Source organism: Oncorhynchus nerka, linkage group LG28, assembly GCF_034236695.1.
Source record: "Oncorhynchus nerka isolate Pitt River linkage group LG28, Oner_Uvic_2.0, whole genome shotgun sequence".
Lineage (NCBI taxonomy): Eukaryota > Metazoa > Chordata > Actinopteri > Salmoniformes > Salmonidae > Oncorhynchus > Oncorhynchus nerka.
Window position 1 is genome coordinate 50,531,178 of NC_088423.1, and position 121,402 is coordinate 50,652,579.

General features: G+C 42.3%; 4 protein-coding genes and 1 long non-coding RNA gene across 8 annotated transcripts; 2 read left to right on the plus strand and 3 right to left on the minus strand.

Moving 5' to 3' along the window:
- Positions 1 to 3,682: 3,682 nt before the first annotated feature.
- On the minus strand, positions 3,683 to 53,450 carry LOC115112720 (brorin). The gene is made up of 4 exons (XM_029639743.2): positions 53,087 to 53,450; positions 30,906 to 31,663; positions 28,285 to 28,414; positions 3,683 to 4,566 (listed from the first exon to the last, which is right to left on the minus strand). Exons 2-4 carry the CDS (start codon positions 31,581 to 31,583, stop codon positions 4,424 to 4,426), a joined length of 951 nt encoding a protein of 316 aa, XP_029495603.1. The 5' UTR covers positions 31,584 to 31,663; positions 53,087 to 53,450; the 3' UTR covers positions 3,683 to 4,423.
- A 3,129-nt stretch (positions 53,451 to 56,579) lies between these two features.
- On the minus strand, positions 56,580 to 83,760 carry LOC115113372 (poly(rC)-binding protein 3-like). 2 transcript variants are annotated; one of them, XM_029640932.2, is made up of 13 exons: positions 83,495 to 83,760; positions 68,152 to 68,217; positions 66,987 to 67,103; positions 66,790 to 66,846; positions 65,862 to 65,978; positions 65,584 to 65,715; positions 64,839 to 64,967; positions 64,361 to 64,456; positions 62,641 to 62,682; positions 62,098 to 62,173; positions 61,392 to 61,444; positions 60,863 to 61,032; positions 56,580 to 58,913 (listed from the first exon to the last, which is right to left on the minus strand). In XM_029640932.2, exons 3-13 carry the CDS (start codon positions 67,062 to 67,064, stop codon positions 58,877 to 58,879), a joined length of 987 nt encoding a protein of 328 aa, XP_029496792.1. In that variant the 5' UTR covers positions 67,065 to 67,103; positions 68,152 to 68,217; positions 83,495 to 83,760; the 3' UTR covers positions 56,580 to 58,876. The 2 variants fall into 2 exon arrangements, with proteins under 2 accessions (XP_029496792.1, XP_029496791.1); XM_029640931.2 differs by having other exon boundaries at positions 56,580 to 59,793; positions 83,495 to 83,759.
- Positions 83,761 to 84,496: 736 nt separating this feature from the next.
- Positions 84,497 to 101,519, plus strand: LOC115113373 (molybdenum cofactor sulfurase-like). 2 transcript variants are annotated; one of them, XM_029640935.2, is made up of 16 exons: positions 84,500 to 84,751; positions 86,617 to 86,706; positions 91,900 to 91,966; positions 92,095 to 92,360; positions 92,610 to 92,739; positions 92,891 to 92,967; positions 93,256 to 93,455; positions 93,644 to 93,760; positions 93,870 to 94,265; positions 94,512 to 94,674; positions 97,873 to 97,960; positions 98,212 to 98,336; positions 100,051 to 100,147; positions 100,413 to 100,554; positions 100,641 to 100,745; positions 101,104 to 101,519. In XM_029640935.2, exons 1-16 carry the CDS (start codon positions 84,607 to 84,609, stop codon positions 101,194 to 101,196), a joined length of 2,301 nt encoding a protein of 766 aa, XP_029496795.1. In that variant the 5' UTR covers positions 84,500 to 84,606; the 3' UTR covers positions 101,197 to 101,519. The 2 variants fall into 2 exon arrangements, with proteins under 2 accessions (XP_029496793.1, XP_029496795.1); XM_029640933.2 differs by having other exon boundaries at positions 84,497 to 84,751; positions 92,095 to 92,739.
- A 436-nt stretch (positions 101,520 to 101,955) lies between these two features.
- Positions 101,956 to 106,634, minus strand: LOC115113374 (serum amyloid P-component-like). 2 transcript variants are annotated; one of them, XM_029640936.2, is made up of 4 exons: positions 106,489 to 106,634; positions 103,633 to 103,690; positions 102,919 to 103,021; positions 101,956 to 102,674 (listed from the first exon to the last, which is right to left on the minus strand). In XM_029640936.2, the coding sequence occupies exons 2-4, from the start codon at positions 103,688 to 103,690 to the stop codon at positions 102,155 to 102,157; spliced, it is 681 nt and encodes a 226-aa protein (XP_029496796.1). In that variant the 5' UTR covers positions 106,489 to 106,634; the 3' UTR covers positions 101,956 to 102,154. The 2 variants fall into 2 exon arrangements, with proteins under 2 accessions (XP_029496796.1, XP_064868944.1); XM_065012872.1 differs by lacking the exons at positions 103,633 to 103,690; positions 106,489 to 106,634 and adding an exon at positions 103,143 to 103,522.
- Positions 106,635 to 116,105: 9,471 nt separating this feature from the next.
- Positions 116,106 to 118,488, plus strand: LOC115112721 (uncharacterized). Its single transcript, XR_003861011.2, has 5 exons — positions 116,106 to 116,605; positions 116,884 to 117,048; positions 117,592 to 117,667; positions 117,794 to 117,880; positions 118,333 to 118,488. It is a non-coding gene; the product is annotated as an uncharacterized LOC115112721 (long non-coding RNA).
- Positions 118,489 to 121,402: the final 2,914 nt, after the last annotated feature.

A 121,402-nucleotide genomic window follows, 5' to 3' on the forward strand; every position in this document is an offset into this window, starting at 1 on the left:
TGCCTCTGTTTGATATCATACATCATTTGAATCCGCCGCATTTATGAGGCTCACAGACCCTTTACATGTTCTGTTTGAGGTGTCCTTGTAATATCCCTGGAACCTTTGAGGAGCTCAAATGCAGTGATCTGTAGCTCTTTGAATGCTGACATATATATATATATATACATATATATATATATATATATATACATATATATATATATATATATATATATATATGTGTGTGTACAGTATGCATAGATTAGCTACATTGGCATCCACATGTAAATGGTATTTATCACAACTTGTTTATTCCACAGCCGTATGGATATTGTAAGTAATTTATGTAGATGTTACTAACACATTAATATAAGAGATAGCTCAGCAATGTAATCCTAACAAAATGTCATTAATGACAGATTCTAGTCTCAAATACTGGTATACTGTCGCAGATACTGGTTAACTGATGGTGCCTTCATTATTTGAACACTTGACTACACAAATGGTCCTTCAATCCTTGCAGGCACTTTTTTAATTTTACAGAGGTCCATGGCTGGGTGCCATTAATGAACAATGAATTTCGTCATTTAATAGGAGCAAAGGCATGCAGGCTCACTGATATGAGCATTGTCCAGAACGATAGGGATTCATTGTGAGGTGACTGTGTCGAGAGAACCAGGATAATCTCTCTGTTTTTCCCAGACATATGTCTCCAATTAATGTACACTCTTTGAAGGAAGACTCGGCAGTCTCGAAGCACGATACTTTGGGAATTTAATTTCAAAGTAGATAACTCATTTAGTCTCTCTTGGAGTATGTAGACATTCGAGATGGTTTTAATCATGCTTTTCAATCTTAAACTTCACGTCAGACAACTTTGAATAGATAACTGTTGAATAAATGGCTGAATCCCAAAACCAATATTTCATTCATATTGGATCCACAATCACCAGAGATATAAAATAAAGTCCATGCACACATTCATTACTTTTGGAGTGGATACACAGCTGGCCTCTCTTCTGTTTTGACAATTAGTCATTTGGAAGTGAATCTTACATTTTCTTTCATTGCTAACTTAGAGAGAGGAGAGAGAGTGACAAAGACAGATGAAGGGAGGGGAGAGAGAGAGACAGACGGAGACAGACGGAAGGGAGGGGAGAGAGAAGCTGCAGATAGTCTGTAAAGCATCTACAGATGGACTATCCAAACAAAGTAAAGAGATCGACATCTAAATGGAGACTGGAGTATGCACAGTGCACACCAGCAAGTGTAACCTATTGTATACAGGAAAAGAGGGAAAGAAGAGCATTCATTTCACACAAGTACATGCCCAATCCATATATCTTGAGAGTGAATTGAGATGTGATTGGAAAGGGAGCGGAAGCGAATGGGAACAGGGGTAGATGAGGAGAGACAGAAACGGATGTGTGGCACTGCTCCCCTGCTGCTTGAGCGGAGCTTGTCATGTAAATGCACACATTTGGGCTTATTTACCTCGATCCTGCAGGGCTGGCTCACAGGCACGTCTCACTGCTGGAGGCACACTACCGTTGTCTGGCAACCCTGGATCAAAGAGCGCTGCTGTGTGGCTTGCTCATTAGGGACCGGGGCACCGAGAGCCAAGCTGAAGAGCAGACCATCTCCAACAAAACATCACCACATCTGTCCATTTGCCTCCTTTTCATCATGCACTGTTCTGTGCTGTTACTTTGTAAAACCATAATGGGATTAGGCTAAATTCTTCCACTAGTATTAAGAAGGGTAATCATCTGCGTGAACGTGCCTTAGGCATGTTGCAAGGAGGCATGAGGACTGCAGATGTGGCCAGGGCAGTAAACTGCAATGACCGTACTGTGAGACGCCTAAGATTGTGCTACAGGGAGACAAAATGGACAGCTGATCGTCCTCGCAGTGGAAGACCATGTGTAACAACACCTGCACCGTATCGGTACAAGCGAACATCACACTTGCAGGACAGGTGCAGAATGGCAACAACAACTGCCTGAGTTACACCAGGAATGCACAATCCCTCCATCAGTGCTCAGACTTGTAGGCCTGTTGTAAGGTAGGTCCAGACATCACAGGCAACAACGTCACCTTTGGGCACAAACCCACCGTCGCTGGACCAGACAGGACTGGTAAAAAGTGCTCTTCTCTGACGAGTCATGGTTTGGTCTCACCAGGGGTGATGGGCGGATTGTCGTTTATTGTCGAAGGAATGAGCATTACACCGAGGCGGTGTGTCACAGCATCATCAGACTGAGCTTGTTGTCTATGCAAGCAATCTCGATGCTGTGCGTTACAGAGAAGACATCCTCCTCCCTCATGTGGTACCCTTCCTGCAGGCTCATCCTGACATGACACTCCAGCATGACAATGCCACCAGCCAAACTTCTCGGTCTGTGCATGATTTCCTGCAAGACAGAAATGTCAGTGTTCTGCCATGGCCAGCGAAGAGCCCGGATCTTAATCCCATTGAGCACGTCTGGGACCTGTTGGATCGTGGGTGAGGGCTAGGGCCATTCCCCCCAGAAATGTCTGGGAACTTGCAGGTGCCTTGGTGGAAGAGTGGCGTAACATCTCACAGCAAGAACTGGCAAATGTGGTGCAGTCCATGAGGAGATGCACTGCAGTACTTAATGCAGCTGGTGGCCACACCAGATACTAACTGCTACTTTTGACTTTGACCCCCTCTTTGTTCAGGGACACATTTTTCCATTTCTGTTAGTCACACGTCTGTGGAACTTGTTCAGTTTATGTCTCAGTTGTTGAATCTTGTTATGTTCATACAGCTATTTACACATGTTAAGTTGGCTGAAAATAAACGCAGATGACAGTGAGAGGACGTTTATTTTTTGCTGAGTTTAGATTTATTAACATCTGGTACTACTGCAACAGATCACACTGTGAGTGAAAATGGTTCCATACAAAAACACAGCTGAACACTAAATCCACCATTACAGATTGTGTCTCCAACCCTGGAGCTGGTTTTAGTACTCAATCATATAGTGCATTCGGAAAGTAATCAGACCCCTTTTCCACATTTTGTTACATTACAGCCGTATTTTTAAAAATCCCTCAATCCACACACAATACCCCATACTGATGAAGCAAAAACAGGTTTTTAGAATAAGGCTGTATGTTACAAAATGTGGGGAAAGGGAAGGGGTCTGAATACTTTCCAAATGCACTGTATCGTGACATTGTACTGTATTTTCATCCTTAGCCTAACTGTAATGATTAAAGACAACCTTTTCTCTTCCCTAAATATGAATTCCGACTTACACATTCCCAGTAAGCAAACCTTTTACAGCTGGGAAAGAGAGCAGGAAGTGGGGATCAACGTAATTAGAGCCCAGTCTCCTCCTTATTAATTCAGTTAAAAATAACACGATTCCAGCTTATGTCCTCAGGCAGATTTTATGGAAATTCAAGATTTTCAGTTACCATTGGACCTCTATTGTAATGCAGATAGCGGTTGCATATTAATTGGCACAATTGTTTAATAATTTCTTCTATGTTCTCTTGACAGTCTATGAAATATTAGCCATCAGCTCTTGCATCAAGCATATAAAAACGGTCTTGTGAGCTAACAGTTGCAAAAATGAAATATCTAAATCAACATGAATCAATAGGATGTGTGCTGCGACATCTAAAAACTGTATTTGGTTCAAGGAATTGATATTACCATACAAGCGCCTACAGTGCACAGGTTGCTGTTTATTTTAAACATGAATACATAATAGAGAACTGCTTACAAAATGCACATAAAATCAAAACACATCAAAATGGCAAGAAAAGAGAGCTAAATCTTTATACAGTCAAGTAACTTCTTACATTTCTTCAACAAGTCATTTTCAAAATTACATAAAGTTGTCATATTGAAACCTTACCAATTGGTTAACTTCAGGTAATGACGCTGCCTGTCTGTAGGCTATGGTTTCTACCTCTATAAAACACAGACAGCTGTACAGTAAGGATTCTATACATTCCATGATGTTTATTTGACCTCTAACCCAATACATAGCAGCTTAATAAAATACAGTGCCTATAAAAAATATATTTTGGCTAGTTTATAGTTTTTCTACTGTATATCTCCATAAATAATTCAGTACATAGATAAATAGATATTCTGTATGTGGATTACAAATCTTCATACAAAGCTTGATTTAATAATCCATGTGGTTATAAATGCAGAAATCATACGGTCTGGAGGGTGACCCTGACCTCAGGTTTAGACTGAGTGAAGGCTGCGTTGAGTTAGCCTGGTCAAACCAGAATGAACACTGCGCTCACCATTGTTTGTGCTCAACAGAGTTCACTTTGGTTTAGTCAGGCTAGCATTGAGTGGCGTACTTACTGGCAATTATCACGGTGGGAGCACCCATGGCCCCATAACCCCTGCCCCCATGCCCACTTCCAGTGCCAGTCTCTAGTTCTGCTAGCATTCATTCTTGCTGCAGGTGGCCTGACGCTCAATCTGCCACGTGCCCTCCTCATACGTGCAGTAACAGATTGAACACTCATCAATCTTCACCTCACGTCCAGCTGGGATCACTTGTGTGTCTGCATAACAGTTTGGCCCTGGCAAAAGAGGAATTGAATAAACTGTTAAATTGGTCTCAGTCAATCTCATGATTTTGTATACAGTCAATCCAAGACCTGAAAAAATGTTTAGTGGGATTGTGGTTGGAGTGGATGGAATGGCAAACACAGTAGGGCCATTCCACCCACGATCCCACAGAGCTGTTTTTCGTTTGGTTAAAGGGAAGATATGCCATAATTCGTTGCCCTTCATTGGATTGTCTCTCTGATGAAAGATAATGTTACTGATGCACAAATGACCATTAACCAAAAATATTTACTAATAGTTGAGGGATTATCCAAACAAAACCATTTCAACATCATGAGTATATCAACCAACATACCATACAACACACTGTACAACCTTGTAAAACACAGATATCCAATGGATACTACAGGAAAAGGAGAGCCGAACAGGCCCGAATTAACATTGAAGGAGCTGCAGTGGAGCAGGTTCATGGTCCAAACAGACAAAGACAGTCGTGAAGAGGGCGCGACAACACCTTTTCCCCCTCAGGAGACTGAAAAGATTTGGCATGATCCCCAAATACACAAAAAGTTCTACAGCTGCACCATCGAGAGCATCCTGACCGGTTGCATCACCGCCTGGAATGGCAACTGCTTGGCATCCGACCGTAAGGCGCTAAGGAGGGTAAAGCGTACAGCCTAGAATATCACTGGGGCCAAGCTTCCTTATCATCCAGGACCTACACTACCATTCAAAAGTTTGGAGTCACTTAGAAATGATTGTTTTTGAAAGAAAAGCACATTTTTGTCCATTAAAATAACATCAAATTGATCCAAAATATAGTGTAGACATTGTTAATGTTGTAAATGACTATCGTAGCTGGAAAAGGCGTAGAGGCCCATTATCAGCAACCATCACTCCTGTGTTCCAATGGCACGTTGTGTTTGCTAATACAAGTTGATCCATTTAAAAGGCTAATTGATCATTAGAAAACCCTTTTGCAATTATGTGAGCACAGCTGAAAACTGTTTTTCTGATTAAAGAAGCAATAAAACTGTCCGTCTTTAGACTAGTTGAGTATCTGGAGCATCAGCATTTGTGGGTTCTATTACAGGCTCAAAATAGCCAGAAACAAAGTACTTTCTTCTGAAACTCATCAGTCTATTCTTGTTCTGAGAAATGAAGGCTATTCTATGCGAGAAATTGCCAATAAGCTGAAGTTCTTGTACAACGCTGTGTACTACTCCCTTCACAGAACAGAACAAACTGTCTCTAACCAGAATAGAAAGAGGAGTACATTAGTGCCTAGTTTGAGAAACAGATGCCTCACAAGTGTCAACTGGCAGCTTCATCAAATAGTACCAATAAAAATAAAAGATTAAGATAGGCAAAAGAACATACACTGGACAGAGGAACTCTGCCGAGAAGGCCAGCATCCCGGAGTCGCCTCTTCACTGTGCAATGCCTTGGCTTAGTGAAAATTGTAAGTGAAAGTGTTTGAAGAGGAGAAGCCTTTGGAGCAGTGATGTTTCTATGGATCATTTATCTATCAAAAACAAGGACATTTCTAAGTGACCCCAAACTTTTGAACAGAAATGTATATACTAGGTGGTGTCAGAGGAAGGCCCAACATTTTTTCAAAGACTCCAGTCACCTAAGTCATAGACTGTTCTCTCTGCTACCACATGGCAAGAGGTAACGGAGAGCCAAGTCTAGGTCCAAAAAGCTCCTTAACAGCTTCTTCCCCCAAGCAAAAGAATGCTTAACAATTCAATCACATGGCACACAGGACTACAGTGCCTTGCAAAAGTATTCACCCCCCTTGGCGTTTTTCCTATATTGTTGCATTACAAACACAAGAGTCAAAATTAGTGAGGTGAAATGATAAAAATAACTTGTTTCAAAAATAATTACAATGTTAAAGGTTGGAAAAGTGGCGCGTGCATATCTAATCACCCCCTTTGCTATGAAGCCCTTAAATAAGATCTGGTGCAACCAATTACCTTCAGAAGTCACATAATTAGCTAAATAAAGTCCACCTGTGTGCACTCTAAGTGTCACATGATCTGTTACATGATCTCAGTACATATACACCTGTTCTGAAAGGCTCCAGAGTCTGCAACACCACTAAGCAAGGGGCACCACCAAGCAAGCGGCACAATGTAGACCAAGGAGCTCTCCAAACAGGTCAGGGACAAAGTTGTGGAGAAGTACAGATCAGGGTTGGGTTATAAAAACATATCCAAAACTTTGAACATCCCACGGAGCACCATTAAATCCATTATCAAAAAATGGAAAGAATATGGCACCACAACAAACCTGCCAAGAACAAACCTGTCCAACAAAACTCAAGGACCAGGCAAGGAGGGCATTAATCAGAGAGGCAACAAAGAAACCAAAGATAACCCTGAAGGAGCCGCAAAGCTCCACAACGAAGATTAGAGTATCTGTCCATAGGACCACTGTCACGTTCGTCGAAATGATGGGACCAAGGCGCAGCGTGAATAGAGTTCCACATATTTTTAATCAACTAAAACTCATCGAAAACAAACAACCAAACTAAACGTGAAGCTACTAGTGTGCACACAGGCACCTAACCGTAGACAAGATCCCACACCAGAATGTGGAAAACAGGGCTGCCTAAATATGATCCCCAATCAGAGACAACGATAGACAGCTGTCTCTGATTGGGAACCATATCAGGCCAACATAGAAATACAAAAAACCCTAGACCTACAACAACCCTAGACATACAAAACCCTTGACATACAAAACCCTAGACATACAACACTAGAGTACCCACCCTAGTCACACCCTGACCTAACCAAAATATATAGAAAACAGAGATATCTAAGGTCAGGGTGTGACAACCACTTTAAGCTGTACACTCCACAGAGCTGGGCTTTATGTAAGAGTGGCCAGAAAAAAATAAGCAAACATGTTTGGTGTTTGCCAAAAGGCATGTGGGAGACTCTGGTCAGATGAGACTAAAATTGAGCTTATTGGCCATCAACGAAAACGCTATGTCTAGCGCAAACCCAACACCTATCATCACCCTGAGAACAGCATCCATTTTTCATCGGCAGGGACTGGGAAACTGGTCAGAATTGAAGGAATGATGGATGGCGCTAAATACAGGGAAATTCTTGAGGGAAACATGTTTCAGTCTTCCAGAGATTTGAGACTGGGACAGAGGTTCACCTTCCAGCAGGACAATGACCTTAAGCAACACTTGAGTGGATTAAGGGGAAACATTAAAATGTCGTAGAATGGCCTAGTCAAAGCCCAGACCTCAATCCAATTGAGAATATGTGGAATGACTTAAAGATTGCTGTACACCAGCGGAGCCCATCCAACTTGAAGGAGCTGGAGCAGTTTTGCCTTGAAGATTGGGCAAAAATCCCAGTGGCTAGATGTGCCAAGCTCATAGAGACATACTCCAAGAGACTTGCAGCTGTAATTGCTGCAAAAGGTGGCTCTACAAAGTGTTGACTTTAGGGGGGTGAATAGTTATGCACACTCAAGTTCTGTTTTCTTGTCTTATTTCTTGTTTGTTTAACAATAAAAATATGTTGCATCTTCAAAGCGGTAGGCATGTTGGTTAAATCAAATGATACAAACCCGCCAAAAATCGATTTTAAAATCCAGTTGTAAGGCAACAAAATAGGAAAAATGCCAAGGGAGGTGAATACTTTCGCAAACCACTGTATTTACATTGACCCCCCCCCCCCGTGTATTATTTTATAATTATTTTATATATTGCTATTTTATTGTGTTACTTTTCCTTTTATTTTTGACTTTAGTTGATTTAGTAAATATTTTCTTAACTCTATTTCTTGAACTGCATTGTTGGTTAAGGGCTTGTAAGTAAGCATTTCATGGTATAAGGTTGTTTTCGGCCCATGTGACAAATAAAACATTGATTTGATAAATGATGCAGTTGCAATGAAAAGTACAATCTCTGTTCATCAATCTTCAGTTACACATAACCTACATTATAACCTACTTAGCTCTGGTTCCCAATGTGAAACATTAGCCATTGTCTCGAAAAACCCCATCTGTCTTCCCCAACTGGCAAAAAAGATATTCACATAAATCACCCCTTCAAGCAGCATGGACCCAAATACCCACTCCGGGAGCTGCAGCCACAACATGGCATACAGCTGCAGGGAATGGTTTCTCCTTCAACATGGGCTTGAGCAACACTATTCTAGTATTAAGATGCCGCTGCCACTGATAAATGGCAAGTCTTTCAGCTGAAGTAAAAGAATCTTCACTGGACAGAAATACTAAGGAAAAGCATGCTGGTGCATCAATCAATAATGAACAGTTTGTTGAGGCTGTAAAAATGTGAGCACTCACACATTTATAACTCTTCAAATGGAAACTGAAGAAACACTCCCTGAATAACAACTCACCACATGTCCCTGTCTGCTGTCGCAATTGATTCATTAATAATAATAAGCTAAATATTGCCTCAAGGATAGTCCGTCACAATTATTGAGAGACACTTCTGAATGAACAAACTGGCATATAATCATATGTTTGACACTATAAAGAGGTAGACTGCACCCCAATACAAATCAGACGAAATGTTATTATGCAGGCAAGACCTAAGCGACAGCCGGTCATCAATTTGTGCACAGAATGATTAGCATGACACTCATTCCTATTAATTTATGCGCCCATTCTGTGCTTCGCTGTGCTTACTCATTGCTGTCACCCTTTCTTTTTGCTTAGCACTTGAACACCCACCTTTTAGTCACAGTGGCTTCATTAACACATCTCTCTTCTCTGACACTAGGTCGTGATTTTATCCGAACACATTAAAAAGGGACTCAAAAGAACATTATCCACCATTAATAACCTCCAGCATCAGAATGTATCAGAAAACACAAATGGATTGGTGTAATATGTGCTTGTGTAATATGCAGGTACTGAAAACTTGTCCCAATATGTCACTAAGCAGGTGGACTGAGTGTGAAAGGAACAGCCATTACCAGATGAGAGAAATCAGGGACACCTTAATGCTCCACTTTTCTGGCTCTGCGAGCTGAGGTAAGGGAAATAGCAGAATAGACAAAAATCACTTCCCCGTAATGCAGTTCCTTAGTACATATGCATTATGAATGCAGCAAAATGTCTTGGCTTTGTGAAAATGGTAAGTGAAAGTGTTTGAAGGGGAGAAGCCTTTGGAGCAGTGATTTTTCTCTGGTATGAATCATTTACTTCCCAACATGTTGCAATAGAATGAGTGTGTAGTCTTGAATATGTGCTGTCACATGTTAAAAGTCCTTTTTTTATTCTAGTCAAGTAAAAGGCATAAGCTGACGCACACCCAAAAATGTTTGTTTTGTAGAGGTGCTGACTAACGGAGAGTAAACTATGAGAATAATTAGAGTGTGTGACTTTGTTTCTTTCTTTTTATCTTATTATTCCGGAACGATGCTGTAAGACAGCAGAAGGTTTTATCTTGTGAAGCGACAGGGTATATTAGGTTTTAGTGTTGATCTAGAAGTAGAGCGTTTTCCATTCTTGTTTATCTCATAAACTGTCACTAGCTAGGTTTCCATCCAATTGGCTACAGATTTTAATGTGAATATTCTAAAATCCGTATGGAAACAGTGGTGGAAAAAGTACTCAATTGTCATACATGAGTAAAAGTAAAGATATCTTAATAGAAAATGACTCAAGTAAGTCACACAGTAAAATTCTACTTGAGTAAAAATCAAAGTATTTGGTTTAAAATATACTTAAGTAATCAAAAGTAAATGTAATTGCTAAAATATACTTAAGTATCAAAAGTAAAATTATAAATCATTTCAAATTCCTTACATTAAGCAAACCAGACGGCACCACTTTTTCGTTTTTTAAAATTATTTACGGATAGCCACGGGGACACTCCAACATTCAAACATAATTTACAAAAAAAGAATGTGTGTTTAGTGAGTCCGTCAGATCGGATGCAGTAGGGATGACCAGGGATGTTCTGTTGATAAGTGAGTGAATTGGACAATTTTCTTGTCCTACTAAGCATTCAAAATGTAACAAGTGCTTTTGGGTGTCAAGGAAAACATATGGAGTAAAAAGTACAATATTTTCTTAAGGAATGTAGTGAAGTAAAAGCAAAATTAGTCAAAAACATAAATAGTAAAGTAAAGTAGATGCCCCCAAAAAACTTTTTAGTACTTTAAAGTGTTTTTACTGAGGTACATAAAAACAATATGCCTATTTTCCCACCCGAGATGTGTTTCCATCAAATTGACTGTGTGTAATGAAATAGTGCACATACCAAAAATAATTGATTAAATTCCTATGTACCAAAAAAAAAAAAGTTAAATGGGTTTTGAACTTTACTAGTGGTTTGGTCCTGAAACACAAAACCATCAATGCTGAGCGATTACTAGTGCTAAGCGATTAGTGTCGGTTTGGGTTCTAATCTATTATTAAAAAATGATCACGGTTTTCAGTTTCTAAATGAAATGCAATGTATTATGTGGGTTGAATGTTGTAACCAGACAGAATAAAGAAATTCATAAAAGTCTCATGATGGTAGACTGCCCATTACTGCTTTTCACTTAACCATAATTTGTTCACATTACTTTCCTTTAATAAAATATTTCAATTGTTGCATATGCTGTCTGACAAAAATCACTATTTTAGTAGTTCTTCAAAGTAAATAAGGCATACTTTTATGAATGCTGAATACCAACTATCAATCACTTAGATCATGCATTTTCAGGTAGAGATACCTCGTGAAGCAACTGTTCTCTATCCTTCTTGATAATGCATTCCTCTGTCATTTCACTCCTCTGTGTCTACCCGACTAACCAGCAGGCATAAAATAAACAACCACAGACCGAACAAGTAGGCACGGAATGATTATGTACATGTACTTTCCTCACATAAAAAGGTTGGATGGAAATCTGGTTACTAGCTAGGTTGCCATCCATGTGGTGACAGATGTACATGCGAAATATTCAAAAAATCTGCATTAAAAACACTATGCACATTTTCCCACAAGAGGGGTGTTTCCATCAAACTGACTTGTTGGGGATAAAAGGCTGTGCAAATAAAAATGACTCTACTGATGGTTTTGTCTGTAACAATGTGGCGTTATAAAGTGATTGTGCTCATTCTGATCATTGGCAAGCGCACTCTAGCTAAATCAAAAGTGCTTGAAATGAACATTAAAATATTTCCAGCGTAATAGGTCTTGGCAAGTGAACTGATTTGTGCACACTGTAGACTTGCCCTAATAAAGTCTGTTTCCACAGATAAAAAGTCTTCTTTTTTTTATAGATACTTTAGGATGATTTGGACAAAATTAAAAAAGAAGGACCTTATATTAAAACCTCATCATAGTGGGAATATTAACAGTGAGATGTGCAATGCCATTCTGTTTCAACATTTGATTTATTTAGTGCTGAGAGAGATGGCGCGGGAGGGGAAGGCTGCCGTTTTACGGGTTCCTAACATATAAAAAATAAAATAAGATTGCATTTGTCACATGCGCCGACTACAACAGGTGTTACAGCGAAATGCTTACTCACAAGCCCTTAACCAACAATGCCGTTTTAAGAAAAATATATTTAAAAAAGCATTAACAGTAACAAATAATTAAAGAGCAGAAGTAAAATAACAATAGCGAGGCTATATAGAGGGGGTACAGGTACAGAGTCAATGTGCGGAGGCACAGGTTAGTCAAGGAAATTGAGGTAATATGTACATGTAGGTAGAGTTATTAAAGTGACTATGCATAGACAATAACAGAGAATAGCAGCAGCGTAAAAGAAAGGGGCAATGCAAATAGTCTGGGTAGCCATTTGATTAGATGGTAAGGAGTCTTATGGCTTGGGGGGTAGAAGCTGTTCAGAAGCCTCTTGGACCCAGACTTGGCGCTCCGGTACCGCTTGCAGTGCGGTAGCAGAGAGAACAGTCTATGACTAGGGTGGCAGGAGTCTTTGACAATTCCTCTGGTACAGAGAACCTGGATGGCAGGAAGCTTGGCCCCAGTGGTGTACTGGGCCGTACGTACTTCCCTCTGTAGTGATTTGCAGTTGGAGGCCGAGCAGTTGTCATACCAAGCAGTGATGCAACCAGTCAGGTTGCATGTTCTCGATGGTGCAGCTGTAGAACCTCTTGAGGATCTGAGGACGCATGCCAAATCTTCTGAAGGGGAATAGGTTTCGTCGTGCCCTCTTCACGACATGTCTTGGTGTGCATGGACCATGTTAATTTGTTGGTGAAATAGACACCAAGGAACTTGAAGCTCTCAACCTGCTCTCAACCCCGTTTTTAATTTATTTTACCTTTATTTAACTTGGCAAGTCAGTTAAGAACAAATTCTTAATTTTAATGACGGCCTAGGAACAGTGGGTTAACTGCCTTGTTCAGGGGCAGAACAACAGATTTTTACCTTGTCAGCTCTGGGATTTGATCTTGCAACCTTTCGGTTACTAGTCAAACGCCTTAACCACTAGGCTACCTACCGAGTGGGGGCATGCTTGGTCTTCCTTTTCCTGTAGTCCACAATCAGCTCCTTTGTCCTGATCACAATGACGATGAGGTTGTTATCATGGCACCACATGGCCAGGTCTGACATCCTCCCTATAGGCTGTCTTGTCGTTGTCAGTGATCAGGCCTACCACTGTTGTGTCATCGGCAAACTTGATGGTGTTGGAGTCGTGCCTGGTCATGCAGTCATGAGTGAACAAGGAGAACAGGAGGGGACTGAGCACGCACCCCCGAGGGGCCCTCGTGTTGAGGATCAGCGTGGCGGATGTGTTGTTTCCTACCCTTACCACCTGGGGGCGGCCCGTCAGGAAGTCCAGGATCCAGTTGCAGAGGGAGGTGTTTCGTCCCAGAGTCCTTAGCTTTGTGATGAGCTTTGAGGGCACTATGGTGTTGAACGCTGAGCTGTAGTGAATTAATGACATTCTCACATAGGTGTTCCTTTTGTCCAGGTGTGAAAGGGCAGTGTGGAGTGCAATAGAGATAACATCATCTGTGGATCTGTTTGTGACAGTATGCAAATTGGAGTGGGTCTAGGGTCTCTGGGATAATGGTGTTGATGTGAGCCATGACCAGCCTTTCAAAGCACTTCATGGCTACAGACCTGAGTCCTACGGGTCAGTAGTCATTTAGGCATGTTACCTTAGTGTTCTTGGGCACAGGGACTATGGTGGTCTGCTTGAAATATGTTGGTATTACAGACTCAGACAGGGAGAGGTTGAAAATGTCAGTGAAGACCCTTGCCAGTTTGTCAGCGCACGCTCGGAGTACACATCCTGACAATTCGTCTGGCCAGGCGGCGTTGTGAATGTTGACCTGCTTAAAGGTTTTACATCGGCTGCGGAGAGTGTGATCACACAGTCGTCCGTAACAACTGGTGCTCTCATGCATGTTTCAGTGTTACTTGCCTTGAAGCGAGCATAGAAGTAATTTAGCTCGTCTGTAGGCTCGTGTCACTGGGCATCCCTCGGGTGTGCTTCCCTTTGTAGTCTGTAATAGTTTGCAAGCCCTGCCACATCCGAAGAGCGTGGGAGCCGGTGTAGTACGATTCAATCTTAGTCCTGTACTGATGCTTTGCCTGCATGATGGTTCGTCGGAGGGCATAGCGGGATTTCTTATAAGCTTCTGGGTTAGAGTCCGGCACCTTGAAAATGGCAGCTCTACCTTTTAGCTCAGTGCGGATGTTGCTTGTAATCCATGGCTTCTGGTTGGGGTATGTACGTTCAGTCACTGTCTGGACGACGTCATCAATGCACTTATTGATGAAGCCAGTAACTGATGTGGTGTACTCCTCAATGCCATAGGAAGAATCCCAGACAATATTCCAGTCTGTGCTAGCAAAACAGTCCTGTAGCTTAGCATCTGCTTCATATCACCACTTTTATATTGACCGAGTCACTGGTGCGTCCTGCTTTAATTTTTGCTTGTAAGCAGGAATCAGGAGGATAAAATTATTGTCAGATTTGCCAAATGGAGTGCGAGGGAGAGCTTAGTATGCGTCTATGTGTGTTGAGTAAAAGTGGTCTAGAGTTATTTTTCCCTCTGGTTGCTCATTTAACATGCTGTAAGATATTAGGTAAAAGAGATTTAAGTTTCCCTGCATTAAAGTCCCCGGCCACTAGGAGGCCGTATACAGCTCGTTGAGTGCAGTCTTAGTACCAGCATCTGTTTGTGGTTGTAAACAGACAGCTACGAAGAGTATAGATGAAAACTCTTGATATTCTATCTCAGGCAAGCAAAACCTTGATACATAGACAGCCACCCCTTGTCTTACCAGAGGCTGCTGTTCTATCCTGCCGATACAGTGTACAACCCGACAGCTGTATGTTATTCATGTCGTCGTTAAGCCACAACTCATAAGATATTACAGCTTTTAATGTCCCGTTGGTAGTTTAATCTTGATCGTAGGTCATTGATTTTATTTTCCAATGATTGCACGTTGGTCAATAGAATGGATGGCAGTGGGGGTTTACTCGCTCGCCTACGAATTCTCAGAAGGTCTTTTCTTCATGCAAATGACAGGGATTTGGGCATGTTCCCGGGAAAGCAGTATATCCTTCACGTCGGACTCGTTAAAATAAAAATCTTCTTCCAGTTTGAGGTGAGTAATCGCTGTTCTGATGTCCAGAAGTTATTTTTGGTCATAAGAGACGGTAGCAGTAACATTATGTACAAAATATATGTATATTTTTTAAAGTTACAAACAATGCAAAAAAACAAAGAAAATAGCACTTCTAATCTGCCCAGTGACGTGATCTTCCCAGTGACGCAAACCTACCAGATGGGCTACTAAATGCCTTTTATGCTCGCTTCGAGGCAAGCAACACTGAAGCATGCATGTGAGCACCAGTTGTTCCGGACGACTGTGCAATCACGCTCTCCGTAGCTGATGTGAGTAAGACTTTTAAACAGGTCAACATTCACAAGGCCGCGGGGACATATGATTACCAGGACGTGTCTTCACTGACACTTGCCCGTTTCAAGCAGACCACCATAGTCCTTGTGCCCAAGACAGAGAAGGTAACCTGCCTAAATGACGACCGCCCTGTAGCACTCACGTCTGTAGCCATGAAGTGCTTTGAAAGGCAGGTCATGGCTCACATCAGCACCAGATGACTAAATCTCAATTGCATAATTTGCAAATAAATTCATTAAAAATCCTACAATGTGATTTTCTGGATTTTTGTTTTTCATTTTGTCTGTCATAGTTGAAGTGCACCTATGATGAAAATTACAGGCCTCTCTCATCTTTTTAAGTGGGAGAACTTGCACAATTGGTGGCTGACTAAATACTTTTTTGCCCCACTGTATCTTCAAGGCCTGACATTTTATAAATGCTTTTGAATATATTTTTGCAGCATCTCTAAACCTATTCCATTAATATTTTTACCTCATTTTAAATGAGAGTTCCTGTTCCCCCTGACGACTAGGCTTCCCCTGACGACCAGGCTTCATCATGTTTCGCTGTTTGAAGTGGTTTTGGCTCTGGTTCAGTTTATTTCCGTAAAAAAAACTACTTTTTCAAGGCAACTTTAGTTAAGTAAACTATAATTTTCTTAAGGGTAGCTAAACTTCTTCCAATGGGAAGTAATTGGTAGCTTGGTAAACTATATTTTCTAAATGTAAATGTAGCTTCCCCAACACTGATTGAAAGTCAGTCAAGTCAACTACCGGATTGACTTTCTTCTTCATGCCTTCTTGGAGAGTGCAGGAAACTGAAAATGTACAGAAGTGAAGCTGAAGTTCCTCAGCATGCTTTTTATGTATTGTGTTGATAGGTATAATTGATTGTGTGTACAAAATATGGAAATGGAATCTTTAGAACTACCGAGACGTACATTTTTAGTTTTGTGATCTACATCTGTCAATATTAGTTACTATGCTGTTACTAAGCAGTAATGCATTACGGCAGTGTTATGTTACAACACTTAATAGACAGACACCTAATGGTCCTAAGTGGTATTGCACGAGATGTTTTAATGAACGACACACTTCTTGTCTCCTGCCTGGGGATATTCTCAACAACACAAATATTACAGTGGCGATGAGGTGATCAAACTTCATCAACGGACATTGCTTGAAGGGAAGAATGTCGCGTGAGTAATGAAACTCGAAAATATGATGGCAATGGCAATCGTCAGTTTTTTACCACCAGTAGAAGACTACTATAAAGCTAGCTAAGCATGACTAAATAGCACAGTGATCGGAAGCTGCTAATAGTGATCCTATTGGAGTCCAGAAAACCGACACTGGTGGGGAAAGTAAGAACTGGCATTGAACCCATTGAAAAAAAGGTGATCTCAGTGGAGAATATGTATTCTGATAAAGGGGGAAATATTTTCAACAAAAAAAATAGGCATACGAAGACAAAATAAACGTATGATTACATGATTACAAATGTGTGCAGAGAATGAAGAAATTGCAAAAACTTGAAGAATTAGATGAACATTCTGAAAATTAAGGAATACAAGTGTAATGTAGAAACAGAACAAATAATTATGAAAATGGCAACCATTGGTCAAGTACCAGAGTTTGAGGCTACAAAAGAGCATGACTATTTAGAGTGCTTTGAGCGTTGGCTGGCTGCAAATGAACTCAAAAGATGAAAAAAAGCAGACGTGTTTCTCAATGTTTTGGAGTGAGAATTAAACGCAGACAATTGCGTGAGTTTCTCCAGGTATCTCAGATACAAGATCAAAGCACAAGGATTGCACCAAACCGACAGCAACAGCAACCACAAATGTAACAGAGCGGAGATACTTGTTGGGGTTCCTGAACCACAGACGTAGGATCTTAATTTGATCACCCTGCAATGTAGGAAATGTAAAACTTCTATAGTGTATTTGAGATTTAAAAAGGCATCTGAAGTTTGTAATTTACACGTTGAAATTTCAGACTCAATTTTTTCGTTACGAAAAATGTATTATCCCCTACAAAAACCTATCCACACTGTTGCATTAACTTCACCAACTGCTGCAGGCCAACAAAGTGGAAATGGTTTTTGCAATTAGAAGAAGCATTCAAAACTTGCGAACAGCATCTTCGAAAGAGCAAGCGGCTTGACCACTACGACACAGAGACGAAGCGGAGGCTCGCGTGTGATGCATCTTCATAAGGAGTAGGAGCCGTCATCTCAGATATTTTATCATCAGGTGAAGAACACCCCCATCGCATTTGCATCACAGTGTCACATTCTGACCGTAGTTCTTTCTGTTATGTCTTTGTTTTAGTATGGTCAGGGTGTGAGTTGGGTGGGTTGTCTATGTTCCTTTTCTATGTTGTGTTTTGCGTTTGGCCTGGTATGGTTCTCAATCAGAGGCAGGTGTCGTTAGTTGTTTCGTTTCATTTCTCCTTTGTTATTTTGTTTAGTGTTCTCGGCTTAATAAATATATGATGAACACTTACCACGCTGCGCTTTGGTCCTCACCTCATTCCAACGACGACCGTGACACACAGACTGTCACCAAGTGAGAAAAATTCAGCTCAAATTCAGAAGGAAACCCTGAGCATAATATTTGGAGTGCAGAACTTTCACAAATACCTCTACGGAAGGAACTTCCAATTGCTGACAGATCACAAGCCTCTGTTGGCCATCTTTGGACCAAAATCAGCCATACCAACCATGGCTGTACTTCGAATGCAACTTTGGGCTCTGATACGGCTAGCCTACGACCACGAGATCAAGTACAGACGATCCAGTGATCACGCAAATGCAGATGCACTATCAAGACTACCATGCAAAAGTTACACCACCATTGAAGTAATGGAACAGTCTTCCAGATCTCTCTCATCGACAAACTGCATATATCTCCTTCAGACAGGGCAAAGGAAACCAAGAAAGACCCAGTGCTTTCAAAAGTCTTGGACTTAACATAGGTGGGCGGGCCAACATTTGTAAGCGACAATAGCCTTTGTCCATTCAACAATAACAAATATCAGTTATCTACAAATCAAGGCTGTGTACTGTGGGGATCAAGGGTGGTGTTACCTCCCAAGTTCTGGAGGAGACTGCTGTCTGACCTGTATGAGGGACTTCCAGGGGTCACTCAAATTAAAGCACTTGCCCGCAGTTATCTGGAACCACTTCTAAATGTTTTGCAAAACAACGGATTAAGGCACATCCTGCTACCACCTTACCATCCTGCATCAAGAGGAGCAGCGGAGAGCAGTGCAAACCTTTAAGAAGGACTAGACTCAAGGTTCAGTCTGTGCCCACCCACCAAAGGCTTGCCCACTTGCTGTTCATTTACCGGCACGCACCACACACACAGTAACGGAATGTACACCAGCTGAACTGTTTCTGAAACGCCAACCACATACCCACCTGACACTGTTGAAACCAGAGTTGTCCAACACTGTGGCTAAGCACCAGATACAGGTATCCTTTTCAACAGCAAAGAGCACCTCGAAAGCTTGACCTTTGAGTTGAAAAATGAACAGTGAATATCTCAAAATCATTGTCATGTGGCTAATCAAATTATATCCAAAGCTAAATGAAAATGATATACAAACCTAAAAAGTAACTTCTACTGCCATTGCCAACTATGTAAAAATCGCCTAAATAAAGCCAACGACTAAAAACATTGCAACCTGCAGGTAGAAAATAAAATGAAAAAAATAAATATCCTATAAATCGCATTGGCTACACATGGCCTGTCTGCAACAAACGTGATACATTGTATCAACTATTAACTTGGGTCTGGTCCAAAGCTTGCGCTAGCAAACGTCCAACATTGTATAAAATATTCTGGGCCCGCAGTTGCCCGCGCCAGTGAGCTCGGGGCAGACACAGCTTTAGGCTATTTGCGCAAGGGATTAGAAGCAGTGCTTGACTTGGGCAGGAGCTCACCGGAGCTGAGTAGTGGTACCTCAAATGTTCTACTGCTTGAGCTCCTGTTCCTCTTGTAGAATATTTGCTCAAAAATATTATGGAGCTCCTCCACCTAAATATAAAACAGTAACAGCACCCAAAATGAGTACCGGAACCTATTTCAGTCCAAGTCATGCACTGATAAGAAGCCTATTTTATGACGTTTCCACTAGATCAGAACATAACCTTTTTTTCCCTTTCACGCTGAGTGGATATCGAAAGGGAGAGAGCTGGAATGATTTTTCAAATACATTGAGAAACTATTGTGAATCTCAATGGATGTAAAAACAGACTTTGTTGTTTGCTGTTTGATGTGAAGGAAACATTCAATTGGAGAAGCTCCACAGGTCATTAGTGGTGGTGAGTTAAGGCCAATCAGAAATACTATCAGATCCCCAAATGGGCACATTTATATGCCTACATTTGCGCACAGGCCAGGTAGCCCATAGGCCTATTTTTATGCATGTGTGTCCTTACTCAACATTGACTGGAGTACTCCAAACAAAAGACAATGACTAAATTGACAGAACTGGCAATGTGGTACACAGCTCGATTTGGCCTCTGCATGCCTCGAGGCTCCGCAATGGATTAGTTCACTGAGATGGGCGCAAATATATATATTTGTTACTGCTCGACTAAAACAATCTCGGTCGACCAACAGCCCAACGACCAAATAATCGACTAATTGTATTTGAGCTGTTATATGAAACAAAATATAACATGATGATTGTATCGTCACGACAGATTACCCTGGTTAAATGAACAGGTAAAAACCTGGTGGAACCTGTTTTAATTTCACAAAGGTGCCATGCCACAGATGTTCTTTGATATTCATGAACAACTGCCTGGAGTGGATGTTAGCAATACCGCTCACTTTCATCTCTCTCCCTGGCTCTTCCTCAAGTGTCTCTTTGCATACTGTGTGAACAACACATCTGAGACATGGTGCTCTCTAGCTGCTGATTATAACGGATTTTGCATGCCTGAAAAAGCCCAAATGACTGTGTCAATCTTCCCAAACCTTAGGTTTTTTTACAATGGTAATACAATGCATACTATCAAATTAATGATAGTAATGTAATGTGTGTGAAAATTAGATAAAAAGAATGACAGCATGAATGATGACAACTATTCTATGACCAACTTCTATTTCTCAGACTCTCTTCTAAAAACAATTCCTGTTGTACATGTCAGTAAGGAAAGGGGTAAGAAAAAGGTATTTCCATGACGGCACAATCTTTTTTTGCGTGAGGCTCCCACCCTGTCTACAACATGATGGCCATTAGCAATGAGAGATGCTTTGATGTCATACTTCAGATGCACAGAGCTCTCAGGAGGTTGCAACAGCTGTTTCCGCCCTAAACAACATCTGCGTGTGAGCCTGACACCTACAATACAATCAAAACTTGAGACTACCTGAGTCAAACTTATTGGAGAATGGGTGAGTTGTTGAATATTGGTAGATGTATAATCAACACTTGAAGTGGATAAGGACATAAAGATCACATAGGGCTCTACTAAGGCGGTGCAAGTGCCATTTCAGCTTGTAAAAACTGGCGTTCTGGCATTTCCCAACCCTTGAGCCAGGTTCAGCAATTCACTTGTCTAATAACAGCTCGCTTGTGCCGAGGTGGGAGAGGTGGCAATATTTGAGGTGTGTGCTTAAAATTAAGCGCATATCGGAATTTTAAAGACCAATGAAAAGCAGGTCATAGCAGTAAGGCAGTTGGTAATGCCATGGATTTTGTGAGTGGAAGCGCAACCCATCCGGCCGCGATGCACAGTGCCTTTTATGCTCTTGGAACAAGAGAGGAGATCTGTTTTTTTGTGCCAGTAACCCTTGCATTAATAAAGATAAAAAAACTGATGTTTTTCTCGATTTAGTTTCATTAGATTTAAAACAAGCATAACCTCCCCTCAATGAAGCCACATTTTTTTGTTCTGCCTAATGCGTTCGCCAATTAGGCAAGCCTATCAATAAAGGGTTTGGCTCGTGTGACTGGTTTGAAATCAATCTTAACAACCAAAGCTTTATTAAAAGATCAAGCTTGGGAGCAGTAAAACAGTGAGCGGACATCCCCTTTTTATATATGCATTAGAGGCTGACATTTTAGTCAGCTCCCATTTTGAACATGCGTAAAACCCCCTTCATGTAAGCTATACAGTGCATTCGAAAAGTATTCAGATCCCTTGACTTTTTCCACATTTTATGACATTACAGCCTTATACAGCCTCATTACAACCTTATGGGGCGGCAGGTATTCTAGGGGTTAGAGCGTTGGACTAGTAACCGAAAGGGTGCAAGATCAAATCCCCGAGCTGACAAGGTAAAAATCTGTCGTTCTGCCCCTGAACAAAGCAGCACTGTTACTAGGCTGTCATTGAAAATAAGAATTTGTTCTTAACTGACTTGCCTAGTTAAAAACAGTATATCATGGATACATTAGTTTTTTCCCCTCATCAATCTAAACACATAATAATAACAATGCGATAAGGGATGGTGCGGGGATGCTTTGCTGGTGACATGGTCAGTGATTCATGGCTACTACAGCATTCTGCAGCGATACATAATCACATCTGGTTTGCGCTTAGTGGGACTATCATTGGTTTTTCAACAGGACACTGACCCAAGGAGAGTGATGGATTGTGTTTTGAAGGAGAGTGATGGATTGCTGCATCAGATGACCTGGCCTCCACAATCACCTGACCTCAACCCAATTGAGTTGGTTTGGGATGAGTTGGACTGCAGAGTGAAGGAAAAGCAGCCAACAAGTGCTCAGCATATGTGGGAACTCCTTCAAGACTGATGGAAAAGCATTGCTCATGAAGCTGGTTGAGAGAATGCCAAGAATGTGCAAAGCTGTTATCAAGGCAATGTATGGCTATACTATACTACTTTGAAGAATCTCAAATATTTTGATTTGTTAAACACTTTTTTGGTTACTACATGATTCCATTTGCGTTATTTCATAGTTGTGATGTCTTCACTATTACTCTACAATGTAGAAAATTGTTAAAAAAAATAAAGACCCTGGAATGAGTAGGTGTCCCCAAACTTTTGACTGGTACTGTAAATATTCAGACCCATTAATCAGTACTTTGTTGAAGCACCTTTGGTAGCGATTACAGCCTTGAGTCTTCTTGGGTAATATGCTACAAGCTTGGCACACCTGTATTTGGGAAGTTTCTCCCATTCTTCTCTGCAGACCCTCTCAAGCTCTGTCAGGTTGGATGGGGAGCATCGCTGCACAGCTATTTTCAGGTCTCCCAGAGATGTTCGATCGGGTTGAAGACTGGGCTCTGGCTGGACCACTCAAGGACATTTAGAGACTTGTCACGAAGCCACTCCTGCGATGTCTTGGCTGTGTGCTTAGGGTCATTGTCCTGTTGAAAAGTAAACCTTCGCCTCAGTCTGAGGTCCTGAGCGCTCTGGAGCAGGTTTTTAATCAAGGATCTTTGTACTTTACTCTGTTAATCTTTTCTTCCATCCTGACTAGTCTCCTAGTCCCTGCAGCTGAAAAACATCCCCAAAACATGATGCTGCCACCACCATGCTTCACCGTAGGGATGGCGCCAGGTTTGTTCCAGACTTGACGCTTAGCATTTAGGCCAAAGTGTTCAATCTTGGTTTCATCAGACCAGATAATATTTTTTCTCATGGTCTGAGAGTGCTTTAGGTGCCCTTTGGCAAACTCCAAGTGTGCTGTCATGTGCCCTTTACTAAGGAGTGGCTTACTTCTGGCCACTACCATAAAGGTCTGATTGGTGGAGTATTCCTATCCTAGGAATACCTAGGATAGGATAAAGTAATCCTTCTCACCCCCCCCCCCCCCCCTTAGATGCACTATTGTAAAGTGGCTGCTCCACTGGATGTCATAAGGTGAATGCACCAATTTGTAAGTCGCTCTGGATAAGAGCGTCTGCTAAATGACTTAAATGTAATGTAAATGTAATGGTTGTCCTTCTGGAAGGTTCTCCCATCTCCACAGAGGAACTCTGGAGCTCTGTCAGTGACCATTGGGTTGTTGGCCACCTCCCTGACCAAGGCCCTTCTCTCCCGATTGTTGTTTGGCCAGGCGGCCAGCTGTAGGAAGAGTCTTGGTGGATCCAAACTTCTTCCATTTAAGAATGATGGCCACTGTGTTCTTGGGGACCTTCAATGCTGAAGACATTTTTTTGTACCCTTCCCTAGATCTGTGCCTCGACACAATGGGGTAGTGTGTGTAGATTGATGAGGGAAAAATGAATTTAATCCATTTTAGAATAAGGCTGTAATGTAACAAAATGTGGAAAATGTCCTGTATTTGTCCATATGATCATCATGAAACGAGAGATGAGATGATGCCGGTGACCCTCGTACTTAGAAGTTATTTTTCTGTAACAATTGCATGTTTTCCATTTCATATGATTAAAAACCAAGCCCTCCATAGGCTACATTTACCCTTGGCCTAGGCTACTATAATGAAGGCTGGTTCAAAAGCAATGTGTCATGTCTTTATTATCTTGGCAATTTTATGATATCATGCTCCTGACCAATTTATTTAGAGATATTATGGCAAAAGAAATATATATTTTTTTAAATACACCATTTCATTAAAAACCAAACATATTATAATTATTCATCGTAATGGATTTAAGATAAGAATTAAGGAGCTGTCTGCTATTTCGGGAGAAGTGTGAATGAGATTCGTAAGATGGTTCCATTATGTTTACAGAGTTCAAAAAGTACTTGCACTCAAAACCATGAAGAGGAATGTGCAAAAATGATACAATTAATTTATTCCATGTTCAAAAGAATACACAAAGTAAAAGTGCTGTGGTGCTTTTATAAAAAACATATATTTCTTTTAAATAAACAGAGCATACGTTTCGACCATATGCCTTCATCAGTGCTGTACAAACAAATTAAGACGACACGTACTTAAAACACCTGCTGTGTGTAACAAGTGCAACAGGTGCAAGCAGATAGTTAATTAGAGACTGGCAAATAGGGAGTCAATGCTTATTAATATATAAAAGAATATATAAAAAGGAAAAAAAAAAAAAAAAAGGGCAATTCATTGTCAGATATAATTGGGAAGAGACAACAGTCTGGGCTACATAGCAATATCAGAAGCAATAGATATGGACGGACTACCAGTTTGAGTAGACAACACTAGAAGAAACATAAAAGGTCATTAAGCCCTTGAGTTTTTAAGGAGAAGATCCATAGGTTACCAGTGGCCAGACGTTTTCATGAGGCTAATCATGTTGTGGTTGATCTTAAATTCTGTGCCATTGACCGCATTCTCAAGCTGCAGATGCCGCAATACGGATGAGCGCCTTCTCCAGTGCGAAGCCCTATGGATCTTCTCCTTAAAAACTCTACACCCACAAGGGCTTAATGAGGAATTGGACCGTGCATGTTTCTTGTAGTGTTGTCTACACACACCAGCCGTCCTGCCCCCCCCAACTGTATTTAGACATTGCCCATTTAAAACAAGCTGTTTTGATTAGAATTTCATTAGAGTTATTCACTCTCTATTTAGGCCTTATAAATAATGCATTCTATCTTGCTTATTGACAACATTCTTGCATGTCCATAGCTCAGCCATAATGGATTTACGGTAGGGCCTAGCCCCTATATCAGTGTGAATGCTATGTTCAACAACTACGACATCGTACCTATAGCGCTACTGCCGGCGCCAAGATGTCCCATTGTGTTAGGTTTGTTAAAATAGAGCCCATACTGTAAGCAACAAAGTAGCCTACTGTAAGAAAATATGAAAAGGTGTGTTGTCTACACGTTCGCATACGAGGAAACCTAATGTAAGAAATGTGAACGAGGTGGCAAGGGAACCATCGAGGGAAGCAAATGAGCTCAACCAAACATGTGTTCATGTATTTCAATCTCTTTGATCAGAATGCCGATGCTGCCTTCTGGCCCAGTAAACACAACTTCCTGCATCAACACTGGCCACGTCACAATTATCTGTGCTTCCTAGCAAGGTGTGCACTTGTTCACTTAGCCTCACTAATTTGAATTATTTTAGATTTGCGTAACGTGGCGAATGGGTGCGACTGGGGGCGGCAAAATGTTCACGCATAGTCCTTTTAAAGCAGCTGGAGGTGTGACATTAACAGAGACAAATGAGAAAAAGGTTAACTTCTCAGCTTGACTCAGATACAAGTGGCCTTTACTATAGCTGACAGTGGTCCTCTTACGGACTCAGGATGAGGAAAATGTTTCATTGTTACCAGACAGACCTATGTGGCTACCATTGTAATAATCTACTGATCCAAGTACTTCTCAATGAAGCCATGACAACATTTGCGTTAAATGTAGAGTCAAGTACCACTTGACAATTTTAAAGTGGCACTCTGAAACGGGGAAAATGGTAATGTAGTAATCTTATGGTAATAGAGGGCCTGACACTGGCCTTGATTTGTCTTAAAAGCATGAAACCACAAAGCTCTTATTGCCTGAATGAGCACATGAATTTGTTACGATCTTTGAATATACATGGACACTACATTCAGTATGTCATAGTTCTGCTAGTCCTTGTGCCTCTTAAATAACTCCTGACTTTGGGGCAAACATTTAAATCCTGACTTTGGGGCAAACATTGATTACTGTCTAAATCTCTGCACCAGGGAACTTGCAGTAACTATAGTACCCCCATAACATCCATAGAGAGACAGTATTACTGCTGAAGAGAACAAATGCACATGTATGCAAAAATATCTATTGCAAAAATTGCAATTTAAAACAAAAACAATACAGTACTTAGAAATATATAAAAAATATTAAAATATTGTATTTCTCAAATGTAGTTGACAAAGGTCAGGTGAAGTTGATAAGGTTCATAGTGACCTCATATAAAATAAACAGAAATATAATATTTACATAAGTAGTCAGACCCTTTACTCAGTACTTTGTTGAAGCACCTTTGGCAATGATTACAGCCTCGATTCTTCTTGGGTATGATGCTACAAGCTTGGCACATCTGTATTTGGGGAGTTTCTCCCATTCTTCTCTGCTGATCCTCTCAAGCAGATCCTCTCAAGCTCTATCAGGTTGGATGTGGAGTGTTGCTGCACAGCTATTTTCAGATCTCTCCAGAAATGTTTGTTTGTGTTCAAGTCCAGGCTCTGGCTGGGCCACTCAAGGACATTCAGAGACTTTCCTTGCGACCTTTCTGTGTCTTGGCTGTGTGCTTAGGGTCATTGTCCTGTTGGAAGGTGAACCTTCACCCAAGTCTGAGGTCCTGACTGTTCTGGAGCAGATTTTCATCAAGGATCTCTGTATTTTGCTCCATTCATCTTTGCCTCGATCCTGACTAGTCTCCCAGTCCCTGCCGCTGAAAAACATCCCCACAGCATGATGCTGTCACCACCATGCTTCACCGTAGGGATGATGCCAGACATCCTCCAAATGTGACACTTGGCATTCAGACCAAAGAGTCTAATCTTGGTTTCATCAGACCAGAAAATCTTGTTTCTCATGGTCTGAGAGTGCTTTAGGTGCCTTCTGGCAAACTCCAAGCCAGCTGTCATGTGCTTTTACTGAGGAGTGGCTTCTGCCTGGCCACTCTACACTAAAAGCCTGATTGGTGGAGTGCTGCAGAGATGGTTGTCCTTCTGGAAGGTTCTCCCACCTCCACAGAGGAACACTGGAGCTCTGTCAGAGTGACCATTGGGTTGTTGGCCACCTCCCTGACCAAGGCCCTTCTCTCCCGATTGCTGTTTGGCTGTGCGGCCAGCTCTAGGAAGAGTCTTGGTGGATCCAAACATCTTCCATTTAAGAATGATGGAGGCCAATGTGTTCCTGGGGACCTTCAATGCTGCAGACATTTTTTGGTACCCTTCCGCAGATCTCTGCCTCGACACAATCCTGTTTCGGAGCTCTACGGACAATTCTTTCAACCTCATGGCTTGGTATTTTCTATGACATGCACTGTCAACTGTGGGACCTTATATAGACAGGTGTCTGCCGCTGCAAATCATGTCCAATCAATTGAATTGACCAAAGGTGGACACCAATCAAGTTGTAGAAACATCTCAATGATGATCTTTGGAAACCGGATGTACTTGAGCTCAATTTCAAGTCTCATAGCCATGGTACTGAAATATTTCATACATTTGTAAAAATGTCTGAAAACCAATTCTCTTTGTCATTATGGGGTATTGTGTGTAGACTGATGAGGATAAAAAAAAATATTTAATACATTTTAGAATATGGCTGTAACGTAACAATACAGGGAAGAGGTCAAGGGGTCGGAATACTTTCCAAATGCACTGTATTTAATGTAATGTTGATAGCATTTCCCTTGTTTGTGATAAACAGCATCACTTTAAGAGGCCACGCCTGAGATGAGTCTCGCCAGCCATCATTCTTTCTGCTGAAGGAAGCTACGTTGCTGACATTGCCATGTTGCATTAGAGTCACGCCAAGAAAAATAAGGGGACACAATCTAGGACATGCTGTCTAAAATCATCTGAAACAACTTCAGATAGTCCACAGTGAGCCAAAGAAGCGCTCTTATAAGACAGTGTAATTCTTTCAAATCAGAGAGCTCTCACACACTAACCCAGGATGCTCAAACCCTGATTTCGCCTTTTATTCACACCAGCATATTGTGGCACCGAACCTAGAATATCTGTTCGCGTTGGAAACAAACAGGGCTGGCTAATAAAGAGTCATTCATTATCACATGCACACAATCATATGAATAAATCTAGCACTGCAACCAACTATTGGCAATAATTTGTCAGGCCAATCATGTATGATTTCTCAAAGACATACAGTCAAATCAAAATGGTAAATTAAATGCCGTGTGTTCCGTATTAAGGTACCAAAAATGTTGAGACAAGCAGGATCTCTCACCGGTCTTACAGATGGGGCAGCACTGATCAGGCTCATACACTGGGTCCACACACTCTGTCTGGGGGCAAGCTGACACAGTGCACAACACCTCTCCACTCCCCTCACAGCGACACTTCTCACACGGAGACACCTGGGGGCAGAGGGAAAAAGACTGTTTAAAAATATCTCTCTCTCTCTCTCATGCAACTACTCACTCACTCGCCTGTCTGGTCCACTAGCCAATATAGGGACATTGAACATCAAACATTCAGCCACAGAGCTTAGAACACAGGGAGGTCCCATCTTACGGCACTTTATTGGAAATACATACTTCATTTGAAGGAGACATGAGTTGAGAAATGAACTTCAGTGCACAATCAACCGAGAATAGGGAAATCAATGTGCTGATTGTGTGCTCAGTTGGAAACAGGAGATATAAGCTGCAAATGTCTTGCTTTGTGAACTAGAGAGAACAGTTTGATTAATGGAGCTTTCCAAGTCTGAAAGTATTGGGGAAAACAGGGCCCATGACCGTATGATGCAACTTGTGTCGACAATATGCCTTCAACCAAGTCACCCCCCTTGACTGGAGATGCTAGGCTTTAGTCTGAAGCCACTCGTGGCCATGTGAGCATTTCCTTTTAAATCAGAGAACATAGGTTAATCCTAACAGCATGGATCAAGACGATTGCAGAGCGGCTCGAGCTTCTGACCAGCACTCCAATGTGAGAAACGGCAAGAGAGAGACCCCACTAAACAGTACCGCCGCAGAACACAGCAATCGACCACAAGGCTCTGCCTGTTGCTTTGTTTCTAAACCTCTAGGCAGGCATCCACAGAGGATAGGAGACATTTACTTTAGTGGAAGTGGGTCTCTCTCTCTCTCTTTCCTTTCTCTCTTTCTGATCTCTCTCTCTCTCTCTCTGCACAGACTTCTCCCAGGAGAGCTACAAGCTGTGCCTCTCAATACAGAGCTGCTTGTATCACTCTGCATTAACGGAAATAAGTCCCATATTAGATCTAACCTCCTGGTGTGACCCTCCAGTGCTAGCACAAAGGGATGCCTTAAACAGTCACATATAATACCTTTCTTTCATCAAAAATAGAACAGAAGGCTGATGGAATCGTTGTGGATGGAACTTCTAAAATAAATAAAAGAATAAGCCCTTTTGAGGTCTCCTGGGCTTGGCTTAAAATAGATAACTCCACCAAGACTAGAATATATCATATATCAAGATAAGAATATTAACACAATTACTCTTAAGCTTAAACATACCATTGAATTTAGCAGCCCCAAGGAATGTTCAAACTTTGTGTGAATAAAATAAATGCTGACTTTTGCCATCATAAAATGTGCTTCGCTGCTTGTTTGCTTGCTACACTGAAAGGTATTTTGGCATAGTATTCACGATACACTGGCAATCTATCAACAGTTTCCCCACATGGAATGTCTACGGAGCCCGAAACGTTGGTAACAAGTTCCACTAAAACTGTGGAACATCTAGATTGCCAGCCGACTAAATTCAACTCCATGATTTACAATGGAGTTGAGCAGCGACTAGTGGGGACTGGAGCTCCGACGTCATTTTAGCATCCAAAGAATAGCTCGCAACTACCCAGAACAATGTTGTGTGCAGAGGTGTAAAGTACTTGTGTAAAAATACTTTATAGTCGTTTTTGGGTTATCTGTACTCTACTTTCCTATTTATATTTTTGACAGCTTTAACTTTTACTTCACTACATTCCTGATGAAAATAATGTATTTTTTACTTCATACATTTTCCCTGACACCCAAAATGAATTATTACATTTTGAATGCTTAGCAGGAAAGAAATATGGTCCAATTCGTACACTAAGCAAGGGAACATCCCTCGTCAAGGGAACATGCCTCTGATCTGGCGGACTCACTGAACACACGTGCTTCATTTGTAAATGTTGTCTGAGTGTTGGAGTGTCCCCCCCCCCTGGCTATCCGTAAATAAAAAAATAACAAGAAAATAGTGCCGTCTGGTTTGCTTAATATAAGGAATTTTAAATGATTTATACTTTTACTTGATACTTAAGTATATTTGAGCAATTACATTTACTTTTGATACTTTTGATACTAGTATATTTAAAACCAAATACTGTTAAGACAGTTTACTGGATGACTTTCACTTTTACTTGAGTCATTTTCTATTAAAGTATCTTTACTTTTACTCAAGTATGATATTTAGGTCGTTTTTCAACCACTGGTAGTGGGTAATTCATTTTATGTGACGTCAGAGCTCCAGTCTTCCCACACAAGTCGCCGCTCAACTCCATCGTAAATCGTGGAGTTGCGTTTAATCAGCTACTAGATCACTAGTGTGCTGGAGTTTCTTTTCAATTCAGAGGTTGATCTCTTGAAACCCAGACTGTCATAAGAAAACTGTCACAAGAAAACATTTCAATTAAATAGCACTATGAAAGAGGTTGCCTAAGGATGTCATCATCACCTGGGTTGTATTCATGTAGAAAACGTTTTGAAACGGATAACAAACACTAGCGTTTCTTGTTGTACACGTTCAGGTAATCCATTCCTGTTTTGGCTCATTTTCTTATGTTTGCTTCCTAGAGAATAACACCCTGTCAACCTTTAAAGATATAATTTCCAGACTCACCTTAAACTCTTGTAGCGTTGTGTAGACCTTTCCCCTGAACTCACAGTAGTTCTTCTTCTCCTTGCACTCTGGACAGCACTGGCTGGTGTCCACCCGGATGCAGCGAGGGTGAACTTTTGGACATTCAGGTTTGGCACACAGGGGTCCCTCGTCCGTGCAGAGGCAAGGGCATGTGGAGGGCCCCGGGGTAAACTTCTCCCCAATGGCAAACACAAAGCCACTTTCGTCCATGCAGCCCTTCCCCCTGTAATCTGGATATGCGTACTCATCGATAGCGTCAAGAGAAAGATTTGTTTCACTCGTGGGACCCTCGTCTACTCGGCTCAGGCCCTCCTCTTGCTCTTCCCACAACTCTTGTGATGCCTTCCCACCCTTGGATCCAGCAAGTTTCTGGATGCTGGAGTTTGGCCTGGATCTGTTGACAGAGGTTCTGTTGCTGGCCCCTCTGTGGGTCTCCAGGCCCATGAAGCTGATCTCCTCCAGCTGCTGCTGGGTGCTATAGCTGAGCGCCCCCACTGAGGCCTGCTGCTTGTCCTGTTTGTCCTCTCTGGCCTGGGTCAGGACACGCTCCAAGCGTTCCCTGCTCACTGACAAGTCTGCCAGGGGATTACACTGAGTACTGGTCAGAAACAACATAACAAAGAGGACTTCCACTGTCATGGCAACAGAGTGCACCATCTCTCCCCACCACCTGGAAGGTGGGATGACACCTTGGCTTCACATAACACACTTCATATCTCAGGTGTGAGCCAGTCCATCTGGAAAAAGAGAATGAAACTGGAATTAAGTATTTGACCGTATGTAGTCTAGACATTGATATTGTCTCTTAGCCTGGTCCAAATTCTGTGCTTTATAGCAAACTTCTCTTGTCGTTATCATGACCAAACAATGACCAAGACAATGACCATAGGAGTTGGCTATACAGCATAAAAATATCTGACTAATTGTCTTCATGTTAGCCCCAATAAGGGTTCTGCTTTTTCATTGCAATACCGGATCCTATCAAAGAAACACCTCACATGACCTAAAGAAAACCTCAGCGACTTGGGCTGTCAGAACGAAGTGCATTCATATTGCCGGTGTCAGGAAATCAATAGGCTTTCTTACACTAACTTCCTTGCATCAAATGCTCCCAGCAGGGACAGACTGTGGAGATAAATTGCCAAAAACGAACCTGAATCTCACTCCCCACCCGGAACAAAGGAAATATAATCAATGGATTCCGGTTCAAATAAAATCAGACTACTATACAGGGAGAAATTGATTAGAAAAGAGATCATGATTCTTTTCAGGAAGAATGAATTTACTGTAGCTAGAGGACATTTCTAGACCAACTTAGATCACTGAACAGCATAAAAAGTGTATATTTCTTCATTTATTTCTTTACATTTTTGGGGGACTTGTTGTGCATTGTTTGGTGTTTGTTCGGCATTACTGCATTGTGGGAACTAGAAACATAAGCATTTCGCTGCACCTGCGATAACCTCTGCTAAATATGTGTATGCAACCCCAAAAAATGATTTGAAAAAAATAACAATAAAATTAAGTGTTCCATTACTGTATATGTTCTAAATCTATGGCTCTGGTTTTGTACATGTGCAGTGGTCTCACACACCAGGCCTGGGGCCACCAAACTGCAGCTTACGGATCTGATGTGGCATGCAGGCCAGGAGTTTAAGACCACTAATGTTAAGGGAATCAATATTTGTTTCACTATTTATATTGGTCAAATAATGCCCCCCTTTTTTTGTTACAATGAAATCTATTGAATTCAGTAATCAAACAATGGTTGTTTTATGACAAACATGCTGTCATAAACAGACAAACTGTCATGACTATATATGACATTGGCTATGATATTATCATGGCACCAACATCCTAGTTAAGTCGTAGCCTTGCAACAAGGCTTGGCTTCTGCGAGCCAGAATGGCTCATGCTGTAGGAGCAAGAGCCTATCTCCAGTTTCTGTAGCGTGAGACAGGGTTTAACCTATGGGTCCACATCTGGTCCCATTTTTACAGTCTTTGGTATGTATAGATAATTAATCTCACTGTGCGTGCGTGCGTGCGTGTGCGTGCGTGTGTGTGTGTGTGTAAATAAAGTTTCCCTGTGTGTACCTTTTGTGAGGCCTTATTCCCCTCTGACCGGGGGCAGAGTCACAGACCAGCAAAAGCAGAGAGTCGCTCTCTGATAGTATGACTCGGCCGGGGATCGAACTCCCAACCTTCCAATCTCAGGGTGGACACTAACCGCAATGGCACTAAGTTGGTCTTAGGTATAAGCAGGACATACGACAATGAATGCATTAGGTTGATGAGTTTCTTTTTTCGTTTCATTACTAATCAAATGATTTGATTACCCAACTAACTTGACATGTTAATGGTTTGAGTTTGAATGCCTTACTGTGTTTTGTTTCGACTTTCAATCATGTTCTTAAGAGTAGTATGTTGAGTCCATTTTTTTTCTCTCTCTACTAAAACACTTGCAGTGGGATCAATATTTGTATCTTTGTGTAAAAAGGTGAGATTTTAGCTGTATTGACTTTGACCTGACAATTAGCTGTAGATGAGTGTCTGGACTCATTTAAGAATAAACCATTCAGTATTTATTAATATGTCAACTCCGCTGGCAATGAATTCGTTTTCAATAGAGTAGAGTACAACTGCTGTTTCCGAATTAGGATTCTCAAGAAAGAACAGAAAGGTAAATAAATACTTTAAGCTTTCCCTGAGCAAGTCAGCCTTGTTACAAAATGCAGTAGGTTAATATAAAGGGAATGAAAAACGTATGTTATCAGTAAGAATAAAAACATAGTATTTCTTAGGGAATACTACATTTTAATAAATGGATGCGCCTGACACGTAAAATCATGTCCTGGCACCTCAGGGAAGTGTATATTGAGATCAATCAATCAAATGTATTAATAAAGCCCTTCTTACATCAGCTGATGTCACAAAGTGCTGTACAGAAACCCAGCCTAAAACCCCAAACAGCAAGCAATGCAGGTGTAGAAGCACGGTGGCTAAGAAAAACTCCCTAGGAAGGCCAGAACCTAGGAAGAAACCTAGAGAGTATCAGAGTATCTCTACCTGCTGTCTCTAGAAAGTTGAAAACAGCAGGAGATAAGAGATAGAGATAAGGGCTGTGGTCAAGCTCAATTCTAGACAACTCTAAACATAGGTTGAAAGTCTCTTCATGTGTAGTCTCGAACACCACAGCCTCAGACTTCCAGCCTGGGGATGCAGTTACGTCACAATGCAGTGCCTTCAGCAAGTATTCAGACCCCTTGACTTTTTCCACATTTTGTTACGTTAGAGCCTTATTCTAAAATTGATCAAACTGTTTTTTCCCCCCTTAATCTATACCAATAACCCATATAAAAAAAACTGAAGTATCACATTTACGTAATTATTCAGACTCTTTACCCTGTACTTTGTTGAAACACCTTTGGCAGCGATTACAGCATCTATTCTTCATTGGTATGACGCTACCAGCTTTGCACACCTGTATTTGGGGAGTTTCTCCCATTCTTCTCTGCAGATCCTCTCAAGCTATTTTCAGGTCTCTCCAGAGATGTTCGATCTTGTTCAAGTCCGGACTCTGGCTGGGCCACTCAAGGACATTCAGAGACTTGTCCCGAAGCCACTCCGGCATCGTCGTTGCTGTGTGCTTAGGGTCGTCGTCCTGTTGGAATGTGAAGCTTCGTCCCAGTCTGAGGTTTTCATCAAGGATCTCTGTACTTTGCTCCATTTATCTTTGCCTCGATCCTCACTAGTCTCCCAGTCCCTGTCCCTGAAAAATTATACTGCCGCCACCATGCTTCACCGTAGGGATGGTGCCAGGTTTGCAGAAATGTTTTGGTACCCTTCCCCAGATCTGTGCTGCGACACAACCCTGTCTCCGAGATATACAGACAATTCCTTCATCCTCATTGCCTGGTTTTTGCTCTGACATGCGCTGTCAGCTGTGGGACCTTATATAGACTAGAGGACGACCGATTAATCAGAATGGCCAATTAATTAGGGCCGATTTCAAGTTTTCATAACAATCGGAAATCAGCATTTTTGGGGGCCGATTTCCGATTATAAAAAATATATATATATTTTTTAATACCTTTATTTAACTAGGCAAGTCAGTTAAGAACACATTCTTATCTACAATGACGGCCTAGGAACTGTGGGTTAACTGCCTTGTTCAGGGGCAGAACGACAGATTGTCACCTTGTCAGCTCAGGGGTTCAAATCTTGCAAAGGCACAGTTAACTTGTCCAAAGCTCTAACCATTGCACTCCACGAGTAGCCTGCCTGTTACGCGAATGCAGTAGAAGCCAAGGTAAATTGCTAGATAGCATTAAACTTATCTTATAAAAAACAATCAATCATAACCACTAGTTATAACTACTAATCCAGTTTAGCAGGCAATATTAACCAGGTGAAATTGTAATTTCTCTTGCGTTCATTGCACGCAGAGTCAGAGTATATGCAACAGTTTGGGCTGCCTGGCTCATTGCGAACTAATTTGCCAGAATTTTACGTAATTATGACATACAATGCTTCCCACACATCTGGAGAAGATGGCATCAAACGTCTCGTCTCAGTCACCTGAGATTTCTTTATCTGCTCATGCAAAGTCGCCAAGCAGTATGCAGACGTCGGGGCGGTCCCTGACGATGACGTTAATGAAGTCCACCAGGAGGTGAAAGGTTAGGCTGTCAGAGGGGTTTAGGGACCACAGGCCATCAGCTGCTCTGATACATCAGGAATGTCCATTTCCTGTTTGACGGGATTTGAGTAGAACAGATTGAAGGTTGTGCAATGTAACAAGAATGTAACAAGAATATTTAGACTTAGGGATGCCACCAGTTAGATAAAATACCGAACGGTTCCGTATTTCACTGAAATAATAAACGTTTTGTTTGCGAAATGATAGTTTCCGGATTCAATCATATTAATGACCAAAGGCTCGTATTTCTGTGTGTTATTATGTTATAATTAAGTCTGATTTGATAGAGCAGTCTGACTGAGCAGCAGCAGGCCCATAATCATTCATTCAAACAGCAGATAGTGCCGCAGCAGACGGAGCCAATAGTTCATTCGTAAAAGTACTTAATTTGGCTCCGTTCTCCATAACCTCACTACCTTTAACAGCTGCTAGTGCCTGGCTCTCACAGTCCCACACTGCTACTGCTGCTAGCTGTCCTCTTCCCCTCCTACTTGCCTCTGGATGGCCCTCAGGCTAACCATAATCTCCTTGGTTCTAGTGGCCCTAGTCAGTTGCATGTTCATCTTTGTTTTGCTCATATTCTTTTTTTCTTATTGCCTTTTATCTGTTAGTGCATGTGAAAGGAAATTGCGTATGTGGAAAAAAAATCCCAATGGTTATCAAACAGTGGTTATTAGCTATTTCTGTATAGCACAGAACAAGCGTGGTGGTTTTTATCAGCACCGAATGAATGGTTCCTCTCTGGCGGACAGAAGACTATCAATGTTTCCGGTGACTTTTAAAGGTGTATGGCCGTTATTGCTCTACTGCGGTCAGAATGAATAAACGTGTTTTGTCTTCATTGTTAAAGAGAGAAGGCTAAGTCATTCCTGTTGACATAGTTTTAATTCATTCTGTTTAAGGTCAAGGCTGTCTTTACATCTCAAATTATTATTTATTTAACCAGGTAGGCTAGTTGAGATCATGTTCTCATTTACAACTGCGACCTGGCCAAGATGAAGCAAAGCGACACAAGCAACAACACAGAGTTACACATGGAATAAACAGACATGCAGTCAATAACACAATAGGGGGAAAAGTATGTATACAGTGTGTGCAAATGAGGTAGGACAAGGGAGGTAAGGCAATAAATAGGCCATAGTGGCTAAATAATTACAATATAACAATTAAACAATGGAGTGATAGATGTGCAGAAGATGAAGGTGCAAGTAGAGATACTGGAGTGCAAAGGATTCTAAAAATGATACAGTGCATATCTGACTGAACAGAGCAATATTTCAGCCGCATTTAATTGAGCTAAGGTATTGAAGAGTGTGAGACTGCCAGGTTCAATAGCACTCATTGAGACATTGAAATTGTGACATATGTTATATTATAGTCTTATTCTTTAAAACTGTATTAGGGAGTTGGTGGCATCTAAACTCTATGAGGGAGTCCCTCTTCTGTTCTACTCAAATCCCATCAAACAGGAAATGGTGTATCAGAGCAGCTGATGTTGGTCCCTAAACCCCTCTGACAGCCTAACTTTTCACCTCCTGGTGGACTTCATTAACGTCATCGTCAGGGACCGCCCCGGCGTCTGCATACTGCTTGGCGACTTTGCATGAGCAGATAAAGAAATCTCAGGTGACTGAGACGCTTGATGCCATCTTCTCCAGATGTATGGGAAGCAATTGTAGAGGACACACAAGGAGTTGGATGTCGGTTGGCATTTGTTCCCTCCCAGAGATATGTCCTCCATCGCTTAATTTACCCACAACCCCCTTTCACCCTGCCGGACCTCAGCAAGCATGATGCTGAGCGCGTGACACTAGTGCCTGACCCCTGCTCATTGAGGGCGTGACCTTTGGCCTGACCTCTACGAACATCATGTTTGACGTGGGAGCAGAGGAGATCAGATGTGCTGCCGGTTCAGAAAGATTCTCACGCATCTTGAAACACATGCTGACCCAGAGAAGCTTACTACCCCTTGTACCTGCTGGTGAAATGAGAAATTCCAGAGCTAGGGCCAGATACCCCTCAGTCCTGATGTGCACTACTTCATCAAGGATGTGATTGGCTGTGTGTGTGTGTCAATCCTGGACCATGGGCCAGGTGGGAGGGACTTATGGCAAGCTGCTCATCAAGAGGAGCTCCACATCGATAGATGGGAAGAGTCAGTCCCCGTGTGGCCAGCTAAGTGGTCAAGATCTAACCTGATTGAAGACTGACTGAAGATTGATCTCTCCCTACTTCTCATCATATTACACAATGATCTATTCTACAAGGGCTTGTCTGTTTATTTTTTGTACAGCAGTACTTTGATATAATGTAATTGGCTGCTTACCGTAATTTCATTGGGTAATTTTCTCTGTCCTATATTAACCCATTCGTAGACGCAAACTGTTTCCGCGCCTATGGACGATATTATCTTCTGGCCAGGAGTTTTGTTAAGATCCCCGACACTCGTTCTGATCGTTAAAACGTATCGTTTGCAGTACGGTTTTGGAAACATATGGAACTTATCTTTCATATCAGCGAGAAATAATTTTCCAAAAACAAAAGGCTAAAATACTACACACCTTTATAGGGTGAGTGTTCCCACACGGCCATATCGCCATGTTATATTGCTTGTTTACAGAAGACAGACGGAAGACATAGGCGGCCACCTGTACTAATGTAACGGTTTTCTAATGGTGAAGGAGAGTCGGACCAAACTGCAGCGTGTAGATTACGATCCATGTTTTAATAAACAAACGTAACACGAATCTAAATACAATATCTACAAAAAACAATAAACGTAATGAGAAAACCGAAACAGCCTAAACTGGTGCAAACTAACAGCGAGGACACTAAGGACAATCACCCACAATACAACCAAAGAATATGGCTGCCTAAATATGGTTCCCAATCAGAGACAACGATAACCACCTGCCTCTGATTGAGAACCACTCCAGACAGCCATAGACTTTCCTAGAACACCCTACTAAGCTACAATCCCACTAACATACACACCAAAACCCCCAGACAAAACACACCACAATACAAAAACTCCATGCCACACCCTGGCCTGACCCAATACATGAAGAAAAACACAAAATACTTAGACCAGGGCGTGACAGAACCCCCCCCCCTAAGGTGCGGACTCCTGAACGCACCTCAAAACAAATAGGGAGGGTCCGGGTGGGCGTCTGTCCATGGTGGCGGTTCCGGCGCGGGACGTGGACCCCACTCAATAAATGTCTTAGTCCCCTCTCCTCGCGTCCCTGGATAGTCCACCCTCGCCGCCGACCATGGCCTAGTAGTCCTCACCCAGAACCCCACTGGACTGAGGAGCAGATCGGGACTGAAGGACAGTTCGGGACTGAGGCAGCTCGGGAGTGAGAGAAAGCTCGGGAGTGAGAGAAAGCTCGGGAGTAGAAAGCTCGGGAGTGAGAGAAAGCTCGGGAGTGAGAGAAAGCTCGGGAGTGAGAGAAAGCTCGGGAGTGAGATGAGAGAAAGCTCGGGAGTGAGAGAAAGCTCGGGAGTGAGAGGAAGCTCGGGAGTGAGAGGAAGCTCAGGAGTGAGAGGAAGCTCAGGCAGGTAGATAGATCTACCAGATCCTGGCTGGCTGGTGGTCTCAGCAGATCCTGGCTGACTGGCAGATCTGGAAGAGTCTGGCTGACTGGCAGATCTGGAAGAGTCTGGCTGACTGGCAGATCTGGAAGAGTCTGGCTGACTGGCAGATCTGGAAGAGTCTGGCTGACTGGCAGATCTGGAAGAGTCTGGCTGACTGGCAGATCTGGAAGAGTCTGGTTGACTGGCAGATCTGGAAGAGTCTGGCAGACTGGCGGCGCTGGGCAGACTGGCGGCGCTGGGCAGACTGGCGGCGCTGGGCAGACTGGCGGCGCTGGGCAGACTGGGAGCACTGGCGACGCTGGGCAGACTGACGGCGCTGGGCAGACTGGCGGCGCTGGGCGCGCTGGGCAGACTGGGAGCACTGGCGGCGCTGGGCAGACTGCGCTGGGCACTGGCGGCGCTGGGCAGACTGGCGGCGCTGGGCAGACTGGGAGCACTGGCGGCGCTGGGCAGACTGGAGACTCCGCAGCGCTGGAGAAGAGAAAGGCTCCGACAGCTAAACAGGCGGGAGACTCCGGCGCGCAGGAGAGGCAGACTGGAGACGGGAGGCTCCGGCAGCGCAGGAGAGGAGACAGGCTCTGACAGCGCTAAACAGGCGGGAGACTCCGGCAGCGCAGGAGAGGAGACAGGCTCTGGCTGCGCTGAACAGGCGGGAGGCTCCGGCAGCGCAGGAGAGGAGACAGGCTCTGGCTGCGCTAAACAGGCGGGAGGCTCCGGCAGCGCAGGAGAGGAGACAGGCTCTGGCTGCACTAAACAGTCGAGGCGCACTGAAGGCCTGGTGCGTGGTGCTGGAACTGGTGGTACTGGATCGAGGACACGCACAGGAAGCCTGGTGCGGGGAGCTGCTACCGGAGGACTAGAGTGTGGAGGTGGCACAAGATGGGCTAGACCGTGAAGGCGTACTGGAGATCTTGAGAGCAGTGTTGGCACAGGACGTGTAAGGCTAGGGATGTGCACAGGAGGCCTGGTGCGTGAGGCTGGCACCAACTTCACCAGCCGACTAACACGCACCTCAGGACGAGTATGGAGCGCTAACCCAGGTGCCATCAAATCCCCGACACGTTCCGTCGGTCGAATTCCATGCAAAAGCACCAACACAGCAACTCCCTCATTTCTCTCTCCTCCAATTTCCCCATTAACTCCTTCACAGTCTCTGTTTCGCTCACCTCCAACACCGGCTCTGGTTTTGGTCTCCTCCTTGGCTCCTCACGATAAACAGGGAGAGTTGGCTCAGGTCTGACTCCTGACTCACTCTCCCTGAGCCCCCCCCAAGAAATTTTTGGGGCCGATTCTCAGGCTTACGTCCGCGTCACCGTGCTGCCTCCTCATATCTGCGCCTCTCAGCTTTCGCCAACTCCATTCTCCGATAACCTTCCGCGCACTGTTCCATCGAATCCCAGGCGGGCTCCGGCACATTCCCTGGGTCGACCGCCCACCGGTCTATCTCCTCTCAAGAAGTATATTCCATACTGTGCTCCTTTTTGGGCTGCTCCTGTTGCCTCTTCTCCTGCTGCACCTTTGGGCGGCTACACTCCCCTGGTTTAGCCCAGGGTCCTCTCCCGTCGAGGATTTCCTCCCATGTCCAGAAATCCTTATTCCGTATCTCCTCTTTGGGCTGCTCCTGCCTGTTGACACGCTGCTTGGTCCGTTGGTGGTGGGTGATTCTGTAACGGTTTTCTAATGGTGAAGGAGAGTCGGACCAAACTGCAGCGTGTAGATTACGATCCATGTTTTAATAAACAAACGTAACACGAATCTAAATACAATATCTACAAAAAACAATAAACGTAATGAGAAAACCGAAACAGCCTAAACTGGTGCAAACTAACAACGAGGACACTAAGGACAATCACCCACAATACAACCAAAGAATATGGCTGCCTAAATATGGTTCCCAATCAGAGACAACGATAACCACCTGCCTCTGATTGAGAACCACTCCAGACAGCCATAGACTTTCCTAGAACACCCTACTAAGCTACAATCCCACTAACATACACACCAAAACCCCCAGACAAAACACACCACAATACAAAAACTCCATGCCACACCCTGGCCTGACCCAATACATGAAGAAAAACACAAAATACTTAGACCAGGGCGTGACAACTAATTAGCTATCTAGCGTGCTAGGAACACCTGTGTGTAAGCGTAACTGGGGAGGCAGTGTAGTTCGTCAACTGGAGGCACACACAGCAAAGTAGCACTTTAGGGGACTTGATCTTCCTCCTTCCTTCCTTCCCACCGGTCAAAAACTGGTTGCATCAATGTTGTTTCCACGTCATTTCAACAACAAAAAACGCAACGGATTGGGATTTGCAAAAAGTCATCAACGTAATGGAATTTCGTCTTTTTTTTCTCCACCAAACTTTTAACCTAAATCCAATGACATGGTGACCTTCTTTGTGTGTTCATTTCACGTTGAATTCACGTTAGTTTACATCTCAAACAAATGTAAATCATAACTAGACGTTGAAGTGACGTCTGTGCCCAGTGGGTTAGTTGTGAGCCTAGGGTTGTTCCATGGCTGATTGTTCTAATGCTCTTGTTGGTCCAACACACATCTACAGTATGAAGGGGCAATCTCTTATTCTTGAGTGGAGTTCTCACTTCATGCCAAAATCTTCTGGGGGCAATGAGCAAATAATTACCATAATTGTTTATTAATGATTATCATCTCTACACTATGTTGTTCAGCCTCCTGTGTCAGGGAGTGTCTACCCAAAAATGTACTCTTACGCAAATAGGAATGAGTGTGGAGTGTGCTCTTACCTCCGAGGTAGGATATTAATCAGCAGTGTATTATAACAGACTACGGCTGGGAAGAGGATAACTGGCGAAATCATTTCCTCTTTTGTGGCCGTGTACAACACTCATGTTGTACAACTGATGTACAAAGAATTTTTCAGAATGGTTGTGATACAGCTGATATTTTTTGTGAGTCAAACAGAGAGCTTGACTGCACGAATAATGTTTACACAACGACTGCTTGTGTATTTCTTTTGTGCAGAAAAACTCTCTGTTGTATCACTACCATTTGTATCAGTTGTACAACGTGAGTGTGTACAGAGGCATTGCCTCCTGAATCAGGTAGCATCTGTGTGTTGGAGGTCACCTATCACATCGGCAATGAAGCCCCACAAATCTCCAGAGTAGTTCAACTCCATCATGTTGAGGTCCCATAGGGCGGAGCACAATTGGCCGGGTTAAGGTTTGGCCGGGGTAGGCCGTCATTGTAAATAAAAAAACGTGTTCTTAACTGACTTGTCTAGTCAAATCAAATATTTAAAAAGATACATCAATAAATGGAGTCTACAACCAAAATCCCCCAATTAAAGCTAAGCTGCAATTAAAGGGAAAGGCAGTGCTCTCCTTAGGCTTATAGTAAGCACTATTACAACTATAACATAGACACACAATTTTCTAAACGGATTGTGTGAGAGATGCTTACTAAGCACACTGAGGGCTCATATTTCTGTTCTGCCTTCAGAAAGTATTCCCCTTGACTTATTCCACATTTTGTTGTGTTACTGCCTGAATTCCAAAGTGGATTAGATAGATATTTTTTCTCACCCATCTACACACAATACCTCACAATGACAAAGTGAAAACATGTTTTTAGACTTTTTAGCAAATGTATTGAAAATGAAATACTGAGTCAATACATATTAGAATCACCTTTGGCAGCGATTACAGCTATGGGTGAATTCTGGGTAAGTCTCAGTAAGAGCTTTGCACACCTGGATTGTACCATATTTGCACATCATACTTAAAAAAAATGTCAAGCTCTGTAAAGTTGGTTGTTGATCATTGCTAAACAACCGTTTTCAAGTCTTCCCATAGATTTTCAAACAGATTAAGTCAAAACTGTAACTCGGCCACTCAGGAACATTCAATGTCATCTTGGTAAGCAACTCCAGTGTATATTTGGCCTTGTGCTTTAGGCTATTGTCCTGCTGAAAGGTGAATTTAAACTCCCAGTGTCTGTTGGAAAGCAGACTGAAACAGGCTTTATGCTTTATTTTAAGACTGAAACAGGCTTTCATTTAGGATTTTGCCTGTGATTTAGCCCTATTCTGTTTTTTTACCCCCCAAAAAACTCCCTAGTTCCTTGCCAATGACAATCATATTCATGACATGATACAGCCACCACCATGCTTGAAAATATGAAGAGTGGTACTCAGTAATGTGTTGTGGTGGATTTACTCCAAACATAAGGCTTTGTATTCAGGACATACAGCATATTTGGAAAGTATTCAGACGGCTTGACTTTTTCCACATTTTGTTACATTACAGCTTTATTTTAATATGGATGATATAGTTTTTTCCTCTCATCAATATACACACATTACTCCATAATGACAAAGAAAATCATGTTTTTTAGAAAATGTTTCGAATTTATCACATTTACATACAGTACCGGTCAAAAGTTTGGACACACCTACTCATTCAAGGGTTTTTCTTTATTTGGACTACTGTATACATTGTAGAATAATAGTGAAGACATCAACACTATGAAATAACACATACGGAATCATGTAGTAACCAAAACATTGTTAAACAGCTCAACAAATATTTTATATTTCAGATTTTTCAAAGTAGCCACCATTTGCCTTGATGACAGCTTTGCACACTCTTTGCACATTCTCTCAACCAGCTTCACCTAGAATTATTTTCCAACAGTCTAAAAGGAGTTCCCACATATGCTGAGCACTTGTTGGCTGCTTTTCCTTCACTCTGCGGTCCAACTCATCCCAAACCATCTCAATTGGGTTGAGGTTGGGTGATTGTAGATTCCAGGTCATCTGATGCAGCACTCAATCACTTTCCATCTTGGTCAAATAGCCCTTACAGAGCCTGGATGTGTGTTAAGTCATTGTCCTGTTGAAAAACAAGTGATAATCCCATTAAGTGCAAAGCAGATGGGATGCCGTATTGCTGCAGAATGCTGTTAAGTGTGCCCTGAATTCTAAATGAATCACCGACAGTGTCACAAGCAAAGCACCTCCACACCATCACACTTCCTCCTCCATGCTTCACGGTGGGAACCACACATGCAGAGATCATCCGTTCACCTACTCTACGTCTCACAAAGACACAACGGCTAGAACCAAAAATCTCAAATTTGGACTCATCAGACCAAAGGACAGATTTCCACCAGTCTAATGTCCATTGCTCGTGTTTCTTGGCCCAAGAAAGGTTCTTATTATTATTGGTGTTCTTTAGTAGTGGTTTCTTTGCAGCAATTCGACCATGAAAGCCGGTGTCAGAGGAAGGCCCTAAAAATTGTTAAAAACTCCAGCCAACCTAGTCATTGACTGTTCTTTCTGCTAACGCACGGCAAGCGGTACCGGACCGCCAAGTCTAGGTCCAAGAGGCTTCTAAACAGCTTCTATCCCCAAGTCATAAGTCAAATAAATTTTTAGGGCTTTCCTCTGACACTGCCTGGTATAGAGGTCCTGGATGACAGGCAGCTTAGCCCCAGTGATGTACTGGGCTGAACGCACTACCCTCTTTGGTGCCTTGCGGTCGGAGGCAGAGCAATTACCATTCTCGATGTTGCAGCTGTAGAACCTTTTGAGGATCTGAGGACCCATGCCAAATATTTTTAGTTTCCTGAGGGAGAATAGGTTTTGTCGTGCCCTCTTCACGACTGTCTTGGTGTGTTTGGACCATTCTAGTTTGTTGGTGATGTGGACACCAAGGAACTTGAAGCTCTCAACCTGCTCCACTACAGCCATGTCGATGATGAGAATGGGGGCGTGCTCTGTCCTCCTTTTCCTGTAGTCCACAATCATCTCCTTAGTCTTGGTTACGTTGAGGGATAGGTTGTTATTCTGGCACCACCCGGCCAGGTCTCTGACCTCCTCCCTATAGGCTGTGTTGTCGTTGTCGGTGATCAGGCCTACCACTGTTGTGTCGTCTGCAAACTTAATGATGGTGTTGTAGTCGTGCTTGGCCATACAGTCGTGGCTTGAACAGGGAGTACAGGATGGGACTGAGCACGCACCCTTGAGGGGCTCCAGTGTTGAGGATCAGAGTGGCAGATGTGTTGCTACCTACCCTCACCACCTGGGGCAGCCCGTCGGGAAGTCCAGGATCCAGTTGCAAAGGGAGGTGTTTAGTCCCAGGATCCTTAGCTTACTGAACATCTCATCAAATGGCTCCCCAAACTACATGCATTGCACTATTCACTTTAACTTCTTTGGGAACACCGGCAGTATTGAGTAGCTTGGATGAATAAGGTGCCCTATGTAAACTGCCTGTTACTCAGGCCCAGAAGCTAGGATATGCATATGCATGGTAGTATTGGATAGGAAATACTCTAAAGTTTCCGTAACTGTTAAAATAATGTATGTGAGTATAACAGAACTCGTAGGGCAGGCGAAAACCTGAGAAAGATCGAACCAGGAAGGAATTCTCAAGTTTGTAGTTTTCAAGGGATTGTTTATCCAATATCCTGTGTCTGTGGGGTCAGATTGCACTTCCTAAGGCTTCCAGTAGATGTCAACAGTCTTTAGAAGGTGTTTCAGGCTTCACTTGTGAAAGGGGGGAGAATAAGAGCAGTCACTGTAAGTGGCTCAGCTCAAAGGCATGAGTTGTTTATCGCGCGTTCCCGTGAAGCGCACCTTTTGTTTTCTTTCCATTGTAATGAAAACGGTATGGTCCGGTTGAAATATTATTGAATATTTATGACAGAAACACTCTAAGGATTGATTAGAAACATCATTTGACATGTTTCTACGAACTTTAATGGAACTTTTTGAACTTTTCGTCTGGATGATGGGACCTCGCTTTGTGCATATGGAATACTGAACTAAAGGCGCAAACAATAAGGAGGTTATTGGACATAAAGAGGAACTTTATCGAACCAAACTAACATTTATTGTGTAACTTTATTGTGCAACTGGGAGTGAGTCCTGGAAGTGCCATCCGATGAATATCAAAGGTAAGTGATTAATTTGAACGCTATTTCTGACTTTTGTTGACTCCACAACTTGGCGGGTAACTGTATGTCTTGTTTTGCTAGCTGAGCGCTGTACTCAGATCATCGCATGATATGCTTTCGCCGTAAAGCTTTTTTGAAATCTGACACAGTGGCTGCATTAAGAAGAAGTTTTTATTTAAGCCTATGTATAACACTTGTATCTTTCATCAATGTTTATGATGAGTATTTCTGTAATTTGATTTGGCTCTCTGCAATTTCACCAGATGTTTTTGAGACAATGCATTACTGAACATAACGCGCCAATTTAAACTGGTATAAAGATTAACTTTATCGAACAAAACAATTCTGACACCTTGGTTGGATTAACAGCAAGTTAAGCTTTATTTTGATGTATTGCACTTGTGATTTCATTAAGTTGAATATTTATAGTAATTTAATTTCAATTTGGTGCTTTACCATTACACCGGATGTTGGCCAGGTGGGACGCTAACATCCCACCTATCACAGAGAGGTTAATAACTCTACCCACATATTACATCAATTACCTCGACTAACCGGTACACCCGCACATTGACTCTGTACCGGTACCTCCTGTATATAGCGTCGCTATTGTTATTTTACTGCTGCTCTTTAATTATTTGTTCATTTTACTTCTTAGTTTTCTTGGCATTTTTCTTAAAACTGAATTGTTGTTTAAGGGCTTGTAAGTAAGCATTTCACTGTAAGGTCTACACCTGTTGTATTCGGCACATGTGACAAATAACATTTTATTTGAAATTTGGTGTGATTCACGCAGTCTCCTCTGAACTGTTGATGTTCAGATGTGTGTGTTACCTGAACTCTGTGAAGCATTTATTTGGGCTGCAATTTCTGAGGCTGGTAACTTTAATGAACTTATCCTCCGCAGCAGAGGTAACTCTGGGTCTTCCTTTCCTGTGGCGGTCCTCATGAGAGCCAGTTTCATCATAGCACTTAATGGTTTTTGCGACTGCACTTTTCCAGATTGACTGACCATCATGTCTTAAAGTAATGATGGACTGTCGTATCTTTTTGCTTATTTGAGCTGTTCTTCCCATAGTATGGATTTGGTATTTTACCAAATAGGGCGATCTTCTGTATACCACCCCTACCTTGTCACAACACAACTGATTGGCTCAAATGCATTAATTAAGAAGGAAAGAAATTCCACAAATTAACTTTTAACAAGGCACACCTGTTAATTTAAATGCATTCCGGGTGACTACCTCATGAAGCTGGTTGAGATAATTCCAAGTGTGCAAATGCTACTTTGAAGAATGTCAAATATAAAATATATTTTGATTTTTTGAACACTTTTTTGGTTACAACATGATTCCAAATGTGTTAACTCATATTTTTTTGTCTTCACTATTATTTTACAAGGTTGAAAATACTACAAATAAAGAAAACACCTTGAATGAGTAGGTGTGTCCAAACCTTTGACTGGTACTGTAAGTATTGACCCTTTACTCAGTAAATCAAATCAAATTTATTTATATAGCCCTTTGTACATCAGCTGATATCTCAAAGTGCTGTACAGAAACCCAGCCTAAAACCCCAAACAGCAAGCAATGCAGGTGTAGAAGCATCAGTACTTTGTTGAAGCACCTTTGGCAGCAATTATAGCCTCAAATCTTCTTGGGTATGACACTACACGCTTGGCACACCTGTATTTGGGGAGTTCATCCCATTCTTTTTTGCAGAGCCTCTGAAAATCTGTCAGGTTGGAAGGGGTGCGTCGCTGCACAGCTATTTTCAGGTCTCTCCAGAGATGTTCGATCGGGTTCAAGTCCGGGCTCTGGCTGAGCCACTCAAGGACATTCAGACTTGTCCCTAAGCCACTCCTGTATTGTCTTGGCTGTGTGCTAATTTTCCTGTTGGAAGGTGAACCTTAGGTGAACCACCCCACTCTGAGGTCCTGAGCGCTCTGGAGCAGATTTTCATCAAGGATCTCTCTGTACTTTGCTCCGTTCATCATTCCCTCGATCCGGACTAGTCTCCCAGTCCATGCCACTGAAAAATATCCCCACTGCATTATGCTACCACCACCCTACTTCCCTGTAGGGATGGTGCCATGTTTCCTCCAGACGTGATGCATGGCATTCAGGCCAAAGAATTCAATATTGATTTCATCAGACCAGAGAATCTTGTTTCTCATGGTCTGAGAGTCCTTTAGGTGCCTTTTGTCAAACCCCAAGTGGGCTGTCATGTGCCTTTTATCATTGGTGTAAAGTACTTAAGTAGTACTTTAAAGTATTTTTTACTTACGTTTTTTGGGGGGGTATCTGTCCTTTACTTTACTATTAACATTTTTTACAACTTTTATTTTTCCTTCACTACATTCCTAAAGAATACTTTTTTACTACATACAATTTCTCTGACACCCAAAAGTACATATTGAATGCTTGTCTAATCCTCTTATCTGGCAGACTCACTAAATGCAAATGCTTTGTTTGTAAATTATGTCTGAGTGTTGGATTGTGACCCTGGCGATCCATAAATAAAAAATAAAAAACAATTGTGCCTTCTGGTTTGGGTAATTTAAGGAATTGTAAATTATTCATACTTTTACTTTTACTTTTGATACATTTTAGCAACTACATGTACTTTTGATACTTAAGTAAATTTAAAACCAAATACTTTTAGACTTTTACTGGGTGAATTTCACTTTGACCATGATTCATTTTCTATTAATGCAACCGCTGTGTCACATTTAAAAAAAAAAAAACGTTTTTAACGTTTAACGAAAAAGCCTAACATTGCAATAATCTGAGACGGCGCTCAGACATAACAATATTTCTCCGCCATGTTGGAGTCAACAGAAATACAAAATTACAACATAAATATTCCCTTACCTTTGATGATCTTTCATCAGAATGTAGTGCAAGGAGTCCTAGTTCAACAATAAATTGTTTTGTTTCATAATGTTCAATTCTAGTGTCCAAGTAGCAGCATTTGCTACCACTTTCAGCTCACATGCCCAAAAAATTACTTCTGGTCCAGGATAACTTTGCATGAAAACTTCCAAAACTTCCAAAAGACATATTACACGTCGAAGAAACTGGTCAAACTAAGTGCAGAATCAATCTTCAGGATGTTATAATCATATATATCCAATAGCATTCCAACCGGATCATTCGTTTTCATCTGGGGCTGATTAGAACAGCCAAAGCACTCAAAGACAAACGCGCCACAACAAAATGGAATTATTTTGCGACACCAACTACTTTCCTTCCCATTAGGTCAAAGTTCACAGCAAATGCTCCATTACAGTTTCTACTGAATGAGGACATCTAGTGGAAGACGTAGGAATTGTTTCCAGATCCATAACTTGTTGGGAAGGGAGGGGCGATGACGTCAAAGTTGCCCCAACTTTCAGGATTTCAAAACTTGTTAGGAAGATTGCCTGCCCTGTGAGTTCTGTTATACTCACAGACATAATTCAAACGGTTTTAGAAACTTCAGAGTGTTTTCTATCCAATATTAATAATAATATGCATATATTAGCAATTTAGGACAGATTTTGATGCAGTTCACTATGGGCACGCAATTCATCCAAAGTGAAAATACTGCCCCCTATCTGTAAGTGGTTTTAAGGTATCTTTACTTTAAGTTTGAAAATGTAGTACTTTTCCCACCACTGCCTTTTACTGAGGAGTGGCTTCATTCTGGCCACTCTACCATAAAGGCCTAATTAGTGGAGTGCTACAGAGATGGTTGTCCTTCTGGAAGGTTCTCCCATCTCCACAGAGGAACTCCAATCATGTTAAGATGGCATCAGCGAGGATGGCTGACATTTTACATGCCCGTAACCAATTGTGCTATTTTGGTCATTTTTTTTGCATTGTTTGTCACTTATTTGTGTACTTATTTTGTACATAATGTTGCTGCTACCGTCTCTTATGACCGAAAATAACTTCTGGACATCAGAATGGGGATTACTCACCACGAACTGGAAGACGCTTTTTCCTTTAACGAGTCCGATGAGAAAGATATACTGCTCTCCCGTGAACAGGCCCAGATCCCTGTCATTTGCGTGAAGAAAAGACGGAGGAAAAGAGGACGCAGATCGGGCTGCCTTTTGATAATCCGTAGGCGAGTGAGTAAACTTCCCTTGCCATCAATCCTACTTGCTAACATACAATCATTGGAAAATTCAATTGATGACCTACGATTATGATTATCCTACCAACGGGACATTAAGAACTGAAATATCTTATGTTTCACCGAGTAGTGGCTGAACGACAACACGGATAATATAGAGCTGGAGAGATTTTCAATGCACCGGCAGAACAATGACGAGGTGTGGGGGGGTGTGTCTTTTTGTCAATAACAGCTGGTGTGCAATGTCTAATATTAAAGAAGTCTTGAGGTATTGCTCGCCTAAGGTAGAGTACCTTATGAGAAGCTGTAGACCACACTATCTACCAATGGAGTTCTCATCTATTTTTTTTACAGCCATTTTCAAATATGGGGTCTGGATACTTTCCGAATGCACAGTAAAGTTCAAAGTTCAGTTTTAATTTAGTGCCTTATTGCAAACAGGATGCATGTTTTGGAGTAGTTTTAGTCTGTACAGGCTTCCTTCTTTCCACTCCGTCATTTAGTTTAGTATTGTGGAGTAACTACAATGTTGTTGATCCATTCTCAGTTTTCCCCTATCACAGCCATTAAACTCTGTAACTGTTTTTAAGTCACCATTGGCCTGATGGTGAAATCCCAATGTCTGCTTTTTTATTTTTACCCATCTAAAAATAGGTGCCCTTCTAAGCGAGGCATTTGTCTTTGTGGGTGAATCTGTGTTTGAAATTAACTGCTCGAATATAGGGAATTTATAGATAATTGTATGTGTAGGGTACAGAGATTAAGCAGTCATTCAAAATAAATGTTAAACACTATTATTGCACACAGAGTGAGTCCATGAAACTTATTATGTGACTTGTTAAGCACATTTTTACTCATGAATTTTATGCTTGCCATAACAAAACACTTCAGCTTTTAATTTTCAATGAATTTCTACAATTTCTAAAAACATAATTCAAATTCATCTGGCCAATGGTTATTGTGTGTGGGCCAGCTGAATAAAATCTCGATTTAATCCATTGTAAATTCAGGCTGTAACACAACAAAATGTGGGGTGTGAATATTTCCTGAAGGCACTGTACGCATAGATGACATTGCATATTCTGCAAAGAAGGCATATGCAGCTCAAGCATTTCCTTTGAGATCGGTTTAATTTTGTGACAATGTAGATCAAGTGAGATGAAATGGAAAGTGTTCCAACAGTGGTGGCAAGTGGGCTGAGAGTTGACAGTGTTGGGACGGCATTGAATACATTTTCCTTCACTTGAAACGCTTCCATATGTTGATGTGAATAAATGGTGTGAAATTAGAAAAATTGAATTAAAGCAATGAGAGTGGCTGAGACAGAATCCAATACTTTTCTAATGCTGCCTGCCAGTGTTTCATTGAATTGCATGCATTGACTGTTATATTTATTACTGATCCAAATCCCAACTCCCCAAAAAAGAAGCCTAAACATGCAATAACAATCCTTAATCAAAAATAATTAAATTATCCAAAAATGTAATTTATCAATGTAATTGTGTATGCCCAAATACTTTAAGCCTGTTGAAGGTTTTAACTGGAAATAACAACATTGGATCCTCAATATTGATCCTCAAGCTAATAGCCAGTTAATAAGGCTGATATGCTAAATGTCCCCGGTTCATGTCTGCTGGGGTTAATGTGTTAACCATGTGGGCTATCTGAGATGTGTGGGATTATTCAGAAATTGTGTGAGGTTGCAAAATCTTTGATCCAGTAATCCAGATCAAATGTATCCCCTCACCACCACCACCCTGGTATCTCTTTGCTTTTGGGTGGAACTTGAAATCAAATTTGAATGTATCTGATGATATCTGATGATACTGCATCTTGTGCAACAGCAAAGAACCTGTTTTATTAATGATCCCATGCTATGTAATTGAAATATTGCATTTCAACCAAATATTGCCTTTGGCTGAAATATTGCCACTCCTATGGGTGAACAGAATCTTAAAGCATGATCATTTTGATATTGATTAATATTATAAAAAATTGGCCCCTGAAGTCCATGCATGTCTGGAATCGTGCAGATGGATAATGTATGGGTCCCCATGAAAAATGGTGTTTGCTGGTCATTCAACACAATGTATGCATACATACCTTTCAATATGATTTAACTTGATGACAAATGATTCGTGTGATAGGAGAATGCAATGTTCCATATTGCAATTGCTCATTCCAAGGCGTGCGTGCATTTGCTGTATAATGCATTGTATGATCAAATAGATGATGCTTAGTCTTGACATCCCCACCTGTTACAGCCCTAGCCTAGTCTACTGCATGCACTTCAGACATTGCAAAACGTCGCAAAACAGGAGGCACGATCAAACAATAAATCCAACAACAACAAAAATGGGGGGGGGGCAGCCAATCCACATCGTACTGTAGTCCACTTCAAAATGACAATAAAACCGTTAATTATTCTGAATATAGCGGCATACACAATTTGAGTTCATTCAATTGGTTGGCACAATAGAGCACCACAGTCTTAGCAGGTGGACTGTCTTCGAATGGTGCTCTTATTACTACCTCACTGGATTCCATGCTTTTCAGATGCATAAATAATTGCTTGTGCATTTGCATTTACTACCTTTAAATCCTTTGCAGATTGGCTACTATGGACGTCAGGGGCGTAACGTTATGCATCTATATGTATGGATACTATCTCCTATTGCAACAAAGTAAGTTGGTATGAATGTACATGACTTCATATTGGATTCATTGGTTGAGTATTCACCTGTTAAGTTGCGAAACAATTGAAAGAGTGGCAGATGATATAAATGCATACCTGTAAGCTTCTGCATGTGTCCTTATCCGTTGGGTGACCGTTGGGTTGAGGTAGAAGTCGAAGCTTTTTTTTTTATTGCAGGCTATAAGCTGCTCACGGTAACAACATATCACTATAGAGACATAACAACTGTCGCATATAGCCTACAACAAAACAAAACTACAAACACTATTGCAAACACGGGTCTAGTGGTTCCCAATAAGGATGCTTGATTGTCCGTAGATGCGTCTTGCGCAACTTGCGGTCCTCTTTCATATAGGGAGGTCCTCCTTGCTATAGAGAGGTCCTCCTTCCCTTTTCAGTCGCTCGTTCGAAACACTGCAAGGCGAGTGGCGCCAATGCTTTCTTCCTCGTCTACGTTGGCACTTTTTTTGGTATGAGTGACAAAAAAAATATTAGGGTCCTTACGTCACGTATTCATTTTTTCAGTGAAATGGGAGCGCCGATTTGACCACTAGGAGGGGTATAGCTTCTCTGTAGAGAATTAATGAGTGAACTCTGAGAAGACGCTCAGATTAATCAATTAAGATTGATTTTAGTATCCTGTTTAATCTTTAATGGTCTCTGTGTAATGTTTTACGACTGTAATTTAATTGAGCTGATATGAGAAATACATGGTGAACTGAGAGTTTGCCCAGATGGATCAATCCTATAATCCCACACGCACGCACGCCCCCCCCCCCCCCCCCCACACACACATACACACCAACCATAAACAATTAATGATGATACACCTGTGGAATGGTCGTTAAGACACTAACAGTTTACAGACAGTAGTCAATTAAGGTCACAGTTATGAAACCTTAGGACACTAAAGAGGCCTTTCTACTGACTCTGAAAAACACCAAAAGAAAGATGCCCAGGATCCCTGCTCATCTGTGTGAATGTGCCTTAGGCATGCTGCAAGGAGGCATGAGGATTGCAGATGCGGCCAGGGCAATAAATTGTAATGTCTGTACTGTAAGACGCCTAAGACAGCGCTACCGGGAGACAGGATGGACAGCTGATCGTCCTCGCAGTGGCAGACCACGTGTAACAACACCTGCACAGGATCGGTACATCCGAACATCACACCTGCGGGACAGGTACAGGATGGCAACAACAACTGCCTGAGTTACACCAGAAACGCACAATCCCTCCATCAGTGCTCAGACTGTCCGCAATAGGCTGAGAGAGGCTGGACTGAGGGCTTGTAGGCCTGTTCTAAGGCAGGTCCTCACCAGACATCACCCGCAACAACGTTGCCTATGGGCACAAACCCACCGTCGCTGACCAGACAGGGCTGGCAAAAAGCTCTTCACTGACAAATCGCGTTTTTTTCTCACCAGGGGTGGTGGTCGGATTTGCGTATATTGCCGAAGGAATGAGCGTTACACCTAGGCCTGTACTCTGGAGCGGGATCGATTTGGAGGTGGAGGGTCTGTCATGGTCTGGGGCGGTGTGTCACAGCATGTCATGGTCTGGGGCGGTGTGTCACAGAGACTGCAGGCAATCTCAACACTGTGCATTACAGGGAAGACATCCTCCTCCCTCATGTGGTACCCTTCCTGCAGGCTCATCCTGACATGACCCTCCAGCATGACAATGCCACCAGCCATACTGCTCCTTCTGTGCGTGATTTCCTGCAAGACAGAAATGTCAGTGTTCTGCCATGGCCAGCGAAGAGCCCGGATCTCAATCCCATTGAGCACGTCTGGGACCTGTTGGATCAGAGGGTGAGGGCAAGGGCCATTCCCCCCAGAAATGTCCAGGAACTTGCAGGTGCCTTGGTGGAAGAGTGTGGTAATTTCTCACAGCAAGAACTGGCAAATTTGGTGAAGTCCATGAGGAGGAGATGCACTGCAGTACTTAATGCAGCTGGTGGCCACACCAGATACTGACTGTTACTTTTGATTTTGACCCCCCCTTTGTTCAGGGACACGTTATTCCATTTCTGTTAGTCACATTTCTGTGGAACTTGTTCAGTTTATGTCTCAGTTGTTGAATCTAGTTATGCTCATACAAATATTTACACATGTTGAGTTTGCTGAAAATAAACGCAGTTGACAGTGAGAGGACGTTTATTTATTTTTTGTTTACATACACATACACATACAAACATCCCTCATAAACTTCAGGACTCCTTACCCTTTTCCATGAGAAAATAATATAATTTATAAAGCTTTCCAGTACCATAATTAAGCCCTTTGGTCTATGTCTTACTCCATGGTCATTGTCTGAAAATCTAGGCAACTAACTGAGTGAGTATGGCGATATGCAGCACTGCAGAGTGATTTTGCCCTTACAATGCTTTTCATTCTCGATACTGTGTGTACTGCATTAATATAATTGATTATTTAGAGTAATTCAGTGTCTCTTCCCTTTTCCCTGTGACAGGGTGATAGGGGAAATCATTAATATAGCATTAAGCAAGAATCTGTGAACTCCTAACTGCCCAGGGACACAGCACAGCACACTGTTGGCAGTTGGCTGCTGCATTTACACTTCACCCAAAGGTTGAAATGGCTTCACTCACTGTCATTACATTTCCATCCCCTATTAACTATTGATTATCACCAACAGCATTTTAGACCAGAATGGAAATAATACACTATTTGGACATGAGAAACATTGTTGAATATTGAGTTGATGTTTTGGGTTAAGCCAAGTTCATCTAAATGTTTTATTATTTAAAACAGTTTTCCCACTTTTTGTAGCTTAAAGGTACAGTGTATCATTTGACAGAAAGCAATATTATTTCATAGGAAACTAGGGTTTTAGACTAGGGTATTGACAGACGGAAGATTTGTGATGTGATTTATGACCAACCACAAAAACAAGATTGAACAACTGATGCAATAAATAGCACACAACAGTCATACAAACATATCGATCAACAGAGATTTCACCAGCGAGACTACAGAGTACTCTATCAAGGTTTGCATATCTAAACATGCTCCAGACTTAACTATAACTGCATTAGACTTTGTATGGTATGATCAGGATAACTATTATGACAAACTCTATCCGGGTTATAACAGTCTTGTAAACTCCATATCCTGAATGCTGTCATGCAACTCTGTACAATTTCCCCCATAGGAATACTAGATATAAATAGTGTTAGTTCCTAGAAAAAGGTTATTTTGACAAAAAATAACATAGACTTTAGTGTACAATAAATGATTGAAAAAGAATCTAGCAAAGTGGAAAGGTATTTGTGGACTCAATTACCATACCATATCTGAATTATGTCTCACTCTTCATGTGAATGAGAAAGATATACTGTACAGAGGGTATCATAGATATTCCCCTCCCTTGGATTTCTTCACATTTTATTGTGTTACAAAGTGGGACTAAAATAGGTTTAATTAGACGTTTTTTGTCAATGATCTCAGTAATGTCAAAGTGGGGAAAAAAAATCTACAATTTTTGAAGTATTAATTAATTAATGAAGTATTCACCCCCCCCCCCCCCCCCACACCCCCACCCCCCACCCTGTAATTTCAGCTGTGAGTCTTCTTGGGTTAATCTTTGCCAATGTCAAGCACACCCATATCAATCCATTTCCGATCAAATGTATTTATAAAGCCTGTTTTACATCAGCAGATGTCACAGAGTTCTTATTAAGAAACCCAGCCTAAAACCAGAAACCCAGCCTAAAACCAGAAACCCAGCCTAAAAACAGAAACCCAGCCTAAAACCAGAAACCCAGCCTAAAAACAGAAACCCAGCCTAAAACCAGAAACCCAGCCTAAAAACAGAAACCCAGCCTAAAAACAGAAACCCAGCCTAAAACCAGAAACCCAGCCTAAAACCAGAAACCCAGCCTAAAAACAGAAACCCAGCCTAAAAACAGAAACCCAGCCTAAAACCAGAAACCCAGCCTAAAACCAGAAACCCAGCCTAAAACCAGAAACCCAACCTAAAAACAGAAACCCAGCCTAAAACCAGAAACCCAGCCTAAAACCAGAAACCCAGCCTAAAAACAGAAACCCAGCCTAAAAACAGCAAGCAATGCAGATGTAGAGGCACGGGGGCTAGGAAAAACTCCCTAGAAAGGCAGGAACCCAGAAAGAAAAGAGGAACCAGGCTATGAGGGGTTGCCAGTCCTTTTCTGGCTGTGCCGGGTGGAGATTGTAAGAGTACATGGCCATTAAGGCCCATAACATGATGCAGCCACCACCTTGCTTGAAAATAAGGAGGCAGTTAGTCAGTGATGTGTTGTGTTGGATTTGCCCCAAACATGAGGCTTTGCTTTTAGGCCAAAAAGGGTGTGTTTCCTTGCAGTATAACTTTAGTATATTTCTATTCTTCTTTTCACTCATTCAGGTCATTATTGTAGCATAACTACAATTTGTAAGTCGCTCTGGATAAGAGCGTCTGCTAAATGACTTAAATGTAAATGTAAATGTTGTTGATCCATCCTCAGTTTTCTCCCATCACAGCCATTGAACTCTGTAGCTGTTTTAAAATCACCATTGGCCTCATTGTGTCATCCCTCAGCAGTTTCCTCCCTGTCCTGCATCTCAGTTCAGAAGGATAACTGTATCTGTGTTGTGTCTGGGTGGTTTAATACATCATCCACAGCATAATTATTAATAGGACCTTTCTTAAAGAGATAGTCAATGTCTGATTTGTTATTGTTACCCATCTACCAATCACTTCCCTTCTTTTTTTTGTTGTTGTTGACTTTTAACCCTTTAATAGGCTTTCGAAAAGCTCCCTGGTCTTTGTAGTTGAATCTGTGCTTGAAATTCAAAATTTGACTGAGGGATCTTACAGATGTTGTATGTATTGGGGACAGAGGAAGGGTTAGTCATTCAAGTCAACAGCTATCATTTCACACAGTTTCACACAGAGTCTATGTGTAACTTACTATGTGATTTGTTAAGTCACATGTTTACTCCTAAACTAATTTAGGCTTGCCTAAACAAAAGGGTGAATACTTATGCAACTAAACTATTGTAGTTATTACATTTTTATTAACTTGTAAACGTTTGTATAATTGTCTTTTCACCTTTATGGAGTATTCTGTTGTTTAGATCAATTACAAAAAAGTCACAATAAAATCCATTTCAATCCCACTTTGTAACACAACAAAATGTGAAAGAAATCCAAAGGGGGTGAATACTTATGATACCCACTGTATCAAAACAAGAATTATTCAAATTCAGGGTAACCTAACCTCAAGTGTGTGAATTATTTAAATTCAGGGTGGGTAACCTAACCTCAAGTGTGTGAATTATTTAAATCCAGGGTAACCTAACCTCAAGTGTGTGAATTATTTAAATCCAGGGTAATCTAACCTCAAGTGTGTGAATTATTTAAATCCAGGGTAACCTAACCTCAAGTGTGTGAATTATTCAAATTCAGGGTAACCTAACCTCAAGTGTGTGAATTGTTTAATTTTGCTGCACAATAAAAAAAAAAAAAAAAATACCCATTTGTATTCACAAAAGGCTCAATTTATTTAAAATACATTATGTACGCTGTCATAAATATAATAAATTGGAATAGCTCATCAACAAAACTAAGGGTAGACCCTAATTAAAAACACAAGCATAAACATAACGTTGTTACAATATTGTGCTGCATCAATCACATACACTGAGAGCAGAGTAGAATATGAATTGGACTGTAGAGTTCTGTTCACTTGGACTTCAGTTCTGAGAAAACCAAGTCACAAAAACAGCACTATAGGAGTTAGTTAGGACAGTCCCACTCTACAGGATTCTTGTGTATTGTCAAAGCCACAAGAATCCAATATGGCTTCCTGGTAATCCTTTCAGCACTGCATATGCAACAACAACACTACAGAACACCCAAGCCTGTTACCACTGATGAGAGCCTATTGGAGGAGATGAGGAAATATGACAGCGGAATAAGAGTGGAACAACCCTTGTTACAGTAAACATCACAGTTATAACTACTTCATAAAACAAGTAACCCTACCAACGGTATGCAGCTGCTACAGCGTCAATTCCTGTTTGAAACTGGACTTTTCCTAAGAACATCATTGGTCAACTACTTACATTGATACTAAACAAAGTACAGTACATTCTATCTGAGAAAATTGTTATATTGGAAGTATCAGCTGTTTCTGTGCATCACATACTGTAAGCCTGATAAATGGCTGTGTATTCTTATGTATGTTCAGATACACTAGGAGGTATTTAGCTTCACTTACAGTTGCAAACAATTATACTGATACACTAAAGTAGCTGAATGTCAGGTTTCATTATCAGTAGAGATATCCTTAATCATAGTCAATATAACTTAATCAAGCTTTGCAACAGGGAACAAGTGTAATGCAGTACTGACCCCAAACACATTTTTGGATGGGGGATTCAATTCTTATCCTATTAAGTCAATATGGGGCAAATTTCTGGCGGTCAGATTTTTTCATGCCAGCAGTAGGTACTTTAGTGCTGTAAGGGGATAGACCTTGTGGAAGGCCTGAGGCAGCTGCTGGGTGCATAGCCAGCATAGGGAGCGTTTTCATGCCAAGTAGACTGGAAACGGGGACAGCGTAGTGCTGGGTGGGGATAGACTGTAAGGTGGAGGGGGAGTGCATGTTCATGGTGCCAGGGACTTGGGTAGTGGCAGCCATGACAGCCATAGAGGTTGGTGTGGAGGCAGTGGGAACAGACTGAGAGAAGCTCATGTTGTTGAGGTCAACAGGTGATGCAGAGGAAGCAACATGCATGGTGTATTTAGCCATCTCTAAGCTGTAAACAGATACAGGGAAGGTAGTCATTTTTTGGAGAGGATCGGGTGGGGAGAAAATGGGTAGGATTCAGCAAAGGTGTTGAAGAGAGGCATATCCAAAGAAAGGAGGAAAGAGAATGGGCAAAGCATTGGAGGAGAGTGAAAAATAGGGAAAAAAATAATTAAATGAAGAATGTTATGTGTTAAAAGCAGAATTAATAAGACAAAAGGGTTTTCATGCTTTTGTGAGTATGGATCAGTTGATTGTACGTAGACCCCAAGGCACTAAGATTAGATGTAATGCTTTTCCAAAAAACAAAACAATGTCATCCTTTCATCATGTCAACATTGTTTGTTTGACTATCTTGTCTGTTGTTTGACTATCTTGTCTGTTGTTAGACTATCTTGTTTCTTAGACTATATTGTCTGTTGTTTGATTATATATTGTCTGTTGTTTGATTATATCTTCTGTTGTTTGACTATCTCGTCTGTTGTTTGACTATCTTGTCTGTCGTTTGACTATCTTGTCGTTGTTTGACTATCTTGTCTGTTGTTTGACTATCTCGTCTGTCGTTTGACTATCTTGTCGTTGTTTGACTATCTTGTCTGTTGTTTGACTATCTTGTCTGTCGTTTGACTATCTTGTCGTTGTTTGACTATCTTGTCTGTTGTTTGACTATCTTGTCTGTTGTTAGACTATCTTGTTTCTTAGACTATATTGTCTGTTGTTTGATTATATATTGTCTGTTGTTTGACTATCTCGTCTGTTGTTTGACTATCTTGTCTGTTGTTAGACTATCTTGTTTCTTAGACTATATTGTCTGTTGTTTGATTATATATTGTCTGTTGTTTGACTATCTCGTCTGTTGTTTGACTATCTTGTCTGTTGTTAGACTATCTTGTTTCTTAGACTATATTGTCTGTTGTTTGATTATATATTGTCTGTCGTTTGACTATCTTGTCGTTGTTTGACTATCTTGTCTGTTTTTCTCCTCTATTGTCAGCTGTATCTTGTCAGTTGTCTGTCATGTAGTGCATTATTGGTCACAACTCCCAACTGACCTGTTAGAGGTAATGAAGCAGTTTTACCTGGCATTGATGAGGTAGTGTGCCACATTGATGCTGGTCGGAGAGCCTATGATCGTGACTTGGCGCATGGGCGATCCGTCCGTGGCACTGGCTATCTTAATGTGAGCTCCTGACACCTGGCGAATCTCATTGACCTTGCTGCCGTGTCTGCCAATTATGGAGCCAATAAGCTGAGGGAAAGATTGGAAAGTGAAAATGAAAAGATGTGTCATGCATGTTGCTCGTGCATTATCAGTCCAATTAAAATATCTGCATCCTCCATAATGTTATCTCCCCAATTGGAATATCTGACATTTTCCTTGCCAATTTGGACATCTGACTATTTTATTTCTCTCAGTTTGGAAACATGTCTACCTAAAAGATAAGAATAGAACATAATGTAGAGAGATAGCATTCAGTTGGCTCACATTTCGGGAAAACAACCATTTCAGCTGTTATTCTCATTTTAGAGCAGCGAAACTGGTGCCTAAAAGAATGTGATCTATATGACATACATTGTATGATGCTGATGAGACTGAGCAAAACTTACTTCATTGGGTATTGCCAGCTCCTGAGAACTGGTGGGGACAGAGGCACCCATTCCTGCAGAGTAGGACATAGCATGGTAACGACAGTGCTACATCGTTTCCATATGCACTGAATATAATGGCATTGTATGCTATGTCTGAGACATCACATTCATGAACTATTTGGCAACTGTAAACAATTCAGGTCATATTGCATGGATATCTAACATGAAACTATAACATGATACCACAAAAAAATAGCAACGTTCCTTAATACATTATTAATAGACCTTAGCATTACAATCGGGGAATTTTTCATTTTGAAGTGCATCATTTTTGTTGTTGTTGCAATACCCTGTCAGGCAATAATTCTCCCTGTTTGAATGTTGTGTTATTTCAATTAGCTTGCTTGTTTGTTGTGGGGTAGAATACGCAGGGTGGTATAGGTCAGGATTGGTATGGAGGGTGTAAGAAACAGAGGAGAATCATTGCCAAGGTCAAGGAGAGGGGTCTGTAAGTTGTAGGCTACCACTTCATATAGAAAGGGCTCCATCTTTCAGACATACAGTAGAACATAACCATGTCAAATAATGGAAAGAAGATGTCCTCCTTCCAGAAGCAGAAGAGGGTTTTTGATTGGTGTGATGAGCACAGCAGGACAGAGAGTGGAAGAAAGAGGACAAAGAGAGAGGGATAGATGGACTTCCCCAGGGAGCCTTGGGTACGTACCAGGGAAGGTAGGGTTGCTCTGCCCAAGGGAAGGGAGGGGGATATGCTGCATAGCCAACTGGTGAAGCTTGGTCAACTGCAGGGTAGGAAGGAAGTTAGAACTAACCAATCAAACTGGATTATTTCAGAGGAGATGACAGCTATAGCTACGATACAGAACCAATCTGAAGTTCAAACACAGAGTTCAAAGTGTGTGTTAATTTGGTGAAGAATTTGACGAGGGTCATCAGAATCCTGCTGGCTTGTCATGGAAGTGATTTGATTTGTCATTATTACATGTGGTATTTCTATGAGTAAGAAGGGCCAAGCCATCATTAGTTTTGCTTTATGGTCCCTGTCTTTGCTGACACTCTATTGAAACAAAGCACGCTGCTATGTTAGTGTTAGTAAAGACTACAGTACAGGAAAGTGCTAGTGTTTCATCCTTGCTTGTGGGTGCACTGAGGGCATAGTGTTGGCTTGGAAGGCGGTGGTGGTGGTGGTGGTGGTGGGCAGGAGTGGGTCATTGGGGTGGGTGTTACTGGATCAGACAAATACACTTACATCTTGATGTGGAAAAGCATACTGTCCTTGAATTGTGAAGGCCTGAAAAAAATGGGATACAATATTGATTGGGTTACTATAACTGTTTGAACATTTTTACTCTTGTCCCTTTTTGATTCTTTTCAAAAGAGTTGCAACACGTGAGAATTGAATGTAGCTTCTATGCTGCTTTATTCACATCCCCGAAATCTGTAAGACCTTTAAAAAATGTCCCATGCTTTTATCTACTACCTCCATGGTTCGATCCACCTAATTTAATCTAAAAGAAAATCCATTCGTTTTTTTTTTTTTTTTAAATGTGAAAGGTCACAATGGATTTTGCTACATGTAAGACGAGAGCGCATAATGCACAAGGTTTAAGCGTCATATTTGTCTAGCATTGATGCACATCAGTACGTTGCCATTATTTGTAAAGGGAAGATGGGCTTACTAACAGCTGTGTACTTCCATGACAGATCTGACCAGGGGCAATAGATGTTTCAGTCAACTGGCTGTAGCAGCAATTTCTCCTCATCTGGCCACTCACAATCTACAAATAGTGGTGAGATGTCTTTATATGCAGATTCTTCCCTCTAGTGGTGAAAGATACCCTGGTTGATGTTTGGCTTGTGCATTGTGTTTCACTTCAGAATTACATGTCATAACTTGATTACTCTGAATTGAAAAAGGCCAGGAAAATGCAGAATCTGCATTTTAATTGGAAAAACAGGAAATGCAATGAATTTCCATGTAATTCCAAGAATGAATGACACATTGGTGCTTCTGGGTTAAGTGGGCATTGTGCCAAGAAGCAGTGTTTGGGTTGTGTTTCGGAGGATGCATGGCTCTCGACCTTCGCCTCTCCAGAGTCTGTACGGGAGTTGCAGCGATGAGACAAGACTGTAACTACCAATTGGATACCATGAAAAAGGGAGTAAAAAAAATGTGCAATTTTTTTTTGTCATTCATAGAATGATTGTTGGCAAGTTTGCATTTTTACCAGAGCTCATTTTTATTCACATTAATTACAAGCAGGTATGTTAATTAATGTACAATAACAACATTATGTAGCTGTCCTTCCAGCCTTCCACAGAGTTAGATGACCAAATGTGAATTCAGTTATCGTCATATAACAGGTTAATTTTCAAGGAATTCATTAGCATGGACACATACATTAATATTTCTAATGGAAGTGACCTATCCTCATAGCTATGCAGAATGCCTTGAACATGGTGGCTTTTTTAGCAAGGTGATCGACAATGTCCTGAACATAACGTCATCACCCTTAGAAAGATATTTGATCATATACATTTACATTTGACATTTTCGTCATTTAGCAGACACTCTTAGTCAGAGCGACTTACAAGTTAGTGCAATCATCTTACGATAGCTAGGTGAGACAACCACATATATCAGTCATAGTAAGTACATTTTTCCTCAACAAAGCAGCTATCAGCAAAGTCAAGTGTTAGTTCACGAAAGGCAAAAAAAATAGGAGGGGTGCGATGGGGGGTGCTGTGGTATTATTTAAGATACTCTTTGAAGAGGTAGGGTTTCAGATGTTTTTGGAAGATGGGCAGGTCCTAGCTTTAGGGGGAAGCTAGTTCCACCATCGGGGTGCAAGGACAGAGAAGGACACTTGCCAATCATTAGTGCCAAAGGACTGATGTGTTTTTTTTTTTTTTTACCTTACTGTTTTGTATTAAAGTGTCACTTTTGTATATGCAAAAATGGTACTCACTTGTGAGGCATGTTGTTGTTGTTGTTGAAATACTGGATGGCCAGCTCCAGGCATGGTCTTGGGGCGATATGGGATTGTTGCTCCTTTGGGGGGTGACTGAAGACACGAACAAACAACAAACAGCAATGGCTGATTGGACAAACACATCACTATCAACAACAGGTTTCATTCTTTAATTAGGCAAGTCAGTTAAGAACAAATTCTTATTTACAATGACGGCCTACCCGGGCCAAACCCTCCCCTAACCCGGACGACGCTGAGCCAACTGTGCGCCACCCTATGGGGCAGGTAGTGAGATTGCATTGTTTCTTAGATGACTTTGATATCAATTGGTCTGATATGTCTGTAGCCTCCATTATTATGGTGTGAACCTGAGTTAAATACCATAATTATGGAGCCTATAGCCATTTCAGGTCTGACCAAACAGGTAATTGGGTGCTATAATAATACTGTATGTTAATTGTATTGGCATGATTACCTCCAGCATGACAGAGCAGATGTGTCTGACACACTGCGTGATGGCCTGAGGAGTGCCTGAGATAGTGACAGCTCTCTCAGTGGATTCCGGCAGCATGTCCCCTGCCACCTGCACCTGAGCACCTGTGGTCTGGACATAACATACAATAGGAGTCAATTACAGAGATAGGGAATTACTTGTCAAAAGACTACATAGGCCATTAGATCATATATTATTAACATATTACATATATATTGTATAATTGTACAATGTCTGATATTTTTATTTGACATGCACAACGTTCATGTTGTACAAATTAGTCTCTTGTGACAGACTGCTGGACAGCGCACACAAGATTTGGTTCTGTGTTCCAAGATTATGTCAACATAAATATTTGACATCTAATTATTCGGAGAGTACAATCCTGCTCATTGTTCATTTACTGTGTTTACAATGAAGATTCAGCACCCCATTCCGTCGATGAATACATTATTTTGAGTGAGCACATTGTTTGGTACTCCACACTTATCAGTCTCCCTGAATAGTGTTATGTGGTGCTGTTGCGTCATTGTAATTAATACACCTGAGGCTGTTTCATTGGGTGATTGAAAGGTTAGGATGGGATCACCAGATATGTGCTGTGTAAACAACTCCTAAAGTCATGAGTTGGCTATACAGCTCAAACAGATCTGGGAGCAGTCTAAATCAAATGAGCCCCCGGTGGACAAATGTAAATGAGAGATGCTTGAGGCCTAGCTTCTTTTACCTCTCGGATCTCCTTGATCTTGGAGCCTCCTTTGCCTATCAAGGAGCCACATTGACTGCCTGGGAACACAAGGCGGAGTGTCACTGGAGGATGGCTTGTTACAGTGCTGTTTGTCATTGCAGCTGTAATGTCCTGAAATAGAGGTTTAGACAACCGTTTTTAAGGTTATCAAAAAATAGGAGTCTGATCTCAGAAATGATATCATGAGCTTTTGTACTGTATCATTCATTGAAGTCAATGGAAGATTTGAGTAACATGGTACCAGAGTATTTTGTTACCTCCTCAAACTTCTCAGCGATCATAGAGAAAGCTCTGAAGATGCCCTCTGTTGGTCCTGTGATGGTAACAATCCTCTCTGGAGAAGATCCCTCTGAAATGTTGATGCGAGCGCCACTCTGGAAACACTCACAGAGTTTTAGGTGAGTCGTGTAAAACATACACTTTATTCCAGAAAGCAAGGCATACACTGTATTCCAGAAAGCAAGGCATACACTGTATTCCAGAAAGCAAGGCATACACTTTATTCCAGAAAGCAAGGCATACACGGTATTCCAGAAAGCAAGGCATACACTGTATTCCAGAAAGCAAGGCATACACTGTATTCCAGAAAGCAAGGCATACACTGTATTCCAGAAAGCAAGGCATACACTGTATTCCAGAAAGCAAGGCATACACTTTATTCCAGAAAGCAAGGCATACACTGTATTCAGAAAGCAAGGCATACACTGTATTCCAGAAAGCAAGGCATACACTGTATTCCAGAAAGCAAGGCATACACTGTATTCCAGAAAGCAAGGCATACACTGTATTCAGAAAGCAAGGCATACACTTTATTCCAGAAAGCAAGGCATACACTGTATTCCAGAAAGCAAGGCATACACTGTATTCCAGAAAGCAAGGCATACACTGTATTCCAGAAAGCAAGGCATACACTGTATTCCAGAAAGCAAGGCATACACTGTATTCCAGAAAGCAAGGCATACACTTTATTCCAGAAAGCAAGGCATACACTGTATTCCAGAAAGCAAGGCATACACTGTATTCCAGAAAGCAAGGCATACACTGTATTCCAGAAAGCAAGGCATACACTGTATTCCAGAAAGCAAGGCATACACTGTATTCCAATTCTATTGACATTTTATTTCCTTTCTATTGAAAAAAACCCCCATGTTTTTTTTAAATAACAGTTGTAAGGATAATACTTACCTCCTCTCTCATCTTTTTGACGGTTTCCCCTTTCTTTCCAATTATGCTGCCCACTTCCTGTTAATGAGACACCCAAAAATGTAGCATCAACATTTCTAAGCCTTAAATCAATAACAATCATAAAAAATAATGTGATCTGACAATCAGAATAATGTAAAAGAAGAGGGATATGTTGTAATGATGAGACGTGCGTTTACCTTCCCATGCATGAGAAGCCGAAACGTGAGGGTAACATTCAGCCCCCCCCCTGAGGCCCCATCTTCCTTGTCAGACATATTCACACTTATCAACGGACTAGACACTCATACAACACTCTGTAGACAAAAATAGGGACCCAATTCACATGAAACTGGCATAGTCAATAGATTTTGTTCAGTCGGTCATAACATGAGATAAGAATTCAAAAGCCCTGCACGACCCTTGAAATGTATCCAATATAACAGGAAGTCAATAAAACTCTAATGGAAAGGCTTTCCCAGAATTAATCAGACAATTCATTTGTCATTTTACAATGAAAGCGTTTTCCCTATAATGCCGTTATCTTTGATTTTGACGTCAAGTTTTTCACCACATATGAACTCAAAAGTGAAATCCAAGCCTCCAGAGTGAAATGTGCCCACATACCGGTAAGCCTGCATGGTAACATATTTCTTTATCGTTAGCCCGATGATGCAAGGCTGATCATTATCCTGTTTTAGCGGTTGATAGTTGCCACTGGGTAAAATTAGCTTTGCCCCTGGTGTGATGCTCACATGGGACTCCCTCATTAGTTCCAGCTAAACAGAACATATGTGACTCTTCTTTGATTATACAAAAAGGAACTGCTTGAGTCCTACAGGGCAGAAGATCAAGTGATGTCTGTGTGACTGTCTCTAACATGACCCTGCCAGTATCACACTGTGGGAGAACAATGTCCCACTGTTTGCATGTAACATTCATCCTATACCCAAAACCACAGAGGAATGTCTCTGAATATAACACAGACAGAAGTAGGACACTCAACATGGACATACATGCTACTTGGTGAAGGTGAATGCAGCGGTCTAAGGCACTGCATCTCAGTACTAGAGGCGTCACGACAGACACCCTGGTTCGAATCCAGGCTGTATTACAACCGGCCCATGATTGGGATTCCCATAGGGAATTGGCCCAGCATCGTACCGGTTTAGCCGGTGTAGGCAGTCAATGTAAATAAGAATTTGTTCTTAACTGAACAGAATAATTTTTTCCACCAATCAAAATTATTTCAAATATTTCCCAAGGCTACAACAATGCTCTAAATATAACTGTATTTGTCACTTATGTATCTTACAAAGTGTGGCATGACTCATGCATGATGTTTGACCCCACTCAGATACTTACATAGTTTAATAGGATCTCTACGCATACACCAATTGATTAAGACACAGCTTTGCCGCCATGCCACACCTAAAAGCAACAAGGATTACACACAAGGATGATCATGAGTAAAATAATGTTTTGAGTTTGACAATAACATCCCACTGGGCACAGAGGTCAGTTTAACATCTAGTTTGAATTTACATTTGGTTGAGTTGTCAACTAATGTGAATTCAACGTGGAATCAACAAAAAAATGTAATTGTCATTGGAATTAGGTTAAAGGTTGGGTGAAAAAATATGAAATTCCCTTACGTTGATGACTTTTTGCAAATCAATCAGTTTCCACATTGATTCAACGACATCACATACATTTTTGGAGTTGAAATTACGTGGAAACCACGTTGATTCAACCAATTTTGCCCAGTGGGATATCATCACATTCACACAGCATATATTTGTTTCATTACAATTGCTTCAATCAATATTCATAATAATTATCCAATAAAATGTGGGTTTTCTTAAGGGTCCTCAACTTCCTGCTTGTGAACAAGGACAATTGGAGAGCTAGGTCAAGCCTGGGTCAATTCCCAGCAAGCAATGCAAAAATCTACACACATTCCATTGTTGCAAATACCAGACAAGGGCCATTTCAAAAATAATATACTATCGTTGCAAATAACAATATTAGGAATCTAAAAAGTTGTTGAGCAGCCAGCAGGGTACGGTGCCTTCGGAAAGTATTCAGACCCCTTGACTTGTTCCACATTTTGTTAGGTTGCAGCCTTATTCTAACATGTATTCACTTGTACCTTTCCCTCATCAATCTGCACACAATACCCAATAATAACAAAGCAAAAACTGGTTTATAGTTTAAAAAAAACTGAAATATCACATTTACGTATGTATTCAGACCCTTTACTCAGTACTTTGTTGAAGCAACTATGGCAGCAGTTAAAGCCTTGAGTCTTCTTGGGTATGACGCTACAAGCTTGGCACACCTGTATTTGGGTGTTTCTCCCATTCTTCTCTTGTGATCCTCTCAAGCTCTGTCAGATTGGATGGGGAATGTTGCTGCACAGCTATTTTTGGGTCTCTCCAGAGATGTTTGATCGGGTTCAAGTCCGGGCTCTGGCTGGGCCACTCAAGGACATTCAGAGACTTGTCCCGAAGCCACTCCTGCGTTGTCTTGACTGTGTGCTTAGGGTCGTTGTCCTATTGGAAGGTGAACCGTCACCACAGTCTGAGGTCCTGAGCACTCTGGAGTAGGTTTTCATCAAGGATCTTCCTGTACTTTGCTCCGTTCATCTTTGCCTCGATCCTGACTAGTCTCCCAGTCCCTGCCGCTGAAAAAAAAGAAAAACATCCCCACAGCAGGATGCTGCCACCATCATCCTTCACCGTAGGGAGGGTGCCAGGTTTCCGCCAAATATTTCAATCTTGGTTTCATCAGACCAGAGAATCTTGCTTCTCATGGTCTGAGAGTCTTTAGGTGACTTTTGGCAAACTCCAAGCGGGCTGTCATGTGCCTTTTACTGAAGAGTGGCTTTCGATCACCACCTCAAGCTGAACCTCGGCAAGACGGAGCTGCTCTTCCTCCCGGGGAAGGACTGCCCATTCCATGATCTCGCCATCACGGTTGACAACTCCATTGTGTCCTCCTCCCAGAGCGCTAAGAACCTTGGCGTGATCCTGGACAACACCCTGTCGTTCTCAACTAACATCAAGGCGGTGGCCCGTTCTTGTAGGTTCATGCTCTACAACATCCGCAGAGTACGACCATGCCTCACACAGGAAGCAGCGCAGGTCCTAATCCAGGCACTTGTCATCTCCCGTCTGGATTACTGCAACTCGCTGTTGGCTGGGCTCCCTGCCTGTGCCATTTAACCCCTACAACTCATCCAGAACGCCGCAGCCCGTCTGGTGTTCAACCTTCCCAAGTTCTCTCACGTCACCCCGCTCCTCCGCTCTCTCCACTGGCTTCCAGTTGAAGCTCGCATCCGCTACAAGACCATGGTGCTTGCCTACGGAGCTGTGAGGGGAACGGCAACTCAGTACCTCCAGGCTCTGATCAGGCCCTACACCCAAACAAGGGCACTGCGTTCATCCACCTCTGGCCTGCTCGCCTCCCTACCACTGAGGAAGTACAGTTCCCGCGCAGCCCAGTCAAAACTGTTCGTTGCTCTGGCCCCCCAATGGTGGAACAAACTCCCTCACGACGCCAGGACAGCGGAGTCAATCACCACCTTCCGGAGACACCTGAAACCCCACCTCTTTCAGGAATACCTAGGATAGGATAAAGTAATCCTTCTCACCCCCCCCCCCCCTCTTAAAAGATTTAGATGCACTATTGTAAAGTGGCTGTTCCACTGGATGTCTTAAGGTGAACGCACCAATTTGTAAGTCGCTCTGGATAAGAGCGTCTGCTAAATGACTTAAATGTAAATGTAAATGTTAAATGTCTGGCCACTCTACCATAAAGGCCTAATTGGTGGAGTGCTGCAGAAATCGCTGTCCTTCTGGAAGGTTCTCCCATCTCCATAGAGGAACTCTAGAGCTCTGTCAGAGTGACCATCAGGTTCTTGATCACCTCCCTGACCAAGGCCCTTCTCCCCCGATTGCTTAGTTTGGCTGGGAAGCCAGCTCCAGGAAGAGTCTTGGTGGTTCCAAACTTCTTTCATTAAAGAATGATGGAGGCCACTGTGTTCTTGGGGACCTTCAATACTGCAGAAATATTTTAGTACCCTTCCCGAGATCTGTGCCTCGACACAATCATGTCTCGGAGCTCTACAGACAATTCCTTCGACCTCATGGCTTGCTCTGACATGTGCTGTCAACTGTGGGACCTTATATAGACAGGTGTGTGCCTCCAAATCATGTCCAATCAATTTACCACAGGTGGACTCCGATCAAGTTGTAGAAGCATCTCAAGTATGATCAATGGAAACAGGATGGACCTGAGTTCAATTTCGAGTCTCTTAGCAAAGGGTCTGAATACTTATGTAAATAAGGTATTTCTGTTTTTTATTTTTTATACATTTGCAAAAATGTCTTAAAAACCTGTTTTCGCTTTGTCATTATGCGGTATTGTGTGTAGATTGCTGAGGAAATTGTTTTATTTAATCCCTTTAGAATAAGGCTGTAACGTGTCAAATGTGGAAAAAGTCAAGGGGTCTGAATACCTTCCGAATGCACTGTATATATGGCCTAACAAGAGTGATTCCCTTCTCTGTGTCATTTTAAGGTACTGTAAATGCATCCAACAAACAGCAACATCCCAGCCTAATCCTATCGGCCAGGATTTGTTTGGTTAATGCTTAAGACCCTTCTGACCCATTTCTTTCACCTCTAGCATGTCAGCACCCACTCACTACTTTAGAACAAAACACTGATACAAAACAGCAGCCATAAACATGATTTACAGATGATCTCATATGTCAATCATTCATGCCTTTCCCAAACAACAACAAACAAACATGGGCAGTGACAACGGGTTTTCATAACAGTTTCATCTTTGTGAGCAAAATTCAATTACGCTTCAGTGTTCACACGTACTCTTGACTAACTCTTATCTTGAGAACAAAATCGATATTGAATTTGATCTTTGATACTCATGAAATAGTCATTTCTGGAAGATATTTATCATAAGAAAAATGACTTTGTTCAGAGACTGTGTTGTGGCCCGCGCCCTAATTGTGCGTTATAGGGCCTAAATACTGTTCTGTAACATCGGAGTATATTAAAACCTTCCTCTCACATCATGCAACGAGATTAGGCCAATCTAAGCTTGGGGATAAAATAAATTGCCCGAGATGGCATAGCAGTTCAGACGTCTTTTGTCCTCGTCTTGTCGTGTCGTGTATATATATATATTTACAACTTTTTTTTCACATACATTTTATTTTTATTTTCCATCAACTCATCTTCAATACACTCTCCTGCAACCTGCCTCACCAATTGATATGTATAAATACGTATTATTTACCTCAAATCTGCAATCAAATCTGCAATCCTCCAAGAAGCTAGCCAGAAGCTAGCCAGAAACTCCAAGAAGCTAGCCAGAAGCTAGCCAGGAGCTAGCCAGAAGCTAATCAGAAGCTAGTTAGCTTCTTTACTGGCAACTCGTTCGTATTCAGCTAACCACGGTTTGTGGTCATCAGCTATCCTTTAACTCGAAAATCTATCGCCAGTTTTGTACGGCGCAGCGCGGCTCGGAACGGAACATACCGGACCGATTTTTTTCTCTCCATGTCCCTGGATTTCAACTGCTCTCTGGACATTCACTCCCGGATCTCACAGCTAGCTGGCTGCTATCCGTGTGTCTATCTGCTTTCGTCGATTCCGGAGCAAACATCAATTACTCCGGAGCTAGCCAGCTCCGTCAACCACTCCTGAGCTCCGTCAATCACTCCTGGGCTGCAGTCACCTATCCGGACCCGTTTTACTGCCTACACGGAGCCCCTCCGGGCCTTCACAACTGGACTGCCGACGTTATCTACCCGAAGGAGATCCGGCTGGCTCCTCCGTCGCGACGTTACCTGAATGCCCATCTGCGGCCTGCTAACCGTTAGCTGTCTTACCGGATGCTCTCAGAATAGACAATCGGACAATTTATTTATTTTTATTATTACTATGTTTCTTCTTGGGCCTCTATAACTATATCTATTGTTTTTATTTTTTTGTTGTTGTGTGATTTGGACTAATCCCCTCTACAACACGGAACTCCACTAATCTACTGACGGAACGCAAGAGGTGGCTAACAACAGACCTCCATCCTATGCTAGCTTGCTACCGATGTCCTGGCTAGCTGTCTAAATCGCCGTGACCCCAAACCAACCTCTCCACTCCCTGGACCCTTTTGATCACTCGACTAAGGATGCCTCTCCTTAATGTCAATATGTCTTGTCCATTGCTGTTCTGGTTAGTGTTTATTGGCTTATTTCACTGTAGAGCCTCTAGTCCTGCTCACTATACCTTATCCAACTTATTAGTTCCACCACCCACACATGCAATGACATCTCCTGGTTTCAATGATGTTTCTAGAGACAATATCTCTCTCTTCATCACTCAATACCTAGGTTTACCTCCACTGTACTCACATCCTACCATACCTTTGTCTGTACATTATACCTTGATGCTATTTTATCGCCCCCAGAAACCTCCTTTTACTCTCTGTTCCAGACGTTCTAGACGACCAATTCTTATTGCTTTTAGCCGTACCCTTATTCTTCTCCTCCTATGTTCCTCTGGCGATGTAGAGGTGAATCCAGGCCCTGCAGTGCCTAGCTCCACTCCTATTCCCCAGGCGCTCTCTTTTGATGACTTCTGTAACCGTAATAGCCTTGGTTTCATGCATGTTAACATTAGAAGCCTCCTCCCTAAGTTTGTTCTTTTCACTGCTTTAGCACACTCTGCCAACCCGGATGTTCTAGCTGTGTCTGAATCCTGGCTTAGGAAGACCACCAAAAATTCAGAAATTTTAATTCCAAACTACAACATTTTCAGACAAGATAGAACTGCCAAAGGGGCGGTGTTGCAATCTACTGCAAAGATAGCCTGCAGAGTTCTGTCCTACTATCCAGGTCTGTACCCAAACAATTTGAACTTCTACTTTTAAAAATCCACCTCTCTAAAAACAAGTCTCTCACCGTTGCCGCCTGCTATAGACCACCCTCTGCTCCCAGCTGTGCTCTGGACACCATATGTGAACTGATTGCCCCCCATCTATCTTCAGAGCTCGTGCTGCTAGGCGACCTAAACTGGAACATGCTTAACACCCCAGCCATCCTACAATCTAAACTTGATGCCCTCAATCTCACACAAATGATCAATGAACCTACCAGGTACCCCCCCAAAGCCTTAAACACGGGCACCCTCATAGATATCATCCTAACCAACTTCCCCTCTAAATACACCTCTGCTGTCTTCAACCAAGATCTCAGCGATCACTGCCTCATTGCCTGCATCCGTAATGGGTCAGCGGTCAAACGACCTCCACTCATCACTGTAAAACTCTCCAAGAAACACTTCAGCGAGCAGGCCTTTCTAATCGACCTGGCCGGGGTGTCCTGGAAGGATATTGATCTCATCCCGTCAGTAGAGGATGCCTGGATATTTTTTTTAAAATGCCTTCCTAACAATCTTAAATAAACATGCCCCATTCAAGAAAATTAGAACCAGGAACAGATATAGCCCTTGGTTCTCCCCAGACCTGACTGCCCTTAACCAACACAAAAACATCCTATGGCGTTCTGCATTAGCATCGAACAGCCCCCGTGATATGCAGCTGTTCAGGGAAGCTAGAAACCGTTATACACAGGCAGTTAGAAAAGCCAAGGCTAGCTTTTTCAAGCAGAAATTTGCTTCCTGCAACACTAACTCTAAAAAGTTCTGGGACACTGTAAAGTCCATGGAGAATAAGAACACCTCCTCCCAGCTGCCCACTGCACTGAAGATAGGAAACACTGTCACCACTGATAAATCCACCATAATTGAGAATTTCAATAAGCATTTTTCTACGGCTGGCCATGCTTTCCACCTGGCAACTCCTACCCCGGTCAACAGCACTGCACCCCCAACAGCAACTCGCCCAAGCCTTCCCCATTTCTCCTTCTCCCAAATCCATTCAGCTGAAGTTCTGAAAGAGCTGAAAAATCTGGACCCCTACAAATCAGCCGGGCTAGACAATCTGGACCCTTTCTTTCTAAAATTATCTGCCGAAATTGTTGCCACCCCTATTACTAGCCTGTTCAACCTCTCTTTCGTGTCATCTGAGATTCCCAAAGATTGGAAAGCAGCTGCGGTCATCCCCCTCTTCAAAGGGGGGGGACACTCTTGACCCAAACTGCTACAGACCTATATCTATCCTACCATGCCTTTCTAAGGTCTTCGAAAGCCAAGTCAACAAACAGATTACCGACCATTTCGAATCTCACCATACCTTCTCTGCTATGCAATCTGGTTTCAGAGCTGGTCATGGGTGCACCTCAGCCACGCTCAAGGTCCTAAACGATATCTTAACCGCCATCGATAAGAAACATTACTGTGCAGCCGTATTCATTGATCTGGCCAAGGCTTTCGACTCTGTCAACCACCGCATCCTCATCAGCAGACTCGACAGCCTTGGTTTCTCAAATGATTGCCTCGCCTGGTTCACCAACTACTTCTCTGATAGAGTTCAGTGTGTCAAATCGGAGGGTCTGCTGTCCGGACCTCTGGCAGTCTCTATGGGGGTGCCACAGGGTTCAATTCTTGGACCGACTCTCTTCTCTGTATACATCAATGAGGTCGCTCTTGCTGCTGGTGAGTCTCTGATCCACCTCTACGCAGACGACACCATTCTGTATACTTCCGGCCCTTCTTTGGACACTGTGTTAACAACCCTCCAGGCAAGCTTCAATGCCATACAACTCTCCTTCCGTGGCCTCCAATTGCTCTTAAATACAAGTAAAACTAAATGCATGCTCTTCAACCGATCGCTACCTGCACCTACCCGCCTGTCCAACATCACTACTCTGGACGGCTCTGACTTAGAATACGTGGACAACTACAAATACTTAGGTGTCTGGTTAGACTGTAAACTCTCCTTCCAGACCCATATCAAACATCTCCAATCCAAAGTTAAATCTAGAATTGGCTTCCTATTTCGCAACAAAGCATCCTTCACTCATGCTGCCAAACATACCCTTGTAAAATTGACCATCCTACCAATCCTCGACTTTGGCGATGTCATTTACAAAATAGCCTCCAATACCCTACTCAACAAATTGGATGCAGTCTATCACAGTGCTATCCGTTTTGTCACCAAAGCCCCATATACTACCCACCATTGCGACCTGTACGCTCTCGTTGGCTGGCCCTCGCTTCATACTCGTCGCCAAACCCACTGGCTCCATGTCATCTACAAGACCCTGCTAGGTAAAGTCCCCCTTATCTCAGCTCGCTGGTCACCATAGCATCTCCCACCTGTAGCACACGCTCCAGCAGGTATATCTCTCTAGTCACCCCCAAAACCAATTCTTTCTTTGGCCGCCTCTCCTTCCAGTTCTCTGCTGCCAATGACTGGAACGAACTACAAAAATCTCTTAAATTGGAAACACTTATCTCCCTCACTAGCTTTAAGCACCAACTGTCAGAGCATCTTACAGATTACTGCACCTGTACATAGCCCACCTATAATTTAGCCCAAACAACTACCTCTTTCCCAACTGTATTTAATTTATTTATTTATTTTGCTCCTTTGCACCCCATTATTTTTATTTCTACTTTGCACATTCTTCCATTGCAAAACTACCATTCCAGTGTTTTACTTGCTATATTGTATTTACTTTGCCACCATGGCCTTTTTTGCCTTTACCTCCCTTCTCACCTAATTTGCTCACATTGTATATAGACTTGTTTTTTTTTGTTGTTTTTTTTACTGTATTATTGACTGTATGTTTGTTTTACTCCATGTGTAACTCTGTGTCGTTGTATGTGTCGAACTGCTTTGCTTTATCTTGGCCAGGTCACAATTGTAAATGAGAACTTGTTCTCAACTTGCTTACCTGGTTAAATAAAGGTGAAATAAAAATAAAAAATAAAAAAATGTTTTCCTGGTATGCAAGGGCATAGAACATTGGCAAACATATTTATACTTAAAACCACAATTTTTTACCTAAAGCCTCACCTTTATATCAGTTTCGTCAATAAAATGCAGTTCTGTACATAAAATGGAATACTGCATGGAATAAAATGGAACAAAACCGTCTCTGACGCTTGTCGGACATGGCAGGGCTTGAAAACCATTACGGACTACAAAGGGAAACCCAGACACAAGCTGCCCAGTAACGCGAGCCTAGCAGATGAGCTAAATGCCTTTTAGATTCGCTTCGAGGCAAGCAACACTGAAGCATGCATGAGAGCACAGGCGTTCTGGATGACTGTGTGATAAGTCGATGTGAACAAAATGTTATTTTTTGTGTGTGTATTTTCACCCCAATTTCGTGGTATCCAATTAGTAGTTACAGTCTTGTCTCATCGCTGCAACTCCCGTACGGATTTGGGAGAGGCGAAGGTCGAGAGCTGTGCATCCTCCGAAACATACCCCAACCAAACCGCACTGCTTCTTGACACAATGCCCGCTTAACCTGGAAGCCAGCCGCACCAATGTATCGGAGGAAACACCATACACCTGACGACCATGTCAGCGTGCACTGCGCCTGGCCCACCACAGGAGTCGCTAGTGAGCGATAGGACAAGGATATCCCTGCCGGCCAAACCCTCCCCTAACCCGGACGATGTTGGGCCAAGTGTGCGCCATCCCATGGGTGTCCCGGTCGCGGCCGGCTGCGACAGAGACAGGACTCGAACCCATAATCTCTAGCAGCACAGCGAGCACTGTGATGCAGTGCCTTAGACCACTGTGCCACTCGGGAGGCCCCCTGAACAAAACCTTTAAACAGGTCAACATTCACAAAGCCGCTGGGCCAGACGGATTACCAGGACGTGTACTCAAAGCATGCATGGACCAACTGTCAAGTGGCTTCACTGACATTTTCAACCTCTCCCTGACCGAGTCTGTAATACCAACATGTTTCAAGCAGACCACCAATAGTCCTTGTGCCCAAGAACACAAAGGCAACCTGCCTAAATGTCTACAGACCCGTAGCACTCACGTCCGTAGCCATGAAGTGCTTTGAAAGGTTGGTAATGGTTCACATCAACACCATTATCCCAGTAACCCTAGACCCACTCCAATCTGCATATCGCCCAAACAGATCCACAGATGACGCAATCTCTATTGCACTCCACACTGCCCTTTCCCACCTGGACAAAAGGAACACTTATGTAAGAATGCTATTCATAGCGTTCAACACCATAGTACCCTCAAAGCTCATCACTAAGCTAAGGATCCTGGGACTAAACCCCTCCCTCTGTAACTGGATCCTGGATTTCCTGATGGGCCGCCCCCAGGTGGTGAGGGTAGGTAGCAACACACCAGAAACCTCCTTTTACTCTCTGTTCCAGACGTTCTAGACGACCAATTCTTATTGCTTTTAGCCGTACCCTTATTCTTCTCCTCCTATGTTCCTCTGGCGATGTAGAGGTGAATCCAGGCCCTGCAGTGCCTAGCTCCACTCCTATTCCCCAGGCGCTCTCTTTTGATGACTTCTGTAACCGTAATAGCCTTGGTTTCATGCATGTTAACATTAGAAGCCTCCTCCCTAAGTTTGTTCTTTTCACTGCTTTAGCACACTCTGCCAACCCGGATGTTCTAGCTGTGTCTGAATCCTGGCTTAGGAAGACCACCAAAAATTCAGAAATTTTAATTCCAAACTACAACATTTTCAGACAAGATAGAACTGCCAAAGGGGCGGTGTTGCAATCTACTGCATAGATAGCCTGCAGAGTTCTGTCCTACTATCCAGGTCTGTACCCAAACAATTTGAACTTCTACTTTTAAAAATCCACCTCTCTAAAAACAAGTCTCTCACCGTTGCCGCCTGCTATAGACCACCCTCTGCCCCCAGCTGTGCTCTGGACACCATATGTGAACTGATTGCCCCCATCTATCTTCAGAGCTCGTGCTGCTAGGCGACCTAAACTGGAACATGCTTAACACCCCAGCCATCCTACAATCTAAACTTGATGCCCTCAATCTCACACAAATTATCAATGAACCTACCAGGTACCCCCAAAGCCTTAAACACAGGCACCCTCATAGATATCATCCTAACCAACTTCCCCTCTAAATACACCTCTGCTGTCTTCAACCAAGATCTCAGCGATCACTGCCTCATTGCCTGCATCCGTAATGGGTCAGCGGTCAAACGACCTCCACTCATCACTGTAAAAACGCTCCCTGAAACACTTCAGCGAGCAGGCCTTTCTAATCGACCTGGCCGGGGTGTCCTGGAAGGATATTGATCTCATCCCGTCAGTAGAGGATGCCTGGATATATTTTTAAATGCCTTCCTAACAATCTTAAATAAACATGCCCCATTCAAGAAAATTAGAACCAGGAACAGATATAGCCCTTGGTTCTCCCCAGACCTGACTGCCCTTAACCAACACAAAAACATCCTATGGCGTTCTGCATTAGCATCGAACAGCCCCGTGATATGCAGCTGTTCAGGAAGCTAGAAACCGTTATACACAGGCAGTTAGAAAAGCCAAGGCTAGCTTTTTCAAGCAGAAATTTGCTTCCTGCAACACTAACTCTAAAAAGTTCTGGGACACTGTAAAGTCCATGGAGAATAAGAACACCTCCTCCCAGCTGCCCACTGCACTGAAGATAGGAAACACTGTCACCACTGATAAATCCACCATAATTGAGAATTTCAATAAGCATTTTTCTACGGCTGGCCATGCTTTCCACCTGGCAACTCCTACCCCGGTCAACAGCACTGCACCCCCAACAGCAACTCGCCCAAGCCTTCCCCATTTCTCCTTCTCCCAAATCCATTCAGCTGAAGTTCTGAAAGAGCTGAAAAATCTGGACCCCTACAAATCAGCCGGGCTAGACAATCTGGACCCTTTCTTTCTAAAATTATCTGCCGAAATTGTTGCCACCCCTATTACTAGCCTGTTCAACCTCTCTTTCGTGTCATCTGAGATTCCCAAAGATTGGAAAGCAGCTGCGGTCATCCCCTCTTCAAAGGGGGGACACTCTTGACCCAAACTGCTACAGACCTATATCTATCCTACCATGCCTTTCTAAGGTCTTCAAAAGCCAAGTCAACAAACAGATTACCGACCATTTCGAATCTCACCATACCTTCTCTGCTATGCAATCTGGTTTCAGAGCTGGTCATGGGTGCACCTCAGCCACGCTCAAGGTCCTAAACGATATCTTAACCGCCATCGATAAGAAACATTACTGTGCAGCCGTATTCATTGATCTGGCCAAGGCTTTCGACTCTGTCAACCACCACATCCTCATCGGCAGACTCGACAGCCTTGGTTTCTCAAATGATTGCCTCGCCTGGTTCACCAACTACTTCTCTGATAGAGTTCAGTGTGTCAAATCGGAGGGTCTGCTGTCCGGACCTCTGGCAGTCTCTATGGGGTGCCACAGGGTTCAATTCTTGGACCGACTTCTCTCTTCTCTGTATACATCAATGAGGTCGCTCTTGCTGCTGGTGAGTCTCTGATCCACCTCTACGCAGACGACACCATTCTGTATACTTCCGGCCCTTCTTTGGACACTGTGTTAACAACCCTCCAGGCAAGCTTCAATGCCATACAACTCTCCTTCCGTGGCCTCCAATTGCTCTTAAATACAAGTAAAACTAAATGCATGCTCTTCAAACGATCGCTACCTGCACCTACCCGCCTGTCCAACATCACTACTCTGGACGGCTCTGACTTAGAATACGTGGACAACTACAAATACTTAGGTGTCTGGTTAGACTGTAAACTCTCCTTCCAGACCCATATCAAACATCTCCAATCCAAAGTTAAATCTAGAATTGGCTTCCTATTTCGCAACAAAGCATCCTTCACTCATGCTGCCAAACATACCCTTGTAAAATTGACCATCCTACCAATCCTCGACTTTGGCGATGTCATTTACAAAATAGCCTCCAATACCCTACTCAACAAATTGGATGCAGTCTATCACAGTGCAATCCGTTTTGTCGCCAAAGCCCCATATACTACCCACCATTGCGACCTGTACGCTCTCGTTGGCTGGCCCTCGCTTCATACTCGTCGCCAAACCCACTGGCTCCATGTCATCTACAAGACCCTGCTAGGTAAAGTCCCCCTTATCTCAGCTCGCTGGTCACCATAGCATCTCCCACCTGTAGCACACGCTCCAGCAGGTATATCTCTCTAGTCACCCCAAAACCAATTATTTCTTTGGCCGCCTCTCCTTCCAGTTCTCTGCTGCCAATGACTGGAACGAACTACAAAAATCTCTTAAATTGGAAACACTTATCTCCCTCACTAGCTTTAAGCACCAACTGTCAGAGCATCTTACAGATTACTGCACCTGTACATAGCCCACCTATAATTTAGCCCAAACAACTACCTCTTTCCCAACTGTATTTAATTTATTTATTTATTTTGCTCCTTTGCACCCCATTATTTTTATTTCTACTTTGCACATTCTTCCATTGCAAAACTACCATTCCAGTGTTTTACTTGCTATATTGTATTTTACTTTGCCACCATGGCCTTTTTTGCCTTTACCTCCCTTCTCACCTAATTTGCTCACATTGTATATAGACTTGTTTTTTTTTACTGTATTATTGACTGTATGTTTGTTTTACTCCATGTGTAACTCTGTGTCGTTGTATGTGTCGAACTGCTTTGCTTTATCTTGGCCAGGTCGCAATTGTAAATGAGAACTTGTTCTCAACTTGCCTACCTGGTTAAATAAAGGTGAAATAAATAAAAAATAAATCTGCCACTCTGATCCTCAACACTGGAGCTCCCCAGGGGTACGTGCTCAGTCCCCTCCTGTACTGCCTGTTCACCGACGGCTGTATGGCCAGGCACAACTCCAACACCATCATTAAGTTTGCAGACGACACAACAGTGGGAGGCCTGACCACCAACAACGACGAGACAGCCTATAGGGAGGAAGTCAGAGACCTGGCCGGGTGGTGCCAGAATAACAACCTTTCCCTCAACGTAACCAAGACTAAGGAGATGATTGTGGACTACAGGAAATGGAGAACCGAGCACGCCCCAATTCTCATCGACGGGGCTGTAGTGGAGCAGGTTGAGAGCTTCAAGTTCATTGGTGTCCACATCAACAACAAACTAGCATGGTCCAAACACACCAAGACAGTCGTGAAGAGGTTATGTCGAAGCCTATTCCCCCTCGAAACTAAAAAGATTCGGCATGGGTCCTGAGATCTTCAAAAGGTTCTACAGCTGCAACATCGAGAGCATCCTGAGTGGTTGCATCACTGTCTGGTACGGCAATTGCTCGGCCTCTGACTGCAAGGCACTACAGAGGGTAGTGCGTATGGCCCAGTACATCACTGGGGCTAAGCTGCCTGCCATCCAGGACCTCTACACCAGGCGGTGTCAGAGGCCTAAAAATTGTCAAAGACCCCAGCCACAGACTGTTCTCTCTTCTACCGCATGGCAAGCGGTACCGGAGTGACAAGTCTAGGACAAAAATACTTTATACCAGTTTATACCCCCAAGCCATAAGACTCCTGAACAGGTAATCAAATGGCTACCCGGATTATTTGCATTGTGTGCCCCTCCCATCCCCTCTTTTACGCTGCTGCTACTCTCTGTTTATCATATATGCATAGTCACTTTAACCATATCTACATGTACATACTACCTCAATCAGCCTGAATTAACCGGTGTCTATATGTAGCCTCGCTACTTTTAAAGCCTTGCTACTGTATATAGCCTGTCTTTTTACTGTTGTTTTATTTCTTTACCTACCTACTGTTCACCTAATACCTTTTTTGCACTATTGGTTAGAGCCTGTAAGTAAGCCTTTCACTGTAAGGTTGTATTCAGCGTACGTGACAAATAAACTTTGATTTGATTTGAACTGCTCGGCATCTGACCGTAAGGCGCTACAGAGGGTAGTGCGAACGGCCCAGTACATCACTGGGGCCAAGCTTCCTGCCATCCAGGACCTATATAATAGGCGGTGTCAGAGGAAAGCCCATAAAATTGGCAGAGACTCCAGTCACCCAAGTTATAGACTGTTTTCTAGGACCAAAAGGCTCCTCAACAGCTTCTACCCCCAAGAAATTAGACAGCTGAACAATCCATCAAAATTGCCCCCTCTTGTACACTGCTGCTAATCACCGTTTGTTTGTTACCTATGCATAGTCACTTCGCCCTCACCTACATGTACAGATTACCACAAATAGCCTGTACCCCTGCACACTGACTCGGTACCGGTGCCACCTGTATATAGCCTCGTTATTGTTATTCTTATTGTGTTACTTTTTATTATTACTTTTTTATTGTAGCCTACTCGGTAAATATTTTCTTCTTCTTGAACTGCACTGTTGGTTTAACGGTGTGTAAGTAAGCATTTCGCGGTAAAGTCTACACTTGTTGTATTCGGCGCATGTGGCAAATAAAGTTTGATTTTGATTTGAATTTAACAATAAGGGTATAGAAACTCAATGAAACGGGTAGCTAAGTATGTGTCAACTCAGGGATACCGGCTATTGTAAGTCTACTTCACAGAATTCAAGATAAGAGGGCAATTTATTTGTAAATCGTTAAAAGAACAGGGGATTAAAGTCTACGGTTGAGTAAGACTACTGTAGTTTTCTTCTTTGCAATATTATTACCAAGGGAAACATAACGTATCTGAAAGCCTAAATCCTCTGTTAGCCCCATTGGTTGAGGGGCCTGTAATGTGACAAGAACTATTAGTATTAAACACTAACCTGCTGTTTTAGTATAAATATTAGTTCCTCTTCCTCGTCTCTCCAGAATGAGTAGTCCTCTAGTTTTACAGTCGTCGTTAAATGTTTGACCCCCTTTGTTGTCAGTTATTGCACAGAGAATCGACAGATGGCTATCTGTGCCCCTAGACTGACTGGAGTGAGGTTGGCTTTGCTATTTGTCCGTCCCCTAGTTTAGCCCTAGATAATCCCCTACAGAGGGCAAAATAACCTGCATCTCTCCATTTCAGTGGCACATGAGAGGTGTTGCTCTGTGGAAAGATCCACCAGCTGCTGAGGCCTGAGGGCAGGACAAATAGGCTCCTCTGCAGGACACTGTCCAGAGAGAGCTATGGTTATAGTGTCTGCATGGGTTATGTTTAGAGAGACATCCATAATGTCTTCATGGGATGCTTTACCCTTACTCTGCCCCTCCCCCACGTCAAGCCCTTTACAACCCATAATGAGGCCATAATGGATACAATGCAGCCCTTCTGCCCATAGAGCTGCATTCAGCTGAGCCACCAAATTGTGAAGGGAAATGAATCAGCGAAGCATAAGTGGCATATTTAATTACTGCTCACTGCCTGGAAAGGAGACAATAATGGCCTCTGCGAATTCCTCATGTCACTTGCTTCCAGACCACGTGCTTTGGCCTCCATATATCAGAAATGATTATTATTGCATTTCTGCATGTGTGTGTACATTACATTGATGTGTGTGTGTGTGTTTATGCACATTCTTGAATTACATTTCAATTCACTCCTTGAATTGACTGAATAGGAATTTGAATTGTTATGGTTATCACGAAATAAATCCGTAATAGCAACAGTATTTCATTTTCATTAGCCAGTATTATGTTTTGCCCACTTATTGTCCCGATTGACAGATTCGGGTCCACTTTCAAATGTAAATATGATGTTTTATTCCATTTCCTGCATTCTCAGTAACAGATCTATAATGAACTCAGTCGTATTGTCTTGGGAATGCGAGGTAAATCGTTTCGATACAAATGACTACTACTAAAACAGACTGTCACTGTCTGTCAGAGATGCAGTGTGGACTTAGAACTTTGTCAACTCGATACTGCCATTCGACATGTGCAAGACGCGAAAATGCCACTGCATGAGGCCATGGAGAAGGAATCGTTGAATTTTAATCAACTGTGTACGTTTGAGAGCTTCGAGGAAGTGTGGAATCATTACGGTTATAAGAGTGTCTTCCAAGACGTGATAGAACGGGAGTTCTCAAGGATTAAAGGTACATTGGGCTACTTTTTGCGTGGGGTTTATGTTAAATTAAACTGGTTTAATGCAAACCGGTGATGTAACATAGGTCTGCCTACTGTATATGTTATGCAGGGACAAATCTGCCATAGATAATGTAAATACATAAATAAATGCACACAAACATATTTTAAAAAATGTATTCATGATTTAAATAATTAACCACACTTTCTTTCATTTCATTCATTTATATTATTTCTTAATTTATTTATGTATTTCTTCCTTTGTGGGTGGTATATAACACACCATTGGTTGATCAATGCCACGGCGTAAATAACAAGGTTGCCAACAAACAACGCATACGGAGTTGTATAGCGGCCGAATAAAATACCGGGTAGGGTGGGCTGTTTCATTAAGGTTTCACTCACCACGTTTATTCCGAAAAATGTCTCTGGTAGCCTATGGACAAACATTAAGAATAAGCTATGTGGTGAATTGCTGCCTATTCGGCAGATAGTTAGCTAGGTGAATTGATCATGCTACTTTGTATGCCTTGTTTGTTGTCAACCTTGTACTTTACAAAGTTTTTGGAACAGATTCCTGTTGGAACGTTCCACAAATTATACCCACCCACGTGCTGTGACATTGATCAAGCAATGGTGTGTTAGATACCACCCACAGAAGTTTGATGGAAACCTCCTCATGATATTGGAGGAAGAAATACAAAAAATATATTAATTAATCAAATTAATTAAAGTTTGAACAATTAGATAAATAATTGAATACGTACAGATATGTAGAGAATATTAATTTTAGTCAGTGTTTTTGTATTTGCTTGCTCATTTTAAAAATTATGTGTGGATTAATTCATTAATCTATGTGTGCATGTATTTATTACTTTATTTAATTATAATTTCAGCAGGTTTGGTCCTCCGTAATATGTTGTTGTGTTCTTATGACAATGTTGTTATTAGATGCACATAAGTGATTACCCTGCTGAAAAAACAAGAAGGATGTGCTTGGGGCCTGCAATTCAGGGCATTCCTGCATGTGGGTGTTCTTTTGGTCAATGTTTAAGCTACGACTCCGATACACAGGCCGGAAGCGGGGGCGACACTGGTAGTTATCTATCCAGGACACCACGAGAAAGTGTTCTTTGCCCCCCACCCGCCGAGCACTGCTTTCCTGCAGTTCTGTTAACGTTACACCGAGGGCAGGTTCTCGGAAAAGCTGGGGTCGAAAGACACTGTGTACTAGCTAGCTAGGACCCCAGTACACAGGCGGGAGGCGGGTCGACACCCACCGGTAATTAGTTAGCTAGGACACCTGTAGACAGTGTCCTTCACCCTCACCTGACAAACACTCCTTTCCCACAGTTCTGTGATGTATCTTTGTGTAATATAATATTAATTAATCACTCAATGTACATGCACAAACACAACAAACAAAAAATATATTGAAACAAACAATTATAAAAATGAAACCACAGTAGAGACTGCTGGGGAATATGATAAGATGGGTGTGATCAGACCAGATTGACCAGCTAGACCATCACAGACCAGCTTGTTTACAAGCATCACCAGTATAAGCTGGTATGTGTCCAAAATACAGCAAAGGCTGTTCACCAGCAAAACCAGCAAGACCATGTTGGTATACCAGCATCACCAGCATAAACTGGTATGTGTCCAAAACACAGTGAAGGCTGGTCGCCAGTGTCCAAAACACAGCAAAGATTGGTCACCAGCTAAACCAGAGCGACCATGCTGGTCAGACCAGCTTGACTAGCATCATACCAGCACTGACCAGCTTGTTTTTTAGAACAGTTTTTTTCAGCAGGGTATATCCAGATAAAAACTATTTGCCGAGATTTCTCTAATTTCAAAACCAACTTTTTGACAGGCATTACATACCTGGATCATGCTGGAACAACACTATATCCTGAGTCATTGGTGAGAGAATTCTATCAGGATATCTGCACGAATGTATATGGTGAGTATTTCCTCACATACCAAATATAATTAGCTGCAACTGATATAATGTACTGAATTGTTACAAGTGTAAAAAGTCATTTAATTAAAGGGGAAATCTGGGATTGCTAAATACATTTTTGGACTATTTATGTAAATTATGCTCTTGTTTTTATTAACAAGTAATGTATTGGCCATTGCATGTCAATTGTACAATACTATTGCCATTCAAGCGTATTATTATCACTGTTTATTAAGAATTGACCTTTTTAAAGATGGTGAATGGTGTATGCCAAGTCAGGGCAAGTCATTTTAGGATCCCCATTCTCCTTATTCATGGAGAGCTACTTGTTGAGGTAACAAATGATTTTCCACTAGTTTAGTTCCGAACAGAACCATACTTATTTTTCATTCCATTCCACTGCTCCGACCAGTTCTACGTCATACCTTTCAGACCGTCAGTATGGTTGACAGTATAGTATGGGTTATATCCCTCACGTTCCACACAGGTCGAGTTATAACAACAAAGTCACACCAGTGACCTGACAGCATGGGAGGACATGCCCCAGTGTTCATATAAAACGGCAGACCATGCTCTACCATGCACTGTCTCTTATTTATTCTCGCAAATTCAGCGGTGCTGTATAGCACAAGTTGACTGCTCCGCTGCTCCCGTTGTTCAGATTGCATCTTCCCAGGTCCCGGTAGGTAAACTCTGTGTGAGTTGTGTGTATTGTCAGCCTGTCACCAACAGCCTGTGACCTGTGTGTCAGAGCGCAAAATTTGCCCTCCGATGCTGTGTGACAGCTCTCCCCTACCTATCCCTTTTATCAAAGGATATCGGGCTTTCTTGTGTTGTGCTGACTTAGCCCACCAGCTAGTTTATATGTGTGTGTTGTCCACCGTACTCCGGTGCTAACCTTGTCAAGATATCCTCCATTGCTATGCTCGTTATCGAGGCCACCGGGCACTAGTCGTCCTTCGACTATTTAAAACTCGAATGGGTCACTTCCCTAGATAACCGCATCTAGGAAGGTTGTTAGCCTAGCCAGCTATAAGACGTGAGATTCGCATTGCCTTCCCTAGGCATCCCTCTCCCCAGGTATTACTGACATGCTAGTCTACCAACTCCACTGTGTGTTGTCAGCTTGGCTTACCAAACGACAGCCATTCATGTGTGTTTCACATAAATAAGCTTACCTTTAAACATATCTCTCCAGCTCCAGCACAGTGGCCATAGCTAGGCTCACCTAAAATGATTTTGCAGGGGCCGTACAACTCCCGCCAGATTATTGTAGCTCTCTACCTTTTACTGTATATTGCGCTAGCTGTTGTAATACAGTCCCCGGTTACTATTATATTAGTTAATGATTTAAGTAATATAATAGGTGAAAAAGGTAAAAAAAATAAGAGCCTCACTTGGAAGGTCGATTCCTTATCCTCTGAGATAGAGCAGAAAAAAACGATTTTGAATTCCCTCAAGCACCCTGAGTCGGGGCCCTCTAGCACCCTCCAGGATGGGGGACGCAACAGAGGACTCAGATAGCCGTGATGATGACCTTCTCTCCACTCAGGCATCCAACCGGCACTTTAGTGACCTGGATGTTTACATTTACATTTACATTTAAGTCATTTAGCAGACGCTCTTATCCAGAGCGACTTACAAATTGGTGCGTTCACCTTAAGACATCCAGTGGAACAGCCACTTTACAATAGTGCATCTAAATATTTTAAGGGGGGGTGAGAAGGATTACTTTATCCTATCCTAGGTATTCCTGAAAGAGGTGGGGTTTCAGGTGTCTCCGGAAGGTGGTGATTGACTCCGCTGTCCTGGCGTCGTGAGGGAGTTTGTTCCACCATTGGGGGGCCAGAGCAGCGAACAGTTTTGACTGGGCTGCGCAGGAACTGTACTTCCTCAGTGGTAGGGAGGCGAGCAGGCCAGAGGTGGATGAACGCAGTGCCCTTGTTTGGGTGTAGGGCCTGATCAGAGCCTGGAGGTACTGAGGTGCCGTTCCCCTCACAGCTCCGTAGGCAAGCACCATGGTCTTGTAGCGGATGCGAGCTTCAACTGGAAGCCAGTGGAGAGAGCGGAGGAGCGGGGTGACGTGAGAGAACTTGGGAAGGTTGAACACCAGACGGGCTGCGGCGTTCTGGATGAGTTGTAGGGGTTTAATGGCACAGGCAGGGAGCCCAGCCAACAGCGAGTTGCAGTAATCCAGACGGGAGATGACAAGTGCCTGGATTAGGACCTGCGCTGCTTCCTGTGTGAGGCAGGGTCGTACTCTGCGGATGTTGTAGAGCATGAACCTACAAGAACGGGCCACCGCCTTGATGTTAGTTGAGAACGACAGGGTGTTGTCCAGGATCACGCCAAGGTTCTTAGCGCTCTGGGAGGAGGACACAATGGAGTTGTCAACCGTGATGGCGAGATCATGGAATGGGCAGTCCTTCCCCGGGAGGAAGAGCAGCTCCGTCTTGCCGAGGTTCAGCTTGAGGTGGTGATCCGTCATCCACACTGATATGTCTGCCAGACATGCAGAGATGCGATTCGCCACCTGGTCATCAGAAGGGGGAAATGCCCAACATTGCGAAGGAAAGGGGCCAACCAGTGTTGTAGACATATTCAGTCTCAATGCTAAAGATGGGTTAGAGGAGTCATTCCAAGGCTCTGATCAAACTCTTGCCCACTACGGCAAGGATCGTAGGATGCTACCTACCATGGGCGACACAAAACAATATGGGCTGGACCATATGCCTAAGGTGGATGAATTCATAGCAGACCTGGATCTCTGCAGCCTGAATGATGTATCTCCTCAGGCATTTGCAATCATGACTAGCGAGCTAGGCAGACTGATGTCCACCGTGGTTGTGACTCGTCGCCAGGTCTGGTTCGCCCAAGCCCCAATGTCCAATGACTCCAGGAGGATGCTGAGAAAGCTCCCAGTGGTCCCCGTAATGCTCTTCAGCCCCACGGCTGAGTGCGCCATCAAATGTACAAAACAGCTGAGTCAGGCAACACCGCTGTGGAACGCACAGCCCAGAAACCAGGCATCACAGAGTCGGGGCAGAGGGAGGCTTGACGCACGTCAACCTTGCCGCTCTAACTCAGCCCAGCCCTACACATGCCATTGGCCCTACCACTAGCCTAAAACAGGTGCTCGCCAGCCCAAGACGGCGATGCAGCCCCAAGAGGCCGTGGCCATGGTCAGCCCCCCCCCCCTCAAACCCCACAAACAGATGTGGGGGCATAAACTGAATGGCGGGGGTCGGCCGTTGGACAATTTACCCAGCAGCACCGGACTTACTTCCCACCAAAGCACAGACACAGCTGGTCTGACTTCCTGTAGTGCGCCATGGCATGCATATTGCATTTGAGGGAACGGACTGGACACAGGAGATTTGCTCGCTCCTCCTCCGCATTCTGGAAAGGAGGGGGGCAGTAGGCCTCCAGCTCGAGGGCTTGATTGATGTGAACGGGTGATAAAACCTTAGGCAAAAAGGCTGGATTGGGCAATAATGTCACACCTAGGTCATCTGCCTTCCTTTTTAAACCTCTGAAAACTATATATTTTTTACATTTAGCTCTACATTAAATTACTTCAACTATCAGTGTTGATAGAGCAGCTTGCCATGGAGCAGGTAAGGGATTTAATCTGTACAGGAAGTCGTTAACAGCTCATTTTATTTTGTCTTAACAGCATGGTTTAATCATAATGAAATACAAACACATACACTATGATGCCAGTCACAGTGTAGGGCGTGAGATGCAACATAAAGAGAGGATGGGGGAAGCTTGCCTTGAAGTGCTGGGCATCTTGTTATGACATACATTATCTGAATAAGGCCCACAGAATTATGCCTACAGCGGGGCGACTTCTATGGAGAACCTTGAACGTTTTTGAACTTCCGAGTTGGTTTAACGTTGGACCAGAGCAAACATTAACTAGCTAACTAACAAGCTTGTTGTGTGTGCAGAGCAGAACTATAATTAAAAACACGTCTTAGCTTTTTGTAGTTAATAAATACAATGTGAAATGTGATAACTATAGGTTCCTTAACTACCATTGAAAAAATTAATCCATTCTTTTAAACATCTCTCCCTAATTTCTGAATAATGCGTGTAACCTTGCAAAACCTTGAAAAAATGGCTGGAATGTAAAATAATGTTATTAACTGGTTCCCATTCTTTTAAAATAACTGTTCTGGGGTATAGATCACTTGTGTTTCCGGTTCGGGTTCTGTTCCTCAAATCATTTCCTTTTCTGGTTTTATTCCCTGTTACTAAGCTTTAGCTCTGCCGAACTCAGATTTGTTTATAGGCGTTTTGCCCTGTGTTTGTTTGACTTAGTCCTCTGTACAAGTATTTTTGTCAACAATTCTTTCCTAATACAGACTGTTCACTTTGTAAATACTCAACTTTGTATCCAGTCTTCTTCATCACTGCCTGACCCTTTTGTATCCAGTCTTCTTCATCACTGCCTGACCCTTTTGTATCCAGTCTTCTTCATCACTGCCTGACCCTTTTGTATCCAGTCTTCTTCATCACTGCCTGACCCTTTTGTATCCAGTCTTCTTCATCACTGCCTGCCCTGCACTGTAAATAAATACCTCCTATTTTTGAGCCTGGTTCCTCTCTAGGTTTCTTCCTACGTTCCTAGCCACCATGCTTCTACATCTGCATTGCTTGCTGTTTGGGGTTTTCGGCTGCATTTCTGTATAGCACTTTGTGACATCTGCTGATGTCTTTATAATTACATTTGACTGATTGATTTGCACCTGAACTTCCGACTCAGAGACTGTTGCTGCTCCACACCAACTAAATAGGCTGCTGGGTCCTCTATCTTCAAGGCCCAGTTTAGTTAAAATTAAGTTTTCCTGTGTTTTGTATCATATTGTACAACAGCTGATGAAACTAACACTGTACAAGTGTGAAAACATTTCGTCGATGTTATCTCCTGATAGTTGCTGGTTGAAAATGCATTTTACACAGGACCTTTTAAATCAGACTATGTGCATGTGCTGGTGTTTGGTTTGCCTGGTGACATCACCAGGCTTTAAATAGGTTAATAGACCAATAACAAAGAGTTCCAAACCTCTTTGCCAATAACAGCTAGTTTTAAGTTTCCCCCTCACTCATTCCACTCCCAGACAGTTCTAGCAAAATTCTAGCTTGAGAAATAGTTTCAATATATTCTTCTAATATTTTTGTTTTTAGGCAACCCTCACAGCCATAACCCCAGCAGCAGACTGACACATGACACAGTGGAGCATGTCAGATACAGGTAAGCCTCTCCTTTCACAGAAATAATTCGTCACCATTATACCATCCTAATGAATGTGACTGTGTGACCACTAATTTATGCCCTCCTATTGAGGACATGTAACTGAACGGAAATGTATTTTCTTGCAGGATATTGCAGCATTTTAACACCACTCCTGACGAATACTCAGTGATTTTCACGTCTGGCAGTACGGCAGCTCTCAAATTAGTCGCTGAGAGCTTTCCCTGGAGGCCTCCCACTGCTGCGGAGCCAGCCAGTCAATTCTGCTATCTGACCGATAACCATACCTCAGTGGTTGGTATCAGAGGAGTTATTTCAGCACTGGGAGTAGTTTCTCTACCTGTCTCCCCCGAGGAGATAGAGGCCAGAGCCAAAGATGTGGACCAGAGTGAAGGTAGCAGTTGCCAGACACCACACCTCTTCTGTTACCCAGCACAGAGCAATTTCTCTGGCAGAAAATACCCTCTGGGGTACGTGAGGGGCATCCAGGCGCGGCAGCTCTACCCAGCGTGTGATAGCAAGGGCCGGTGGTTCGTCCTGCTGGATGCTGCCTCTTTTGCCAGCTGCTCTCCTCTGGATCTGCAGGAGCACTCAGCTAACTTTGTTCCCTTCTCCTTCTATAAGATGTTTGGCTTCCCCACAGGTTTAGGGGCTCTCCTGGTCCGGAATGATACAGCTGCCCTCCTAAGAAAGACGTATTTTGGTGGGGGGACAGCAGCGGCCTACCTAGCAGGGGATAACTATTATGTGCCAGCGTCAAATATGTCTAGCCGGTAAACTATTGCATGAGCTTTGAAATGTAATAATGCACGTGTAAATGAACAAATATGATTTATGAAGTTGAGTGATCAAGGCTTAGAGAGAGAATATTTTGTGGGATTCTTTTTTTTTGTGATACATCTTGTGGTTTTGTTCTCGATTAAGGTTTGAAGATGGCACCGTCTCTTTCCTAGACATCATTGCTCTAAATCATAGTTTTGATTCTCTCCACACGCTCACAGGTATGTACATGTGAATCATTTAAAAGACATGGATGAAACAAATAGTGAAGCATCAATATTCATCACTATAATGCATCAATATCATCTGTCGTTACATGAAGTATCAAAGTAAGAACTCCGAATGTTAAATCATTTTCAAATGGTTGAGTGGTTGTTCATTAAATCAATTTGACAGAAATCTTTTAACATCAGTAAGGAGAGGACCAATATTCAACAGAGATTGAAATGAGTCAATGAAACCCTTCTGCTATTGTATTGCAGCTCAGTATCATTTTCTTTCTCCTTCAGGAGGTATGGACAAGATCCAGCTGCATACATTTGGTTTAACACGCTATACCTACATGTTGCTGTCTAGTCTTTGCCATGGCAACGGACAACCGGTTGCTCAGATATACTCCGACAGTGAGTTTGAGAACCCGAGCACACAGGGAGCCATCCTCAACTTCAACTTGATGGACTGTCATGGACAAATGATTGGATACTCTCAGGTCCACTCAAATTAGCTTATTTTATTTACTGTGCCCAAGATTTTTGTTGCATTTCACACATCCACACAGAAGTAGATTCATAATTAACAAAGCCTAAGTGTGTTATGAATGCATTATATTTTTTTTGTCTTACATTTCTTCTGATTGATTTAAATGTCTAGCCATTTTCCATTTTCTCGTCTCCTCAGGTGGACAAGCTGGCTAGTCTTTTTAATATCCATTTGCGGACAGGTTGCTTCTGCAACGCAGGTGCCTGTCAGCTCTTCCTTGGCATCACCAATCAAGTGGTGAAGAGCAACCTACAGGTGAGCAATGAATTGTAAGTGTCATTGCACATGTGTTTGTGCAAAAGACAATAAAGATCATTCTTCATCTTAATATACTGTTGTCATGTCCTCTTCTGGGTTCTTCAAGGCGGGTCATGTCTGTGGAGACAACATAGACCTGGTAGACGGCCGTCCAACGGGATCTGTGCGTGTATCTTTCGGCTACATGTCAACCTTCCAGGACTGCCAAAACTTCCTGAACTTCGTTGCGGACTGCTTTGTGGAGAAACCAGTGAAAGTGGACCAAGATAAACTAGACAGACTGAAATCGAACACCTCTTCTAAAGGTTCCAGTCCATGTCTGCTCACCATGCTTACCAATGGTAAACCTGACCACATAGGTGAGAGAGAGCATGCATCTACAGATCTAGTTGTGAACCAACGTGGAGGGAAGGCCATCACCAAAGATGCAAAGAGCCATGAGAAGGCCCAGACTCTGACTAACATTTACATATATCCAATCAAATCCTGTGCAGCGTTTGAGGTTTGAGCACATTTCACTTTTAATATTGTTTGGCTGTCATTAAATCTACAATGCAAATGATTAGGGTTCACCAAATACCCATATTATGATTTGATAAAAAATATCAAAAACCTATTGTTGGATATTAGTTGTAAGAAGTACTATTTCATCAACTAAACACAATTACGATATGTGTGTTTGCCTAGCAGTACAATTGATTGGTTTCTCATTTCTTCGGTGTTTTGATTGTGATATGTGTTTATGCAGGTGACTGACTGGCCAATGGGTGCTCTGGGTCTGCTCCATGACCGGGGCTGGATGGTGGTGAATGGTAATGGAGTGTGTCTGAACCAAAAGAGAGAACCAGGCTTATGCCTCATTCATCCACAGATCTACCTGCCCTCAAACACACTGCTCCTGCAGGCCTCAGGTCAGACATCTATATAGTCAGTTCCGAAGGTTGTGGCACCCCTGACAAGGATGTGCAAAAAAGACTATAAAATAAATGATTCAAATCTGAGCTATATTATATAAATAATGTATGCACTCAGTACTTACTGTATGTCACTCTGGGTAAGAGTGTCTGCTAAAATGTAAATGTTGTATGCAAATGTTTTTTTATTATTATTTTATACTAATACAATTGCCCAGAGAAAGACATTTTGTTTAACAAGTAATAATGTTTTAGGCACCCCTGTTTTCAATACCTTCCCATACCTCACCCTGCAAGGATAACAGAGCTGAGCCTTTTTTTTGTGTGATTGGAGAACACATTGGAAGGGATCTTAGACCATTTGTCCATACAGAATCTTTCCAGCTCCCTGATATCCTTCATCTGCGCTTATGGACTGCCCTCTTCAAATCAAACCACAGGTTTTCAATGGGTCTAAAGTCCTTAGACTGAGATGGCCATTGCAAAATGTTTATTTTGTGTTCAATTAACCATGTATTATTTAGTTTTGATGTGTGCTTGGGGTTATTGTCTTGCTGAAAGATCTACTTGTGACCAAGTTTCAACCTCCTGGCAAGGGCAACCAGATTTTTGGCTAAAATGACCTGGTACTAGATAAAGTTCATGGTGCCGTTGACCTTAACAATGGCCCCTGGACCGGTGGAAGCAGAATAGCACCATAACATCAAAGATCTCCCTTTGCCTCCAGAACAGCCTGAATTTTTTTATGGTATGGAAACATTGTTCAATTGGTATTGAGGCACCTAACGTGTGCCAGAAAAACATTCCCCACACCATTACAACACTGCCACCAGCCTGTACTGTTGACACCAGGCAGGATGGGGCCGTGGACTCATGCTGCTTACACCAAATCCTGACTCTGCCATCAGCATGACTCAACAGGAACCTAGATTTGTCAGACCAGGCAATGTTTTTTCACTCCTCAATTGTCCAGTGTTGGTGATCGCGTGCCCACTGGAGCTGCTTTGTCTTGTTTTTAGCCTTTAGGAGTGGAACCCGGTGCGGTCGTCTGCTGCAATAGCCCATCCATGACAAGGACTAACGATTCCGTTCTGCACACCACTGTTGTACTGCGCCATTATTTGCCTGTTTGTGGCCTGCCTCTTAGCTTGCACAATTCTTGCCGTTCTCCTTCGATCTTTCATCAACGAGCTGTTTTCGCTCACAAGACCACAGCTGACTGGAAGTGTTTTGTTTGTCGCACCATTCTCGGTAAACCCTAGATAGACACTGTCGTGCGTGAGAAGTAGAGGATGCCGGCCATTTCTGAAATACTGGAACCGGCACGCCTAGACCGACAATCATGCCATGCTCAAAGTCACTTAGGTCATTCGTTTAGCCTATTCTTACGTTCAAGCGAACTGTAACTGAATGCCTCTATGCCTGTCCGCCTGTTTTATATAGCAAGCCACGGCCACGTGACTCACTGTCTCTAGGAGCGAACCATTTTCGTGAAAGGGGTGGTGTACCTAATAAACTGAGTATATATATATATACAGTGGGGCAAAAAGGATTTAGTCAGCCACCAATTGTGCAAGTTCTCCCACTTAAAAGATGAGAGAGGCCTGTAATTTTCATCATAGGTACACTTCAACTATGACAGACAAAATGAGAAAAAAAATCCAGAAAATCACATTGTAGGATTTTTTATGAATTTATTTGCAAATTATGGTGGAAAATAAGTATTTGGTCAATAACAAAAGTTTATCTCAATATTTTGTTATATACCCTTTGTTGGCAATGACAGAGGTCAAACATTTTCTGTAAGTCTTCACAAGGTTTTCACACACTGTTGCTAGTATTTTGGCCATTCCTCCATGCAGATCTCCTCTAGAGCAGTGATGTTTTTGGGCTGTTGCTGGGCAATACGGACTTTCAACTGGAGATCTTTCAACTGGAGATCTGGAGACTGCCTAGGCCACTCCAGGACCTTGAAATGCTTCTTGCGAAGCCACTCCTTCGTTGCCCGGGCGGTGTGTTTGGGATCATTGTCATGCTGAAAGACCCAGCCATGTTTCATCTTCAAGGCCCTTGCTGATGGAAGGAGGTTTTCACTCAATCTCACGATACATGGCCCCATTCATTCTTTCCTTTACACGGATCAGTTGTCCTGGTCCCTTTGCAGAAAAACAGTCCCAAAGCATGATGTTTCCACCCCCATGCTTCACAGTAGGTATGGTGTTCTTTGGATGCAACTCAGCATTCTTTGTCCTCCAAACACAACGAGTTGAGTTTTTACCAAAAAGTTATATTTTGGTTTCATCTGACCATATGACATTCTCCCAATCTTCTTCTGGATCATCCAAATGCTCTCTATAGCAAACTTCAGACGGGCCTGGACATGTACTGGCTTAAGCAGGGGGACACGTCTGGCACTGCAGGATTTGAGTCCCTGGCGGCGTAGTGTGTTACTGATGGTAGGCTTTGTTACTTTTGTCCCAGCTCTCTGCAGGTCATTCACTAGGTCCCCCCGTGTGGTTCTGGGATGTTTGCTCACCGTTCTTGTGATCATTTTGACCCCAAGGGGTGAGATCTTGCGTGGAGCCCCAGATCGAGGGAGATTATCAATGGGCTTGTATGTCTTCCATTTCCTAATAATTGCTCCCACAGTTGATTTCTTCAAACCAAGCTGCTTACCTATTGCAGATTCAGTCTTCCCAGCCTGGTGCAGGTCTACAATTTTGTTTCTGGTGTCCTTTGACAGCTCTTTGGTCTTGGCCATAGTGGAGTTTGGAGTGTGACTGTTTGAGGTTGTGGACAGGTGTCTTTTATACTGATAACAAGTTCAAACAGGTACCAAAGAAGAAGTTACAGGTCTGTGAGAGCCAGAAATCTTGCTTGTTTGTTGGTGACCAAATACTTATTTTCCACCATAATTTGCAAATAAATTCATAAAAAATCCTACAATGTGATTTTCTTTCACTCATTTTGTCTGTCATAGTTGAAGTGTACCTATGATGAAAATTACAGGCCTCTCTCATCTTTTTAAATGGGAGAACTTGCACAATTAGTGGCTGACTTAATACTTTTTTGTCCCACTGTATACATTTATAAAATGTTTTATTGTGACACATCAGTTATTCAGCAGCACCCGTCAAATACATTTCAGTAACACATTTTCAGAACTGTTCTAAAAGAGTTCCTCTTCTCTCTCAGGAATGAACACTATTTGTGTCCCTTTGAAAAACCACAGCGAGCCACCCCAGAGTCATAGGGTGTGTCAAAACATGGTTTGTGGTGACAGGTGAGTTGGCTTTTTTATTAAACTACTAGCTATGTCTTTGTAGAGTAGGCTTGAAAGACATGTATCATCAGAATGACAAGTTTAATTTTGACGCATTTTCCCACAATCATTGGTCTGCCACTGAGTATTTTTTTCAATACTTTTTAGTCACCTTCAGATGTTATAACAGATCATTTAAAATAAGGATATTTGACCATCCCCTTGATTCCGAAATGTTGTAATGGTTGTTATTGTATTCTCTCCATCCCAAGGGTGGAGACAGTGGACTGTGGCGATGAAGCTGCATCATGGCTCTCAGAGTTCCTTGGACAGCCTTGTCGTTTGATAAGGCAAAGTCCTGATTTCAGTCGCGTCATGAAAAAGGGCCATGAAAAAGGTGAAAGGGAAATGTCCTTGGTAAACTTAATTTCAGATGCAATACTAGAGTATCATTTGACATTTTAGTCATTTAGCAGACGCTCTCATCCAAAACGAGTTAGTTAGTGCATTCATCTTAAGATAGCTAGATGGGACAACCCCATATCACAGTAGTTATCAGCAAAGTCAGTTCGAGGTGAGGAGGGGATTATTTAAGATACTCTTTGAAGAGGTAGGGTTTCAGGTGCTTTCAGAAAGATGGGCAGGGACTCTGCTGTCCTAGCTTCAGGGGGAAGCTGGTTCCCCCATTGGAGTGCCAGGACAGAGAAGAGCTTGGACTGTGCTTAGTGGGAGCTGCTATCCTGTTGGGGTGGGAGGGCCAAGAGACCAGAGGTGGCGGAACGGAGTGCTTGGCTTGGGGTGTAGGATTTGAGCATAGCCTGAAGGTAGCGAGGGGCAGTTCCTCTTGATGCTCTTGTAGACAAGCACAATCCTCTTGTAGTGTATGCAAGCTTCAACTGGAAGCCAGTGGAGTGTGCACAGCAGCGGGGTGACTTGGGAGAACTTGAAGGTTGATAACCAGGCAGGCTGCAGTGTTCTGGATAAGTTGCAGAGGTTTGATGGCACAAGCATGGAGCCCAGCCAACAGCGAGTTCCAGTAGTCCAGACAGCAGATGACAAGTGCCTGGATTAGGACCTGCGCCGCTTCCTGTGTGAGGCATGGTTGTACTCTGCGGATGTTGTAGAGGATGAACCTGCAAGAGCGAGTCACTGCTTTGATGTTTACAGAGAACGACGGGGTGTTGACCAGGGTCACGACAAGGTTATTTGCACTCTGGAAGGGCAACACTGGGAAGTTCCCAAATGTGACGGAGAGTTCTTTGAGAAGGCAGGCATTCCCCGGGAGGAGCAGCTCCGTCTTGTCGATGTTGAGAGAGGGAGGAGCATTTAGCAGAATGGAGAGATGATAGGATAATAGAGGAGAGAGTAGTGGGAAAGAGACTGAAGATTGTGATGGCGCATGACCATCTGGGTAAGCCCACGCACTTGGGAGCCAGGCCCACCTACTGGGGACCCAGACCCAGCCAATCAGAATGAGTTTTGTCCCCACAAAAGGGCTTTGTTACATAGAGAAGTACCCCCCCCCCCCCCAGACGATCCCACAGCTGAAGAAACCAGATGTGGAGGTCCAGGCTGGCGTTACACTTGGTCTGTGGTTGTGAGGCCGGTTGGGAGTTCTGCCAAATTCTCTAAAACGAAGTTGGAGGCAGCTTATGGTAGAGAAATGAACATTACATTCTCTGGCAACAGCTCTGGTGGAAATTCCTGCTGTCCTGTCAGCATGCCAATTGCATGCTCCCTCAAAACTTGAGACATCTGTGGCATTGTGTTATGTGACAAAACTGCACATTTTAGAGTGGCCTTTTATTGTCCCCAGCACAGGGTGTGCCTGTGTAATGATCATGCTGTTAAATAAGTTTATTGATATGCTACACCTGTCAGGTGGATGGATTAACTTGAAAATGCTCACTAACAGGGATGCACACAAATGTGTGCACAGAATGAGAGAAATACACATTTTGTGAGTAATGAACATTTCTGGGATTTTTTTTTCTTCTGCTCATGAAACATGGGAACAACACTGTTGCGTCTATATTTTTGTTCAGTATATTTTGTATGCCTGAATGTTGGAATTTTCTTTGCCCTCTTAAATGTATAATGACTTGCCCCAGAGATCTCGTCCACTGCCCTCTCATTGGTGAATGAAGCCCAGTACCTAATAGTCAACCGTGCCAGTGTCGATTTGCTTCAGAGACATATCACAAACAGGTATAGTATAACATGTTATTATTGCCTGAGGGCCTCGCTCATTCTTGGTGGAGGACATTTGAAATTTGTGACATACTAAATTCTGCATTATAAAATGGGTTGTTTGAATCCTGGATGCTGATTGGTTGATAGCAGGGAGTTTATTCACAACAATCCCCAGGTAATGTCTGTTAACAGTTACATTTGAATTATCAATTATTTTTTAATAATGTGAGCCATCCTTTTTTGCTTGTTCCTTGTGGTCCATCTAACCACTGTGGTACAGACAGGAATCCTCTGATGACCATCAGCCTCTTGACACCCAGACGCTTATTAGTCGATTTCGGGCCAATTTAGTCATCTCTGGAAAGGAGCCATTTGAGGAAGATGATTGGTCACACTTGATTATTGGAAATACCCATTTCCAGGTGAGGATGCAGATCATAAACGGGGACACTTATTACTGAAATGGTAATGAAAAGCTATAACTGCATCATCTCTTTGTGATGTGTAGGTGGCAGGTCGGTGTGGCAGGTGCCAGATGATCGGGGTTGATCAGAGCACAGGAGCCAAGACCAAGGAGCCTCTTCTGTCTCTCTCTGCCTATCGCAAGGGGAAGGTCAGTGTAAAACAACTGCTGCAGTGTGTATGTGTGTGACAGAGAGAGAGATTGAGAGAGAGAGAGCGGGGAAGTTGTGTTTAATTTCAGTATGTGACAATATCTTCCAGGGTGTGTAGCGTTTTTTCCTATGACACACCATCTGACTTACTATTGGGTGGACTGCATTTGCAACGGTCTGTGTTATTGACCTTAGAATAGGAGGTAGCCAGAGTACATAGAAAACAAAGAAAAATCACAAAGAAAGCACACAGCAAAGTACACAATATCCTTTATCCCCAAATGACCCATTTTGGATACAATGTCCATTTTGCCCATTCAGTAAGTATGCTGTAAATGTGTTCTGATTGTTTTTTAGGTGACATTTGGTGTGTACCTGGTTCACCAATCACTGGAAGACTCTAATTCTACCCTATCTGTTGGCTCGTCTGTAAAGTCTGAAATGTCATGATAAGGTTACCAATTCCAGATGTGTTTTCGTTTGTCTGGACCGTGAACATTTTTAAGCAAACATTGCGTGGAATACAATTTAAATGTATTTGAAGTGTTTGCATATTGCTAGACAACCCAGGAAATAACAGAGCTCATTCAGACTGAAGTGTAAATCAATTACTGAACCTTTTAAGTTTACATGATTTTAATGTTTTGTAAATAAACAAAACTGTATTTTGGTGGGTTTATCTTTGAAAAACTGATTTGGTTAACTTCGTCCTTAAACATGTGGATTAAGTATGTTTGCTTACCCAAATAAAAACAGGATTTTTCTGTGTTTTATATATATTTCCACACTATGAAGTTGGAATAATACTGTGGAATAGTGAGAATGATGATAATGCCCTTTTAGTGTAAGAGCTGTTTGAACTGACTGCCTGAAATTTCAGGCTGTTTTGGTGGGGTGGAGTTTTGGCCTTGCATGGTGATGTCACCATGCCCGACTAATTTGGCAGTAAATTAGTCAATAGACCAATAAGAAAGTTCCAAACCTCTCTGCCAATAAAATCTACTTTTCAGTTTTCCCCTCCCCACTCAGACCACACCCAGACAGTCCTAGCAAAATTCTTGCAGTGAGGAATTGCCCTTTAAAAACGTCTGAATTCAACCTTTAACCCGGGTGCCAACTTTTAAAAATGTATCACACCATTCCCAACCATGTTGCCATCCCCTCTGTCCCCAGACTGGGCTTGCAATGAGCATGCACTGAAATACACAATTTACTATAAAGAGTGTAATTTTATTAGATTCATTGGAGGATATTGCTTTAGGAAAGAATATAATGTGTTTCTTGATTTGATTAGAAAAACACTTTTTATGATGATTTGCAGGATAGTTGTGAATAGACACACAAGCATATTCAGATGTTTGATTATAGTCAACATTTCTCAACACGCTGAATGATTGGTTGACACTGCTCATTTTTGGCAGGGTGTTTGCTTGTTTTCTAGAACAACATTCCCATTAATCGTGTATTCAAGGGACCTCCAGTTAAGTACATTCCCAGGGGTGAATTCTAAGTCGCTTGTGAAGCGCTGGATCTCACAAGGTGACAGAACATAATTCCACATGTGTACATCAGTGAATTGACCAATAAACGATTGTCCTTTATCAAAATTTCCACCATAAGAATCCTGGTCCTGACCTAGGATTATGATGGGTTTTCCATTCAGCACACTCCCAGCAGTGTGTCCCATCTTCCTTGCACTTGGCTTCCCATTGATCCAAACCTGACTGAGTCCGGTGACTGAGTCCCAGCTCCCACACAGAGCCATCCACATGTTCTGCTCATCTGGTAGCCCTGTGAATGTACTTCCCACATATCTAACATGTAGCTCCATGTCACCATTGGACTCTTTGAACAACAGAAAGTCATTGGTGCTTGTCGGAGTTGCCATGGAAAAGATGGAAAACGCCCTCTTGACATCTGTGAAATACCTTTATGAAATTCATAATACACACATTAGCTAAGCCTTGGAAATTCATTTTGTGGCCGAAATGAACTAAATGCAACAACAAAAAATATGACCCATTTATTTACTAAGAATTACCACTTAAAAATAAATATTTCAAAGACGTTTGACTGCTGCTCACACCATAGTATTGTTGCCAATATGCATTGCACAGCTTTCTAATGCTAGATGCAGACACATATTGAAGTATTGAATACTACATTGATTACCTGAGACATACTGTCACAGAAGGATAGTTTTCTCCCTTTGGTATTAGCCCCACATGATCAGAGACGGACTCCTTTGGAAATGTGAACATTTTACCTGAGAGGTCTGATGAGACAGAGAGAGCACATTGTAAATACTGGTAGCCTCTGTATGATGAACAAATGATATATATTTATTGAACCTTTATTTAACTAGGCAAGTCAGTTAAGAACAAATTCTTATTTACAATGACCGCCAAACCCGGACAATCCTGGGCCAATTGTGCGCCGCCCTATGGGACTCCCAATCACAGCCGGATGTGATACAGCCTGGATTCAAACCAGGGACTGTAGTGATGCCGCTTGCACTGAGTTGCTTAGACCGCTGCGCCACTCAGGAGCCCACAGTACAATACATGCTCTGATGTAAATTTCTCTTGTAGGCCATTTAGATCTGAATAATTATCATATTCGACATGTGGAGACAGTATTGTCAGGCACCAAGACTTTTTGAGAGAGTTAATTCGATCATTAATAATTGCATGAATGACTGTTTATTCTGTTCTAACCTAAAAATAGACTGATTGCTTTTTTCTCAAGATCTTTAGGCTTCCTTGGCACCTACTTTCTGTATTGGAAAAAGGATACATGAATAAATAAAATACAGAGACAATATATCTATTGTAGCGTGACAAACTTTAGGCTTTGGATTTAGGAATAAATGGTCAGACCTCTCACCTTGAGGCACAGCCCAGCACATTGTAAACAGAACATGCACAAGAAAGAGTCTCTCCATCTATAGAAAGAAAATGTAATCCAATCAAAACACATCCTTTTTAAAAAATAGAAAATTGCATTACATTAACACAAATACACTGAGTATACCAAACATTAGGAACACCTTTCGAATATTGAGTGGCACTCCCCCCTTTTGCTCTCAGATGTGCCTAAATTCATCGGAGCGTGGACTCTACAAGGTGTCGAAAGCGTTCCACAGGAATGCTGGCCCTTGTTGCCTTCCAATGCTTCCCACAGTTGTGTCAAGTTGGTTGGATGTCTTTTGTGTGGTGGACCATTCTTGATACACATGGGAAACTGTTGAGCAGTTCTTGACACAAACCGGTTTCCGGCACCTACTTCCATACCCTGTTCAAAGGCACTTAAATATTTTGTCTTGCTCATTAACCCTCTGAATGGTACACATGCACAATCCATGTCTCAATTGTCTCAAAGCTGAAAAATCCTTCTTTAACCTGCCCCCCTTTATCTACACTGATTGAAATGGATTTAACCAGTGACATCAATAAGGGATCATAGTTTTCACCTGGTCAGTCTGTCATGGAAAGAGCAGGTGTTCTTAACGTTTTGTATAGTCAGTGTATGCACACATATACAGTACCAGTCAAAGTTTGGACAGACCTACTCATTCAAGAGTTTCTTTATTTTTAGTATTTTCTACATTGTAGAATAATAGTGTAGACATCAACACTATGAAATAACATATAGAATCATGTAGTAACCAAAAAATGTTTAAACAAATTAAAATACATTTTAGATTCTTCAAAGAAGACACCTTTGATGATAGCCTTGCACACACTTGGCATTCTCTCAACCAGCTTCACCTGGTATAGCCTTGCACACACTTGGCATTCTCTCAACCAGCTTCACCTGGTATGTCAGGTCACCTGATGCAGCACTCCATCATTCTCCTTCTTGGTCAAATAGCCCTTACATAACCTGGAGGTGTGTTGGGTCATTGTCCTGTTGAAAAACAAATGATAGTCCCACGAAGCGCAAACCAGATGGGATGGTAGAATGCTGTGGTAACCATGCTGGTTAAGTGTGCCTTGAATTTGAAATAAATCACCAACAGTGTCAAAAGCAAAGTACCCCCACACCATCACACCTCCTCCTCATTGCTTCACCGTGGGAACCACACGTGCAGAGATCATCCGTTCACTACTCTGCGTCTCACAAAGACACAGTGGTTGGAACCAAAACTCTCAAATTTGGACTAATTTGGACAAAGGATCATTTCTTTGCAGTGGTTCTTTGCAGCAATTCAACAATGAAGGCATGATTTCATGCAGTCTCTTCTGAATAGTTGATATTGAGATGTGTCTGTTACTTGAACTCTGTGAAGCATTTATTTGTGCTGCAATTTCTGAGGCTGGTAACTCTAATGAACTTATCCTCTGCAGCAGAGGTAACTCTGGGTCTTCCTTTCCTGTGGCGGTCCTCATGAGAGCCAGTTTCATCACAGCACTTGATGGTTTTTGCATCTGCACATGAAAAATTGATCTCGCCATCACGGTTGACAACTCCATTGTGTCCTCCTCCCAGAGCGCTAAGAACCTTGGCGTGATCCTGGACAACACCCTGTCGTTCTCAACTAACATCAAGGCGGTGGCCCGTTCTTGTAGGTTCATGCTCTACAACATCCGCAGAGTACGACCCTGCCTCACACAGGAAGCAGCGCAGGTCCTAATCCAGGCACTTGTCATCTCCCGTCTGGATTACTGCAACTCGCTGTTGGCTGGGCTCCCTGCCTGTGCCATTAAACCCCTACAACTCATCCAGAACGCCGCAGCCCGTCTGGTGTTCAACCTTCCCAAGTTCTCTCACGTCACCCCGCTCCTCTGCACTCTCCACTGGCTTCCAGTTGAAGCTCGCATCCGCTACAAGACCATGGTGCTTGCCTACGGAGCTGTGAGGGGAACGGCACCTCAGTACCTCCAGGCTCTGATCAGGCCCTACACCCAAACAAGGGCACTGCGTTCATCCACCTCTGGCCTGCTCGCCTCCCTACCACTGAGGAAGTACAGTTCCGCGCAGCCCAGTCAAAACTGTTCGCTGCTCTGGCCCCCAATGGTGGAACAAACTCCCTCACGACGCCAGGACAGCGGAGTCAATCACCACCTTCCGGAGACACCTGAAACCCCACCTCTTTCAGGAATACCTAGGATAGGATAAAGTAATCCTTCTCACCCCCCCTTAAAAGATTTAGATGCACTATTGTAAAGTGGCTGTCTTAAGGTGAACGCACCAATTTGTAAGTCGCTCTGGATAAGAGCGTCTGCTAAATGACTTAAATGTAAATGTAAATGTAAAAAACGACTGCATTGACTGACCTTCATGTCTTAATGCCCCCCCGCCTTGTCACAACACAACTGATTGGCTCAAACGCATTAAGAAGAAAATAAATTCCACAAATTAACTTTTAACAAGGCACACCTGTTAATTGAAATCCATTCCAGGTGACACCTCATGAAGCTGGTTGAGAGAATGCCAAGAGTATGCAAAACTGTCATCAAGCAAAGGGTGGCTACTTTGAAGAATCTCAAATATAAAATATATTTTGATTTGTTTAACACTTTTTTGGTTATTACATGATTCCATATGTGTTATTTCATAGTTTTGATACCTTCACTATTATTCTACAATGTAGAAAATAGTACAAATAAAGAAAAACTGTAGTGAGTAGGTGTGTCCAAACCTTTGGCTGGTACTGTACATTACACATTTTAGTGGTTAGAATAATAATATGTTAATGTTATAATAATGTCATCTTAATGTTATGATAATGTTGCCTACCTTGCCGGTTTTGTAAAAAAAAACGGATTTATCTTAGGGTATTCGTTCTCCTGTATTCGTTCTCCTGTTGTTTAAATGCTCATCTTCAGTCTTTGTGAAATAGGTTAGTTATGCAAGCGAGTTGGTTATAAGGCTGCCAGGAATTACATTTTGCAAGTTATGCACTTTCACACAAAAAAAGGGTGATTTGAGAAAAAATCATGGTCAACATATTGTTTTCTGACCGCATGACTGTTAGTCATGCAACAGTAGGGGTTGTGAAAGTGTTAACACAGCATTCTAATGTATCTGCAATTGTATGGTGGTATTTTTATGACTTTCTGTTCCTCTTTTCAATCAGCTGACTATTTTTCTATCAATTTCAACGAGTCAATTTCCCTTGACTTTAGGGTCAAAACCTGATGGATCAGGTTTTTGACAAAATAATAAAATAAAGAAGAGTAAAGTATTTGTATCATAGTGGATTCTAATTATATTCTATATAAACACATACAAATCAACACATTAGCTAGGCTTCCATCCAATTGGCAACAGATTTTCATGCGAATATTCTCAAATCTATAAAAACAATGGCTTGTTGCTGATAAAATGCTGTGGGCCCTTACAAAAATGTACCATGGTAGTACAATGAAATAAATACCATGGTACTATCATGTTTTTCTGGTCACTCCCATGGTAGGAAAATACTATGGTATTGCAACATTACCATGACTTGGCTATACTCTTATACAATTCTTAATAGCCAACATACTAAAGAACTACTTGTAAAAAGGTATAAATCTCATAGATACATTTCCATCATGTAATTCTCAATATATCCCTAAAAACACCAAGTTACAATGTTTCTCTTTGGGTGTGTTCCTAAATTCAATCTGGAGAGCCAGAGTGTGCCCTATGCGTTAGTAAAGTCAGAGAGTTATCAGATTCCCCCGTTCCTAATTTTTTTGCTGACGTTTACTGACACTGGCCATATTCAAGGAGTGTTGAGTGTTGTTAAATTAATCAGTTATCCTGAGGGAATTTATGAACGCACCCTTACTAGGCAGGTTTGCTCAAGAGTGAGAGTGCTTGAAGCAAACACTAGAGCAAGCAGCTCCCTCTGCGGGCCTGAATTAAGGGCAACACCCTTGACTTTAAATACTGTAAATGATTACACAATGCCAAACATTTGGCTACCATATACACTACATGACCAAAAGTATGGTTGTCGAACACATCATTCCAAAATCATTGGCATTAATGTGGAGTTGGTCCCCCTTTTGCTTCCATAACAGCCTTCACTCTTCTGGGAAGGCTTTCCGCTAGATGTTGGAACATGGCTGAAGGGGACTTGCTTCCATTCAGCCTCAAGAACATCTGTGAGGTCGGTCACTGATGTTGGGCGATTACGCCTGGTTCGCAGTCTGCGTTTCAATTCATTCCAAAGGTGTTAGATGGGGTTGAGGTCAGGGCTGTGTGCAGACCAGTCAAGTTCTTCCACACCGATCTCGACAAACCATTTCTATATGGACCTCACTTTGTGCATCCGTCGGACTGCTAGATGGCGAAGCGATTCATCAATCCAGAGAACACGTTTCTACTGCTCCGGAGTCCAATGGCGGCAAGCTTCACACCACTCCAGCCAAAGCTTGGCATTGCGCATGGTGATCTCAGACTTGTGTGCAGCTGCTCGGCCATGGACACCCAAATATTGTGCTGACTTTGTTTCCAGAGGCAGTTTGGAACTCTGCAGTGAGTGTTGCAACCGAGGACAGACCATTTTTACACGCTTCAGCACTCGGCGGTCCCGTTCTGTGAGCTTGTGTGGCTTACCACTTCAGGGCTGAGCCGTTGTTACTCCTATACGTTTCAACTTCACAATAACAACAGTTACAGTTGACCTGGGCAGCCCTAGCAGGGCAGAAATTTGACGAACTGACTTGTTGGAAAGGTGGCATCCTATGACGGTGCCACGTTGAAGGTCACTGAACTCTTCAGTAAGGCCATTCTACTGCCAATGTTCTATAGAGATTGCATGGCTGTTTGCTCGATTTTATACACCTGTCAGCAACGGGTGTGGCTGAAATATCCGAATCCACTAATTTGAAGGGGTGTCCAGCTACTTTTGGTGATGTAGTGAATCTTACAATCTCCCACATTTTAGGATGGCAAGACCGGGAACCCAAACATGAGCAAAAAAATGGTACAATGAATACAGAAAGTCTTACCCATTTTTCACATCAACCCTTTTCTTTGATTTGACAGACAAACTAGGATCAACAATCGTAGCCTGACCTTATCAGAAATTTGCCCATACTGGTGTAGAAATTCATCAATATAAAATCAACCAACCTCCTTTGACCTTGTGGGGTTCATTTATTGAATACATGATTCTGCGATTGTGCTATGGTAACGCACAATTAATAAAGATGGTACTATTGTCACGTTCGTCGTATGAATGAGACCAAGGCGCAGCGTGTGTAGAGTTCCACATATTTTAATAACCTGAAACTCACTAAACAAAACAATAAAGAACAAACAAAACGTGAAGCTATACATAATAGTGCTGACAGGCAACTACACATAGTCAAGATCCCACAACAGAAAGTGGGAAAAAGGGTGGAAAGGGCTACCTAAATATGATCCCCAATCAGAGACAACGATAAACAGCTGTCTCTGATTGGGAACCATATCAGGACAACATAGATATTTATTTTTATTTTTTTATTTTACCTTTATTTAACCAGGCAAGTCAGTTAAGAACAAATTCTTATTTTCAATGACGGCCTGGGTTAACTGCCTGTTCAAAGGCAGAACGACAGATTTGTACCTTGTCAGCTCGGGGGTTTGAACTCGCAACCTTCCGGTTACTAATCCAATGCTCTAACCACTAGGCTACCCTGCCGCCCCATATACAAAACCCCCTAGACATACAAAAAACTTGAGTACCCACCCTAAGTCACACCCTGACCTAACCAAAATATATAGAAAAACAGAGAAATCTAAGGTCAGGGCGTGACAACTATATGATAATTATTTGCAGCATTTATCATAATTCTGCATTACTATGGTAGAATGTATAATGCAGGTTAAAAACCATGGTATTTCCATGATCCACATCTATCAATACCATGGTAATTCAGGAAGTACAGTGCATTCGGAAAGTATTCAGACCTCTTCACTTTTTCAACACTTTATTACGCTACAGCCTTATTCTAAAATTGATTAAATTGTTTATTTCCTCATCAATCTACACACAATACCCCATAATGACAAAGCAAAAACAGGTTTAGACATTTTAGCAAATTAATAAAAACTAAAAATATTCAGAACCTTTACTCAGTACTTTGTTGAAGCACCTCTGGCATCGATTACAGCTTTGAGTCTTCTTGGGTATGATGGTACAAGCTTGGTAGACCTGTATTTGGGGAGTTTCTCCCATTCTTCTCTGCAGATCCTCTCAAGCTCTGTCAGGTTGGATGGGGAGTGTCGCTGCACTGTTATTTTCAGGTTCTCTCCAAAGGTGTTCAATCGGGTTCAAGTCCGGGCTCTGGGTGGGCCACGCAAGGACATTCAGAGACTTGCCACTTCCAGCAGCATCTGGTCTCCCATCCAGGAACTGACCAGGACTTTAATGGAAGAAGTTTGGAACCACCAAGACTCTTCCTAGACCTGGCAGCCCAGGCCAAACTGAGCAATCGGGGAAGAAGGGCCTTGGTCGGGAAGGTGGCCAAGAACCCGATGGTCACTCTGACAGAGCTCCAGAGTTCCTCTGTGGAGATGGGAGAACCTTACAGAAGGACAACCATGTCTGCAGCACTCCACCAATGGGGCCTTTATGGTAGAGTGGCCAGATGGAAGCCACACTTCAGGAACAAGATTCGCTGGTCTGATGAAACCAAGATTGAACTCTCTGGCCTGAATGCCAAGCGTCACGTCTGAAGGAAACCCTACGGTGGAGTATGGGGGTGGCAGTATCATGCTGTGGGGATGTTTGGAGGGCCAGTAGGAGGCACTCTTTCCTCTGGTCTAAAAATATCCCAATGCCCCAGGGCAGTGATTGGGGACACTGCCCTGTGTAGGGTGCCGTCTTTCGGATGGGACGTTAAACGGGTGTCCTGACTCTCTGAGGTCATTAAAGATCCCATGGCACTTATTGTAAGAGTAGGGGTGTTAACCCCGGTGTCCTGGCTAAATTCCCAATCTGGCCCTCAAACCATCATGGTCACCTAATAATCCCCAGTTTACAATTGGCTCATTAATCCCCCTCCTCTCCCCTGTAACTATTCCCCAGATCGTTGCTGCAAATGAGAACATGTTCTCAGTCAACTTACCTGGTAAAATAACAGATAAATAAAAAAAATAAAAAAAGAATGATGGAGGCCACTGTGTTCTTGTGGAACTTCAATGCTGCAGACATTTTTTAGTACCCTTTCCCAGATCTGTGCCTCGACACAGTCCGGTCTCAGAGCTCTACAGACAATTCAATCAAGTTGTAGACACATCTCAAGGATGATCAATGGAAACAGGATGCACCTGAGCTCAATTTCGAGTCTTATAGCAAATGGTCTGAATACTTACATAAATAAGGTATTTATGTTCTTTATTTTTAATACATTTGCAAAAAATTCTAAAAACCTATTTTCACTTTGTCATTATAGGGTATTGTGTATAGATTGAGGAAAACATGTATTTAATCAATTTTAGAGTAAGGCTGTAACGTAACAAAATGTGGGAAAAGGGAAGTGGTCTGAATACTTTCCGAATGCACTGTAAGTGAAAGTACCATATTAGTAGCATTGTATGAATGAAAATACCATAGTAGTACCGTGGTACATTTTTGTAAGGGCGTGATGACGTAGTGCACATAAAATACATTTTGCGGTTAAGTTCCCATGTACCTGAATAGACAATGCAATTTACATTAGTTTCCATCGCATTTTAAACTCTAGCCAACAGAGCGCATATAGGCTACATCTGCACACTGTTGGATAGAGTGCACGTATAGCCTACAAAATGATATTATTATGGACTAAAGAGAGAGATTGAAGAAATAAAAATAATTGCCAGCCAAGCAGTGATGATCATGTCACCAGAAAAATGTTGCGTTAAAAAAAAACTGGGATACTTCCGACTTCAGTGCTTTTAAGACAACTGGGAACTTGCAAAAAAACTAGTTCCGACTGGGAAAAATCTTTCTGAATGGTCACCCAACTCGAAATTCCAAGTCGGAAACTCTGGCATCTTTCTAGAGCTCTGACTTTCCTACGTGAAGATCACTGATGTCATGATTTGACCTTGTTTTTTTCCAGAGTTCCCAGTTGTTTTGAATACAACATTAGACCCTCAATATTTGTTGGAAAGGAGCATCACCTTGCACTTTCACCATCCTGTGAAGTTCCTAACTTATTTCATCTGTAGCCTAATAAACTGCATGGTTTCCAACGAGTCATAGTGGTACCAGACAACATGTCATCACGTCACTTCAAGTTTACTTAGATATGATGATGTTATATCAATATTTGTGGAAAAAAGCGTTACCACCCACACAAAAACACCCTACAGTACCTTGTCTAGCATATTTTGTTTTGTGGACATTTGGAAATTGTCATGATATTTTTATATCCGACATGTACTTTTACTGGCATAAAAAGGTTACGGTAGTAGTAAAAAAAAACTGGTTACGGTAGTAGTAAAAAAAAACTGGTTACGGTAGTAGTAAAAAAAAACTGGTTACGGTAGTAGTAAAAAAAAACTGGTTACGGTAGTAGTAAAAAAAAACTGGTTACGGTAGTAGTAAAAAAAAACTGGTTACGGTAGTAGTAAAAAAAAACTGGTTACGGTAGTAGTAAAAAAAACTGGTTACGGTAGTAGTAAAAAAAAAACTGGTTACGGTAGTAGTAAAAAAAAACTGGTTACGGTAGTAGTAAAAAAAAACTGGTTACGGTAGTAGTAAAAAAAAACTGGTTACGGTAGTAGTAAAAAAAAAACTGGTTACGGTAGTAGTAAAAAAAAACTGGTTACGGTAGTAGTAAAAAAAAAACTGGTTACGGTAGTAGTAAAAAAAACTGGTTACGGTAGTAGTAAAAAAAACTGGTTACGGTAGTAGTAAAAAAAAACTGGTTACGGTAGTAGTAAAAAAAACTGGTTACGGTAGTAGTAAAAAAAACTGGTTACGGTAGTAGTAAAAAAAACTGGTTACGGTAGTAGTAAAAAAAACTGGTTACGGTAGTAGTAAAAAAAAACTGGTTACGGTAGTAGTAAAAAAAAAACTGGTTACGGTAGTAGTAAAAAAAACTGGTTACGGTAGTAGTAAAAAAAAACTGGTTACGGTAGTAGTAAAAAAAAACTGGTTACGGTAGTAGTAAAAAAAAACTGGTTACGGTAGTAGTAAAAAAACTGGTTACGGTAGTAGTAAAAAAAAAAAAAAAAAAACTGGTTACGGTAGTAGTAAAAAAAACTGGTTACGGTAGTAGTAAAAAAAACTGGTTACGGTAGTAGTAAAAAAAACTGGTTACGGTAGTAGTAAAAAAAAAACTGGTTACGGTAGTAGTAAAAAAAAACTGGTTACGGTAGTAGTAAAAAAAAACTGGTTACGGTAGTAGTAAAAAAAAACTGGTTACGGTAGTAGTAAAAAAAAACTGGTTACGGTAGTAGTAAAAAAAACTGGTTACGGTAGTAGTAAAAAAAACTGGTTACGGTAGTAGTAAAAAAAAACTGGTTACGGTAGTAGTAAAAAAAAAACTGGTTACGGTAGTAGTAAAAAAAAACTGGTTACGGTAGTAGTAAAAAAAACTGGTTACGGTAGTAGTAAAAAAAACTGGTTACGGTAGTAGTAAAAAAAACTGGTTACGGTAGTAGTAAAAAAAACTGGTTACGGTAATAGTAAAAAAAAACTGGTTACGGTAGTAGTAAAAAAAAACTGGTTACGGTAGTAGTAAAAAAAAAACTGGTTACGGTAGTAGTAAAAAAAAATGGTTACGGTAGTAGTAAAAAAAAACTGGTTACGGTAGTAGTAAAAAAAAACTGGTTACGGTAGTAGTAAATCATAGACATAGGCCTAAACCCAACATTATACACTGAGTGTACAACACATTAGCAACACCTTCCCTGCATGCACCCGGCCCACCACAAGGAGTTGTAGAGCACAATGAGCCAAGTAAAGCCCCTCCGGCCAAACCCGGACGACGCTGGGCCAATTGTGCGCCATCCTATGGGACTCCGTCACGGCCAGTTGTGACACAGCCTGGAATCAAACCCCTGGCTGTAGTGACACTGCAAATTAGCAATGCAGTGCCTTAGACTGCTGCGCCACTCGGGAGGCCCCATATCTACAGTAGCTTTGATTGGACTGATCATGTCAACATCAAACTTTAAAAATAATCATGAATCAAGTCAACAATTTACTGGCAAATCCTTTTCAATCCTTGTCATATGAAGAGAAATTATAGATAAAATGTATCGTAACACAACACGTTGGAAATCTCAAATTGAACAATGAGTGATTTGGAAGGGATCAGTGGCTAACTGCAAGCTTTGCAAAGCAATCACTAGCCTGCTATTCAGTGGAGAGGGCGTGTGGTCCAAGTCTGGGTTTAAGGGTCTCTTTCCCAAGCTTAAAAGGATAAACATTTACTCGCAACACACAATGGGCAAGATAATTCCAAGTCGGGAATTCGGACCTCTTTCTAGAGCTCTGACCTGAAGATCCATGACCTCATGATTAAAACTTGTTTTTTTCCGAGTTCCCAGTTGTCTTGAGAGCACCATAAATCCAGAGAATTCCAGACTTTGATGACCGCCGCGCCACCTTCCTATTCAAATGTGCATAACAAAACAAACTAGAAAAATGTATTGTATGCTGCTGCTGCTGCTGCTGCTGCATAAATTATGTAATATGCCAGGGAGATATGTATACAGTAGCATAGAAAGTAATACTAAGTGTATGTTGTGTAGTAAACTGTTAGTGTTCCTCTCACCGTAACAATTTTGTCCCTTTCCCCCTCATAACTTAGCCTACTGTTCTGACTTAGTGGTGCACATGTAGCCTATAGGCTGTTTTAGAGAAATTGAATCATTGAATGTATGTGCTTTTCTTGTCTGCTTATATGCCCCCTTTTTTTATCCTACGGGTTCTGACTTGGTGTACAGAGAGAATACTATAAGAATGGCCCATGTTCTGAATTCTGTCACTGTACATTTCAAAAGTTCTGAACAAATTGTTATATTGACTACGTCCATCCTAGCTCGCTCATTAATGTCTTAATCAACATTGTGGATTGCCTCTGATCCGCTCATTGTTCCCTTATACCATAGTTTGTACATTAGAAACCACATTTGTTTAAGCAAGTCAGCCATATCAGCTGTGTTTTTTTAAGCAGTAAAGGAGGCTGAACTGTTTTGCTGCCAGACAAGGCTCCGCTGATAGCCAGGTGTAGCGGTGGTAAGGATTCACTCCATGGAGCTGAAAAGAAAGCTCTGCTGCTGGGACAGCTTTATGTAGGCTCTAACAGTTTGTAGGCACCTTTTGTCACTGTTACAGTGCAATTAAGTGCAATTATTATTTAGTGTTGTGTAGTGGCTTTGCTGGCATTCATTTCCCTTTTTGTTGTTGTCTAGTTTGCCCAACCAACAGTAATAGCTAGCTAGTGATATTACTGTCATATCAGTGGCATAACTGTTAACCGTCATGGTAGGATAATATCAACAGAACAGTTTTTACAACATGTTGCCATGCAAGGCTAATTTTTGCTTGTAGTTTTTTTTCACAGATTAGCATGGTGTTGGTGGGCTCTTATACAAGGTATGTCATGTAACATTCTAAACACTAAATATCTCCTGGGGGGTTATCTTTCCTTTTCAGGACGACCCGATACGTATGTAGATATGATACAAGAACGATACATGTTTATATGGGGGAAAAAACATTGGTTATACTTCACTGACAAGCTCTAAACTTTGCCATGATACTTGTTTGATTATTGGCAGTTTAATTGTCTTTTATAAACATCCTTAGACTGCACTGGAGAGAACCTGTCAGTCATGCTCAGAGGTTTGTTTGTATGCAGAAGATAGTAATTATTTAATGCAGTATAGTAAATTCTGATTAAGGGCCTACTTATGGTTGTTTTAACTATCTACATCCAACATGTATGTTATTGTGTGTCACTCACTGTCAATACACTGTGTTGTTACCCAATGGAAAAGACTGCTTCCTGACTTTTGTGGCCCATGCACTGGGGAAGGCTTGTGTTCAGGGACACAGTGGTAAGCAAGGCTGCATTCAATATGTGTTTATCCTGCATTGATGATTGCAACTGCTGCACTTGTCCAATTCATCAGAAGAGTTACATAATTTTGTGTCTCTTTCTGCAGGGTTAGTGTTTGAGGTACTGGCACCTCGCTTCTCCTCCTGCACTCACTCAGACATGGTGTGGCAGATTGTGTGCTGGAAGCTTCTGGAGAAGGTCCTGGAGTGCTGGCTGGAGAGTGTGATCACTGGGCAGGTGCAGGCTGTCAACAGGTAAGGGAAGGTAATGGGTAGAGGTTATAAAAAGGTGTCAAACTGTCTGCGTCTTTGTCCAATCTCTTTCTCTCATAATGTAAAAGTGTTATTTTTCCTCTAGGCCCAACAGAGGTCCAGGATCACGGGGAACCTGGTGTTGAAGGACAAAAAGGCCCGGTTTGTCATCACCCAATCCCCTCTGGAGCATCAGCTGTATGTGAGACGGGCTCTGCTGCTGTGTGTGGGACGACTGAGTGATACAGGGCTACAGGAGCTACGCTCGGATACACTACGACACAGTACTGTGTCACACGATCAGAGCTGTTCACATTACTTTCTGACCTGTCCACCTCCGGGTTGTGTTCATTTGAGAAATGAACAACAACAAAAATCCTTAACATTTTGTTATGGGGAAGTGTCCATGAAGTTCCGTTTTGTTGAAGACTATTTTCTCCTGTTTGGTGCTTCATGATCACGACCCTTCTATCCTTTCCTCTGTCAGAACTGCTACAGTTCATGCTGGGAGAGATGCAGAGCCACCTGGATAGCAGCGTAGTGCGTGTGAGGGGCATGGCGGTGGGGGAGTGTCTCCACTCCTGCATGGACCTCAATGGAGCCAAGCTGAAATTCGAGGTTCAGTGTGGCACCTTACCCAAGGTTTTGGGTGCATCTCAATAGTCTGAAGTGGCTCACTGTCATTCTGTTCTGTTCTCTGCTCATACTCACCTGAATGAACTGGACGGGTGAAAACAAATACCCGAATGCTTTCGTCTATCTGCTGTTCAGATCAGAGATAGAGGAAGCCACTGTAGACTATTGAGGTTCACCCCTACAGTAGGCTATGGCTGCCTTGTTATGAGTCCTGTGTAGGACACAGGGAAGGGTGTGTGTTCAGTGTTTCTTTCCCTCAGGATGAGGAGACAAAAGGAGCTGCTCTCAATGATGATCACTGGCTGATGAAGAAACGGAGCCGCTTGATGACAGATTGGGCAGACTGTAACCGCTCAGGTTGTACCATCCCAGGCTGCTTCACTGGCCCAAAGATCAGGAGCTGACCAAGATTCAGAGCTGGATAGGTAAGAGATAGCATTATCATACTCAAACCCCTAACACTCTGTAATACCTCTTGTTACGCACTACATTTATTAACATGATGTTGTCTATGAGACTGAAGCTTTAGATTCCCATTCGAATCACTACAACGTATTTAATCTTCCCATGGGCAATTAAGAAGGCATGGTATAGAGCTCGCCAGTTTGTAGTCTTAAAAAACGGAAATAATTTACCTCTGGTTTGTTCAGTCATTTCTATTGGGAAAGAAAATGATTTTGGAATAAATGCTGAAAATGAGGTCTGAGGTTAACACAGGTTTAGGAGATCTTATGTGTTTTGTTATACGAGATAATGTCAGTCAGTTAACATGACCTTTATGAATTATGACGCCTATGTGCATTTTATGATTACAAAAACAATAGAACAAAACATACAAAATCTCCCAAACCTTTGTTTACCATAGACTTTATTTTCAGCGTTAGTGCCTACAAAAGATGCCATTTCTCTCTGTAGTAGTGTTGTATTAACTAGGCTCTATGTCCCTGTCCTGTGTGTGTATGAACCAGTGATGATTCGCTCACCCCTACTGACCAGGAGATGAGCCAAGCCACCCCACCTCGCTACCTCCGAGACCTCTTGATGGTACAATACAGTATATATAGTAGGTCTCTCCATGGATGGGAGATGGACATTTTAGCTTATCAATGCTCTCTTTATTTAACTGACTTGTCGAATGACTGATTCTTCCATCCCTCTATCTCTTCCCAGCCTTTATCTCCTCCGAGGACCCAGTGAGGCTGGAGCTCAATCAGAGAGCTGTTGAGGGACTGGTTAGGAAGAACACTTCTACAGACAGTAGGTTGTTCTTTATTTTTACTGTTTTCTACATTGTAGAATAATAGTGAAGACATCAAAACTACGAAATAACACATATGGAATCATGTACTAACCAAAAAAGTGTAGCCCTTTGCCTTGACAGCTTTACACACGCTTAGCATTCACTCAACCAGCTTCATGAGGTAGTCACCTGGAATGCATTTCAATTAACAGGTGTGCCTTCTCAAAAGTTAATTTGTGGAATTTCTTTCCTTCTTAATGTGTTTGAGCCAATCAGTTGTGTTGTGACATTATACAGAAGATAGCCCTATTTGGGTAAGACCAAGTCCATATTTCGGCAAGAACAGCTCAAATAAGCAAAGAGAAATGACAGTCCATCATTACTTTAAGACTTGAAGGTCAATCAATACAGAACATTTCAAGAAAGTTTATTCAAGTTCAAAATATACATGTTTATTTCTGTGTTACAGGGGCAGTCAAGAAATGGAATGGCAAGGCCACAGAATATGACATACGCAGACCACCTCGTGCATGCTCCTAGTAGAGCGGGGTGTGGAGTTTACCCAGTGGTGTAAAGTACTTAAGTAAGTACTACTTAAGCAATTTTTTGCAGTATCTGTACTTTACTATTTATATTTTTGACTACTTTTACTTCACCAATATTCCGAAAGAAAATTGTGATTTTTACTTCATACATTTTCCCTGACACCCAAAAGTATTAGTTACATTTTGAATGCTCAGGACAGGAAAATGGTCCCATTCACGCACTTATCAATAGAACATCCCTGGCCATCTCTACTGCCTCTGATCTGATGGACTCACTAAACACAAATGCTTCATTTATAAATGATGTCTGAGTGTTGGAGTATGCACCTGGCTATCCGTAAGTAAATTTGAAGAAAAAAAAGAAAGAAAACGGTGCCATCTGGTTTGCTTAATATAAGGAATTTGAATTGATTTATACTTTCACTTTTGACACTTAAGTATATTAAAAAACAAATACTTTTAGGCTTTTAATCAAGTAGTATTTTACTGGATGACTTTCACTTGAGTCATTTTCTATTTAGGCATCTTTACTTTTACTGAAGTATGACAATTGGGTACTTTTTCCACCACTGTGTTTACCACACCACCACGCCTTCAGCAGGCTTGAAAAGTGGGATTGATCTGTTGGTCTTTGTTTGATCCAATTGTTTCAGTTTCCAGTAGTTAAATCCTTTGACGTAATTGTTGATTTTTCTTTAAAAATGCACTGGATTGGTTGAAAGGCAATACTAAACTTACATTACACTGACTGTACAAAACAATAAGCACACCTTCCTAATATTGAGTTGCACCCCTCTTTTTGCCCTCAGAACAGCCTCAATTCGTAGGGGCATGGACTCTACAAGGTATCGAAAGCGTTTCACAGGGCTGCTGGCCCATGTTTATACCAATGCTTCCCACAGTTGTGTCAAGTTGGCTGGATGTCCTTTGGGTGGTGGACCATTTTTGATGCACTCTGGGAAACTGTTGTGTGAAAAACCCAGCAGTATTGCAGTTCTTCACACAAACCAGTGCACCTGGCACCTACTACCATATCACATTCAAATGCACTTAAATCACCCTCTGAATGGTACATACACAATCCATGTCTCAAGGCTTAAAAATCCTTCTTTAACCCATTTACACCCCCCATCTACACTGATCAAAGTGGATTTAACAGGTAACATCAATAAGGGATCATAGCTTTCACCTGGATTTACTTGGCCAGTCTGTCATAGAACAATGTTTTGTACACTCAGTGTACGCCATTGTACATCGAAGCACAGTGGATCTCAAAGCTGTATTGCTGTGATCATAAAACATGAAAACACATACCAATATCAAATTCCTTATTCATAAAGGCCTACGCTGTAGGTATCCTACTGAATTGTATATGTTCCATGTGAAGAAATCCCTCTTACAGGTATTATATGTCCCCATTGTATACACTGAAGTATGCCTTTGTGCGTTGGGATTGGGTTCTATGAAAGACTGTTATCCTTATGATTGCCAAACATATTTCTAATTTGTAAATTCATAAAGGTACACCGGGAAGCATTATTTCATGGCTTGTACAGTCGTGGCCAAAGGTTTTGAGAATGACACAAATATTAATTTTCACAAAGTTTGCTGCTTCAGTGTCTTTAGATATTTTTGTCAGATGTTACTATGGAATACTGAAGTATAATTACAAGCCTTTCATAAGTGTCAAAGGCTTTTATTGACAATTATATGAAGTTGATGCAAAGAGTCAATATTTGCAGTGTTGATTCTTCTTTTTAAAGACCTCTGCAATCCGCCCTGGCATGCTATCAATTAACTTCTGGGCCGCATCCTGACTGATGGCAGCCCATTCTTGCATAATCAATGCTTGGGGTTTGTCAGAATTTGCGGGGTTTTGTTTGTCCACCCGCCTCTTGAGGATTGACCACAAGTTCTCAATGGGATTAGGGTCTGGGGAGTTTCCTGGCCATGGACCCAAAATTTGATGTTTTGCTCCCCGAGCCACTTAATTATCACTTTTGCCTAGAACAAAATAGACAAAATCTCCCAAACCTTTGTTTACCATAGACTTTCCATCATGCTGGAAAAGGCATTGTTCATCACCAAACTGTTCCTGGATGGTTGGGAGAATTTGCACTCGGAGGATGTGTTGGTATTCTTCATTCTTTATTTATGGCTGTGTTCTTTGGCAAAATTGTGAGTGAGCCCACTCCCTTGGCTGAGAAGCAACCCCACACATGGTCTCAGGATGCTTTACTGTGGGCATGACACAGGACTGATGGTGGCACTCACCTTGTCTTCTCCGGACAAGCTTTTTTCCAGATGCCCCAAACAATCGGAAAGGGGATTCATCAGAGAAAATTACTTTACCCCAGTCCTCAGCAGTCCAATCCCTGTACCTTTTGCAGAATATCAGTCTGTCCCTGATGTTTTTCCTGGAGAGAAGTGGCTTCTTTGCTGCCCTTCTTGAGACCAGGCCATCCTCCAAAAGTCTTTGCCTCAGATGCACTCACACCTGCCTGCTGCCATTCCTGAGCAAGCTCTGTACTGGTGGTGCCCCAATCCCGCAGCTGAATCAACTTTAGGAGACAGTCCTGGTGCTTGCTGGACATTCTTGGGCACCCTGAAGCCTTCTTCACAACAATTGAACGGCTCTCCTTGAAGTTCTTGATGATCCGATAAATGTTGATTTAGGTGCAATCTTACTGGCGGCAATATCCTTGCTTGTGAAGCCCTTTTTGTGCAAAACAATGATGACGGCACGTGTTTCCTTTTAGGTAACCATGGTTGACAGAGGAAGAACAATGATTCCAAGCACCACCCTCCTTTTGAAGCTTCCAGTCTGTTATTCGAACTCAATCAGCATGACAGAGTGATCTCCAGCCTTGTCCTCGTCAACACTCATACCTGTGTTAACGAGAGAATCACTGACATGATGTCAGCTGGTCCTTTTGTGGCAGGGCTGAAATGCAGTGGAAATGTTTTGGGGGGATTCAGTTCATTTGCATGGCA

Bases quoted from the DNA above. Each gene is read 5' to 3' on its own strand.
- LOC115113374 (XM_029640936.2), bottom strand. From the start codon at position 103,690: ATGGAGAGACTCTTTCTTGTGCATGTTCTGTTTACAATGTGCTGGGCT. The intron at 103,022-103,632 runs GTGAGAGGTCTG...CTGTCTCATCAG, and splicing joins GTGCTGGGCTGTGCCTCAAG to ACCTCTCAGGTAAAATGTTC. The intron at 102,675-102,918 runs GTAATCAATGTA...AATTTCATAAAG, and splicing joins TCTGTGACAGTATGTCTCAG to GTATTTCACAGATGTCAAGA.
- LOC115113373 (XM_029640933.2), top strand. From the start codon at position 84,607: ATGCCACTGCATGAGGCCATGGAGAAGGAATCGTTGAATTTTAATCAA. The intron at 86,707-91,899 runs GTGAGTATTTCC...TTTTGTTTTTAG, and splicing joins TATCTGCACGAATGTATATG to GCAACCCTCACAGCCATAAC. The intron at 100,555-100,640 runs GTGAGGATGCAG...TGTGATGTGTAG, and splicing joins TTGGAAATACCCATTTCCAG to GTGGCAGGTCGGTGTGGCAG.
- LOC115113372 (XM_029640931.2), bottom strand. From the start codon at position 67,064: ATGTCTGACAAGGAAGATGGGGCCTCAGGGGGGGGGCTGAATGTTACC. The intron at 66,847-66,986 runs GTAAACGCACGT...TCTCATTAACAG, and splicing joins GGCTTCTCATGCATGGGAAG to GAAGTGGGCAGCATAATTGG. The intron at 62,174-62,640 runs GTAAGTGTATTT...CCTACCCTGCAG, and splicing joins ATGCTTTTCCACATCAAGAT to TTGACCAAGCTTCACCAGTT.
- LOC115112720 (XM_029639743.2), bottom strand. From the start codon at position 31,583: ATGGTGCACTCTGTTGCCATGACAGTGGAAGTCCTCTTTGTTATGTTG. The intron at 28,415-30,905 runs GTGAGTCTGGAA...CTCTGCCCCCAG, and splicing joins CAACGCTACAAGAGTTTAAG to GTGTCTCCGTGTGAGAAGTG. The intron at 4,567-28,284 runs GTGAGAGATCCT...CTCTTTTGCCAG, and splicing joins CTGCCCCATCTGTAAGACCG to GGCCAAACTGTTATGCAGAC.